Raw genomic sequence first — 144,179 nt, 5'->3', positions numbered from 1 at the left:
CCAGGCGGCTGCGGGCCGCCGCCGCCCCCGGGGCGCTTGCCGCCCGCCCCAGGCTTTGATCTACTGCAGGCTGACAGAGCATGGGGCCCGCTACACAACGGACATTCGTGACGGAATTTGCAGGGCTTCCGGGGACAAACCCCCTTGGAAGCGAACTCCCAGCACAACAACCGGGTTTGAACCGGCTGGCCCGCGGAAACGCGGGCAGCTGGGGTAGTCTGCTGTTGCTGTGCTCTCTGCACTAAATGTCCACTGTCGGACCTATCCCCGGCGTTGGGCTTTGCCGGGGCCATCAGCTGCAGCCACAGCTGTTGGTTTATTTGGTCCCACGGCATTCCGGGATTGACCGCAGCCCGCATCCGGAAGGCCTCGTCGTACTGCAGCCAAGCTGCCCCGACGAAGTCCGTGTAAGCCCTGTAAATTATGTCGATGTATTGAAAGAGGGCGGCCGCCCTGGCCGGCTGAGCCCTCGCAACGACCCCAGCGTAGATCAGGAAGCCCGGCAACCAATTTGCCCAGGCCCTGTCAATCTTTCTGCGCTTTAACTTCTCTTTGTCCCTGTCGTCGAGCTCATCCTTACTCTTCTTCTCGAGCTCTCTAAACAGGAGACCAAAAACGTCAACATACTCCCCACGGAGTATTTTCTCGCGCGTGGCTGCCGTAAGGTGATCCCCCAGAGGCAGAGAAGTATCCCCATAAGGGAGAGCGTGAAAAGGGATAGATGAATAGGGGTTCGGGGGATAGAACCACCCTCCCATTTGAGGAGCAGGCCATGCCCCTTGCAATTGTGCCCCCTGCTGGCCACCCCAAGGCAGGAAGCCTGGGGTGGGCAGCGAGGGAGGGGCCGTGGGGGGCGCCAAAGCGCCCACCTGCTGACCAATAGGGGGAAGGGCTGCACCAGACAGCGAACCGGGCGTATGCAAACCCCAAGCCCAAGGCTGCACGGGGCCAAACTGCTCACTGGTACCTAACAACCCAGGCCCCCATACCCCCCCGCTCACCCCCGGCAAATGGGGGGTTGGCTGGGCGGGGCCCCAAGGCCAACCTTGCACAGGCAGAGTAATGGGCTTACCACAATCACTCGGAAGGACACCCGAACCTCCAGGAGGTTGCACCACACCACTTCCAGGAACTACTTCGCCGGATGATACACCCGATGGGCCCTCGCCAGGATCTTCCTCTTGGTCCGGGTCCAGCGGTGCTTCAGGCTCCAACTGCCCACCCTGCAAAGCAGACAACCTTGCGAGCAATTCAGCTTCAAAAGTAAGCCGTGCTGACCGCCCAGTAGCACGACGACGGCCCTCCCAGATGGGTGCACCCCTGGCCACCCGTTCCTGCTCAAGGGCATCCAGTTGGCTCATGATGGCGAGGCGCACCCTTTCACTCTGATCCTGATCATCAGCAGGGGCTCCTTGCTGCCCCCGCCCCCTGTGTGGACGAGCGGGCTGCTTGCCCTTCGACTTGCCTTGCCCCTTTTTTGGTGCCATCCTTTTATTGCAATACAGGCCGAGACTCCCAAATGACTCAGGGCCTGCTATCAGCCTCGCCCCACCTGACTCAGAAAGAATAAAGGCTCCCTAAAAAAGGAGGTGGCCACCAACCAATCACCACCCGACCCAGGCCCCAAAGGGGTTCCCACCCAAGGGTAAGGAAAGGGGGTAAAGGGGGGAAAGAGGGTGGGTGGGGGGTGGGTGGGTTAGAAATGCCAGGCCCCCAGACAAGGACAGCACTTACACCCTTATAAAAGAATCCGGGTGAGTAATGGAAGCACCTGTAGCTACAACGACTCACACAAGGAGGGAAATCACAAAAGAAGAAAAAAGGGGGGGGGGAGGGCCGCCAAGAAAAGCCCCGCTCCCAGCACGCTCCCTTTACCAAAGCCGCCGCGCGCTGGCTTGTAAAACAACCAAATGGGGTGGAATGGCCCCCCAAAGACCCCTCCCAACACCCTCTGATCCCCAGGTACCACTGGCCAGCAATGAACAGCCGCCGCAAGCGCGTCTCGCCGCCAAACAGCTGATCCCACGAAGCTCCGCACTATTCGGAAGCAGCCGCCGCAAGCGCGCCTAACAGCTGATCAGCTGAAAGCCTCCCCACAGCCGCCGCAAGCGCGCCTCGTCGCGCAAAGCACCGGCCGCCTGCGCCTTCAGCTGCTCCTGTGCTCTGCAAGCCCGATCCTGCAGTGGACCAACGACCGTGGCTCTCCTCAGAGAGCCGAAACCAAACTGCGTAGGAAGGCGAAAGCCGGGGCTTATATAGCCCCGGCTTCGCGCCTTGTGAGAACACCCGTATGTCGGGTGATTCTGCTGCCCCTCCCTCCTTCCGGGGAAGCAAACGTCGGCCCCCAGCCTATCGCCAGCGAGCTGGCTCGGCTGGGAGGGGGCCGGACCTTCTCTATTTTAACCCAACATTGGACCCAATACCTATATTTTGCATTTGCTCCTCACATATCTGAAGAATATTTTCTTATTGTAGTGAGCCTCCCTGACCAGCTTTAGCTCACTGTGAGCTTTGGCCTCTCTGATGGCTGATCTACAGTGCCTAAGAACCCACAGACACTCTTCTTTAGATGTATGTCCTTACCTTCATTTCTTGAACATTTCCTTTTTTTCCATAGCACATCACGGAGTTCTCTGTTCATCCATATTGGCTTTTTGGATCCCTTATCATGTTTCCTTCTTGTTAGAATAGCAATGGGTTGAGCTTGCAAGAGCTCTTGTTTTAGGAGAGCCCACCCTTCACTTGCTCCTTTCCCTTCCAGAAGTCTTCCCCATTGAATGATTCTCACCATGCCTCTGAGTTTATTAAAGACTGACTTACTGAAATTCAGCATACACATGTGGCTATGAACTGTCTTGGTTCCCCGCAGCAAAAGGAATTCCAGCAGGACATGGTCACTTCCCCCTAAGGTCCCCGCCACCTTCTCCCCATCTACCATGTCTTGCCTATTGGTCAATATTAAGTTGAGTGTGGCTGAGCCCCTCCTAGCTTCCTCCACCAATTGATGAAGGAAGTTGTTGGCCAGATAGGTCAGGAATGCATGACTGTGGATGCTTTGTAGAGTTTGTCTCCCAGCATACAAACTTCCAAGGCTGGAAAGCACAATCCCCACTGTTGTGTAGCATTTTTGTACCACAGGTTTCTGGGTGGGTTTTATTTTCTGAACAGCCCTGAGCTGAACCCAAAAGCTCAGAGATTTCTTCTGAGACCACATGTGTGCCAAACATCACCTCCTGAGTTCCGATCAGGCCAGAATTTGGCACAAATTTTGGCTCATCATGTGGTTTGTGCCCATTCCTAATTGGCATACACATAAACTATAATATAATTATGTTCAGGCCAACAGGTTTGTTTTGTTAGGAGGTTTTGTTTGTTTGTTTGTTTTTTGCTTTTAGATCCATCCATCACAATACTCTGGGAGTAAGGACTATTTGTTTTCCCTTAATGAAGGTTTGTTTTTTTAAAGCTAAGTGGAGGTGGAGTGATACAACACAGTATCACACAGGATGTGAAAAGGCTTTGGACCAAAGATTCTATGGCTTTGTTCCCAGTGTCTCTGAAACCAGATTAAGAAACTATTTTTTTTAAACAATGAACAATAAATTTCAAGTTAAAGCATTTTAGCAGCAGTTTCTTGACAAAGATAACTTCTCACTCTCCCAAAATAACTTCTCCCTCTCCCAAAATATTGGAACTCAAGGGCATCCAATGAAACTGATGGGCAATAGGTTCAGGGTGGACAAAACAAAATACTTTACAAAGACAGTGATTAAAATGTGGAATTCACTGCCAGAGGACGTAGCGATGGCCACAGGAATAAACAGCTTTAAAAGGAGATAGATTCATGGAGGATAAGTATTTCAATGTCTACTAGCCATGGTGGCTGAGGGAAACCTCCACTTTCAGAGCCACTAAGCCTCTGAATCCCAGAGCCATAAAGTTACATCAGAGGAAGGCCTCAGTTTATATGCCCTATTGTTTTGCTATCCAGTGGAACTGGACTACAGGGACTGTTGTTCTGATACAGCAGAGTTCTTCTTATATGACATTTTCCCAAAGTCTGTTGGCACTCCTGTTAAAGCAACCAAGTACGTGAAGGATCAGGAAAATCAGGGTTTAAATTTGAGGCAGGTCTCACCTGGCCTGAGACCCCAACCTTTTACACTCAACCTGCTTTATAGAATTTCCTTACAACATGTAATCACAAAGCAGAGATTGCCTCTATGGAGGTGAAAAGAGCGCATTTGCTACTGGGGAACCAGAGTCAAGTTCCAAAATGTCTGAGATTCAAGGGTAAGGTTTCAGTCCTTTTCTTTAAAAAGAAATTAACTACTAGGTTCAGTTCCCATTTTGTCTCACATTTAATAAGCCTTTGGACCTATAAAGTTTCCCAAGTTGCAGCCAAGGGCTCTTTATTATAAAGAGATCCATCATGTCACTGTCTATGATTATGAGTCTTCTGGCCAAGTCAGTTTTTTTCAGGTTGGGAGTGGTCACAAAAAAGATACTATATAGGAAGAAGTGGTTGCAGATAATCATAGGAGCAAACGCTCAGCTTATTCAACAGAGCACAAATCTGTATGCCCACTAAAACCAAACTAGAAGACATGAACTTTCATTTTGAAAAAGACATAAATGTCATCAAATTGTTTAAATTCAGTCTGCAACTATCAGCTCATGTTTATGGTCACCACTTCCAGGGTGGGAATACCTGCAGATTTGGGTGACAGACACAGAAGATGTAAAATTAGTGTTATAGTGTTAAAGGATAAACTAAAAGGATAAACTAAAAACCCTGTCTAGACCTCTTTGTTTCTTCCCTAAATAAATAAATTGTTTATTCACAGACTAAGCCAGCATTTAAAACAGTAAAATCATACAAAATTAAAACTGAATGACCATAAAATCATACATAAAAGGCATAAAATACTGTTATAAAACTACAAATATAACAGAACATGGCAGTTACAGCAAACAGATTGGCAAAGGTGTTTAGCCATTTCCTGACTGAATTATTAGAGTTTTCCTTATTCTTGTGGCAAGCCAGCCAAATTTTGCTAATTTGTATTTAACCTCAGGTTTCTTATTGCTAAGAAGATTCTTAAGGAGTTGCAATTTTTGGCTACTGGTAAAAGGTATGGCCATGGAAAATGGAAGTACTCCTCGATGATCATTATTAGCCTCACAGTCAAATATGACATGGACTAGAGATTCGATACCATCATTGCAGCAGGGACATAAACGTTCTTGGAATGGCACCTTTTTGTATCTCCCCTCCACCACCACTGAAGGGAGAACGTTCCACCTCATAAGAGTAAATGTTCTCCTATATTCATTATTTGTTAAGCGGCATAGGTAGGGCATCGGGGTCACCCTGTTGATTGGTTCTGTCAGAGCTCGCCATTTGGTTGTGCTATTGAGGTCATTTTGTCTGACAACGTCCAATATTCTCTGTTTCACTATCTCCCTAGCATTATCATAAGTGAGAGAACTGAGATATTGTTTTGAAAGGCCATAGTAATGAATTCTGTCCTCTATGGCCCTAATCCATCTTGGGACCAAGTATTTAACTGATCAGAACTGGATGGCCAAAATCCAAAGCCTCTTTTCTACTGTAATCATGCCAGTTTCTATCCTAATTAATGCATTTGGAATGCCGTTGGGTACCTGGAGAACTGTTCTTAAAAATTTTGATTGAACATTCTCCAGTTTTTTGTAGTTTGTAGTGATGTTGATTGGGGCACCAGATTTGGGTGTAAAGCCTGGAAACAGCAGGATTTGAGAAGGGGAGAGATGCCATAGAGTCCACCCTCCAAAACAACCATGGCCTTCAGGGGAACTGATCTCTGTCATTTGGAGATCATTTGTAATTCTGGGAGATTGCCAGGCCCCACCTGGAGGTTGCAACCAACCACCACCACCTGCTGCTTGTGCGATCTACCACAGCTGGTTCTTAAGGCCTTCTTTGAAACTGTAATGCCTAAGAATTGTGGTACATATTTGTGCAGGCAGTATTCATACTGTTATGCTCTTCAATGTTCCTACATAAGAATTCTTTTAAGCTTGACAAAGAAGGGGCCCCAGGCAAGCACAGAAGTGATTGCAAAGGGAGCTCTTGGGTGCAAACAATGGTGCTGTTATGGCTGAAGCTTGCTGCAAAGTCCTAATACAAATGCATGCCATCCTTTTCTGGCATATAGGCTGCCTGTATGAACATGCATGGACTGACCCTGGACATATGTATGTCCAGAATCTTCTCCTCAGGCTCCTTGGTCTATGGGTGTTAAAGGGGGGCCTTAGACGGCTACAGTGGCACTGGGAACAAACTCGTGATGAAGCAACAAGGACATTTTATAGAGCTGTTTTATATTACAACTAGCTGCATTTTTCAGAATTATCAAACAGATCTTACTTTATTACATACAAATTACTTATAGACTTTTATTTTGTGTTCTATCATTTTTTCAGTCCTTAATTTCTAACATTTCATCACTATAAACATATATTACTTAGTTCTGTCTCTTAATCATTCAGTGCTTTATCATTCATTCAACCCAGTCTCTGCCGCCCTGATCCTGCCTAGGCGGGGAGGGCGGGATACAAATAAAATTAATAATAATAATAATAATAATAATAATAATAATAATAATAATAATAATAATCATAATCATCTCAAACTGTTTAACTCTGGTTTTGATCTATATAGTAAAAAAATGCATTCCATTTTTCTTGAAATTCTGAATCTGATCTGTTGTACAAGCAGGATGTTAGCTTTGCCATTGTTGCATATTCAGTTAGTTTATTTTTCCAGTCAATCAATTCTGGACTTCCGTTTTGATGCAAATACCACCAGTAGCCCCACCCCACTAAAAGTCATGCCCCAGAGGATCCTATCTCACTAACCTCTGACCCAGAGCCCCCAGGACATGACAAGTTAGTGGCCCATATGAGGATAATGAATAATTGAAATGGTGCTCCCTGAGTCCAACAGCACTGGGACAAAGAGCACCATGAAGAGCACAAAGAGGATGAAGAGCACCATGAAAGCTGGGCAGTGGACACTGCTATAGCTGAGTGAAGGGGCACAATCTTGGTGGTATAATCAAGGGATGACTGGGCTTCCAGCCAGCTGGAAATGGAATATGAGGATGATGATAGTCCATTATCCCCATATGGGCCACCACCTTGTCATGTCCTGGGGGCTTTGGATCAGAGGTTAGTGAGAGAGAATCCTCTGGGGCATGGCTTTTAGTGGGGTGGGGCTACTGGCCCAGCTTCTAGCCTCTCTTCCCTGCTGGCACACTAACAGCTACCAGTGCTCCTGCCTGCTGCTTCCTCCCCACCACTGTTGGCTTCCTCCATGCTTTGATGCAGCTCAGGGAAGGCCAGGCATGTCTTCCATATTCCCACATTTGTGAGGGATACCCTGGCAGCACTGGCAACCACCTCCTGCTTTCCAGAGTTTTGCTACCTGTGTTCTCCTCTGGTGGGCTTCTGGTCTCCCTCTCCACTGGTAAGTTTGGAAGTGTGGGTGCCACCCCCACTCATGAAAGCTCATAACTTGCCACTAATTTTGTTAGTCTTTAAGGTGCTACTGGACTCTTGGTCTTTTCTATCACTGCAGATGGACTAACACAGCTATCCATTCAGAGCACTCAATGTTTGTGTAGAGAAGCCCAGTCTCTGCCTTCCCCTTCTCTTTTCTTTTGAGACTAGCAGCCCATTAAAGCCATAGTTTCTCTCTTTTTCCAGCCAGCTGGAGATGGGGGGCAGAGAGAGGGTTGAGAGGGGGACAGGTGGAGTAGCAGATTGATTGTGCATTTCTGTCTCCTCTTCTCTCATTTTGTACCCAAACCATTCAAAAGAGACTTTGAGTATAGTGTGTAAATATTTTTACAAGTCATGTAATACCTCTTATTAATACCAGTTGAAAGACCACAAAGCTTTTTGAGTTCTTCAGTACACTTAACCAGAGTGGATGTAAAAAGGCGGTGGGGGAGGTCATGACTTGAAACACTTTCATTCTCTCCCCACCCTTTTGTAATATCCTGCCTGATTGAGAGTTCAGAAGAACTTGAAAGCTTCACATTCTTTTGTTTCATTTTGGTTGTTCTTAAAAAAAGTCCTATGGCTTTTGTTGGCTCCTCTACACAAAATGGAGATAATGTATATAACAAGGGAAGATGGCATGTTATTCATGTTTGAAGCATTATTCATATTTGAAGACCCAAAATTCAGTCTTTGAAAAGTGCGTCTGCATATCTTTTTATTTCACTGTTCCTCAAGGAACTTGGGGCAGCATACATTGTTCTTCCCTTCCAATTTTATTATTATCTTACTCCCCCATGAAGAAGGTTATGCTTCAAGAAAATGACAGCTTGAGGTTATTCAGTAAGGTTTATGGTAGGGTGGAGATTGAACCTGGATTTCACAAGTTCTAGACTCTCTGATGACTGTTCCTTAACTTGTTCTGATTTAATTTTTGATGGTTAGTTCCTCTTATATGGAATGTTATAGGACAATGGCAAGTGTCATTTATTGAAGCCTACAATCATAAGCACCACAACAAAGTTCAAGTCCAGAGGTACCTTTAAGACCAACGAAATTTTATTCAAGGTATAAGTTTTCATGTGCATGCATACTTCTTCAGATACAACATGGCAGCTACCCATCTGGATCAATTATATGCACCTTTAATGAAGAAGAGGAGGAGGAGGAGGAGATTGGATTTATACCCTGCCCTTCACTACCTGAAGGAGTTTCAGAGCAGCTTACAATCTCCTTTCCCTTCTCCTCTCCACACAGACACCCTGTGAGGTAGCTGGAGCTGAGAAAGCTCTGACAGAAACTGCTCTTGAGAGGAACATCTGTACAAGAACTTGTGACTGACTCAAGGTCACATCAGCAGTTGCATGTGGAGGAGTAGGGAATCAAACCTGGTTCTCCCAGATAAGAGTCCGTGCACGTACATCCTCCTAATAATCCTGTGCTCCTGATCATATACGTCTACATTAGTAAAAATGGCTAAAGGGTATCACTGTGTAAAGGGCATGTTCCCCATAATACCCTCAAACTCCAGGGACTCACTAGCTCCTATAATCTATAATATTTTTTTAAAAAAACAGGAAACTCTTCTACAAACAGTGGATGGTTTTTTGCATTTATAGCCATGAATGTTACTAGCAACTAATTTAGAGGCTGATAATTTTGTGCACCGGTGAGTTTGTAAGAAGACTACAGATTATGAGCATTCAATGTATTCAGCATGAAAGTGCCTTGTCTGAATCTTTGAGAACAGCGCTATCTGCAGACTCAGGACAGCCAGAAGGCTTATGTCAAAATAAACGCAAAGAGCTCCATCTGAGGTTAGCTTTCTATCCCTCCTTTTTTTTCAATGAAATATTTGATTATCTGAGTCCATTCCCACAGTTCTTGAAGATAAACAGTTCCTGATGTCATTGCGGAGGGTTCTATTTTCAGAAAGTCATATTTATTTCTAAGTGGTTTTAATGTGCATCTGTTGGTATAAATATTTAGATATGGGAAAGCTCATCCTGCCCAAGCTGTTCCGATAAGCAGAACTCAGCTGCTGCTCCAACTTTACAGCTCGACTCTGTTTGGAAGAAGGTTGACTATTCCTGAACTCTGGTTCATAATGCACTCATTGTGCTTACACCCAGGAGGTGTTTATAAAAAGAGACCTAGGGGGAAAAATGCACTCTGGCTTGCCAGCAAAATCTCCAAATGGCCCCTTTAATCATTGCAACTGTGGATTTGACAGGGTGCAGCTATCCAAAGTCCACTTTTCATAACAGAATTATAGGTTTGTTTAGCTGGGGGGGGGGGGGGGTCTAGTCAAATTACTTGTATTAACCAGGGTCCTAAGAATGGGTGTGAAGTCCCTCAGTGCAGTTTTGTTGCTAAAATCTAGCCTTGGAAGCTGCCTCAGTGGAGGCTGCCTAGAAATCAGAACTACTCTGCAAAAGGCATACATGTAATAAATTTATAAATAAATGTGGGAGTGCATTAGCACTGGATTAGCTTGGGTTTTCTCCAACTATACGATGCTCCATGGGTTCCTCCAGGAATGACGAGTAGTTAAATGAAAAGTCTACTTACTTAGCAATCATTACGAAAGGATTTCCTATTGTTATTGTTGTTGTTGTTGTTATTTTGTATTTTTTGCTCTCACTTTTGTTCCACTCTGCTTACATTCTGGAAACAATCAATGCAGTTGTATGTTGTACACATGCACACACAGTTTTGTTATTGCAATATTTGTATCGGGGCTAAAGCTGAGGTAATAGAAGCTTATCTAAGGCCACCTATTCAGTTTGCTGATGGAAAAAAACCTATTTCAATACAGCAGTTTCCTTGCTTACAGCAGAATAAAAATATACAGAACTGTTATTGCAAGCATTCAAATCATATGCCTTGTAATATTTATGGGCCCTCAGAGAGATATGCACTACTCTTAACAATGGCTGTGGTCAGATGAGCAGCTTATCTTGCTGTTGCTCTTGATCTTTTTGTTCCATTTGCTTCAATCAGACATCTATCGCCCCAGTTACCCATCTCACCATGCACAGACTCCATGGTTGACCATCCAGACTTTCATTGTGCAGCAACCACAGATTGTGTGCTTGGTGGTTTTTACATTTCTAATCACACACATGTACATAGGCACTGACGTGAATGCCACAATTTTGGGAGGCAATGCACAGAAACTCCTACTCAAATCATCACTTCCTGTTGATGGTGTGGAGATACCTACACCAAGCACTGCAATCTCATTGGTTTGCAGGAATACTCACATGGTCGACAAGATGTGTTGGCATTTATGTGCATATCACTAACTGCAACAAAAAAATCCATCAAAATGGAAGGGACAATTGATTGAGAGATTTATCAGACATCCCCAGATTTGCAATTAAGTAGGTCCAGCCAATACCAGACTTTCTGCAGGGTCAGAAAAGCTGGGGGTAAGTGTGGGAGGCTGATGGCTGCAGGACAGGAACCAGATGTTGCTGTCTGGTTGAGCACTTTAAATCCAATCAGGAGGAACAACCACAGGTCAAAGTTCTCCTCTGATCACACCCATTGAAATCAAGATGATGCATGGATGCTAAAGTTCTGTAAATTGATTTGAAAACTGAAGGTGACATCTGTCCCAAGAACTGTGTTATTAAAAACTTTGACTTCATTCAGTTCCTTTTGAAATAAATGTTTACTTTGCAATTGGTGAAGAACAACCAGCACAAAACCTGCTGCAAAATAGGAAGAGAAGGTTTATAAAGCACTAGCTTGATACCTGTGCTCCATTATGGTATGCAAGTACTATTTGCAAATTTCTTTGCTGCATCTCTAAGTTGCTTCCTCCTTGTAGTACTTCTGTATCTTACATGACGTCTTCCAGGAGTTTGTTGAGGGCAGTAAGAGGTGATGGCTCTGAGGTGGGCTGTGAGATGGCTGTGAGAGGTGTGTGGGAAAGCTGGCCTGAGGGAGCAATGGTGTGGTGGACACTTTTGCATGTCCATATGAAAGGCTCACTTTGAAACAGTCCCTCGAAAGGCCATGCACCGTTTACAGCTGATCATTTGAAAGTTCAGTTTCCATACTCTCCCCAGCATCCATAGGCTATTGAAAACTGCTGCGCGCACTCTGCACTTTGAGAACTTTGAAAACTACAGTCTCTGTGCCTCGCACTAGCACTTTAAGAACTGCTGTCTTGCACCTTGCACCAGTACTTTAAGAACTGCTATCTTGTACCTCGCACTAGCACTTTAAAGATCAGCTACCATACACCTGGGGGGGTGGGCTCCCTCTGGGTATCCTACCCCCCCCCCAGGGAAAGTGTATGCGCAATACATAGCCTCTCCTCTCCCGGTGTAGTGAATGCCGCATGGTCACTGTCTGGCTATGCCTGGCAGATGGTCACTGCAATGGCCTCTCCTGCATTACTGCATCCGTAGCAACACCTTCTCGCTGGTCCCCCCCCCCCCGTTTTTCACAGAGTTTGCTACGTCATGGTGCGACCGAATTGTCCGGTGGTATAACCGGATGGGCAGGCTGGGCCCACCAACCTTGCCAGCCTAAGAGAAGGAAAACTCTAACATCAAACCCGGGCAGATAGAGCTCGTTAATGTAACACCTACCACCTGGAGGACTCGCTGCCGGCGTCCCGGCTTACTGGGCCATGGCAGATGACCCCCAGGTGAAAGGGTGGAGCCAGTACCGCGCACACTGGGCTTCACCTAAAAAATTCCTCTGCGCAGGCCTGAAGGGCATATCCACATACACAACCCACAACGCATCAAGTCCTGCAGAGATGGGCAAGGGGCAAAACGGCAGGAGGAAGGTGCCACTGGAAGCCACAGTCCCGATCCTGCATGTAGGCGGTTCAGGGTATTGGTCGCCTGATGCTAACCCGGAGATGAAAGCATTTTTCGGCAGCACCCTGAACGACCAAGCAGCCTTATCTAGGGACAGCACTGCTTGCTCCACACAGAGAGGGGCCTAGAAAAGGTGGCCTAAACAAAGCTCGTCTCCTCCACCCCAGTTGGCTAGCCGCGGTCAATGGGCATCCTTACTTGCGGTCAAAAAATAACAACAAAGAAAAGGCATGCACCTGCCTCACAAAGTGTGCAAAGACTAAAGCTTGCGTGTTGGAACATCAGAACCATGCTTGACACAGTAGACAGTGGTCGCCCTGAACGACGCTCTGCTCTAGTTGCCCACGAACTTCTCAGGTTGAATATCGACATAGCAGCTCTCAGTGAGGTCCGTTTCCCTGAGGAAGGTAGTCTTCAAGAACACGGTGCTGGCTATACCCTCTACTGGTCAGGTAAATCAAAGGCTGAGAGCCGCCTTTCTGGCGTTGGCTTCATGGTCAGGAACTCCATTGCCTCCAAACTCGAAAACCTGCCAACAGGTCACTCAGATTGCATCATGTCCATGCGCCTCCCACTTCAAAACAAGCAGCATGCAACACTCTTCAGTGTGTATGCCCCAACCCTTCAAGCAGATCCTGCAGAAAAGAACAAGTTCTATGCTGATCTGCACAACCTCGTACGGAAGACCCCTACAGAAGACAAGGTGATCATCCTTGGCGACTTCAATGCCAGAGTAGGTAAAGACTCGGAAGCCTGGAAAGGAGTACTTGGCAAACACGGCATTGGCAACTGCAATGACAACGGGCGCCTCCTGCTAGAATTCTGCATGGAGCACCAGCTCACCATCACCAACACTATCTTCCAGCAGAAGAACAGTCTGAAGACAACCTGGATGCACCCACGGTCCAAGCACTGGCACCTTATCGACTACATTCTGGTGCGCCAGAGAGACCTTCAAGATGTCTTACACACCCGAGTAATGCCCAGTGCAGAATGTCATACGGATCATCGTCTTGTACGCTGCAATCTCCGTCTTCACTTTAAACCCACACCCAGGAGAGGAGGTATCCCTCGGAGGAAGTTTCAGGTTGGCAGTCTCCAGTCAGCCGAAGTTAAAGCTGCCTTCCAGGCAAAACTCCAGTCAAGAATTGAGGACCCCAGTTGCCCCACAGACCCTTCTCCAGAAGCACTCTGGGAACACCTAAAAACTACCGTCCTGCAGATCTCTGAAGAAGTCCTCAGGTTCTCCACAAGGAAGAACAAGGACTGGTTTGATGAGAACAATCAAGAGATCCAAGATTTACTGGCGAAAAAGAGATCTGCCTACCAAGCACATCTTGCTGAGCCCTCCTGTCCTGGGAAAAAAGCAACCTTTCGCGCTGTATGTAGCAACCTCCAGTGCAAGCTTCGAGACATTCAGAACGAGTGGTGGACCAAGCTTGCTGAGAGAACCCATCTGTGTGCAGCCACTGGTGATTTAAGAGGGTTCTACGAAGCCCTGAAGGCAGTATATGGTCCATCATATCAGACTCAGAGTCCCTTGCGTAGTGCAGACGGCCAAGTGCTCCTCACAGACAAGGCATCCATATTGAACCGGTGGTCGGAGTATTTTCAGGTTCTCTTCAGTGCCAACCGCGTAGTTCAAGATTCAGCAATTCATCTCACCCCACTTCAACCAGTGAAAACAGAGTTGGATGAGATCCCCACTCTAGAAGAGACTTTTAAAGCCATCAAGCAACTGAAAAGTGGCAAGGCAGCAGGAGTTGATGGAATTCCACCAGAGATCTGGAAGCATGGGGGCACAGTACTACATAGCTCACTTCACAAAGTACTTGTCACCTGCTGGGAACAAGGCAAATTACCACAGGACTTTCGCGATGCAATCATCATCACCCTATACAAGAACAAAGGGGAAAAGTCAGACTGCTCCAACTACCGGGGGATAACCCTGCTCTCCATCGCAGGCAAAATCCTTGCCAGAATACTCCTGAACAGACTGGTGCCCACCATTGCAGAAGAACTCCTCCCAGAGAGCCAGTGCGGCTTCAGAGCTAACAGGAGCACCACCGACATGGTATTTGTTCTCAGGCAGCTCCAAGAGAAATGCAGGGAACAGAACAAGGCTCTGTATGTGACTTTTGTCGACCTTACCAAAGCTTTCGATACCGTTAGCAGGAAAGGCCTGTGGCAAATTTTGGAACGTTTAGGATGTCCCCCAAGGTTCCTCAGCATGATCATCCAGCTACACGAAGACCAGCGAGGCCAAGTCAGACACTGCAACGACCTCTCGGAGCCCTTCCCAATAGGCACAGGTGTAAAGCAAGGCTGCATTCTCGCGCCAACTCTCTTTACGATCTTCTTTAGCATGATGCTTCAAAGAGCCGCAGTAGATCTAGATTATGACGATGGTGTCTACATCCGCTATCGCACCGATGGCAGCCTGTTCAACCTGAGGCGACTAAAGGCCCACTCCAAGACAATGGAAAAACTCATCCGAGAGCTACTGTTTGCTGATGATGCTGCACTCGTCTCCCACTCGGTATCAGCTCTGCAGCATATGACGTCCTGCTTTGCAGACGCTGCCAAGCTATTCGGCCTAGAAGTTAGTCTGAAGAAGACAGAAGTTCTCCACCAGCCTGCACCCCAGGAAGTTTATCACCCTCCCTGCATCACTGTGGGTGAATCAATTCTGAAGACAGTCCAGCAGTTCAGCTACCTGGGGTGCATCATCTCCTCAGATGCTAAGATCGACAAGGAGATTGACAACAGGCTGGCAAAGGCAAACCGTGCCTTTGGCCAACTGCACAAAAGAGTGTGGAGCAACAAGCATCTGAAAAAAGGCACAAAGATCAATGTTTACAAAGCGGTTGTGATGACAACCCTCATCTACGGCTCCGAATCGTGGGTTTTATACCGTCATCACCTGCGACTCCTTGAGCGCTTTCATCAGCGCTGCCTTCGCACCATCCTCAACATCCACTGGAGTGACTTTGTGACCAACACTGAAGTTCTCAAGCGGGCGGAGGTTACCAGCATTGAGGCACTGCTGTTGAAGACGCAGCTGCGCTGGGCAGGGCATATTTCTAGGATGGAAAACCACCGCCTTCCCAAGATTGCCCTGTATGGCGAACTCTCCACCGGCCATCGAAATAGAGGGGCACCAAAGAAGAGGTACAAGGACTCCTTGAAGAAATCCCTTGGCACCTGTCGCATCAACCATCACCAGTGGTCTGACCTAGCCTCAGATCGCAAAGCATGGAGGCATACCATCCACCAGGCTGTTTCTTCTTTTGAGAACGCACACATAGCTGGTCTTGAGGACAAAAGGAGATTGAGGAAGAATCGCACTGCTACAGCACCAACCCTAAATCAGACTTTTCCCTGCAGCCACTGTGGCCGGACCTGCCTGTCCCGCATTGGTCTTGTCAGCCACCAGCGAGCCTGCAGCAGACGTGGACTATTGCACCCTTCTTAAATCTTCGTTCGTGAAGCCAAGCCGAGAGAGTCCATACACCTTGCGCCTTTGCACTTTAAATCAATATTCCAAAGAACTGCTGCCTTCTCTTCGCACCAGCACTTTGAAGCCTCCAGTATTTTGAAACATCTACAGAAATTGCACCTGCACTTTGAGTTTTGCCTTCCAACTAATTGATCCTGCTCCTTGTTTAATATTGCTCATCTTTTGAATTTAGAAATTAACTGTTTTTGGATCTAATGGAAATATGTTATTTACCAAAGGATTGATTGTCTAAATTTTGACTAGTTAATTGAATATATTTGGAAGGGAGAGGGTTTTTAAATTAATTAGTAGGATAGAACCTTTAGTAGTAGGAAATAGTTTTAGTAGACCTTCGGAGATATTAGTAGATAGAGCATAAGGTTGAGCATGTGGGCTTGGAGCAGGACAAATATTGAGACACATACTAACAGAGATCTGAGGCTCAATAAGACTAGAGAGAGATGTCTGGTCAGGGGATTCCAGTGCTCCTGGAGAGGGGAAAGTACAGCGGTGGGAGCAGGCGGGGTTGGAAACACTCACCTCTGTCCTTGGTGTTGTGTAATGCCAGGTCCATAAACAATAAGACCTCAGTCCTATAGGATTTTTTAATCAGGCAGGATATGGACCTGGCTTGCGTGACGAAAACCTGGGTGTGAGACGAGGAGACGGTAGCTCTCTCCCAGATGGTTCCACCTGTGTTCTCCGCCCTTCAACAGGCACAGACCGGGTGGGGAGGAGGGGTGGCGTTTTTCATACCGGGGGCTTGCTCCTTTCAGGCACTCCCGCTCCCAAAGATCAGGGATATAGAGTGTGCTGAATTGATGTGGGATGCTGGGGAGAGTTTGGCAATCTGACTGGTGTACCGTCCACCTAATGCACCAGCCAGTGCCTTATCATCCCTGATGGAGGCTGTGGCAGATTGGACACGGAGCACCTGCGGCTTATTATCCTGGGTTCCTTCAATGTCCATGCTGAGGATGCAGCCTTCACTTGGGTGATGGACCTGGTCTTCCACGGCAGCAGTAGGACTCTCCCAATATGTAACAACATCCACGCATCAAGCTGGACACACATTGGACCTGGTCTTTGCGGCGGGAGTTCTAGTGGATCAGATTTCTACTGATGCAGTGCCATGGTCTGACCACTATGTTCCAAAGGCCCATGTGAATACTTCACCTCTACCCCGTTTAGGCGGTGAGCAGGTTTTGGCTTGCCCACAAAGCCAGATGGATCCTATGCACTTTCAAATGGCTTTGCGAGAACCCTGGCCCTCTGGTGACTTGTTGGATGAGCTGGCAGAGACTTGGAATAGCCAGCTCTTGGCAGCCATTGATGAGATCGCTCCTCAATATCCTCTTCGTCCTCAGTCACGATCCGCGCTGTGGTATACCCCAGAGGTAGGGTGGCCAGATCGTCCCGACCACCCGGGAAAGTCCCGCCGCTGCCCCCAAATTCATGCCTCCTGGGCTGGCTATCCCGGGACCATTAAAAATCCCGGTTTAGCCAGCGAAAGGAGCGCGCGCGGGTGGGGAAGGCAGCGAGTGAAGAGATCTCTGCGGAGGAAGTTTCTTCCCCCTCCTTTCCAGAAAGGAGGGGGCGAAATTTCCTGCGGAGGTCTCTTCAAAATACACACAGACCTCGGAGCTGGTATGCTGGGCGTCCTCCCGGCTGCTGCCGAGCTCGACTTGGTCTCCATCCCGTGCCGCTCACCAAAATAAGGCCTCCTCACAGCCCGCGCCTGCGCATTTTGACTCAACAAAATGCGCAGGCGCGGGCTGCGAGGAGGCCTTAGTTTGTCAAGAAGGTGAGCGGGAGGCCGGGCGGGACTCCTCCTGCTGCTGCCGCTGGCGGGCCCGGGCGCCCCGGGGAGGGCGGTGAGGCCGGCGGAGGCGATGGGCCGCAGGGGCTCCCAGCAGGGCGCGCGCCCCTGAGCCAGCCAGCCAGGTAGGTGCGCCACGGCGGGGACTTGTTGCTGGAGGGAGGGAGGGCAGCGGCAGCTGCAAAGTGCCCCCCCGTCTCTCTCTTGCCCCTCGGCCGGGCCTCTGCCCGCCTCCTTTGCCTCCCCCCCGCAGGAACTGGTGGAGCCGGTTCTCTCCGCCCCCGCCAGCTGCCTTGGGCCGCCGCCCCTGCCCCGCTAGGCGCTGCTGCCTCCTGCCTGCCTCTCCTCCCTCCCAGCCAACAGGCTGCTGCTGCTGCTGCTCCTGCGGGGGCGCGGGCGCCATGTGCGGCAGAGGCGGCTTGGCCGGATCGCTTTCTCAGGCCCAGAGCCCTCCTCCTCCTGCCACGCGCCCAAGGAGCAGCCGCTGCCGCCGAGGAGGAGGATGGAGGAGGAGGAAGGCCGCCGCCCCCCGCGGGCCTCCCGCACGCCCCCGCCTCCTCCTGCTGCTGCTGCCGCCGCTGGCGGGCCCGGGCGCCCCGGGGAGGGCAGTGAGGTCAGCGGAGGTGATGGGCCGCAGGGGCTCCCAGCAGGGTGCGCGCCCCTGAGCCAGGCAGCCAGGCAGCCAGGTAGGTGCGCCACGGCGGGGACTTGTTGCTGGAGGGAGGGAGGTTTTATTAAAATAGGTTTTATTTTTCTTTCTGACTCTGATTTTATCCCTGTTTTGTAGCCATAATTGTTTTGCTGCTAAAACAAAACAAAACTTTGTTGTTCTCAACTGGAATCTTTGAGTAGTCTATGAAAGCTGAGGCTAGTCTTGTCTACTCAGTCTCACAGCAGCTGTCTAGGGTCTCAGGCAGAGTCTTTCACATCACCTTCCTTCCCTCCCTCCCTCCCTCCTTCCTCCCTCCCTTCCCTCCTTCCTTCCCTCCCTCCCTTCCTTTCTTCCTTCCTCCCTCCTTCCTTCCTTCCCTCCCTCCCTCCCTTCCTTTCTTCCTTCCTCCCTCCTTCCTTCCTTCATCCTTCCTTCCTTTCTTCCTTCCTCCCTCCTTCCCTCCCTCCTTCCTTCCCTCCTTCTGCGCCACCTTCATCACTTTCGGGGTGTGGATCCCCCAGTGGGGTGGGCTCCCGACTCCCTCCGCCAGCTGTTTCTGATAGCCCTGCGCCCCCTCTTTCATTTGATATGTGTCCCGTGCGGATGCCACCCTCCCACCGGGAGATGCCACAAAATGAGCCCCCTTGAGGCTTATGGCGGCAGGGCTTGGGGGAAGCGAGCTAGACTGCTGTTCTTTTGAGGGGTTATAGAGTGTTTCGAGCCCGTCCCTGTGGCATCGGTCCCATCATTGTGGGACCCAGGGGGCTGGCGCGGCGGCCCGCCGAAGCAGCCTGTCACTAATAACACAGGTCGAGATGCAGGACAGGAACCCGGAAGTGACCGACATCTTTCCCCCCTCAAGGTGTCCCTGGCTGGCCTGCAGATATTATGGCCACCCTAGAGGTGCAATTGATGAAATGGGGACTAAGACAACTAGAGAGACAGTGGCGACGTACTTGTGACAAAGCTACAAGAACGTCTTATAGGTAATTTATGCGGACCTATGAGATGGCAGTCCAAGCCACAAAAAAAACTTACTTTGCAACCCAGATTGCATCTGCAACTTCACACCCAGCACAATTATTCAGTATAATTCAGTCATTGACAAACTTACCACAAGGTAAACCAATGTTAGAGAATTGGAAATCGGCTGTGAGGCTTTTGCAAGTTTTTTCGCAGGTCTTGTTGCTTCGACATGACCTCCCTGCCACAATTGATACAGTGAAAGAACTCAAGGCACCGAGCACGTCTTCTGGTCCATTTCTGGATTCTTTTACCCGACTCAACCTGGAGGAGGTTGACAGAATTCTTTTGGCTGTATGCCCTATGACCTGTGGGTTGGCTCCGTGCCCATCCTGGCTTATAAAGGTTAGCAAGGTGGTCTTACAGGAACCACTACAGATCATTGTCAACAGATCCCTCGCAGAAATGATCTTTCCCACGCCCTTTAAAGAGGCTGTGGTCCACCCCCTCTTGAAAAAACCATCTGCAGACCCGGCCGCATTGGCAAATTATCTGCCGGTGTCGAACCTGCCCTTTTTAGGCAAGATCATAGAGCGGGCTGTGATGACTCAGCTACAGGGATTCCTGGAGGACACTTCCGCACTGGATCCATTCCAGTCCAGCTTTTGGCCGGGTCACGGGATGGAGACGGTTCTGGTTGCCCTCATGGATGACCTCATGCAACATCTGGATCAGGGCGGCTCAGCAGTGCTGTTGCTATTAGATCTGTCGGCTGCATTTGACCATCAGCTACTGTCTAGCTGCCTCACCGACACGGGGATCCAGGGGTCAGCCTTACAATGGATGGCCTCTTTTCTCCAAGGTTGGGGACAAAGGGTGGTAATAGGGGAAGAATCATCCTGAAGGCACCTGCTTATATGTGGTGTGCCACAGGGTGTGGTTCTATCCCCAATGTTATTTAACATCTATATGTGCCCCCTTGCCCAGATTGTCAGGAGGTATGGGCTGGGATGCCACCAATATGCAGATGACACCCAGCTCTATCTAATGATGGGTGGCCAGTATGACTGTACCCCGGATAATCTAGACCTAGCTCTTCAAGCCTCTTGGCTCAGGCAGAGTTGGTTGAAGCTGAATCTGACAAAGATGGAGGTTCTCTATCTGAGTCAGGAAGGGAGATCCCTTTACCAACTCTTGATGGGGTGCCACTGATACCGGCCCCTAAGGTCAAGAGCTTGGGATCTGTCTCTTAATTCACATTTCTTATTCCAGGATCATTAAAATAAATAAATTACATTTTGGGTGAAATTCACCAGCTCTGCTTCTTTGACAATGGAGACTCAAGTTGCAGCCACTGCCAAATCCGCCTTTTTCCATCTCCAGCGGGCTCGGCAGTTGGCTCCTTTCCTAGAACACGATGACCTAGCAATGGTAATCCCTGCCATGGTCACCTTGAGAATAGATCACTGTAAAGCACTCTTGACCCTGACCAGGCTACCCTTGACCCTGACTCGGAAACTGCAGCTAGTGCAGAATGCAGCAGCATGGCTGTTAATGAGGCTCCCTCAATGGGAGCACATTCAGCCAGTGCTGAAAGAACTGCACTGGCTACCTATTGTGTTCCGAGTCCATTTCAAGGTGTTGGTATTGACCTTTAAAGCCCTATATGATCGGGGACCTATCTGTCTTTGGGACCACCTTTCTTCACACGTTCCCCAGAGAGCACTGCGTTCAGGGACGCAACATCTACTGTCCATCACCAGACCAAGGGAGGCCAGGCTATGCTCTACATGGTCTAGGGCCTTCTCAGTGGCAGCACCTGAAATATGGAATGAGCTCTCAAGGACATAAGGGCCCTGAGGGACCTCTCTCAATTCCACAGGGTCTGCAAAACTGAGTTATTCCGACAGGCCTTTGGCACATAAACTGGAGAGGACTGCCACCTACACTACTGAGATATTGGAACTACTATGGATTTAACTGTTAGTAAAGGACAATCCCACCTAGGTAGTTATTTCACAGCACCATAAAATGGTTTTAAACTGTTTTAAAATGTTTTAATAGTGTTTATTGTTTGATTGTTTAATTGTATTTATTGTCTGAAATTTTGAACTGATTGTTAGCCTCCCTGAGTCTGCTTGCAGAGAGGGCGGGGTAGAAATTAGAAGATGAAGAAGATGAAGATATTGTATTTATATGCCGCCCTCCACTCCGAAGAGTCTCAGAGCGGCTCACAATCTCCTTTACCTTCCTCCCCCACAACAGACACCCTGTGAGGTGGGTGGGGCTGGAGAGGGCTCTCACAGCAGCTGCCCTTTCAAGGACAACCTCTGCTAGAGCTATGGCTGACCCAAGGCCATGCTAGCAGGTGCAAGTGGAGGAGTGGGGAATCAAACCTGGTTCTCCCAGATAAGTGTCCGCACACTTAACCACTACACCAAACTTGCTCTCCTTAAAGAAATTAAAGGTGGTAATTAATAATAATAATAATTATAATAATTATAATGGCTTTTATGAAAAATCCCTAGTGAATTTTTAGAGAAAGACGGGGAGGTACATTTTACCTCAGGGCACATTCAATGACTCCCAATAGGAAATGCATACAGTTTAGAATGTTGTGGGTGAGGACCCATGAGGCTGCAAACGCAAATGACCTGTGTGTTCCAACTGTTTTGTGGGTGTGAGGTGATAAGATATGGAATATTGTCAGCAGTTTCCTGTAACTGTAACTCAGACCAGCCAGACTCCACAGAAAGATTGGCAAGCCTAGTGAGCTTTAGAATGTTGGGGGTTTATGCAAATGACCTTTTGCTCTAACTGCGTCTGTGAGTGGAGGAAGAGGCAGCAGCCTCCAAGCCACACTGTATCCTTATGGGGAAACACATTTTACTCCTTTTTGCTCACTTAGGGGGCAGATTTTTTAAAATCCTTTCTTAGTGGCTATCTACATCATGAAATGAATGTTCTTCCCCAATTTTAAGTTTCTAGCTCCAGGGGTTTTGGCTGGGGCTTGATTTGTAGATCAGGAGACTTGTCTTTATATATGTATATATAGATTTATAAGTATGCTTTAACTTGGTTAATTCCACTGATGTACAAGAGCTATGCAGCCTGGAATTCATTTTTAAAAAACTTTTCTGGTTGTTTCCATATACTTAAAGAATATGCCTTTTCTCTTCCAAGTGATCAGCTAAGGAAGTCCACAAAATTAGAAATAGATGATATGACTACCTACTAGTGAAAAGTTGAAAGTCTGTTCTCATTTTTCAATCAGGACCCATTATATCCTTCTTTAGTACTCTGTATGAATTGCACAAAAAAGAAACTGCATTGCTACTCAAGTGACATATCTAAATTGTTGATTTTGGGAAGACGATCCCATAATTTAACCAAAGGTTAAATATTGCTGTTAAGAAAATCAACCAAGAGGCAATTCACATGAATGCTTGCAGATGATTGTGGGCTTCATTATTCAGCATCTTAAGCAATATTTATTTTTATCCATTGTTCTTTAAAGCAGTTCTATGCAACCCAGTAATTATTGCCATTACACATAATATTTTATGCCACGAGCTGTAAATTATGCAGGATATTACATCATTATGTAGAACATTACATCAGAGAGCAGAACAGCATTATGTAATAAAGCAATCAGAAAATGTTGGATCTGTCTCTTAATTCACATTTCTTATTCCAGGATCATTAAAATAAATTACATTTTGGGTGAAATTCACCAGCTCTGCTTCCCAAGTCAAGAAATCCAATTCGCTGTGTGGCTGATTTGCTGTGTGCATGGAAATCCTGCAGCATCTACGAGATACCCTGCTGTACATGAGAAAATGGAATCCCGTTCACTTAGGTTTGTTCAGTTGTGAATGCTATTTGAAAAGTGTCTAGGTCTACTCATATACTGTCATTTTGATTCATGCTTGAAATTATTCAGAATGGTGAAACAAAGGCTAACTGTGAAGAGCTTCAAAAGGACCTTCAAAATGGGTGAGTGGGCAACAATGTGGCAAATGAAGTTCATTGTTGGTAAGTGCGAGGTGATGCACATTGGGACGGAAAATCCCAATTTGGAGAATAGGATAATGGGGTTTTAATTTGCTGAGACTGAAAAGAGAAAAGATCTTGGGTTTGTAGTGGATAGCTCAATTAAAGTATCAACTTAGTGTGCTGCAGTGATGAAAAAAGGCAAACTCTATGTTAGGGATTATTAGGAGAGGGATTAAGATAAAACAGTATTGTAATACCCTGTATAGATTTCTGGTGCAGTCTCATTTGGAATACCATGTACAGTTTTGGTCACCACATCTTCAAAAGAATATTGCAAAGATAGAAAAAGTACAGAGGAGGGCAACCAAGATGATTAAGGATTGGAGCACCTTCCCCATTAGAAAAGGGTGAAGAGTCTGGGACTTGTCAGTTTAGAAAAGAGACAATTAACAACAGGCATGAACCATCTCATCATAAATTTTGGCCCACTTGTGGTTTGAGAAGTGATGCTCATGGTAGGGTGCCTGGCAGTGGCACTAGCATTATCTTCTTCGTGGTCTCTGTGCTTCACACTCATGGGATGAAACATCACGCCGATCCATGATTGGTAACAACCAAGTCTGGAATTTTTCACTGCCTGACCCTAGTAGGCATGCACGATAGCCCCAATGCGCATGCTCACCCAGTGGACGTGAATATCCCGCCAGTTCCTTCTTTACCGTCGCATTGGATAGACTTGTTTTTACATCACTCTGGTCGGTAGTTATTATCTTTTTCCCTTTCCAGGTTTTTCTTTGTTTTCTTCATGTTCTTGTTATATATATATAGATAGATTTAGAGACTATTAGTTAGTTATTCGCCCATCAGGGGTTTTCCCCCCATCCTTCTCCTTCCATCCCTGTCTATGGAAAAGTGTTGGGGGTTTTTTAAGAGGTGCCTTAAGTGTGGGAGCAAGATCCCTTCCCTGGACAGACATTCTCTTTGTCTGCTGTGCCTCGGGGAAGGTCACCGAGTGGAATCCTGCCATCACTGCTCAAAATTCTCCAAACAAACCAGGAAGAACCGAGCAGCGAGACTTTCGGCGGCGCTGGTGAAATCGGCCCTCGCACAGCAGATGTTGACATTGGCGTCGACAAGCACCTCGATGGCCACCCGGGCATCAATGTCAGTTCCGGTCTCACTGTCGAGCCAACCGACCCAACCATTCCAGGGAGTCGACTGCCCCCACAAGCGTGCGGGCTCGGCATCCCATTCAGAACCATCGACCCTGGCCAAGAAGGCCAAAGGGGCCCAGGACTCATGCTCTCCTGAGCCCAGGAAGCATAAGGAGAAGAAGAGGCACCAAGACAGGCAGACTCCTTCTCCGCCACTGAAGGACTTGGCAATCGTTTTGGGGGAGCCGCTGGAGAAAATCCTCACTTCTCCAACTTGACCAAAGAGCCCCTCAGGTCTGACAGATATCTCACAGACCTCTTGCTCCGGCTCCGACTGGAAGTAGACCCTATAGAGCGGTCGGCAGACTCTAAAGAGGGCGGCGATCCAGGCTCGGCATCGGTTGTAGAGATTTCGCAGCCGAGCGATCACTAGACACCGAAGATATCCTCAATCCAGCCTGAGAGATTCGGGGAGCCTTCGGACCCTTTTTGACGTCCTCATCCTCTGCCCAACTGGGACCCACGGCCGTGGGCTTTCCCATTTGGCGACTACCCCTACCACTCTCCATACCCATGGTACCCACCCCAGAATCTCGATTGGGATTAGTACTCGGAGGCTTCACACCATTCTAGAGTCTCGACATACTCTCCACCAGGTTGTCAAGAGTCTTTGATGCCGACTTTGACACTGAGGCTGGTCAGGAAACTGGCGCATTCCAGTGGTCCCGATGTCAAGAAAATTTCCTCGACTAGAATTATCATCGATGCCCCAGGCCTACCATTGGCTGAGAGCATATCGTCTTCGCCATCGACCTCCAATGATGATGGAGAAGAGCATTCGGGCCGTCAGGAGGGATCATCCCCAGAATCTAGACTATCAGAGGACCTTCCCATCTCTCCTTCGGAGGATTTGAAGTCCTATAGAGAACTTATCAAAAGGATGGGTAATTACCTGTCTCTGCCTGTGGTTCAACCTCAATCGGTCATTGACAATACTGTTTTTGACATAATTCAGGACACGTCAACAGTGGTAGCCCTTCCCATCACCAAGGTCATCTTGCAAGCCATCAAAGATCCTTGGTCCAAGCCTGCTTCAACCCCTATCTTGTCCAAGCAGATGGATCATACGTATAGGATCCAGGAGCAGGGTGCAGAGTTCCTCTTCAACCACCCACGCCCCAACTCGGTAGTAGTGTTGTCTTCCTCTAAGGCCAAGAAGACCTATGCCTCACCTCCAGATAAAGAGGGGAAGAAGATTGACACGTTTGGCAGGAGCTTCTATTCTGCGGGCACTCTAGGTATCAAGATCTCCAATTACTCTGCCTGCATGGCTAGGTATCAGTATTTCCTATGGGAGCAGCTTTCACCGCTCCTGGCCTCTCTGCCCCAGGATAAGCACACCTTTGGCCAAGAAGGCTCAGAGGGAGGGAATGCTCCTGGCGAAACAACAGTTACAGGCTTCCAAGCATATGGTGGACACTGCAGCTAAGACTCTCACCTCGGCTATTTTGTTGCACCGTCACTCTCGTCTTTGGTCCACTGCTCTCCAATTGGACACAAGATCCTGGGTCGAGGATTTGCCCTTTGAGGGTGAAGGTTTGTTCAGCTCTACTATGGACACAATCCTACAGGAGATGGACAAGAGTATAAAAACATCTCATAATCTGGGAGCACCTCCATCTTCCTCTCGCACCAGCAAGTCTCGCCCATGGTCCAAGCAATGGCCTAAGAAGCCCTACCACGCCAAATCCCCTGAGGGTTCATGGAAGGTGTGTATGGGGCAGCAGGAGTCTAAAGGTTCCTTCACTGCAGGAGGGAAATCCAAGTTTTCTTCTTTTTCGCATATGGGAAAATCTAAGGCTGGCAGGAACCCTAAACAGGGACTTTGACTTTGGTGTCCCCCCTTCTCCCCCCCCCCCTCCTTGGGGCCCACCCACCTTTACAATTTCCTGCAAGCCTGGCAGCAGATTACCACCAACAAGTGGGTCTTGTCCATCATACAGGAGGGTTAAGCAATAGAATTTGTTTAGCCCCCTTCGTATCCCAGATTGGTGATCACTCACCCTACAGTGGTTTTACTGGAAGAAGTCCAAAATTTGCTCAACAAGCAAGCAATAGAACCCGTTCCCAAACATCTCAAAGGCCAAGGGTTCTACTCCAGATACTTTACGGTTCCCAAGCAGGACGGTGGACTTCGTCCGATCATGAATCTGAGGGGCCTGAACGAATTCATCGCTTATCAAAAGTTCAGGATGTTGACTTTGCCAAGCATCCTGCAACTCATCAACAAGGGAGATTGGATGGCTACCCTGGACTTGAAGGATGCCTATTTCCACATCAGCATCCTCCCCAGTCATGGGAAGTTTCTTTGATTTGCCATTGGAATGCACCATTTTCAATATCGGGTGCTCCCCTTTGGGCTATCTACGGCCCCAAGGGTCTTCACAAAGACCATGGCTGTTGTGGTGGCTTACCTTCAGCTCCAGGGTATTATCCTTTTTCCCTACGTAGACAATTGGTTGGTGGTTGCTATATCCGAGGCTTCTCTCAGAGTGCATCTACAGATTCCCGGGCGTTGGATATCATCTCCCTAGTCCAGCTCTTTCAGACGGTGAAATGCGCTTCTGTTCTGCAGATTCAGCATCTCTTGGGCCTCATGGTGGCTACTACCAATGTTCTGCACTTTGTGAGACTGCGGATGCGAGTCCTCCAGCTCTGGTTCATCAGGAATTACAATCCAGTGAGAGATCTCCCATCCAAGATTCTACAGGTTCCTTCGCTGGTGCTTCAATCTCTGGATTGGTGGAAGATGAGGTCCAACCTTTGCGGAGGAGCTCCATTCCATCTCTCTCTCCCCTCGCTCACGGTAACAATGGATGCCTTGTTGTGGGGGTGGGGAGCGCATCTCAGAGATCTATGTCCATGGCCCCCATCGATGGCTTACCATCATATCAACTTTTTGGAGCTCATGGCAGTTCATCTTGCCTTAAGGTCGTTTCTACCACTGATCACTGGTCAGACTGTAGCTGTGATGTCGGACAACATGACAGCTGTCAGTTATATAAACCACCAAGGTGGGACTGTGTCCAGAAGGCTGTGTGCATTGGCAATGCAGCTTTGGGAGACCTGCATAGCTTCGCAGACTTTCATCGTAGCTACCCACTTGCCCGGGGAGTTAAATGTTCAAGTGGACTCCCTGAGCAGGAACGAGGTCTTCCATCACGAATGGGAACTGAACTGGAGATACCTCGAACCTCTATTCCGGGAGTGGGGTCATCCTGGAATAGATATGTTTGCCACAGAAGTGCAAACAGTTCTGCTCCATGGGAGGGATGGACCCAAGATCCCTAGGAGATGGTCTTCTCCTTCCGTGGGCGGACAAGTTCCTCTATCTGTTTCCACCCTTGCCTCTTCTTGCCAGAGTGCTGCACAAATTGGCTCAGGAGCATCTGGAGTGTATCCTAGTTGCTCCTTGGTGGCCTCGACAGACTTGGTTTCCTGTTCTCCTTGCCATGGCAGGGGGGTGTCACCACAAGTTCCCGTCGGAACCGGACCTCCTTTTGGCTCAAGGCAGCCGCCTGTTTCACCACGATATCCCTCACCTCAAATTGACGGCTTGGAGTGTCAACTTCTAGAGTTCTCTGACAAGTGCAACATGTCATGTTGAACAGTAGGAAACTGTCCACTCGCCCCTCCTATGTGGGAAAGTGGTCTAAGTTCCTGTCTTTTCTACAGAACAAGGGCGTAAGTGCACGTTCTGCTAGTCTTGAGTTTGTGTTTGAGTTTTTGCTTTCTCTTGTTGATGCTGGACTTAATCATTCTTCAGTTCGAGTATTTCTGGCTGCCATCTCGGCTTATCACGACCCTGTGGCTGGCACCTCGGTTTTTACCCACCAGCGTACAAAACATTTTTTGAAAGGTCTTTTATGACTTCACCCTCCATCTAAGGTTCCTCCTGCTGCTTGGGATCTGATGCTCGTGCTGGACCAACTCTCTAGGCAGCCCTTTGAACCCTTGGCTACCTACCTGTTGCAACTTCTAGCTTGGAAGACTGCCTTCTTAGTAGCCATCACTACAGCCAGGAGGGCAGGTGAGCTCGTGGCTCTGCAATGTGATGCTCTGTACATTTCCTTTCAGGACAATGGGGTTTCCTTGTCCCCGGACATTTCATTCCTCCCTAAGGTGGTGTCTAGTTTCTTTAATTTGAAAGTGTTTTTGCCCACATTTTATCCTTCTTCTTTGCTGGAAGAAAGGCGTCTGCACGCCTTGGATGTTAAGAGGGCATTGTTGTTTTTTGTGCATCACACCAAGTCCTTCAGGAAGGATCCCAATCTATTCATCTCCTATATCGCACCTAGGTTGGGTCTCAAGATCTCCTCACAGAGACTTTCTAAGTGGATCACGGAAGCCATTAAACTTTGTTACCTGTTGGCGAAGTGTCCCTTCCCAAGACCGCTCCGTGTGCATTCCACTATGGCTATGTCCACAGCTTTTTTGAAGGGTGCTTCTCTGATGGACATCTGTTCGGCTGCAACCTGGGCATCTTCTCATGTCTTCATGCGACATTATGCCCTGGATGTCCAGAAGCGTCGCAGAGCACAGCTGGCTACCTTGGTCCTTCAAATTGCTACTTCTGCATAACCGCCAGCTCCCTCCTCCAGGTAAGCCTAGCTTGCTAATCTCCCATGAGTGTGAAGCAGAGAGACCACGAAGAAGATAAACAGGTTTCCTACCTGTAACTGATGATCTTCAAGTGATCATCTGTGCATTCACACTACCCACCCTCCTTCCCCTCTGCTGCCAGTCATGGTACTCTTGATAGGTGGCAGTGGAAAGGAACTGGTGGGATATTAATGCCCACCGAGTGAGCATGCACATTGAGGCTATTGCGCATGCCTACCGGGGTCAGGCAGCAAAAAATCCCAGACTTTGGAGTTACCGATCGGGGATCGGCACTGGCGCTTCATCCCCATGAGTGTGAATGCACAGATGACCACTCAAAGATCATCAGTTACAGGTAGGAAACCTGTTTTTACAAACTATGCTGTAGTTTGTGGTGGTTCATGAATAGTTACATTTCTAGACAGACTGTCTCTGCTCATTTAAATTCTGCTCATTTAAATGCCAGCCTTGGAAACACCAATAGAAGCTCTCCAAAGCTTAACAGGCACTGCTGGCTGCCAATAACAGAGTTCCCATTCTGTTCCATGGGATCAGAATACTATATATACATGCAGCTCCACTCCGCAACTATTCTTCTCTTGGCTGTTCACAGTTACGCAGAGAGTCAGGGAACTTGTTAAAGAGGAGAAGCAGAGCACATCCTCTCCTGATTAAAAACTCATCTGCTGAAGTTTTAGTGCTAAGTGGATTCAAGGCTCTGAGCCACCCTGTCTCTCTGCTCACACTGAGCAATTGGCTACCTTGTACTCAATCCCCTTGTGGAGGACCATGAGCCAGTGAGTCTTGCCCACCATCCATCATTCCACAGTTGTGACAGTCAAGAGTGAGCTCTCCAGAGTGCAAGGCTGTGCACTTCACAGCAGACCTCCAGGAGCAGTCAGGAGCATGGTTACTTCTCCCTCGCCACCCACTGGTGGCAACCAAAGGACCTGTCTGTCTGGACTGTCAGGGAATGGGCCATTCCCCAGGAGAGGAGAATCCAGCCACTGGACTAAAAAGTGGTTCTGCTTCATCTGCAGGTGATGAATGCAGACATGGTGCAAAACATCACTGCGATACAGAGTAGAATGACTGAGTTGCTGGGTGGCAGTAACATTGTCTGTGGCTGTTGGCGCCAACTTGCTGACAGAGGTGAAAGTGGTGTGCCTTAAAGGAATCAGTTGCCAGGCATACATGCTTCAGTTTGTGGTCAAGGATGCTCTGGGACTGGGGAGCACTGTCAGGGCTACCTGGGGCACTGCCATCTTTGAGGGGTGGGCCTTGCTGCTAGCAACTAGCCACCCAGTTCTTATGCAGCATCAAGTCTGCCTGAACACCTGCTCATTCTGGATTTATCCATCCACTCCACCTACACCGTGATTGTGCATTTGGTAGAACAAAAGAGCACAGTGCAGGATGTCATCTTCTCCATGACCATCCTGCATGGGGAAGAGGAGCTGAGCATCAGCTCCAATGATGCATGTCCTCAAGCCCTTCCAGGACACTGCTGATGTGCTGTGTGCCTATATGGCCAGCCTGGGGCAAATAATTTCCCATATTTGAGGACTGGACTGAGCACTGGCTTCCACACTGCAGCTGGGCCCCAAGAGGACACCTGTTCTCCCATTGGCAGGTCCTTGAGAGAGAAGTTGCAGGTGGGCATCACCACCAGGTTGTATTCTCTCTGCAAGGAAGGGAAATACAGGCTAGCAGGGCTTGAATTCAGTAGGAGCTCACAGAAGCACAGCTCCTGAACCTCTAGCCAGTTCTCTCCTCACTGCACACAGATCCGGGGGCATATACAAATTAGATACGCTACTGAGCTCCTGCACCTTTTTTTCTACAAAATGACCCCTGTGTGTGACCTTCCCCTCCCCCCCTCCGGATAAGAGGCAGCACTGGTCTCTGGAATGCAGAGCTCATGCAACGAATGAAATAAATATGGAGACTAAAGGTCAACAGATGCAGCCAGAGGAATCAGGTGGAATAGGCTGTGGGGGGAAAGAATGTAAAGAATCCACAGATCAGCACCTCTGGAGAAGATATTGAAGATATTGATGATATTAGATTTATACTCCGCCCTCCACTCCAAATCTCAGAGTCTCAGAGCAGCTCACAATCTCCCTTAACTTCCTCCCCCACAACAGACACCCTGTGAGGTGGGTGGGGCTGAAAGGATTCTCACAGCAGCTGCCCTTTCAAGGACAACCTCTGCCAGAGCTATGGCTGACCCAAGGCCATTCCAGCAGGTGCAAGTGGAGGAGTGGGGAATCAAACCCGATTCTCCCAGATAAGAGTCCACACACTTAACCACTACACCAAACTGGCTCTCCAGAGAAGCCTTGCTACTGGTTGTCGGTGGTGAACTGGGAGGTCAGCAGCGGTGGGGATGCCAGGTGTGCCATGGTGGAGGATTTGGCAAAGGTGATGTTGAGGGACTACTTTGCCAAGTCCACTGAGCCAACCTCCACCAATCCCATGGAGTTCTGGTCACACAAGGCTGCCATCTGGCCCAACATGTCTTGCATGACCAAGAGTCTTCTCTCCTGCCTTCTCACCAGTGTCAAGAGCAAGCTGGTGTTCTCTGACCTGGGAGACATTCTCAGTCCCCATTACTCCCACCTGGACGTAACAAGGTGGATAAGTTTACTTTCCTCATGGTCCCCCTGCTGAGCAACCTGGTAAGATCCAAGCCTCCTGTTGTCCCCCTATGGTGATCCAGCATGCAGTCTGCAGGTTACACCCTTGACTTTTGGGTGCAAAGATGACCACCTCTGCTGGGACTCCTCACCCAAAATCCACATAATAAAACAACATCTACCTCATAACACAACAATAACCACTTTAAATTGAATACTCTGATGTCCACTGGTCTGGTGGGGCTGGGGGACCTGCCAAGCTGCCATGAGGTTACTTCGGGGACACCCTGTGTCAGACCCCAGAGTCAAGGAACACGCAGGTGGATAACTCAGTCATTTATTCCAAGCATTTTAAGGCAATACAAAGGTTTGCTGAAACTAACATCACAGCCCAAAGGCTCTTCTTATATAACCTCGGTCAATCTCTGACTGGGGGAGAGTTTTGTCCAAGTGAAGTTTCCCTGTGAGTTTGGTGTCACTGGCTTGTTCTTGAACTGTTACATAGACTTCTGTAACTCCAGCTGTCATTTTGAAAAAGTGCATTGGGAAAGTTTGTTGGGGGTCTGTAACTGGGATCCCAAAAATGTAATCTGCCCCCACCTTGGAGAGATTATAGAGATTATAGTGGCAGGGTGAGGTTCCCTGTGTGTTTGGTGTGTCTGGCTTGCAGGAGGTCTATTCTATACACTTCTGGACCTATTTCTGACAGTTCTCTCAAAATCACTTTCCTGGCTCAACTTTAGTCCTGTTGTGTTTGCACTGTCACAGTGGCACTGGTTCTGCTGAGCACAGTACACTGGTTCTGCTGGGCTTGCAAAAATGCCCCACACCTTCAGTTTCTACTGAGAGATTCTCTGGTTTGACCATAGTCCAATGTAATCAATGGAGGATGGGAGCACCTTCTTGGGGGGGGGGGAATAACTTAGACTTCCTAAATTTAACCCTCACCAAACTTGGAGAGCTGGTAGAGGAGAATCAGCTCAAGGTCCACAGCAGGTTTGATGTCTCTAGTTTGCACAGAATCAATTATATACACTCCTGAACCTGCACTTAATTTTCCAAGAAAGCACTTTCCTGGAGACACCTTATTTAGGGAGCTGTACCTCAGACGCTGTAAATCCAATACTCTCCAAACTTGGAGGGCAGGTAGAAGACAGTCAGCCAGAGATCTTCTGTGAATTTGACATCTCTAGCATGGCAGGGTAGAGGTTGTACTGCATCACAAACTTCATGAATGGAACTGGTTCTTCTAGTGCCAAAATAGTTCATGATGGTCCATAGTGTGTGAACTGTGCACATCACAAACTACAAACAAACCTGCATTTTCCTGGTTCATGCCCATCCCTAGAGGCAACTAAGGGGTGCTGAAAAAGATATTTTTCTCTCTGTCCCAAAATACTAGACTCGAGGACATGCAATGAAGCTGATGAGCTGTAAGTTCAGGATGGACAAAAGGAAATACTACTTTACATAGAGAGTGATTAAAATGTGGAGTTTGCTGCCAGTGTATGTAGTGATGGCCATGGGAATAAACAGCTTTTAAAGGGTATTAGATTGATTCATGGCAGATAAGTCTATCAATGGCTGCTAGCTATGGTGGCTGAAGGGAACCTCCACAATCAGAGGTGCTAAACCTCTGAATCCCAGAGCCAGGAGGCAACATCATGGGCAGGCCTCAGCCTCTATGCCCTGTTGTTGGCTCTCCAGTGGAACTGGTTGACCACTGTGCGAGACAGAAGCTGGACTAGATGGACCAGTGGTTTTATCTAGCAGGGCTCTTCTTATGTTCTTATGATTATATGATTTTTTTGTACCAGTTCCCCTTTTCTCATTCCACATTTTCTTCTCTTATCAATTATATCATTAAGAATTTTATTATATGTGATTATGAATACACACACACACGGAGTAATGCCCATTGATTAAAAGAAATACAATGGGAAATGACAGTCTTTCTTCACAGTGGGGGCAGGACCAAAGCAGTTTTCATCATTCTTCTCTCCCCCCATGTGATCTGAACAACAGCCCTGTGAGACAGGTTAGGTTGGGAGTCTGTGACTAGTCTGAAACCACCCAGTCAGCTTCCACAGCAAGAACCTGGATCTGGCAGATCCCATTCTGAAAACCTAATTCCTATGTCACAGTGGCTGTTCTAGGGTGGCTGCTGCTGAACAGTACCAAGAAGCCAGGTGTAGGGTAGCCAACCTCCAGGTGGAGCCATCCCTTTATCTGCCCTTCTGACTTCAGGTTTCCATTGCCTTCCCCCTCCCTGCAATGGGATGCCAGAGACACTAACCAATGTGTGATGGACCAATAATTTGTTCCAGAAATATTAGCCAATGACCATCCTCGATTTGGCCATGGCAATAAGAGAATTATTACTATAGATACATGTGAATATGAATATAATAGGATGTACTTCTGAGTGGACCCACTTTTGATTGTTCCCTTAATGACATAAAGTGGTATTTAAAAGGAAAGAATCATTAGTGACCACAAGGAAAATGAAACAAGCCAAACAAAATGGAATAATACAATTTTTCTTTTAAATGGCTATTCATGTCAACCCTTTGAGAGCATACATGCAGATCACCTTACATATGTAAGTGCCAGCACATCCAAAATGCTTTTGCTAGTGATGCAATATGCGTCACTGGACTCTCCTTTTAAATCAGTTATCTGCATCTGATTGCAGATCAGGTTTTATATGTCAATCTGAATCCACGACCAAAGAACATTCTTCATTGGCATTTTTGCAGCAGAAATCCAAAGACTATGTGCTTATACGCAAGATATTGTGCCAGTGTGCATAAGCTAATCATACCCTGTAACTGAAAGCCAGTATTGAATGACTTAGATTTGAGAAGTATTGGAGATAGGATGATCCAGTAGAGGAGAAGATTTTTATTTCTAGCTCCCACCAAACAACTTACGTTTTGAATATGTGTTGAAACCATGCTTAGGGCAGATGATAACCAAATGTGTTTGGAATGTTAGAAAGTTCAGATGTGAATGGGATAAGTAAATTCTGGAAAAGTCCTGATTGGCTAGCCTTTTGTGTTAGACACAGATCCAACACTGCAATATTTGATGGACTTGGAAGAGCACAACTTTGCTGAGAATTGCACTGTAAACCTTATTTTGCACAGGTATCAGATTTCTGCCATTTTCTAGCCTTTTTACTCAAATACTGTGGGAAATGTGGTATCAAAAACAGTCCTTGATGAGAGAAATTCAACTTCCCAACTACATTATGTTGAATTACCAGTTTATAGTCTTGTCCTTCAACAAGATAGCCTGCATATGTAGTTCAGACATAAAATTGGCTCATATACTGATATTGCAACACTCCCCTCATAAATGGCTGTCCCTATGAGTCGATAAAATTCTTCACATTCTACTGATTGCACACAAGAAGTTAATAGGTAAATGAAACATTACTCTCTGATCCATTATCTCTAGCATAAAAAAGGGAGTCAGTCATCACTTGGTAGAACATTTGCCAAGTATTGAGCCCTGAAATAGGATCAGCCAAAGTTCAGAAATGCCACACAGGAATGTAACATTAGCAGAGGTTTATGAAAACAAAGAACTTGTAAAAGCTAAGCTTTTGGGGTGCATCAGATGATCTAGACACCTGTACTGATTTTACCAATATGACCAAATTTTAATAGTGCTATCATGCTACCATTTTATTAGTTCTGGTGAACCACATCTTGGCAGCAGTTTAGCTCTGATGGTCTCAGGAGCGATTCAACTGCTTCTATTCTGGTCAGCCAAAGGACAAGATGATCCCAACCTACAAATAGCCATCAGGCCACATAACCAAGGATTCGTGACCAATGGTATTGAAGGCTGATGAAAGAATAGTATCATACTTTGCCAAATCAATCTCCAGGTACATTGTATCAGTTAGGGGTATACAGTCAATCCTTGTGCCAATGTGAATGGCTAGATTAACAGGACTCTAGAAATCTGGCAGCATGCAGATGAAACTGCAATGTGATCTCCTCCTATCCCCTCACTCAGAAACTAGCACAGAAATGTTTGAACAGGAATGGGCAAGTGGAACAGTTTGAAGAACCAGTTTCATTAATCAGGTCCAAGGAATCTTAGATTTAGGGTTATCTAATTCTATATTCTTCCCAATGAGGCATGGGATGATACTGACTAAAGCCCAGATGGCCACATGTGCAAATTACAGCTGGACATCCACAGTGGGTGGATGTCCAGCTGTAATTTGCACATGAGGCCATCTGGGCTATGGTCAGTATCATCCCACCCAGTGGATAGATGTCAGTGGATGTGAGCTGGTGCAGAACACCACCGCCCGGTTGTTATTGGGGCTCCCAAGGTGGGAGCACATTCAGCCGGGACTTCGGGCGCTGCACTGGCTGCCAATATCCTACCGAGTTCGGTACAAGGTGCTGGTTATTACCTTTAAAGCCCTATATGGTCTAGGACCTGCCTACCTGAGGGACCGTCTCTCCCCGCATGTTCCCCAGAGAGCACTGAGATCGGGATCTCAAAATCTTTTGGTTGTCCCCGGGCCAAAGGAAGCCCGCTTGAAGATCACAAGGGACCGGGCCTTCTCTGTAATGGCTCCATTTTGGTGGAACCAGCTGCCGGAGGAGGTAAGGGCCCTGTGGGATCTCACCCAATTCCGCAGGGCCTGTAAGACAGTCCTCTTCTGGCTGGCCCACAACTAACGGCCCTGTATACCAACTACTGAATACTGTATACTGAATTTGTATCTGAATCTGAATAGAGTGTAGCTCCACGACCGCTGTCTGTTTTAATGATGTACATTTATAACAAATGTTTGATTTTACTTATATATTATGAAATGTTAATTTTAAAGTGTAATTTTATATTTTTATGTTAGTTTTATATATGTTGTAAGCCGCCCTGAGCCACTCGGTGGGAAGGGCGGGATATAAATCCCAGATAAATAAATAAAATAAATAGAACCTAACAAGACTGATGTTAATACATATTGGGTTCTACTTTGTATATAAATTGTAGTCCAAAGTGTGCCAAAAGAGTAAATATTACAATGAATGTTCAGATTTGGTGAAGCTGACAATCCAAGATGAACTTTATGAATGCCCAGAAATGGTTATTGATTTCTCCAGTTTTCATGACACACAGTTATGTGATTATCAGCATTTATCAGTATATATCTATACTTCTAAACATTTACAAAATACATCTGGGATGGTCAAACATTCCTACATGCATACCAGTACTCATAAAATTCTGGACAGTGCTGATGATCATAGGTCTTTTCATTAGTCCTTCTACCAATAGTTTCATTGGACCTAAGGACAGTTCATTCCCAGGCTTGTGAGATCCATGTGAGCTGAAGGCTGAAGGGAGAAGCTGTTGAAAGTCTTTGCTAACTCTTCAGTCAATAAAGTTCCAACACCAATCCTGCAACCCTCAACTAGCCCAGCATTGGAAAGGAGAAGGAGCAAGTGTGGAGGATCTTAAATCCTGGTAGCTACAGTCTGCTGGATCCAACTCACAACTGTAACTATGTTTTAGTTAAGGACAACCTAGTTTTACAATAGTGCATGTAGAATTGTCTGTATTTGTGTTCCATAACACTGTTTTTGTGGTATATGACATTTTCATTATGGCTTCTGCTTTCATTCCTATCAATTTCAATTGGAAACAAATTTCTGGCTGTCCTTTTGTGGTCCTAACAGCAGGGGAGGCAATGAGGAAGGGGAAAACAGATGTGCACCAAACCCCAATTGTGGTAAAACAGGCCACAGTTCTATAGAGTACAGCCACTGGAGCACTGATTTGGCATAGAGCATGGATCCAGACATTGAACGAACCCTGTGGAGCAATGGAATCCTTCCCCAACCCACCTGCTGGAGTAAGCCTTGTAATGGCAAGTCCTGTGATCCCACATGGTTCCTTTGCCACCTGTGAGTACAGCCAGGCAACAGCCCCTGTGCTGGGCATGATGCTGCAGAGTTCCACCCCAAAACCCCTGTGAAGACCTCTTCCACTCACATAGAGTGACTACCACCCTCTACATCCTCTTTTCTTTGGGTTATGGTTTATAAGTTGTTTAGGAGATCACACTCTTCTACAATCTACAGAGAGTCATGCCCAGGGGTCATTTTGTAGGGGGGAAAGGTGGTGGAGCTCATCCAGGGATTGTTATGCAACTGCACTTACTATTCAATGGACAAGGTGGGAAGAAGGAGGTGGAACAGTCAGAAAGGTTCAGGAGCTGTGCTCCCATTGAATCTAAGGCCTGGTCATGACCATCCCACACCTCAGGCCCTCTCTCATTCTTAGAGATATCCACAGACAGGGTAGCCCAGCCCCTTTCAATAGTCAGCCCTGAATCACACAGAGCTATCCAATCACTCACTGCCACCATTCATTCATATCCTATAATATATGTGTGTAGACCGAGATATTAAATTGTGCGTGCATGCTTCTTTTCCTTAGACTTACAGCCCACAGGGTTAATCAAAACAAGAAACTTTTATTTATAAAAACAAAAGATTGAAGAAAATAAAGTCTAAGAACCAATGTTTCACTTCCATCAAACTTTTGAACTAAGGTTCTGTTAGGCTTCCCAATCCTCAGGTCCCAGCAGGGGATCCCCCAGTTTTACAAGTTCCACCCCGCCCCCAGCCAGCTGGCCAGTGGGGGGAAGCCCTGCCCCCACAGATACCATGTACCTCTAGATCTCAGGCAGATTTAGAAACCTGCAAACAGGCCCAATTTTAAAATGTGTGTGTGTGCCTTTAAATTTGAGCAGGAAGTATTTCATAGGGAAGAGTTAGCAGCAGAGCCTCCTGAGAGCACAGCCCCTCAGTTTGTTTTGCTTTCATTTCAGAGCAAGTAAGTGTGTGTGTGAGTGTGTGTGCGTGAGAGAGAGAGAGAGAGTGCATGCACAGCCCCTGTACTTTTCAGAAGTCTTTGTAGAGCTAGTAAAAGTGTTTGTTTTGCATTGTTTTCAGAGTCTTTGTATAGGAACCTGTTTATTGCAAGGGTGGCCAGCGGTAGCTCTCCAGATGTTTTTTGCCTACAACTCCCATCAGCCCCAGCCATTGGCCATGCTGGCTGGGGCTGGGGGGAGTTGTAGGCAAAAAAACATCTGGAGAGCTACCGTTGGCCACCCCTGGTTTATGGGATAGAGGAAAACTCAACCTCTCTCTCTTTTATTTGCCAGTGTTAGCCTGAAGAACAGCAGTTCCTGTGAGTAAAGCCCCAGTGATATCACAAAAATATGAGCTTGCAACTCTGTACATTTGGGCTGCTTTTTGTGTGTTTACACTTTCATTTACTAGAATTGCAACTATTGGGGAATGAGGAAATGATGACTATTCAGGTGAACTGCACTGCTGTATTTTTATGCATTTATTCTAGGAATGGGAAAGTCTGGCTTTGCCCAAAGTGTCCTGGCTCCACCCCCAAAGTCCCCAAGTATTTTCTGAATTAGACTTGGCAACTCTAGGTTCTGTACCTATAACTGGGATCCTTGCAAATTTACTATTTTCAGTCTGTTCCAAGCAGCTCTTCTATACAGTTCCTCCCAGAAAAGTCTCTTCATCTCAGCACTTAACTTATCTACTTATCTGTTGCTAACCCCTGTCAGCTCTCATCAGCTGCTGCTAGGGAGAGGCTGAACCTCACCTGTCCGTCACAAGCTCTTAAGGGGGGTAACTACCTGGGGGAAGCAGACTGAGTCTCTCCCTTAAATGGATCTGGTCCAATGCCTAGGGCTGCCCTAAAGCTGTGACAGGAAGGAAATATGATGAAAAATCAAATATGCAAATGAGGGAGGGAAGAATGGCTGAAGCTGACTGTGGAGGCCCAGCAGCTATGTGACCTCATAAGTAGATGACCCAGTCTCTCAGATCTTCTTCCAGCTTACTGCTCCAGACCTACTCAGGCAGCAGCAATTGACCAGGTGGCCAAAATGCTGTTAGGCCCCTGCCCAGAAAGCCTCCCACCACCACCCACAACTACACACTGCAGCGATGGTGGGAGACAAAAACCTTCTTTCCAGCCCTGCTCCTTGACCAGGTAAGTCTGGGGCCATCTTTTGTTGTTTTTCCATCCAGCAGTGTTGCAGTTTTCAGAGACTGTACTCCTTCCTCACGAAACTTGGTCTGCCACATTTCAGACATACAGAAGAAATTCTTTAGGATTATACTCATGCAGGAAGGAATCCAAGGAATCATCCCTGCAAAATTTCAGATAGAAAAGAGAAAGAGTACTGTTTATAAAACAAAGAAATCATAAGGAAGCTTCTGGCAATCCATTAGACCAGTATCATGGTACAGTGTTTTAAATAATATTTGGCATGCAGGGGAGAAAGCAGCTGGCAAGGGTTCCATGCAATCACTCTGCATACCCTATTACTATAAATTTTCCATCCCATCTCTTAAGCTTTCTGTAGATTAAATTATGTTCACTTAAAACAACATACATAGAGGGGTGACTTTAATGAACATGCTGGGCCTGCCACTTTGTGTTTAGTAACTTGTGAGTATGAAATATTCATGTGTATAGAAGTGAATGCCTACAGACTCTATCCCTGTGTTCAGGAATGCTGATTTCAAACATTTCCAGTCATAGAGCTACATGCATACATTTACTGTATACTCCATACTCACAAGCCAGTGATTAATTACATGTAGGTGGATCAAAACCAGCATGCTTTTGTCTGCTCCTGCTCTAAACACATGAATTTCAATATATGTAAAGTCCCCTGAGGACCTGTGACCCATTTAACCAATGCTTTAATTTTTTTTTAACTAGGTTCGGCCCCTTCCCAGCCGAGCCTGCTTGCAGGCCATAGGCTGGGGGCCGTCTTTGCTCCTCCGGAAGGAGGGAGGGGCAGAGGCATCACCCGACATACGGGTGTTTCGCTGGGCGCGGAGTCAGGGCTATATAAGCCCCGGCTCCCGCCCAGCACGCAGTTGGATTTGGCTCTCTGTGGGAGAGCCTCGTTGTGGGTGCTGCTGCAGGGCTAGGCCTGGGCAGCGTTGGGGGACCTCACGCGCTTGCGGCGGCTGGCGTTAGCGGCGCGGCGAGCTTCTCATCAGATCAGCTGTTCGTCGGGTGGCGTAGCGCGCTTGCGGCGGTGATCGGAGCGGAGCGGAGCCTCGTGAACAGCTGTTCGGCGGGGAGGCGTTGCCGGCGAGACGCGCTTGCGGCGGCTGAGTAGCGCGCGAGCGGCCCGCATTTCTCCTCTTTGGGGGGAGGCGAAGGTCGGGGGTGGCCAGGAAGGCGGCGGGAAGCGGCTCCTTTTTTAGGCGGTCTTTTTTCCCGGGGTTTTTTCCTCTGGGGGTGGGCCTGCTTGCCTGTGGTTGTAAACCCCTTCCCCCCCCCCTTTCCCCTGGTCTCCCTTCAACCGAGGACACAAGGCCCGGGGTTTGCGCCTTATGAGCCTTCCCCTTTTGATATCTTTTCATTGCCTGTTGGGGGTTGTAAGGCTTGAGGGGCAGTGAAATAGGCTCTGCCTTGTGTGCGGTGGACCTCTGGTCATTCCTGCCATTGCATTCTAGGTTTAGTGCCTGTCTGGTGCTGGTGGGGGTAGTTGGGCCACCCCATTTTGTAGAGGCTGCATTTCCTTCCACTGGGGAGGGGTTGGTGTGGAAGGGGCCTCTGATTGGCCGGTTTGCTTCAACCTTGTTACATTGCTGGTCACTGGTTGTGCTATGGCTCCCAAAAAGGGACAGGGTAAGTCCAAGGGCAAGCAGCCCGCTCGCCCACCCCGGGGGCGGGGTCAGCAAGGAGCCCCAGTTGAAGATCAGGGCCAGAGCGAGCGGGTTCGCCTTGCCATCATTAATCAATTGGAGGCCCTTGAACAGGACCGTGTCGCCAGGGGCGCACCCATCTGGGAAGGTCGTCGCCGTGCCACCGGCAGGTCGGCGCGGCTGACTTTTGAAACTGAATTACTTGCACGGCTGTCTGCCTTACAGGGTGGGCAGTCTGAGCCCGAAGCGCCGCTGGAACCTGACCTTGAGGAAGACCCAGGTGAAGGCCCATCAGGCGTGCCATCGGGTGACGGGGCATCTGGAAGTGGCGTGCAGCTGCCTCCTGGAGGCTCGGGTGTCTTCCTTGGTGATGGTGGTAAGCCCATTACTCTGCCTGTTCCGGGTTGGCCTTGGGGCCCCGCCCAGCCGACCCCTCATTTGCCGGGTCCGAGTGGGTTGGGTTGGGGGCCTGGGTGGTTAGGTGCCAGTGAGCAGGCGGGCTCCGTTCAGCCATGGGCTTGGGGTTTTCATGCCCCTGGTTTGCTGTCCAACGTAGTTCCTGCCCCTATTGGTCAACAGGGGGGTGCTGGGGTGCCACCTGCGGCCCCCCCCTCGCTGCCCACACCTGGCTTTTTGCCTTGGGGTGGCCAGCAGGGGGCACAGTTGTTGGGGACATGGCCCGCGACTCAAGGGGGAGGGTGGTTCTACCCCCCGAACCCCTATGCCAGCATCCCCTTTCACGCTTTTCCTTATGGCGACTCCTCCTTGCCGTTGGGGGATCATCTGACGTCGACCACGCGGGAGAGAATCCTCCGTGGGGAGTATGTGGACGTTTTTGGTCTCCTGTTTAGAGAGCTCGAAAAGAAAAGTAAGGACGAGCTCGACGACAGGGACAAGGAAAAGCTAAAGCGCAGGAAGATTGACAGATCCTGGGCAAATTGGTTGCCCGGCTTTCTGATTTATGCCGGGGTTATTGCAAGAGCGCAGCCTGCTAGGGCGGCCGCCCTCTTTCAGTATGTAGACATAATTTACAGGGCTTATACGGACTTCGTCGGTGCAGCCTGGCTGCAGTACGACGAAGCCTTCCGGATGCGGGCTGCCGTCAATCCGGGAATGCCGTGGGACCAAATAAACCAACAGCTGTGGTTGCAGCTGATGGCCCCGGCAAGACCAAACGCCGGGGATAGGTCTGACAGCGGCCACCTGGTTCAGAGATCTCAGCAACAGCAGTCCACCCCAGCAGCCCGCGTTCCAGCGGGCCAGCCGGTTCAAACCCGGCTGTTGTGCTGGGAGTTCGCTTCCAAGGGGGCCTGTCCCAGGAAGCCTTGTAAATTCCGTCACGAATGTCCCCTGTGCAGTGGGCCCCATGCAATGTCGGCCTGCAGTAGATCTAAGCCGGGAACGGGCGGTAAGCGTCCCGGAGGCGGCGGCGGCGGTTCACAGCCACCTGGAAAAGGGGCCCAGCCCCATCCGCCTGCCGGCCCTCAATAGGCTTCTGGCCGCATACCCATGCAGGGCGGATGCTAGCTATCTGCAAGATGGTTTTACGTTTGGGTTTCGGATTCCGTACAGGGGGCGTAGGGCCCCCTTTGTAGCTCCCAACCTTAAATCGGTGGTTGGTCTCGAACATGTTGTTCGGGAAAAAATAGTTAAAGAATGCCAGGAAGGCAGGGTCCTTGGACCCTTTGATGTACCGCCGGTGCCAACATTGAGGGTGTCCCCGCTGGGGGGGGTACCCAAGAAGGCAGCGGGCGAGTATAGGATTATACATCACTTGTCTTATCCCAGGGGAGCTTCGGTGAACGATGCTATCCCAGAGGAACTTTGCTCCGTGCGTTATACTTCCTTTGACCAGGCGGTCAAAGTAGTTCGCGGATGCGGGGCGGAGGCGGAGTTGGCGAAATGCGACATTAAGTCTGCATTTCGACTCTTGCCTGTCCACCCTGATGACTTTGAGTTGTTGGGTTTTTCCTTTGAGGGGAAATTCTATATGGACCGGGCTTTGCCAATGGGATGCTCCATTTCGTGTTCAGCGTTCGAGCGATTCAGTTCCTTTTTGGAATGGGCGCTCAGGGTCAGAACGGGGATTAACGACACTGCGCATTACCTTGATGACTACCTTTTTGTAGGCCCAGCAGGATCTGGTCAATGCGGCAGGTTGTTACGCTCCTTTCAGGAGTTAGCCCTCGAGCTTGGCGTGCCACTAGCACACGAAAAGACCGAGGGCCCCAGCACGGTCCTTATTTTTCTAGGCATTGAGTTGGATACTATTCAGCAGACATCCCGTTTGCCGGAGAATAAGGTCCTTGACCTTAGGAGACGGTTGGCCGCCCTGAAGGGGCAGCGTAAGGTTTCCCTTTTAGAATTACAGCAGGTGGTGGGCCACCTTAACTTTGCCTGCAAAGTGGTGGCCCCAGGCAGGGCCTTTTTGCGACGCTTTTGCGACGCCATGGGCCGGCTGCGCCTCCCCCACCACAGGGTCCGCGTTAATGCTGGAATGAGAGCGGACCTGGAGGTGTGGGAGGAGTTTCTTGAGTCCTTCAACGGAGTTTCCTTTTGGAGGGAGGACCTGAAGATTGAGGCGGAGCTTCAGATTTCCTCGGATGCTTCAGGCGCTAGCGGTTTTGGGGTATATTTTAGGGGCCATTGGTGTGCCGAGCAATGGCCGGCGGACTGGTTGGACAGCGGGCTCTGTAGAGATCTCACGTTTCTGGAATTTTTCCCCATCTTAGTGGCTGTTTGCCTGTGGGGGGAGCAGCTTGCCAACCATTCAGTCCTGTTTTGGTGCGATAACATGGCCGTAGTACATGTTATCAATTCCTTAACTTCAAAATCGGCGGCGGTCATGAATCTGGTTAGGTTTTTTACCCTGCGTTGCCTCCGGTTGAATGTTTTATTCCTGGCCAGGCACGTACCGGGGGTATGCAATGGTGTGGCGGATGCTCTGTCTCGCCAACAGATGGAGCGTTTCCGGCAGTTGGCCCCAGAGGCAGATTCATGTCCGGCGGAAATGCCCACGGAACTCTGGAGGCTTGGGAGCAGGAAGCCGGTAGGGCCATTCAGTTGGCGCTAGCACCTAGTACAAGGAGGGCATATGCCAGAGCGACCGCTCAGTTTGGTGAGTTTAGGGGGGCCGTTGCTCTCCCGGATTCCTGGCCGATCCCTGTGGAGCACATCATGCAATTTTGCGTGCGCCAGAAGGAAAGAGGCCTGGGGCTAAAAACTATAAGGGGTCAACTGGCAGCGTTGGCCTTTGAAAGCAAGGCCCGCGGCCTCACGGAGCCCACCGGAGACTTTAGGGTTAGGAAGATGCTAGAGGGCTGGGCCCGTGAGCGGGTACGGCAGGTGGATGACAGACAGCCCATATCCCCGTCTGTCCTCCGGGGTTTGTTTGGTGGTTGGGCTAGGGTTTGCTCTTCCCCTTTCGAGGCGGCGTTATTCCACGCGGCCTCGCTGTTGGCCTTCTTTGGGGCCCTGCGCGTAAGCGAGCTAGTTGTGCAGTCAAAGGCCGACACTTCTGGGAGGGCGCTCCAATCCGGAGATGTAAAAATTGCCAAGAGTCAGCTGGTTCTGACAATTCGCAGGTCCAAGACTGATCAGAGGCAGAGGGGAACCGTCATCAAGATCGGCATGTGTGCTTCGCAGGAATTGTGTCCGGTCAGGGCCGTTCGCCGTTACGCCCAGCTCAGGGGCGAGGCCCATGGTCCTTTTCTTAGGCATATCGACGGTTCTCCTCTTACCAAATATCAGTTTTGGTCGGTCACAAGTAAGGCCCTGGTTCGACTGGGTCTTACTGGCGTCAAATTTGGGACGCATTCCTTTCGGATTGGGGCGGCTTCCACAGCTGCTGCTATGGGCTATACGCCTTCTGCCATTCAGCATATCGGCCGATGGCGCTCGGCGGCTTATAAGTCTTATGTACGCCCCCTGGTCACCTAGCCGGTAGGTGGGGGGGGGGTTGGTTAATTGTTGGGCATGTTGTTGACTGTTGTTTGTTTTTTCAGGTGCTGTGGCTCGGGGTGAGAGACGGCGCGTTCTCATCTGCGGGCACAGCATGGTTTTTTGGGCTGCCCATTTCTCCAGGCGATCTCCTGTGGGCACCCAGCTGGGTCTCAGTGAATGGGCCACGGTCGAATGGCTGGGTCGTCGGGGTCTGCGCTGGCCCGGCATCATGCCACTCTTGTTTAGGGAACGGCAGGCATTACCTCCACACATTCTGGTCGTTCACTTGGGGGGGAACGACTTGGGGTTGCTGCGGGGGAAGGCTCTTTCCCAGCAGGCGTTGGCTGACCTGCGCGAAATTCGTCGCAGGTGGCCTGGGGTTATTTTGGTATGGTCGGCAATTTTGCCGCGCAGGGTGTGGAGGTACGCCATTTCGCCGGGTGGAATCGAGCGGGCCAGACGCAAGGCCAATAGGGCCATTCAGAAGGCCATGGAGGGGGGACTGGGAATATACCTCCCTCATCCGGCCATACAGGTCGATCAAGTTGACCTGTATCGGCCAGACGGTGTTCATTTATCTGATTTGGGCAACCGGGCCTTTTTAGACGAAATCCGGCAGGGGGTGCGGTTGGCTCTGGGCCACCCGGTGGGGCGCTAATGCCTAAGCAGAGGCTTGGCATTGGCGGTGGCTGGATTAGGTTTGGCCACAGGGTTTTTCCAGGGGAGCACCTATGGCCTAGCACCTTTGGTGCGGTGCTCTGCAGGAACCGTAGATGGGCTAAACGGCTCAGTACGGTGATGCAGAACACAGGGAGCCTCACCTGGGTGGATCTTTCCATGGGGATTGTTCCAGCCCGGTTGGTGAGGGCTGGAGGCCTGGCCGCTCAGTTACAACCCGATTACGGCGGGTTTGTGCTGGGGGCAGGGTGGCTCGCCCTTTGGACAAGGCGGGGTCCAGGTGTTGACCCCAGGGCTTGTCTGGTTTGTTTTCTCTCCCCCTGCCAGGTATATTTGTTAACTTTAATAAAGCGGCCCGGTTTAAAACCCAACAACTGTGTCTGCCTCTTCTTTCCGACTGGGGGGGCAAGGTTCGGCCCCTTCCCAGCCGAGCCTGCTTGCAGGCCATAGGCTGGGGGCCGTCTTTGCTCCTCCGGAAGGAGGGAGGAGCAGAGGCATCACCCGACATACGGGTGTTTCGCTGGGCGCGGAGTCAGGGCTATATAAGCCCCGGCTCCCGCCCAGCACGCAGTTGGATTTGGCTCTCTGCCCGCCCACCCTTCCCATCGGCAGTACAGGTGTACACCGGTCGCCTTTTGGGGCCAGGTAGGAATTTTTTCACTCCCGCACAATTGGCTCATGCTGGGGGTGTTTTTCGCCTACCTTGTACTGCCTAGTAGGTTAGTTTTTGTTGAGTTTAGTTTGGTCGCTGGCTGGATTAGGTTTGGCCACAGGGTTTTTCCAGGGGAGCACCTATGGCCTAGCACCTTTGGTGCGGTGCTCTGCAGGAACCGTAGATGGGCTAAACGGCTCAGTACGGTGATGCAGAACACAGGGAGCCTCACCTGGGTGGATCTTTCCATGGGGATCGTTCCAGCCCGGTTGGTGAGGGCTGGAGGCCTGGCCGCTCAGTTACAACCCGATTACGGCGGGTTTGTGCTGGGGGCAGGGTGGCTCGCCCTTTGGACAAGGCGGGGTCCAGGTGTTGACCCCAGGGCTTGTCTGGTTTGTTTTCTCTCCCCCTGCCAGGTATATTTGTTAACTTTAATAAAGCGGCCCGGTTTAAAACCCAACAACTGTGTCTGCCTCTTCTTTCCGACTGGGGGGGCAAAATGCAGACACTTGGACTTCAGTTGTGCTTCAGGAGATGTGGGGGAAGTGGAACAATACTTCATCCCTTTGGAAAGAAAAACCCATCTGTACCGTATTCACTGGCTTGGGTCCTATACCTCTGTTCTGTCCACAGAAGATGTTTTTGCTTGCTGAAGGAGGACAGGTTCTGCCAGCCCCCCCCCCCCTTTCAACTTCTGTGATGTTCCTGGGGTCCATTGATTAATGGAGATGTCATTTTGTGAGGCATAGAACACTGTTGCAGGAGTAGAACATGGGGAAGTTGTCATTTACAATGCAGTTTTACTTATGCTGCCTAAGATCCAAGTAAGATTTGTGAAATTCTGCTGCCAGTGAAATTCCTGCCTGTTTCATTATCAGCAAATGTATTCTTTTTCTTTATCTCTTTCTCCCTCCCTCTGATCTTTGGGAACTCAAACCAAGACAACCAGGTACAAGACCAATAGATAAATCTGAAGATTTCTAAATTTTATTATCAAAACATCATTATTTTCTAATGTTTCTTTTTCAGTATAATAACATTAATGAAAATGACTTCTCATTTAGTTAGGTAGTTTAGACATATTCCTGATTTACAAAGCTCTGCACCAGACTTACAATTTTTAATATCACCATGTAGTCTTTTGTAAAGATGTGTGTGTGAAGAGCCATCAAGTCACAGCTGATTCAGGATGATCCTACAGGTTTTTCAAGGCAAGAGACAGTCAGAGGTGACTGTCTGGACTTCCTCGATGGTCTCCCACTCAAGTCCTAACGAGGGCTGACCCTGCTTAATTTCTGATACCTAATGATATTGGACTAGCCTGGGGCATCCAAATCTGGACTTTTTGTAAACATACAAATAAACCAAACCCAAAATCTGTATGATAAGAGGTTGACATTCTCATGAGTAATTCTATGGTACATTGTGTCTTCCCATGTAGTTATCCATAGCTATACTATGGATGCGTGTTTCACATAACTAAGATTTTTTTGGTGTGATTTTTACTTTTTTTTTGCATGACTAGGAATATGAGAAATGTTCAAGAAAGAGGCAAGTACCTTTGCCATGGGATACTGGAGTGGGGTATAGACTAAATATATAAATAACCCCAAAACAGCAACTCTCAGAATGTACTTTCCTGTATCACCTTCCAAGGTATGGTTCTGCCATCACACTTGGAGAAGCAGAGACATAGCTCAGTTTTCAAGCCTTCTCACATGGATTTGCCCAACTGAAGAACTGAATTCCATGTTTGTGGAATTATATAAAATCGATGTGGTGTACTGAATCTAGAACACCCATTGTGTTTCAGATCTATAGCAACACTGATCACTTACGTCTGGTTGTGTATTTGCTAAACATCAACTAGATGTTAATCAAATCCTACAGATTTGAAAATTCGGTATCAAAAAGTATGCATGCATGTGTTTCAAATTGAGTTCATTTTGAATTTGAACACTTAAAAAGACGCATATATAAACATGCACACCTTTTATCTCCTTGGGATCAATCCCAAGAGAGCCATGTGACTTATAAGGGGGGAATCATCTCATTCCATGATTGAAAAGGCCTTTGGGAAGCTCCAAATGAGTTTCAGATGTCTGTCCAGGGCTGCGTGGAGTGCTTGTACCATGGAAAATCTTCCCAGGTGTTTGAAGTTTCATGCATTGATGCAAAATAAGGACCACAAACTATTTCCCTAAAGGAAGAGGAACCCGAACAAAAGGAATGTGAACAACAACAAGATGTAGGCTGAGAGAAGGCAACCACAAAGGATGAAAGGAGGAAAGATGTAAAAGTGATACTGTTGCTTTGCAGCCTTGGAGGACTTCTTAAACAGGCACATCAAAGCATATTTGCAACATAAATGAAGTCTCGTAACAGTTTTCGCCTATAAAGACCTTAATGGCTTACCCTACCAGTTCATATTCAGAAGGTTTTTTTACCTTACAGCCATAGCGAATGCTATAACTGGCCTACAGTGCTGGCCCACAGTGCCCTCTTAAGATCAAAACGAACTCGACAAAAAACACAGGGCTTCTGCCAAAAACATCAGTCTTGTGTTGCACTTTCACCCTTCATAGTGTGTAGTAAAACTATGCCTGTGTTTCAATGTCATTATCTCCCTGGATTCTCCTACCTGCTGCCTATGTGGACAAATGATTAGAAAATATACAATCTAATGTAAATAGGACACAGGGGAAGATGTGAGGGTATGAGACAGTATGTTCGCAATGTCATCTATGTTTAAACAGTAGAAAAAGGCATCTCAACACCTTTTCTTTCAAGTTATGGAATGCTGTTCTTCCATAATTTCATCAAACACCGAATGTGTACATTTTCCAAAAAATGCATCAGTCCATTCACCTATCTTTGGACCAAAGTGATTGTTGTGTCTGGCGTTCGTCCTGGGAAGTACGGCACAGCACACCTGTGGTGGTGCCTGGAAGGGACGAACGCAGCCCACCTATGACGATCAGTGGTGGGAAGTTTAACTGGCCAGGATTGGACATGACCGGGAAGAAGGTTGTTCTGGGAAATGTATATAACAGGGGACCTTGTTCCCGCCATTTTGTCTTTGTGATGTACTCGCTAATAAAGCATGTTGCCATCTGAACATCTCTGATATCAGTACATTATACTGGCAATGAGGATGGGATACCGGTGAGCAGAGAGCAGCCTCCAGCTGCCTGCAAGCCCTGCGATTCGAGCTCTAGTGCTCCCGCGGCCGAGGTTATGGCTACTGCTCCCGGGCAAACCCTACCGGCATTCGATGTCACCCGGCCTGACTTATGGAAATCATGGGTGGACCAGATCAACTACTGCATAGAACTGCACAAAATGGAGGCAGCGGAAGAGAAGAAGGCACCTCTCCTGAGTTCATGTGGAGTGGAGACCATCCAGCTGATGAAGCGACTCATCACGCTGACCACCCTCACAAGGGCAACCTATGACCAGCTGGTCAAGGTGATGATGAATCACATGGTGCCACAGCCGTCCCATCTCACACGCAGGCACATGTTCTACACAAGACAGCAGAGACAAGCTGAGTCCGCTGCCAAATATCTTGCAGGGCTCTGTGAATTAGCCCTGAGATGAGATTTCATAAGGGACCTGGAAGAGATCCTGCTGGACCATTTTGTGGTTGGCGTCCAGGAGGAGAAAATGCACCGAAAGTTGCTAGCATACGAGGACAAAGACATCGACCTCGCAAAAGCGCTCCAACAGGCAACAGCCTTCAAACAGACACACACAAACCCTTCTGTGAACCAGGCCGCTGCTGCCTCAATCTTCGATGGCTCCAACGAGGAAGGGGCACATCAGCTTCGCCGCCAACCATGCAGTGGGCTGTAAACACCAAAACAACCACGGGCAGTGGAGAAGTCGAGCAGCAAGTGCGGCAGTTGTGGGAACCCACACAAGCCCTGAGACTGCCCCTACCATAACGCGGACTGCAGAAGCTATGGAAAAGTGGGCCACATCGCCTGAGCTTGCAGGGCCAGATCCAACAGGAGGCCCCAGTCCGTACACCACGACTCGACAGACGCACACACAACGGCCGCAAACAGCATCCAGGTAATGAACTTGTCCCCGGACACCCCTGACAAAGTCAAAGTGCAGGTCTTGATCGAGGGGGGTCCCTGCCTGATGGAATTGGACATGGGATCCTCCATCTCCATTATTTCGGAGGAGACCCTCAGTAAATTCTGCCCCCACAACTGGCCAGCCCTGCGGCCCGTGGAGTTCATATTATGGGACTGGCGCAGAGCTATGTACGGTGGCCGGGAATGCATGAAGAGATTGAGGGATGGGTTAGGAGGTGCCCGCCCTGCCAAGAGTCCCAGCCAAATCCGCCCGGCACCCCCGTTCACTGCGTGGAATCCAATTGGGTGCCATGATTCCGGCTACACAGGCTTTGCGGGGGCATACCAGGGGCAAATTTATATTGGTGGATGCTTACACAAAGTGTCTGGAGGTCATTCCAGTCACTTCCACCTCCACCACGGCCGCTGTCAGAGCTTTATGGAGGGTTTTTTGCACCCTAGGAATCCCTGACACTGTAGTGATAGACAACGGCACCGTGTTTACTTTCTGGGAGTTCCAGGAATTCCTGAATAGGTACCTCATCCACCACGTATGGTCCGCTCCCATTCACCCGGCCACTAACGGCTAAGTGGAGCGCATGGTTCGCACAAACAAGGAAGCCCTGGGTCACATAGTCCAAGGGGATTAGGACCACAGACTGTCCGCCTTCCTGTTTGGGAACAGGATCAACCCTAACCCAGCTACGGCGTAAGCCCTGCCCATTTACTCATGGGCAGGCAGTTAACCACTCGGCTAGATAGGTTACACCCCGACCGGGCCCTGAACTTCCGCAGCTCCCCTGAGACCAGGGAGGCCACTAGGGGGTTCTTTCTGGGGGATCTGGTCTATGCCAAGAACTTTGCAAGCGCGCTGGAGTGGATACCAGCTTGGGTGCTGTGGCTCACCGGGTCCTGCTCTTATGAGGTCTCATCGGAAGGGGTGCAGCTCCTCCACCGACACATAGACCAACTCCACCACCGCACCCTGCCAGAGGAATGGGCAGGGCCAGAGGGAGTGGGGAACGTGGAGAGAACGGGGCTGCCACAAGAAGCAACCATGCCGAGCTCGCTGGGGTCACTGGGGAAAGAGCCGTACAGGGCGGGGGAGATACCTTCCGCAGGATTGAGACAACGCTTTGCCAACTGTGGCCCAAAGCGAGGAACCAGCGGTTGCAGAACCCCAGGCAGCAGCCCCAGCTCCCCAGATCGAACCTCAGCGGTCGCTCAGAAAACAGCAGCCGCCCACTCATTTGAAAGACTATGTATCTTGAACAAGGGGGGGGGGGGAGTGTTGTGTTTGGCATTCGTCCCGGGAAGTACAGCACAGCGCACCTATGATGATCAGTGGCAGGAAGTTTAACTGGCCAGGATTGGAACTGACCAGGAAGAAGGTTGGTCCGGGAAATGTATATAACAGGGGACCCGGCCGCGCCATGTTGTTCTCCCTTTCTCACAATACAAGAACTCGTGGGCATTCGATGAAATTGCTGAGCAGACAGGTTAAAATGGATAAAAGGAAGTACTTCTTCACCCAAAGGGTGATTAACATGTGGAATTCACTGCCACAGGAGGTGGTGGCGGCCACAAGCATAGCCAGCTTCAAGAGGGGGTTAGATAAAAATATGGAGCAGAGGACCATCAGTGGCTATTAGCCACAGTGTGTATATATATGTGTGTGTGATATAATAATATAATATAAATTTTTTTTGGCCACTGTGTGACACAGAGTGTTGGACTGGATGGGTCATTGGCCTGATCTAACATGGCTTCTCTTATGTTCTTATGTTGTCTTTGTGATGTACTTGCTAATAAAGCATGTTGCCATCTGAATATCTCCAGTATCAGTACATTACAGTGATGATACATTTTGATGGGTTTTATTAACTTTCTGCTCAAAATTCCAGTTTCTGTCATAGATTCTTCCTGTTTGGGATAAATAGGACTGATTCCAGGAATTATCATCACTTACCTCTGCTTGCACCCACACACACCCTTCTGCTTTCAACTATTTAGGGTTTCCAGGTCCCTCCTGGCCACCTGCAGGAATGAGGAGTAGGGTTGCCAGATCCAGGTTGGAAAACTCCTGGAGATTTGGGGATGGAGCCTTAGTAGGACAGCAACCTCAATGGAGTACAGTGTCATTTAGTCTACCCTCCAAAGCATTTTCTCCATAGCAACTGATCTCTGTTGTCTGGAAACGAGCTGTCATTCCAGAGGATCCCCAGACTCCAGCATTCCTTCTGGTGATGTTGAGATGGGCTTTAAGAATGAAACTGCAGCCATTAAAACCATTTGCCATTAAAAAGTCATTTACCATTAAAACTGATACCAGCTTTGGCATATAAATGTCATAAAAATTAACAAAATGGAAAACAAGAATAGAAAATATGCAGAACCAAAATGGTCGTAACAAATACATACAAAGATTAACAGGAATATGAAATGGCATATTTGTATATAAAAACTCATGAAATGTAATGAAATAAAAAGATAACAATATTCTTTATAACCAAGACAAATCCAACCAACCAGCCAAAAATCCAAACCAGGATCAAGAGCAAATAATTACATATCATCAGTAATAAATTAGCCAGCCCCCAAAAGGTTGTTTTGATAAGAAAAAGTCTTCAAGATCTACAAAACTGGACCCAGAGAAGAGTTGCTACCTATTTTTAGTTTTGTGTTTATTCATTGTATCTGTATACAGTTTTTCAACCCCAATAACAAAATCAGTGGATAGGTGAACAAGATTCCACGGGTGGATATTGGCCACTAAGGCCACTGAGAAGAGTCCTGGCTACCCCAGCACCAAGCAAGGAAGGACATTCACACATGGCACTAGGAAGGACAAACCAGGCCCATCCACTGGAATGTAGGGAGAAGGTTGTTTCTGGCATGCCCTATGAGGCATGGGGAATGAAGCACACATGAAGAGAAGGATGTACCTGGCCTAGGCTCCCTACCCTATGTTGTGCCCCCACATGGCGCAAGGTCTTGCCACCCTCCGTGCTCTGGGTGACATGGAGAAAGATGTGTCTGGCCAGACCTGCCTTCACCTCTTCCCTCCACAGTGTGGGGAGAAGATATGCCCACAGCCAAGGAAGAACCCAGAGAATCCATGTGCCACATGGTGCAGCACAGGCCTGACTGGTCCCCCCCCCTCCCACTTTAGTGGGGGTGGTGGAGCAGGGCTCTTTTCTAGGGCTATTTATTCCCCACTTTATCTCTGAATATCGATTGGATAAAAATGGAACCCTTTGAAGTGTATCTGAGTACTGAAGAAGGTACCCTATGACCATTGTTATCTTGTTGGTCTGGCAAAATTTCTGAGACAAAGAGAGATGAATCTTTTCTTTAGATGAGCCTCTATGGGAGATCAGGTACCGTCATTAGTGTTACATGAACCCTGGATGATGACCCAATGCTGCAGTTCTTGGTTCTGTTGCCTCTTAAATGTTAGGCACAATTGTTAGGAATAAAATGGAGGAAGATATTATTCAGAGTCCACTCCCTAGTCTTCCAGTGATTCCTTCCACTATCAACTGAGATCAATAGCTCTCAGTTCTCAGTCCTGCTGGTAGTAATGACTGCTGAAAGTACCCATCACACATGACTATAACATCTTGTAAAGGATTATAACAAGGCTGCCATCATCCTGAAGGGGGACAAGCTGCCAGGGCCCAGTGTTTCTGGTAGGATCCACTGCTGACAGCACCCTCTGCCCACTGCACTCCACCACCTATGCTCCCTGCTGCACCTGCTTCCTAGTGCCATTGGGGAATGTCTGCAAGCAGGTGTGAACATGGCAGTGGGAATGCTTGTAAGCAGACAAGGAAAGGACATGCAAGCAGGTGGGTGGAAGGGAACAAGGGCATGAGTGTCTGGTGGTGATCAGAAGAGAAGGAGGGCCCTGGGAACTCTCTGCCTAAGGTCCCTCAAAACCTAGAACTGGTCCTGGACTATTGCAATAGTTTGCTTATTCTTCAGACTGAGATACTTAGCCTGCTATTTTCCTATTGGAGTAAAGAGATTTCCAGTACAATTAAACTGCCATTCTAAATCCATTGAACTTAGAAGGATGTGATTTTACTAGGAGGGCCCTGTAAAACCAGTGGGGATCTCATTGCTGGGAAAATACTAGGCTAAAGATCTGAAGAATAATCAAGCCATTGCAATCTATGTCTTTAGAAGAGTATGACTGCTTCAAATTGGACTGCTGGTCCCATTGAGCCTTGCAGAGCTAATTCAGTTCTAGAAATATAAATATCATATCTTTTTTTAGTTTGAATGCTGTTTTGTCAAGAGGCCTGGTTGAACTTTGGAATAATAGGTTACTGTGGCAGTTGACAGGCATCTGGTCCCTACCATCCAATTATGTAGTATATTTTAAACTCATCCTTCATCCATTGAGATCAGGCCAAAATTTATGCATGACACAGATTAATCCACAGGGACCAATATATCTGAATATTTCTCTAATATTGGTAGGGTTTGATTCATGCTGAAATTGCTCAGTTGGTGGGGCTATAACTTATATCACTGTGAATTAGGGATTTGCACTTAGATACAACCAGGGCTTGAATTCAGAAGGAGCTCAAAGGTGAATGAGTTCATGAGGTTCCTAGGTCTAGTAGTGTTTTGGATGAGGATGGGGTTAGGATGGGGTGTGCAAAAAAAAAAAAAAAGGGGAAAAAATTGGATTCGGAAATATATGGGGCCAAAAAATTTGGAATACCGTATATATGCGAATACTGATACCTGGAATAGCCGCATATACGGTAGATGCGCAGCTATTTCCAAATATAAGGCCCCATTATACCCTATGGCCATTGAAATCAATGGCAAAATAGGGTATATTGGAAGCCACCTGGAGGGGAGGGGATTTGAGGGAGAGTCCCCAATTTGCAGGGGACCTGCAGGGGACTCTCCCCTACAAACTACCCAAGTCCCAAAAAGATTGGGCCAGGGGGTCCCATTCCAGGGGCACCCAAAGAGGGTACCCCTATGCCACCATTATACTCCATGGGCCATTTAAATCAATGGCAACATAGGGCATAATTAGAGGCTACTGGGGGGCAGGGAGTTTGAGGGAGAGCCCCCAAAACTGCAGGGAACCCGCATGGGACTCTCCTCTACAAAACCCCCAAGTCCCAAAAAGATTGGGCCAGGGGGTCCCATTCCTGGGGCACCCGAAGCCAAATCTAACTTCACGCCAGAGAATCTCTATACAACCCAAATGAACTACATCCATCTATCTACTCTATGAACCCTGCTGACCTGGAACCAATACAAACCCAGTTGCCAACATCACTGCTACACAAAATACAATCTGCTCAAGGTCTGCTCTGCAGACCTGGTTGCAGCAAACCCAGATGCCAGCTCTCCAGCCCTGCCCCAAACAACATGGGGAGAGCTGGCCAAGCACAACAAGCATGCTGGTTCTGGGTCTCTAACCCAGATGCCAGCTTCCCTGCCACAGAACACACAATCTGTAGATGCCAGCTCTCCAGCCCTGCCCCAAACAACATGGGGAGAGCTGGCCAAACACAACAAGCATGCTGGTTCTGGGTCTCTCACCCAGATGCCAGCTTCCCTGCCACAGAATGCACAATCTGTAGATGCCAGCTCTCCAGCCCTGCCCCAAACAACATGGGGAGAGCTGGCCAAGCACAACAAGCATGCTGGTTCTTTGTCTCTCACCCAGATGCCAGCTTCCCTGCCACAGAACACACAATCTACAGATGCGAGCCAGCCCTGCCCCAAACAATGCAACTCTCAAACCCAATCCCTAAAAACACCCTTATTAGTGGGGCAGCCTATTTAGTGACCCTAGGCAAACCGAAAGCACCCTCAGACTCCAAAAATAACTCTATAAAAACATGAAAGTGACCCACCCCACGCAGCCCACACAGCAACCCCCACAACAACCAGAGGTAATTTAGAAAAACTTTTAACCCACCCTCCCCCAAAACCAGAACCAGAAAAAGGGACAACAGGACAAGATGCAAAACCAGCAACAACAGAGAATAGATCCAAACAGATCATTGAGAAAAGGCCAACAAACTCAACTATTAAAAAAGTGATCTTTTTAACAATGAAAATTAGGCCAAACAACCCTCCTCCCCAAGAACCAGAAGAGAAAAGGAACAACAGCAGCACAACACAGCAGCAACAAATCAAACACAGAATCCTTTTAAAACAGTAAAAAACTTGATTTTTAACAATACAGGAACTTTACCAACCCCTCCCCCTCAAAAAAACCTTCACCCTAACCCCAAGAAATCCGAGCCACCCAAATCAGAAAAAGTAAAAGGACACTGCACTTTTAAAAGTCCTCTCACTAAAGTAAGATATGGGCAAATTGCCAAACCCCCCACAGGTGGCCCCCACCCCCAGCAGAACCCCCTAACCCCAAATATTCACCCACCCAAATCTGGATAAGTAAAGGAACTCTATGTCTTAAAAAGTCCTTTTACTAACTAACATAAAAACAAGACCCCCAAGACTGTCTTACCTTAGATGTCTTCTCCAGGCAGGTCAGGCAAGGCTGAGAGAGAGCAGCAGCAGCTGAGGCCAAGGGCCAGCGCAGCACAATCTCTCACACCAACACAGCAGCAATGGAATGGAGTGCAGCCAGGGAGACTCCTTAAAAAGGTTCTCTGGCCCTACACAGAGCAGTTTCAAAAAATACCACTGCTCTGTGATTGGCCAGAGAACACTATTTACTTGGATACCCAAGTAAACAAAAGAACAAAAGAACAACAATGCTGCTGATGGCTAGGGGATTAGCCCAGCCATCAGCTACACAACAGCCCAGCAAAGCATGCATTTGCAATGCATTTTGCAAATGCATGCATTGGATTGGCTGCTGGGGCTCCTCTTCCCCTCCCCCTCCCTCATCCCAGGGAGGTTATGGGACAAATGGGAAAAGGCTTCCAAAGGCAGGAAAGGAGGCAAGCAGCTCCCCTGAGGCTGCAGAAGCTCCTTTCCCGCCTTTTCCATGGAATTCCGTATACTTCTGTATACTTCCGGCTCCCATATAATGGCTTCAAAATGGATTCGGAAGTATATGGCGCCGTATACTTCCAAATCAGGGGTGATTCAGTGGCTTCTTTGATTCGACCAAACCGAATGCACACCCCTACTCACAGGAGCACAGCTCCTGAACCTTCAGCCAAGGTCTGCATGCAGTGGGGCATTCTCTCCCCACTGCACACAGATCCTGGGGTATATGCAAATGAGATATGCTACTGATCTCCTGCACCTTTTTTCTACAAAACAACCCTTGGATACAACTGAGCCAATATATATATATATATATATATATATATATATATATATATATATATATATATATATATATATATATATATATATATATATATATATATATATATATATATATTAGTATTTTTAATATAATTGGGATACAGAAAAATGGGTCCCAAAAAATCCCAGAAATATTCAGGTTTAACTAGGAATATAGGGAGCCGGCATCTGCAGGCTCCCACAATCCCAACCACCAATTCCACTCTGTGTCTCCTGAGTCTTGATTTCAGCTTTCTAGGCTGCTTTAGGTAAGATTCTGTTTTAAGTGTTGATTTTTAAAAAGTGTGTTCTTTGCAGGAGATGGTTTGTATTGGGTTTTCATTTTTGCGAATTCTCATGTTTTACATTGAGACTCCTACATTTTACATAGGTTGAGATTCTTGCAGTTGACATAGTTTCAGATTCTTGAGGTTTACATTGGTTGGGATTAGCAAGAATTATAATAGCATTCCTATGGAGGGAGATTCTTGGGTTTTACATTTTTCCCTCCATAGGAAAAAAATGGAGAATGGCTGGGGCCTCTTGCTCCAGGGCCTAAAGAACTGGACTACTTGGTCAATTAACTTGAAATTTAGGGTTTATTTAAAAGACAGGCACCAACAGCTCTCCTGCAATTTTTGTGCCAGTAATTTACAAATGTCCCCAGAAAGTTTTCCCACAGGTAATAATGGAGCCAAAACCCCCCCTCAGAATCTGCCCCTCCCCCCAAAAAAAATCCCCAGATCCACATACCAAGCCAATATTTGGAAACTGGGAATATGAACATTTTCTGGCTCTAATGAATCCCAATCTGAAAATATCCCCCTTTATTTTGTTTGTCTCCCCTAAACAGAATGAGGAGAGAGTGTCTGTAGAAAAGAATCAGTTAACAGGGTGACTAGACCTCCCTAGCCATTTATTATCCCATATAAATTTACCATTCATTAGCTACATTTGCCTTTTTTCCTCATGGAGTCAGCTGATGGAAAGGTAGTCTCAGAAAAGGGCATTTCTTGGGGGAAATCAGCTGAAAGAGAAAGGCTCAAACTACTGATTTTACATTGTTTTTAAACAAGATTGGTTTTGTGGAGGGACAGATGTGTGCACCAATAAAACCACACAAAAAGAAACATGATACAAACATGTATGCAATCACATCTCTTGAAAAAAGAACTGGATTAGTACTTGGATGGACACTTATGATTAGGTGAGTGAAATGTTGCTAATACTGCAAAATGTTCTTGAGCCAGTTCTGGATTTAATTTTAGAAAGCTTAGTGAAACTGAAATTAAGGACTAAGACAGCACAAACCAAAATTTTGGAACAGAATAAGGGGGGAATCCACTCACTCCTATTTAAGACTATTCATAAGTTTGATTAGGGCAAAAAGGCACCCAAATATAAATTATATTGACATTTCAATGAAGATTTAAAAAGCACTTCTCATGTAAAAACTGAGTGTTCTCGGGAAAGTATGGAGCAACATCTGGCGAGGCAATTCAAATATCCCCCTTTGTACTGCCTGAGCTGGTTTCAAGAAGCTGATGACACCCATGTTGCACAGGTGTGAGGTGAGGCCAAATGTAGTCCAAAGTGGCAAAGTGTTATGTTTCAGGCCAGTCTGTGGTTACTGTAAATATTCTGTGGGAACAGTCATAGGTCACACATTCTTTTGTACTGTAAGATCTGTGAGGTAGCATGTTAATGATTCAAGGGACCTATCATATGACACAACACACTATTGCAGCTGTTGTTTTGCTTTTATCAATTTCCTTACTTCAACTAGCAAGCCAACTCTCCTTTGGTCCTAAGGAGATTATCTTTTCATTACTTTATGTGTGTCACTTCCAGCTAAACCTGAAGAGCAACAAGATGAAGAAAATTTCTGGTTTGAGAAGAACAAAGGCAGCAGCAGATAGGAGTCTGAGGTCAATGAAAATGCAATCTTGTAGTTGTCTTTTTGCCCATGCAATTATGGGCTACTTTCTTCAAATACAATTTGACCTTGCATGTAACAAAAGGATGCAATGTGTTTAGAAATAAAGTGATTATTTTTGTAATACAAAACCAAATCTGCTTTCCTTCATCCAGTCTTTGGAAAGTAGAAGCTATTTCATAAGCATAAAAAGCACTTAATCTGGAACAATTTGATCCAGTTATAGTACTATTATTCATAACTTTTGCCCCACAAAGTAAGAAAGAGAATAAGAGCACAAAAATTGAGACAGACTACAGATCAATTCAGTTCAGTATTCTGTTTCCAATAGTCATCAGAAGATCCTTCTGATATACTTACAGTAAGGGTACAAATGCAGCAGCACTTGAACTTGTTATTTAGATGTATACTGATTTTGACAGTGGAGGCTTCATTTGGCTCCTACTGCTAACAAACATTGACAAGTGGGGGACCCATAAGGGCTTGCAGGGTGCATCTTATTTTCCCCTTCCCCAATTTTCCTTTCCCTGAAAGCTCTCATAACCTCTCCTGTTTTTTTGTTTTCTTATCTCCATCCCACACCCACCTACCTTTATCTGCTCCCCTGTCTTCAGCTTTCCCTCCTTCCCTACCCTGGCAGCTCTTACCCAGGAAGTCTATGGCCCAGTTGGGTAGTAGGGAACTCACAGAGACTCCCACACAAAGAGAAGATAAGTGCACTGTCTGCACAAGCACACAAAACAGTGAACCTGGAGGTGGAGGTTGCACTGGTAGGAGTGAGGTAGAGGGTGGTGCCAAGTCTTGGGGCTACAGTGGCAATGCTGGAAGCTGTGCCAGCCACAATGATGAAACCAGCTGAAGTGTTGCTGTCTTCCTACAGCCTCCCTCTCACAGCTCCACCAGAGATATTTTGAGTGCATTCATACTACACTAGATAAAAATCCAGATGTAAAACACATTTACCGTTTTCGCACACAGCTTACCATGCGGTCACGTTTCTGTTCTCTCCGCAGTGTCTGTCAGATTTCCCATTATCTGCGCCAGAGTTACAGGAAGTGCCACGGCTTTTGCGTAGCAAACGTAAACTGGGTTTTAGCGGTTTATGTTTGCTATGCAAAAGCTGTGGCACTTCCTGTAACTTCGGGGCAAGCTGTGGGAAGCTGTGTGCAAAAATGGTAATTATTTAATGTAGAGTGAATGCACCATTTGTCTGCATAGGAATAAAAGAGAACTTAAGAACATAAGAGAAGCTATGTTGGATCAGGCCAATGGACCATCCAGTGCAACACTGTGTCACACAGTGGTCAAAACCAAGGTGTCACCAGGAGATCCTCCAGTAGGGTCAGAACTCCAAAAGCCTTCCCACTGTTGCCCCCCAAGCACCAAGAATACAGAGTATCACTGCTCCAGACATACTGTTCCATCTATACCTTGTGGCTAATAGTTACACATGGACCTCTGCTCCATATGTTTATCCAGTCTCTATACTTGTAGCTGATAATGCTCCTGTGTTTAGGGGAATGTATGTCTTCCTCAGTTTTTCCCTTGGTTTTCAGATTTTTCTGCAAGTTTGTAGAAAAATGAACCCCATCTACAGAGTTAGGTATCCTCAGATGGGCCCACATTTATGTATTTTTATTTATAATTTAGATTTATGAATCCCTCAGTCCCTGTGTATTTAGAGCTCTGAGTGATGAACAATAGTAAAATACATACAAAAATATTGCACTATTAAACATAAGATGATTAATAGAGTATACATTTATCTAATATTTTAGTTTAAAGACTTTTAAGCTAGGAAACATTCACACATAAACATAAGCCATGGTCTTTCCTGACGACACCATCGATGTAGGCAGTCATTTATTTAAAGTATTCTTCTTTCTTTTCCTAAGTCACGGCCTTCAACAGGAAGCACTGATGAAAACACAACTTGTGTGCCCAGCTCCTTCACCTTCTGACCCAGAGCCACATATTCTTTTCTAATATGTTCAGGGCTATGACGGCAGTATCATTCATTCCCACATGGAGCAGCAAGAAAGGGCTTGATAAGTCTTCCAATCCTTTCTGTCACATCTCTCGGGATGACAAGTCTGGTCGGCACACTTTGGGCTCCATTCCTCTGAGCAAGAAGTCTCCAATCACCACCACCTTTCTCTTCCTATATTGGGGAGCAGAAGCTCCTGGCTTCTTATCTACAGGATTCTGAGAAACTTTGTTCAAGCTTTCAAGCTTTGTGGAGGCTGGGGAAGTAGCCTTTGTTCCAGTGGTTCAGAATCAGTTACTGTGGGGAGATCCTGGAACCTATTGCTAAGCAGCTGGGGCTGATTTTCTTTCTCCTTCAGGTTACATTTTTCCAGGAACCCTCCTCCTGTGTTGAGTTCTTTTCTAATCGCTGAGATATCATTTCTTCTCCCTCCTCTTGTCCTTTCAAGAGCACCTCATGCGTTTTGTCAAGAAAATCCTCACCTTCCTTTATACACTGCAGTGTGGACAATCATGCCTCCAGTCCCTGTATCTTCTCCTCCAGCAGGGCCACTAACTCATACTTGATGCAAGTGTAATTCGTGCTACTCTCAGGTAGAAATACAAACATCCCACAGCCATTGCACTTCACTGCCTCTGCTCCCTCACCAGCCATACTGCTGCAATCCATTTCAAAATTTTCTTTATCTTCACTTCTCTTTGAATCCCACTACCAACTGCCACTTGAAACTACTTGTGGGTAACTACCCACCTTTCTACAGAACCCCCAGGCTAAGAGCCACAGGCCAAGAGCCCTTTGGCTCTTGCCCTTTGGCTCGCACCAAAGGCTCGTGCCTCTGGCAAGGATGAGCATTGCAAATTAAAGGCTCAAGCCTCCACCCACCTCTGACTCAACAGCCAGAGCAACAGTAGAGGGTGGGGCCAGCAATTACCCCCAGGAAAACAAGCTGGTAAACAACAGCTTACCAGCAGTCAAGACCATTCTGTATCCTGTCTCTGTCTTTTATAGGGCTCTGCACAAAAGAAAACAAAAAGCAATATCTCGACTTGGAAATATTCAGGGCCAAACAATTCAGAATTCTGGATATTTCTGAATACTAGTACCCAGTATATTTGAATATACAGGAGATATCTGGATATTTCTGAATATTCAGCCCTAGCCTATGGGTCATTGAAGTCAATGGCAACATGAGGTATAATAGAAGCTGCCTGGAGAGGAAGGGATTTGGGGGAGAGCCCCAAAAACTTCAGGGCAGTTTCAGAGGATTGTCCCTCAAGGAACTCCAAGTCCCAAAAAGATTAGGCCAGGGGGTCCAATGTCAGGGGCCAATTTCACCCCATCCCACCATTATGCCCTATGGGACATTGAAGTCAATGGCAAAACATTGGGTACAATAAAAGGCAGCTGGGGGACAAGGGGGTTGAGGGAGAGCCCCCCAAAACTGCAGGGCAGCTGGAGGGGATTCTCCTCCATGAAACCCCCAAGGCCCAAAAAGACTGGACCTATCTGTGGGCACCCCCAAAGGCCCACTGCTCCCCAGAAACCAAAAGCAGTGCAAAACCACCCCAACAGAACCAGTAAAAACAGTAAAACACCAGCAGCAGTTCAAAAGGTCAGGTCACCACCAGGCCTGGCTGTACTCAGGCTCCAGAGGGGAACAGCCAAGCAAAGGCCAACCATCCAGAAACCAAAAGCGATGTAAACCACACCACCCCAACAGAACCAGAAAAAAAACAAATAGTAAAACACCACCAGCAGTTCAACAGGTCAGATCACCACCAGGCCTGGCCAAACTCAGGCTCTAGAGGAGAACAGTCAAGCAAAGGCCAGCCACCCAGAAACCGAAAGCAGTGCAAAATAACAGCCCCCCACGGCCCCAACATAACCAGAAAAAGAGTAAAACACCACCAGCAGTTCAATTGGTCAGTACCACAGCTTAACCAAGGGAAAACAAAGGGAGAAATCAGACCCACACAACCAGGTCAACCAAAGCCTGTCATTAATTTAACAGGCAATTCAAAGGAAAAATTAAAAACCCAGAAAAGATTTTAAAAATAACACAGATTAAATTAAACACTCTAAAACCGATCAGGACAGAACCACCACCCCACCGCAACCCAGCCCCCAACAACAACAACAACAAAACCAGAGATCTACCTACACAAGACAGGGGTAAACACAAGGTTTTCAACAAGTTAAGAAGAAAAACCTGCTTCTAATCTGAACACAAATCCCGCCCCCTCCAAACACAAAAAAGGAGTGATCTAACCAGATGAAGGTCTTCCAGTCCAGAAGTCCAGTCAGGAACATCAGCAGCCAAGGCCAGGCCACAGAGAGCAGAGTAGAACACAGCCAAAGGGCACAGAAGCTTACTCACAGTCTCTCTATGGCGAGTTGGCAACACACAGCAGCAGCAATGGAGATTAGGTTCTCCCTTCCCCCTTCCTTGTTGGAGCACACAACAGCCCTAAGCCATGCATTTTGGATGGCTGTGATTGGATCAGGGGCCTCCTCCTCCCCCTTGCCAGAGGCGGGAAGAGCCAGGGAAATGCAATTGCATGACTGCTTTTGCTTTCCTCCCATTGAAAATAATAGACAACAAAGGTTTACGGAATATTTCCAGTTTTCCAGCCTGTCAAGGTCATCCTGTATCCTGTTTCTGTCTTCTACTGTATTTGCAACCTCTCCCAATTTAGTATCATCAGCAAATTTAATAAGCATTCCCTCTATTCCTTCATCCAAATCATTGATAAAGATGTTGAACAAAACAGGTCCCAGGACAGATCCTTGAGGCACTCCACTTGTCATTCCTCTCCAAGAGGATGAGGAAGCACTCATTGGCCCTGTTCATACAGCGTGTTGAGTCTGTGTTAAACTGACTCAGTTCTGTTCCGAATATCTTTGTTCCAGATATTATCAATCAGACTGCCATACTGCAATTTGAATCACTCCGTGGTGGTCTTCTGCCGTGCAAATGACAGTACCATGCAGTTCTTTTTTTCTCCACTATTATGCACATGTGCGCATTATGCGCATAGGTTAAAACATTATGTGGTTATGCACATATCACTAAGTAGTAAAAAAAATGGTGACCATAAACTGGATGAATGAGGCTCCTTTTGCTCTGGGACAGCCTTCAGACATCCGGAAGTTGGTTAATATCACAGCAGAACTATCCAGACAGAGAAAACTATGAGGTGAAACCGGAGAACTCAAAAAACACTGCAAAGGAGCAAATAACAAAATAATCCAGTTCCGAGAAGGATTGGGAGGGGGGCTACCATGAGTTAATACCGGGAGGCAGATGTTGCTGTCTGAGCAGCCACTTTAAATTCGGAAGGAAACAGCAGCGACATCTGATTATACTGTGCGTCTGAACAGGGCCTTTGGGTGTGATCTGAACAGGGCCTTTGGGTCAACCAGTTACAGAGCCACCTAAAGGTAACAGAATCCAAACCACATTTTACCAACTTGTCAACAAGAATAGTATTTGGAACTTTATCGAAAGTCTGACTGAAATCAAGATAAACTATGTCTACAGCATTCCCTTAATTCAGCAAGGTAGTAACTTTCTCAAAAAAGGAGATCAGGTTAGTCTGACATGACTTGTTCTTGAGAAATCCATGCTGGCTCTTAGTAATCACAGCCAACTTTTCTAAATGTTACTGGACTGACTATTTGATTATTTGTTCTGAAACCTTTCCAGGTATAGACATCAAACTACCCAAATCCTTTTTTCCCCTTCTTGAAGATGGGGACATAACATTTGCTCTCCTCCAATCTTCTGGCACCTCCCTGTTCTCCAAAAATTCTCAAAAATAATGAACAGAGGCTCAAAAATAATGCCTGCAAGTCCTTTTAGTACCCTTGGATGCAGTTCATCTGGCCCTGAGAACTTAATTTCATTTAAAGAAACTAAATATTTATGTATTACCCCTACACTGATCCAAGGCTGCAACTCCCTTCCTTCATCATATGCCCTGTTTTTGTCATGTTGAGCACCATTTCCCTCATAAGAGAAGACTGAGGAAAAGTGGGAATTGAGCAGTTCTGCCCTTTCTTCATCACCTGTAATAATTTCACTTTCCTGTCCCTACAAGGGGCCTACCATGTCCTTGTTCTTTCACTTACTTTGTATATAAGAAAGAAACCTTTTTTGTTGTTTTTAGCATCTTTTTTTTAGCATCTTTTTTGTTGTTTTTAGTTTTAGTTCATAATTTAGCTTTCCTAACTCTTTCTCTTACAAGCACTGGTTATTTGTTTATATTCCTCCTTGGTTATAAGACCCTCCTTCTATTTCCATTTGAATTTTATGATTTCTTCTTAATGTCCTCATCATAAAAAGAAAACTTACAGGCATATACTAACCTGAAAGTTAATGTCCATTGACAAAAATCTAATGATTTCAACATACTTTCCATTGAGTATACATAGCAATGAGGAACAAATTATATTAATATGTTTAATTTATAAATGAGACCATTTTTTAAAAGCTACATTATGCCTACACTGAATGAAGATGACCTTGCATCTGAAGGGGATTCTGGTCCATAATGAAGAACATCTGACAAGTGTATAATATACACAGGATGTATATTCTCCACAGTTCTGATTACAATGGCTCTTTTCATTAAAGAAAACCTTAGTTCAGCCATTTCCTAGCAAAGGTTAGGACTTTGCATGGAAAAAAAAATATTGGAATGTGCTTTCTTGAAAAACCCCACAGAGCATATTTTACTGCTATTCATTAAAACTCATTCCTCTTCTGATCACATACGGCCTATGATGGCTGTCTGGATTAGAAAAAAACATCATGATTATGGGGTATTTTTTCTAATGGTAGAGAAACGTATTACTTTCCAGAGCACAACAATAATAAAAATACTACAAAACCATTTCTTCTAGAACAGGGATGTGTCTAAATTTTTCCAGTTTGCTAGTTTGATGCAAATATTCCCAATTTCATTTTACTTCTCCATTGTGAGGAAAGAACCCATGTCTTTATTTTAAAACTAATTTGTTTTCCCTTCTGCCATTTTTTCCTGTAAATCTGTATACTTCCATTATGTATAGATGATATTAAAGTAGCATAAAGATGACATAAAAAAACAAATCACCAATGAGGCAATAAAAAATGAGGCAAACCCAATGGTGTGGATAGCACATGCAACTGAAGCAGATGTGTCCATGCTATACCTGTTCCCTAAAAAAGGAAGAAAAGAAACATAACAGAGGATCTTCGCCATCCTACCATGTTTATCAAGAGACCCTGTCACATTATTTTCTAGTGTCATGCTATTGTGAAAGAGCTGCTCCTTCACCTTGCTTCAGACTTTCTGTGATTATTCATATCTGATCAGCTCATTGGTTCTGCATTTAAACAAGTCTGAGTCCTAAGTAGGCATTAAAAAGTCATGAAGACAAGACAGAAGTGTTACTCGTGTGTGGAAGATCTGACCCAGCATTTAAGGTGTCCCTCATTCTTGATAGGGTTTCACTTCCCTAGAAAAAACAGGTTCATGGTCTGGTAGTCCATAATTCTTCAAGCATGTTGATTCCAAATCATATAGGGCTTTGATGGTCAAAACCTTGAATTGTGCCCAGAAACAAATCGGAAGCAAGTGTAGATGGGTCAAGGCTGGAATTATATGTTTCCTACAACCCATTCCAGTAAACATTTTGCCTGCACCATTCTGTACTGGTTGAAGTTTCCAAACACTTCTTAAGGGCAGCCCCACTAGAGAACGTTATATTAATCTGATGTTAATTATATTATATTAATCTGATGCATGCCCAGGAAATGCTGCAACTGGCTAGCTAGTTGAAGCTGGGAAAAGGCACTTCTGCCTGCATCTGCCACCAGCAGTAGGCCTGGGTCCAAAGCACCCCCAGACAATGGTTCTGTTTCTTCAAGGGGAATGCAACCCCAGCCAGAACAAATTGCACTTTAGTTCCTAGTACTGTATTGTCTTATTTAACAGTTGAACAGAAGTACTTAAAAATTGTGAGAGGCTGGAGCTTTTAGGGATATCACAGCTTAGTTTCCAAATGGGTGCTTCAGGCTCTCTCATATAAACTCTTTATGCATGGTCTTGGGGGGGACACCCTAAAATCACCAGAGTATGATCCCCAAAGTCTCCGTTACCACTTTCCCCACAAGATCTAATAAAATTTTATGCTCCGCAATATAAAAAAAGAGCAGGTAGATCTAGCAGAGCTAGCCCAGAGACACTGCATGTGTCCATTTGCAAATGGGACTGTGAAGGTGGGAGACTCAGTGACAAAACTCATGGGGTCCAAGTCAGCTGGAGGTCCCCTGAAACCCACATCATGCCTCATTCAGCCAATGCATCTCAATCTATTTTATTTCTAATGCAGTTCTGCACTGCAGCCACTAGGGAGCAGGGGAAACAGAGCACAATAAATGGAATTAGCTCTGACTAGCTGGTTGCCATGCCTTTCTGTAAATTTACTACAAGGAGTAGGCTTCCCAACCCTCCCGCCCTGGCGGGGGACCCACAAATTTTCAGCCTCCTCCCCCACTCTTAAAAAATCTGGGGGTGGGCAGAGAGAGATTTTAAAATGTGTCCCTTTAAGGCTGCACAGGAAACAGGAAACAGGAATGGCCCCTTCCTTTCTTTTCGTGTGCAGCCTTACTTTCGTTTTCACAGCGAGCAAATTCTGCTGGAAGAAGACCAAGTACAGTAAGTATTTGTGTGTGTTAGAGAGAGAGAGAGGGAGGGGGCAGAGAGGGAGGGAGGATTCCCTGGTATTGAGGCCCTCCCCCCCTTTAGAAAACGTGGGGGGAGGGAAATGTCTACTAGGCACTCTATTATTCCCTATGGAGAACGATTCCCATAGAGAATAATAGGGAATTGATCCATGGGTATTGGGGGCTCTAGGGGGGCTATTTTTTGAGGTAGAGGCACCAGATTTTTAGTATAGTAGCTAGTGCCTCTCCCCAAAATACCCCCCAAGTTTCAAAAATATTGGACCAGAGGGTCCAATTCTATGAGTCCCAAAAGATGGTGCCCCTATCCTTAATTATTTCCTATGGAAGAAAGGCATTTAAAAAGGCGTGCTGTCCCTTTAAATGTGATGGCCAGAACTCCCTTGGAGTTCAATTATGCTTGTCACATCCTTGTTCCTGGCTCCACCCCCAAAGTCTCCTGGCTCCGCCCCCAAAGTCCCCAGATTTTTCTTTAATTGGACTTGGCAACCCTAACAAGGAGGCAAACACTTGAATATCCTGGACCTGAAGCCCAACTGCAATGGTCAAGAGACATCACCTTGGCTAATTAATAATCAAGAAAAAAGAAGTAGGAGAGAAAGGCTGCCCATCAGAAAGAAAGAAATAATAGAAGTTATAAACGAAAGACAAAAGAAAAAGAGAGATATATGGTTCAATAATTTCTTAAGTATACATTGCAGTCTTAAGCAGAGTCACACCCTTCTAAGTCTACTGAAGTCAATTTGCTTAGTAGGGTGGAACTGAGTTTGGGACTGCCCTGATAGAGAAGAGTTATTCATATTGACTAGGGATTGTTTTGAAGACTTATTCATGTTGTTTTGACTCAAAAATCAATTTTCAACTCCCCAACATACCCCATAGAATATACACATTTCCCAACATTATTTCTGATGCAATAAACCAGCATTATATACACAGCATGTGTATAAATGAGGTAGATTGTACATGTAAATGTGATACTGTAAATAAAACAGTATAGCATGCATGCACAATAGAGAAAAAATCCTACAAAACCACCAGGAAAAAGCAAAGACCCCAAAGCATTGACAAAAATATAATAAATATAAAAAGAAATGAAAAAGAGAACACTCATTCATCTTGAATATTGACGTCTCCTTTTCCTACCTCCTTCTTCCACAAAGATGTTTTCCTAGGTGAAAAAAAGAAACTTTCTTAAGAGACTGCCCAGGCCAAGCAATAACACATGAAGGAAATGAGGGTTGTGTGCGGAGGGCAAAAGGTGAGCTCATGTTGTTGATTCAAAAATGGAACACTAAGAGAACACATAATATGCCATTATGTCTATGGTTTCAGCTTGAACTCTGCATAAATTATTGTAGGAATGTTTGCGTAGTCTCTTTTTATATCTCCCTGGCAAGAACTATTTTGATTGCATGGTCCCTTTACTTTACATATTTTATCATTTCAGAACTCTCTTTCTGTCCTCTAGATGTTTTGTTTTGCAATACATACACACACACACATATATACAGTATATATATATATATACACACACACACACATATACATATATATATGTGTGTGTGTGTGTGTGTGTATATGTATGTATACACACACACACAAATATTTTCTATTTTGCAGAAAAATGGGTGGTGGAGCTCATCCTGGGATTCTTATGCAGCTGTACATACTATTCAATGGACAAGGAGGCAGAACTCTCAGAAAGGTCCAGGAGCTGTGCTCCTGTGAGCTCCCACTGACTCTGAGGCCTCTATCTATCTATCTATCTATCTATCTATCTATCTATCTATCTATCTATCTATCTATCTATCTATCTATCTATCTATCTATCTATCTATCTATCTATCTATCTATCTATCTATCTATCTATCTATCTATCTATCTATCCACACACACACACACATACACAACTGGGATGTTTCTCCAGTCAAAGCACTGTTGGAGGCATCTTTGGGTGTGACTGTCCCTTTAATGCATTTCACTTTCTGTTCTTTACCATTTTTTACTTTGTAGCAAGTGAAGTAACTGACCTTTTAAATTTTAGAATACTTATTTTGCAATTGCAACATAAAACCGTGAGTGATATTTTGGGCTTGTTATTATTATATAAGAAACAGCGCTTAAGACCACCCTGAAAGAAGAGCTAATAAGTAACTCTTTATTTATTGCCATGCAAGAATAGTAACCAATAGGAAAAGAACAGGAAGTCATTCATTAGGCTAAAAACTAAGGAATGAAAGGATAAAACTCCAAGAGCAGGACTTGTGCTAAATGAGATGTACTTCCAAGTATAATAGTGCATTCTTGCCCTGGAAGGTGGACAGGCATGACAGATGTTTAAAAGGAATATAGTGCAAAAACCCACCCCCATTGTCATATTTTTTAAGGGTCCCTTTATACAAATAAAGAATCATCAGACTTTCTACCCTTTTTGCTAAGTGTGAAAACTTTATAAAATGAACTCTCAGAAAAATGCGACTTGATCATTATGTGGCTTTGTAAATCATGTGATAAAGTAAGAACAACATAATATTAAAATTGTGTTAATATTTACAAGAAATGCAGGCCACAGGACAGATTGACAGCTCATTGTTTGGAGTTTTGCAGTCCTTTCTGTAGCACCTCTGCTTTCATATGCAGAGGGGGATTTTTAAGTACCCTGTATGAAAATCATACCTCACAAGACAAGGACTGATTTCCCACTAGCCCTATGCCACTCTCACATTCCTCTTCTCTGCAGAGCTTCCATCGGATTTCACACTATCTGCTCTGGGGCTGCAACTAGCTTCGCCTTTTTCATGCAGCAAACAGAAACTGGTTTTTAGAAACTTGTTTGCAGGATAAACATTTTAAATTTAAATGGACAAACATGCAGTGGAAAGTGTCTCAGCGAACACAGTGACAGATTAAGGCTGGGGAAACCTCCTTTGCGTTCTTATCTCATTCTGCTGCAAAGCATTCTCAGTGACATCTCATGTTCAGCTGCTTTCATCCAACTTTCGCAAAGATAAAAAGTGGGAGGAGCATTTATGTTGCCCAAGCTCAATGAAAGATGGATGGGATAAATATTGAATACATGGCCTGAATCCAAACAGTGATGAAGGTAGTTGCTGTTCTTGGAAATGTGGGGAAAAGGTAAAGGTAGTCCTCTGTGCAAGCACCAGTTGTTTTCGACTCTGGAGTGATGTTGCTTTCACAATGTTTTCACGGCAGACTTTTTATGGGGTGGTTTGCCATTGCCTTTCCCAGTCATCTACACTTTCCCTCCAGCAAGCTGGGTACTCATTTTACCGACCTCGGAAGGATGGAAGGCTGAGTCAACCTTGAGCCGGCTACCTGAACCAGTTTCCACTGGGATCGAACTCAGGTCGTGAGCAGAGGGCTCCGACTGCAGTACTGCAGCTTTACCACTCTGCGCCATGGGGCTCTTACTTGAAATGTGGAAGGGGGCACTAAAATTAGACTATCTCAATATTTGGTTAGTATTCTGGAGATTGTTTTGTACCTTATGTCGTCCTCAGAAGTCTAGATGGCAGAAATTCAGAGTGACCTTTTGTTGTATATGTGATTAGAAATGCAACTATAACATAGTGGGCTCTATGCAATGATGAGGCGAGGTGGTAGTGAACATTGCTCTTTTATTGAATACCCCAATATGAATAGAGAATCACAGATAAATGACTAGCAGGAGAGCCCCTAAGGGTTCTGTGATTAAACCAGCCTCCAATATAATCAACAAATTTTCATTGAAATTTATAAAGAAAACATAAACAATCACTTAAAGCAGTGAATTGTACATAAGGTGAAATCATACAGTATGCTCAGTCCTTTATAAGGACAAAATAAAGTGCAGTATTATAATATGCACAGTCTTTCTTGGGACCAATAATCCCTCCAAATGGTTTCAGCCAAGAACTGGCAAAATAGAGTCTTCTTCACAAGTCAAACTGCTGTAGAAAAAAGCCAACAGTAGCAGACAGCTACGAAGGCGGCGCCTCTCTGCCTCTGTTTCTCTGAAGCTTCCACAGCTTCCACAGGCTGAGTGAAGAAGAATACAAACTAAGTATACAGATAATCCATACAAAAATAGTTTCAAATAACCAATTTGAACCATTTTACCTTAATGCAAAAGATTACAAAGTTGATAATGGAAATCAATCCTTCAAGTACAATGAAAGTTATGTTTATAATGTGGTGCTCCAGCGACCATTGGAGCAGGGCAGCAGGAATTAGGATCCTACTACCTATTGTTCCTGAGTCCCCAAGCTCAGTCCTGCAGGCTCCAATGAGCCAGGCAAGAACTCCATATTATAGATGCATTTCTAATCACAATTATACTTTTAATTTAGTAATAATAATTGACAGCTAGTCACAGTTGACCCATCAAGGGTTTCCAAGGTATGAGATGAACAGAGATGGTTTACCCTTGCCTTCCTCTGCATAGCAGCCCTGAGCTTCCATGGGGTCTCTCATTCAAATACTAACCATGAGTGACCCTGCTTGACTTCCAATCTCCAGCATGCGTGGGTATTCAGAGCAATTCAGGCAGCTGCTTTTGAATATACAACGAGGAGAGGAATATACAACGAGGAGAGGTCCCTGCAAGAAACTGACTACATTGAACCTACTGGTTACTGTGACCAAAAGTACTAAACACTCGTTACATTTATTATAATAAAGACAGGTAAATCAATAATTACATATTACAAACAGACACAAGAGGTAAAGTTCATTCTCTGAAAAAATTCCTTAGCGATGGTTCCAATTCCAGTGTGCACTTCAATGACATGAAGTAAGTTGCAATTTCTTGAATCCCATGAAAGATTTCATCCTAATACAACAGAACAGCCAGTATTCCACTTCCTGTTTCAATCAAATTTTCTTCAGGCATGGGATATAGAACAATTTCATAATGTCATTAAAGACATGATTTTAAGTCAAGGCTCATGCAGGACATAACATCTCCATTTTCATTTTCTCACTGGCAAAATGTTCAGATAGCTCAAGGCTTTGAGTAGAATGAAGCATGTCTGAAATGCAGCACATGCTTTGGTATCCTATGAGCTTTAGACACTTTCATAAGCTTAGGCATTCAGAAGCTGAGACCAACAAGGCTATTTTTATAGGAGGAGCTCAGAATAGTTAATGAAAGAAGGCTTTACAGTGTAATCTGCCAACTGGGAAGGATGGTTAGTTGAAGCACAAATAAGTGGGGGGGGGGGGGTTACTCTATTGACACAAATGTGGTTCTGTCTATTTTCCTGCTTTACGGTTTTCTTTCTTATCTGTCTGGATATCCCTACTCCCCTCATGTCTCTGTCTTTTCTTCAGCCATTTACCCAAGAGGGAGACTCCAGTGGCTTGTTTTTCTTTGGACAGAGTATGGTCAGGAAGTGGTTTACTTTACAATGAGAACCATGCAAAAGGTCTCTAAATAGCATTCCTGCTCAGATTTCTTTTCAGCATAACAATTTGAGCATTAGCTTTCAAAGATAGCAAAGGGACTGAGAAATCAAACACTTCATGAGAACAAGACTCTACAAGCGCCACAGGAGTTGTGCATAAATCCTTTGCAGCCCATTAAATAAAGGCTTTTGTTGCTTTAAAGAACGTTGTGCAACTGTTTTATTTTAAAGTTGCTGAACTGGGTTTTCATTCAGTCCCAACAACCCTAGTCCGTGTGCAGTATTAATCACATAAAACAATGATTCCCAAAAGCAGGACATTAACAATGACAGTAAGTTTTACCTTATTAACTGTCAGTGTATTACAGTGGTAGAACAGGATCTTACCTAAGTCACCCTTTCCGCAACTGCCCATTTCCATAAGAACATAAGAGAAGCTATGTTGGAACAGGCCAATGGCCAAAACCCAGGTGACATCAGGAGGGCCACCAGCAGGGCCAGAATTCCAGAAGTGCTTTTACTGTTGCCCTCCAAGCAAAAAGAATATAGAGCATCACCATTCCAGACAGTGTTCCATCTATACCTTGTGGCTAATACTCATTTATGAACCTCTGCTCCATATGTTTATCCAATCTCCTCTTGAAGCTGTCTATTCTTGTAGCTGCCACCATTTCTTGTGGCAGTGAATTCCACATCTTAATTCTTCTTTGGGTGAAGAAGTACTTCCTTGTATTTTTTTTCAGTCTACTGCTCATTAATTTCATTAAGTGCCCTTGAGTTCTTATACTGAGACAAAGGGAGACAAGTACTTCTTTCTTTACCTTCTCTATCCATGCATAATTTTATAAACCTTTATCATGCTACCCTTCAATCATCATTTCTCTAAGCTAAAGAGCCCTACGCTCTTTAACCCTACTCCTTTGAGATGATAAGACCCCTGTGGCGCAGAGTGGTAAAGCTACAGTACTGCAGTCAGAGTCCTCTGCTTACGACCTGAGTTTGATCCCAGTGGAAGCTGGTTTAGGTAGCTGGCTCCAGGTTGACTCAGCCTTCCATCCTTCTGAGGTCGGTAAAATGAGTACCCAACTTGCTGGGGGGAAAGTGTAGATGACTGGGGAAGGCAATGGCAAACCACCCCATAAAAAGTCTGCCATGAAAACGTTGTGAAAGCAACGTCACCCCAGAGTCGAAAACGACTGGTGCTTGCACAGGGGATTACCTTTTTTTTACTTTGAGATGATATTCCATTCCCTTAATCATTTTAGTTGCCCTTTTGTGCACTTTTCACAATACTATAAGATCTTTCTTGAGGTACAGTGACCAGAACTGTACACAATATTCCAAAAGAGAATGCACCATAGATTTATACAGGGACATTTTGATGCTGGCTAATTTGCTTTCAGTTCCCTTCCTAATAATCCCCAGCACAGCATTTGCCTTTTTTATTGCAGTTGCACACTGAGTTGACATCTTCGGTGAGTTATCTACCATAACTCCAAGATCTCTCTCCTGGTCAGTTATTGCTAGTTTGGACCCCATCAACATATATTTATAGTTAGGATTATTGGCTTCAATGTGCATTACTTTGCACTTTCCCATGCTGAACTTCATTTGCCACATCGACACCCATTTACTCAGCCTTGAAATGTTCCTCTGGAGCTCCTCAAGTCCTTCCTGGTTCTCACTGCCATGAACAACTTAGTGTCATCTCCAAACTTAGCCACTTCACTGCTTACACCCAACTCCAAATCATTAATGAACAAGTTAAAAAGCACTGGACCTAGTACCAAGTCCTGCAGTACCCCACTGCTTACCACCTTCTACTTTGAAAACTGCCCATTTATTCTCACTCTCTATTTCCTGTTAACCTGTTTTTAATCCACAAAAGGACTTGTCCTCTTATCCCATGACTACTGAGTTAACTTAGGAGCTTTTGATGAAGAACTTTATCAAAAGCTTTCTGGAAGTCTAGAGCTTTTGATGAAGAACTTTATCAACAGTTTTCTGAAAGTCTAGGTAAACAACATCAATGTGCCTAGTAATCCTATCCTTAATAATGGATTGCACCAATTTATCTGGTATTAACATTAGACTGTTCATCATCATCAAAAAAACTAAGAAATGTGTGGTTCAATGAGGCTGTGGGCTATGGAGAAATCAAGGGAACGTTTCGTGCAAAGATGGCCATGATAAAGGACAAAAACGGTAGGGACCTAACAGAAGCGGAAGAGATCAGAAAGATGTGCCAAGAATACACAGAAGATTTATACAAGAAGGATCTCAATGGATCTCAGTCTGAGAAGACAATACTGACTTTGATGGACCAAAGGTCTGATTCAGTAGAAGGCAGCTTCATATGTTCATATGTACTTGACAACCATGACAGTGAAATCGCTGACCTTGAGCCAGACATTCTGGAGTGTGAAGTCAAATGGGCTTTAGAAAGCATTGCTAACAACAAAGCGAGCGGAGATGACGGTATCCCAATTGAGCTTTTCAAAGTCCTAAAATATGATGCTGTTAAAGTTATGCACACATTATGTCAACAAATCTGGAAAACTCAACAGTGGCCATGGGATTGGAAAAGATCAGTTTATATTCAAATCCCAAAGAAGGGTAATTCCAATAAATGTTCAAACTATCGCACCATTGCGCTCATTTCACATGCCAGCAAGGTCATGTTAAAGATCCTACAAGCTAGACTTCAGTAAGTCGATCGGGAACTACCAGAAGTTCAAGCTGGGTTTCAGAGAGGTAGAGGAACTAGAGATCAAATTGCCAACATTCGCTGGATTATGGAGAAAGCACGGGAGTACCAGAAAAACCTCTAGTTCTGTTTCATTGACTACACTAAAGCCTTTGATTGTGTGGATCGCAACAAACTGTGGCAAGTCCTTAAAGAGATGGGAGTACCAGACCACCTCACATGTCTCCTGAGAAACCTGTATAAGAGTCAAGAAGCAACGGTCAGAATGGGATATGGAACAACTGATTGGTTTAGAATAGGAAAAGGAGTTCGACAAGGATGCATATTGTCACCTTGCTTATTTAATTTATATGCAGAGTACATCATGCAGAATGCTGGCCTGGATGAAGCATAAGCAGGAATTAAGATTGCCGGGAAAAACATCAATAACTTCAGATATGCAGATGATACCACTCTAATGGCAGAAAGTGAGGAGGACCTAAAGAACCTCTTGTTGAGGGTGAAAGAGGAGAGCACAAAAGTAGGCTTGAAACTCAACATTAAAAAAACTAATATCATGGCATCCGACCCCATCACGCCTTGGCAATTAGAAGGGGAAGACATGGAAGTAGTGGCAGATTTCACATTTCTGGGATCCAAGATCACTGCAGATGGTGACTGTAGCCATGAAATTAAAAGACGTTTGCTCCTTGGGAGGACAGCTATGGCGAACCTGGGCAGTATAATAAAAAGAAGAGACCCCTGCCAACAAACGTCCGTATAGTCAAAGTGATGGTATTCCCAGTAGTAATGTATGGCTGTGGGAGCTGGACCATAAGGAAGGCCGAGTGCAGAAGAATAGATGCTTTTGAACTGTGGTGCTGGAGAAGAATCTTGAGAGTCCCTTGGACTGCAAGAAGATCAAATCAGTCAGTACTAAGGGAAATCAACCCAGACTGTTCCCTGGAAAGTCAGATGCTGAAGCTGAGGCTCAAATACTTTGGCCACCAAATGAGAAGGAAACACTCACTGGAGAAGATCCTGATGCTGGGAAAGCCAGAAGGCAAAAGAAGAAGGGGACAGCAAAAGATGAGATGGCTGGACAGCGTTACTGATGTAACAAACACGAATTTGAGCAGACTTCAGAGGATGGTGGAAAACAGGAGGGCCTGGCCTGACTTTGTCCATGGGGTTGCAAAGAGTCGAACTCAACTGTGCGACTGAACAACAACAAAAACATTAGACTGGCCAGCCTGTAATTTCCCAGATCTCATCTGGAACCTTATTTTAAAGATGGGGGTTACATTAGCTACCTTCCAGTCCTCAGGAATGGAGGCAGATTTTAGTGATAGTTTGCATATTTTTGTGAGGAGATCTACAAGTTCACGTTTGAGTTCTTTCAGAACTCTCAGATGTATGCCATTTGTCCATTCATAATGGTGATTTGTCCATTCATAATGCTTCCACCAGTCCTAGGACCTTTTCTTTCATCATCTGAATCCAACTCAGGTCTTTCAACACCTCTCCTGAAATTGGCAGTTCTGGAGTAGGCAAGCACCTTCCATCTTCCACTGTGAAGTCAGAGGCAAAAATAATGCATTCAATCTATCTGCCATTTCCCCATCATCCTTTAGTAATCCTTTCACCCTATGATCATCCAAGGGCCCCATTGCTTCTAATGCACTGCTTGCCCCAAAAGACCAGCACAACCACGTTTAACTTTAAATTCTCTGAGATGAGGAGGCATGTGAAGAGGAAACTGAAAGGAAAGGTAAATGCAGTCAAAACCCTTGGGGAAACTTGGAGGCTATTTAAAACTACAGTCCTAGAAGCCCAGATAAAATATATACCACAAGTTAGGAAAGGCACAAACAGGTATAAGAAAAAGCCTGCATGGTTAACAAACAAATTAATGGAAGCTGTAAAATGTAAGAAGGACTCCTTTAAGCAGTGGAAAGCTAGTCCAAGTGAGATTAATAAAAAGGAACAAAGGCTGTGGCAAATCAAATGCAAGACTATGATCAGGCAGGCAAAAAGGGACTATGAGGAGCATATTGCAAAAAACATAAAGACCAACAATAAAAAATTCTTCAAATATATTAGAAGCAGGAAACCAGCCAGGGAAGCAGTGGGGCCCTTCGATGACCAAGGGGTAAAAGGATTACTGAAGGAGGATAGGGAAATGGCTGAGAAGCTGAATGCATTTTTTGCCTCTATCTTTACTGTGGAAGATGAGAAGTGCTTGCCTACTCAAGAACCACTAATTTTGGAAGGGATGTTGAAAGACCTGAGTCAAATTGAGGTGACAAGAGAGGAGATCCTACAACTGATTGATGAATTTTTATTTATTTGGGATTTATATCCCGCCCTTCCCACAAGTGGCTCAGGGCGGCTTAATTAAAACTAAAAAGTCACCAGGTCTGGATGGCATACATCCAAGAGTTCTGAAAGAACTCAAAGTTGAACTTGTGGATCTCCTGACAAAAATATGTAATCTTTCATTGAAATCTGCCTCCGTTCCTGAGGATTGGAAGGTAGCAAATGTCACGCCCATCTTTAAAAAGGAATCCAAAGGAGATCTGGGAAATTACAGGCCAGTCAGTCTGACTTCAATACCGGGAAAGTTGGTAGAAAGCATAATCAAGGACAGAATGTGTAGGCACATTGATGAACATGAGTTATTGCGGAATACTCAGCATGGGTTCCATAAGAGAAGATCTTGCCTCACTAACCTGTTAGAGGGGGTGAACAAACATGTGGACAAAGGAGACCCAACAGATGCTGTTTACCTTGACTTCCAGAAAACTTTTGATAAAGTTCCTCATCAAAGGCTCCTTAGTAAGCTTGAGAGTCATGGAGTAAAAGGACAGGTCCTCTTGTGGATCAAAACCTGGCTAATTAATAGGAAGCAGAGAGTAAGTATAAATGGGCAGTCTTCACAGTGGAGGATGGTAAGCAGTGGGGTGCCGCAGGGCTCAGTACTGGGTCCCATGCTCTTTAACTTGTTCATTAATGATCTGGAGTTGGGAGTAAGCAGTGAAGTGGCCAAATTTGCAGATGACACAAAATTGTTCAGGGTGGTGAGAACCAGAGAGAATTGTGAGGCACTCCAAAGGGATCTGTTGAGGCTGGGTGAGTGGGCGTCAATGTGGCAGATGAGGTTCAATGTGGTGCAAAGTAATGCACATTGGGGCCAAGAATCCCAGCTACAAATACAAGTTGATGGGTTGTGAACTGGCAGAGACTGACCAAGAGAGAGATCTTGGGGTCGTGGTAAATAACTCACTGAAAATGTCAAGATAGTGTGCAACTACAATAAAAAAGGCCAATGCCATGCTGGGAATTATTAGGAAGGGAATTGAAAACAAATCAGCCAGTATCATAATGCCCCTGTATAAATCAATGGTGCGGTCTCATTTGGAATACTGTGTACAATTCTGGTCACCGCACCTCAAAAAGGATATTATAGCATTGGAAAAAGTGCAGAAAAGGGCAACTAGAATGATTAATGGTTTGGAACACTTTTCCTATGAAGAAAGGTTAAAACTCTTGGGGCTCTTTAGCTTGTAGAAACGTTGACTGCGGGGTGACATGATAGAGGTTTACAAGATTATGCATGGGATGGAGAAAGTAGAGAAAGAAGTCCTTTTATCCCTTTCTCACAATACAAGAACTCGTGGGCATTCAGTGAAATTGCTGAGCAGTCAGCTTAAAACAGATAAAAGGAAGTACTTCTTCACCCAAAGGGTGATTAACACATGGAATTCACTGCCACAGGAGGTGGTGGTGGCTACAAGCATAGCCAGCTTTAAGAGGGGATTGGATAAAAATATGGAGCAGAGGTCCATCAGTGGCTATTAGCCACAGTATGTGTATATATATATATATATGTGTGTGTGTGTGTGTGTGTGTGTGTGCGTGTGTGTGTGTGTGTGTGTGCGCGTGTGTATTTATGTGTGTATATGTATGTATGTATGTATATGTGTGTGTGTGTGTGTATATTTATACACACACACACACATATTGGCCACTGTGTGACACAGAGTGTTGGACTGGATGGGCCATTGGCCTGATCCAACATGGCTTCTCTTGTGTTCTTATGTTCTTAAATGTTTACTGTTGGTCTTTATGCTTTTTTGCAATATGTTCCTCATAGTCCCTTTTTGCATGTCTGATCACTGACTTGCGTTTTAGTTGCCACAGCCTATGTTCCCTTTTATTTACCTCACCTGGACTAGCCTTCCACCACTTAAAGGAATCCTTCTTCTCTTTTAGTGCTTCCATTACTTTATTTGTGTTAGCCAAATTTTCTTTTGGATAAATTTGGGAGATTTTAGCAGGCCCACAGCCAGAAAATTTTGGGTGGAGGGGCCCGGGAGCTAAAAAATTTGGTGGGGGGGGGGGTTGTGAGGCCTGGCTGCTGCTTCCCTCCAGTGGCCAGTCCACCCGGCCCCATCTCTCTCTCTTGCACTCTCTCTCTGGTTGTTGCTCTCTCAGTCTCTCTCATCGCTGTCGCTCTTCCGCTTTCTGTCTGGCTGCCACTCCCTCAGTGTTCCCTTCTCTCTCTTGCTGCCATTCTCCCTCTCTCTCACTGCCGCTCTCTTACTGTCCCCTCTCTCTTGTGCAGCCATTCTCTCTCTCTCTCTCTGCTGCTCTCTCACTGTCCCTCTCTCTTGCGCTGTTGTTCTCTCACTGTCCCCCTCTCTCTTGCACTGCCGTTCTCTCTCCCTCTCCTGCTCTCTCACTGTCCCCCCTCTGTTGTGCTACTATTCTCTTTCTCTCTCGCTGCTGCTCTCTCACTGTCCCTCTCTCATGCTGCCATTCTCTCTCACACTGCCTCCTCTCTCTCTATCTGCCATTCTCCCACTCTCCTTCTTGCTGCCCCCTCTCTCTACCACTCTCCCATTCTCTCTCTTGCTGTCCCTCTATCTCTGTCCCTCTCTTATTCTCTTTCTTGCTGCCCCCCCTCTCTCTGCCACTCTCCCACTCTCTCTCTTGCTGGTCCTGGAGGCCCTCCAATGGAGGGGCCCTACATAGGAAAGGGGAGGTTAATACAGCAGCCTCCCCCCCCCCCCAGGCTCCCTGTAACTACCAGCCTGGATTTTAGTGAGGTGGGCAAGATGGCAAAATAGCACGGGGTCAATAACTTATGTCTACCAGAGTCAGTATTTCCCAGGAGCCCTGGAGTCAATGATGAGATTTTAATTAAAGAAAATTATATTTATTGGGAGAAAAAAACCCTCAAGCATACAAGATAAAAACTACACACTTGACATGCAGTTCAGAGCTAAGAAAAATAGTTATGAAAAGATAGGGACATTTGCATTAGCAGGAGGTATTGGTGGTGGGGAATACTTTACCTGTTCAGAAGAGAAGCAGAAGTTCAGCAGTGAAGATTGGGGTGGGAGGCATGAAACAACCAGCGCCACATGGACAAGGATCCACACTGATCAGAAATGGGGGTGATTTTCTAGCAAGGTAGTGAGTAGGAAAATGCACGCTGAATGGCGGAAGGGTCTGCCTTAAGTAGCCAATTTTGTGACCTGAGGCAGAGTCTCATGATGAGATTACAAGATTACTGGTCAGTGGTTCTCAGGAAATCTGACAATAGCACCCAGAGAGTGGGAATTGCTTCTCTGAGTGGATCATATACTAAAACAAAGAAAACTACGTTGGGCAGTCTAGGGTCTAATGTTTGTTATTGTGTCACTTCTTAAGGAAATGTGGGAGAAACAGGAACAAGGAAGGGGGGGGAATGGGTGACAGGATCTGGCTGATGGTGAGAGATCAATCCAATGTTCTGTTGACAGCTGTAATGTTTGAATAGGAGCAGGAAGGATTCTTTTGTCCACAGTTAATTGTCATATGGGTGTCTTGCATCAATTTCTTTTTCTCTGGCTCAGCCATTGACATCTGCATATCTAAAGCTGATGCAAGAACCTAAGAATGCAGTATGTGAGGAAGACAATCTCTTTCAATCTCTTCATGGCTGCCACATAAAAATAGTGTGTCATTTTGAAATGCTTCAAGAACATGGCTGCTCCTAGGGCTGCTGCTGGTCTGGTCTTCTTGAAGACATGGTTGCAGTTGTTTGCAACAGGATGACTGGACAGCTGAGGGATGAAGTATGGTCTGAAATCTATGTGGTGCTGTGGGCAGAAGTTACCCACAGTATAGCAGCACAAACAAGACATGTCCTGAGCCTGGCCTGACTCAGCACTATGACAGTCCATGAGGACCAAGTGTCCATAACTAGCTTGGCATAGATGCCAGTTTGCTGTCAGTCCATAATAACCCCACACAGGTGGTGGGGAGGATGTCTGGAAACTGTGGCTGCTTGGCAACACAGGCCTTTTTAATATCTATTAGTACCTTTCCTAACCTGTGAAATATATTGTATCTGAGCTTCCAGTTTTGTAATTTTAAATAGTCTTCAAGCTTTCCGAAGGGATTTGACTCTCCTAACCTTTCCTTTCACTTTGTTCTTCACAAGCTCCCTCATTTGACAGAAGGTACCCCTTCTAAAGCACCACTACTGAAAAAATAATCCAGGAGACTTCAGAACCCTTATTCTGCAGTCCAGAGGGGGAATAGGACAAAACTCCCCCTTCTTCAGCTCATGGAACTTCTTACGGTAAACACAATTTTATTGATAACATATGGTAACCATATCCATTAATACCTTCTTTTTATCTATCCCATATGCTATTTTCTAGTCCCCCCTCCCCCCATTACTTGACCCCTGCTGAAGTTATATACTTAAAATACTAACATTTAAAGGTACCCTTAAACCATAAGAACCTATATTAATATTCTACTTTTTTCTAGTATTTTCATTATCAAAAAATTGTCCAATATCCTTTTATATTCCATTCTTCTTCTACATAACATCTAAACTTTTTCATACACTTCCAAATTATAGTCTCTTAAGATTCTTGTTAGTTTGTCCATCTCACTCCATGTTATAACTTTTACAATCCAATCCCATTTTTCTGGTATTTTTTCTTGCTTCCATAACTGCGCATACAATGTCCTAGCTGATGAAAGCAAGTACCAGATCAAAGTTCTATCTTCTTTTGGAAATTTTTCCATTTGTAATCCCAATAAAAAAGTCTCTGCTACTTTTTTGAATTCATATCCCAAGATCTTTGAAATTTCTTGTTGCATTATCTGCCAATACTTTTTCGCTCTTTCACAAGTCCACTACATATGGTAAAAGAGCCTTCATGTCTTCTACATTTCCAACATCTGTCTGGCATCTTTTTATTGATCTTTGCTAATTTTTTAGGAGTCATATACCACCTATATACATCTTAAAACAATTTTCTTTTATACTCTGACATGTTGATAATTTCACAGAGTTCTTCCAAAGATACTCCCATGTATCCATCTGTATTTCTTTATTTACATTGATTGCCCACTTAATCATTTGAGATTTTACTACCTCATCTTCCGTAGACCATTTTAACAGTAACTTATATATTTTTGAAATTAATTTTTCATTATCTCCAAGCAGAACTTTTTCTATTTCTGTTTGCTCATGTCTTATTCCTTCAGTTTTGATATCATTCTCCACCAGGCTTTTTATTTGTTGCATTTGAAACCAATCATATTTTTTATTCAAATCCTCAGCAGTTTTCAATTCTATTTTGCCACTTTGTATTTTTAGTAATTGATTGTATGACAACCCTCTCTCTTTACTGGTTTCAGCTGTTATTTTTATTACTTCTGCTGGCACTATCCATAATGGCTTTCTCTCATCACCATATTTCTTGTACTTCATCCATGTATTTAACAAATTATTTCTGATATAATGGTGAGAAAAAAAACCATCCAACTTTTTCTTCCCATAGTACATATAAGCATGCCAGCCGAATTTATTTCCATGAGCTTCCAAAATTAAAAAGTTTTTTATTCAACAGCGTCATCCAGTCTTTTATCCATACTAAGCAAACTGCATCATGATATAGTCTTAAATCTGGTAGCTGGAATCCTCCTCTCTCTTTAGCATCTGTTAAAATTTTCATTTTAATCCTTGGTTTCTTCCCAGCCCATACAAATTCTGAAATCTTCCTTTGTCATTTATTAAATTGTTTGCTATCTTTCACAATCGGAATGGTTTGAAACAAATACATTATTCTCGGCAGAATATTCATCTTAATTGCAGCTATTCTGCCCAGCAATGACAGATTAAGTTTATTCCATTTCACCATATCTTCATCCATCTTATGTCATAGCTTTTCATAGTTATTTTTGAACAAATCAATATTCCTCATTGTTATCTCCAAGCCCAAATACTTTACTTTAGAAGTAACTTCACATCCCATCAGTCCCTGCAATTCCTTTTGCTTATTTACTTGCATGTTTTTACATAAAAATTTCGATTTTTCTTTATTAACATAAAGTCCTGCCAACTCTCCATATTCTTGTATCTTGGCTAACAGCAAAGGTATTACTTGTATAGGATTTTCAGCTATAAACATTATATCATCAGTAAATGCTCTATATTTATAAGTAAATCCTCTAATTTTCAGCCCTGCTATTTTTTATTATCTAATATTTGCATCAGCAAAATTTCAAGAGTCATTATAAACAACAATGGTGAAAGCGGACAACCTTGTCTTGTACCTTTACTGATCATCATATTCTCTGTGAGGTCTGCATTTATACACAACTTTGCTCGCTGTTCCATATATATTGCTTTTATCATTCTTATGAAGTGTTCTCCAAGTTCTATCTTTTCCATTACTGCAAACATAAAGTCCCAGTTCAAATTATCAAAGGCTTTCTCTGCATCCGCAAAAAATAATGTGACTTCTTTTTCTGGATGTTTTTCATAATATTCTACAATATTTACAACTGTTCTTATATGGTCTCTTATTTGCCTTTTAGGGAGAAATCCTGCTTGATCTTCCTTTATGAAATTAATTAAATATTGTTTAAGTCGTTCTGCCAAGATTCTTGTGTATATCTTATAATCATTATTTAATAATGAAATTGGTCTGTAGTTCTGTACATTCGTAACATCTCTATCTTCCTTGGGGATCAACGAAATTACAGCTTCTTTCCAAGTGTTTGGTATTTTTCCTTTTACTCTTATCATATTCATCAATTTTTGCAGTTTTGGTACTAATTCTTCTTTAAAGGTTTTGAAAAATTTAGCTGTATATCCATCTGGCCCAGGTGCCTTTCCCATTTTCATTGCATTAATTGCTGCTTCAATTTCAATTTTTTTCAATTGGATCATTCAAAATTTTCTTCATATATTCAGTTAAGGGTGCTATTTTAATATTTTGCAAATACGCTTCAATCTTTTCTTTTTTTATCTTCACATCCTTAAATAAATTAGCATAATACTTAAAAATTGTCTTTTTATTTCTTCTTGATCTACTATCTCTCTTCCATTAGCCACAATTTTATTAATAATTTTATTTTCTCTCTTTTTCTTCAATTGCCAGGCTAAATACTTTCCAGGTTTATTTGCACCCTCAAAAGATTTCTGTTGCAGTTTTTTCAAATTCCATTCTACTTCTTTATTCAACAAATGTCTCATTTGGGTTTGTATTATAGTAATTTCCCTTATAATTTTCTTTTTCCCTGGTCTTTTTCTCAGTTCCCCTTCTTTTTTCTTTATCTCATTTTGAATGTCCAGTCTCTGTTTTTCTTTCACTCTTTTATCCTTATTGTTTAATGTAATCAATATTCCTCTCATTACAGCTTTGTAAGCATCCCATACCATCTGGAACTCTATATCATCTTTGTCATTTATTTGGAAAAAAGCTTTAGTTTCATTTTCTAAAAATGTTACAATTTCTTTATCTTGTAACAAATCTTCATTTATTCTCCATCTTCTTGTTTTTCTTTGCAATTTTGTAGCCCATAATATTGGATTATGATCTGCACTTATCTTTGGAAGAAATCTCTACTTTTTTAGTTATGAGGCCCAAATCCTTAGTACTCCATAACATGTCAATTCTGGAAGAAGTATTATGTCTTGCTAAAAAAAAAGTATAGTCTCTTACTTCAGGGTTAAATTTTCTCCAAATATCTTCCAAATTTTCTTGTTTAACCAGTTCAAAAAATGATTTTGGCAATTTTCCTTCCTTATTATTACTTTTTTGGCCAGATCTATCTATTTTATTCTGTATTGTTCCATTAAAATCTCCCATAGATCTGGTCATAAGCCACTTCATCCAACTGTCTTATAATGTCTTTTAAAAAAGCATCTTTTGCATCATTTGGTGCATACAGTCATAATAGCAACATTTTTTCCCATTAATCATTATCTCTACTGCTATATATCTTCCATCTTTATCTTTAAATACCAATTTTGACTCTAATTGCTGATTAATATAAAAAACCACACCCCTTTTCTTTTGTTCAGCCAATGAAAAAAATTCCAGTCCTAATTGTTTATTCCATAAAAAATTGTAATCCTTTTGTTGTATATGAAGTTTGTGTAAACAAATTATGTTTCTATTTTGTTTTTTAATCCAATGAAATGTTGCTTTTCTTTTTTGTGGTGAATTTAGTCCATTTACATTCTAAGATAATAATTTGTAATCCATCATAGTGCAAAGTCTTTATTTTGTTCGTAAAAACTAGACAACTCATGTGTGTTTGTGATTGTAATCCTCCTTCCATGTAGCTCAAAACTCAAGCCTTCAGGTATTATCCATCTATATCTTATTTCATTAGCATGCAATTTCTCTGTCAGTTTCTTGTACGTTTTCCTATCATTTATCACTTGTCTTGGCAACTCTTTCATTATTCTGACTCTGCTCCCTCCTACTATCAGAGTCTTTTGGAAATTTTTATTCAAAATTTTCTCTGTCATGTCTTTTGACATAAATTTTATAACTATATCTCTTGGCAAATTTTTGTTCTTGGCATATGATGAGTTAACTCTGTACATGTTATCATACATATTTCTAGTTCCTTCAGGATCTTCCTCCAAAAAGTCAGCAATTATTTTCACCATATATTCCTTTAAGTCAGTTCCCTCCCCTTCAGATACCCCTCTCAGACAAACTTGAGTTTCTATCATTTTGCAGTCATGTATTTTCACCTTCTCTTACAGCTTTAGCAAGGTGGAATTATGTACTTTAACTTTCTCCTCTACATCCTGGACTTTTTTTTGTGACCACCACCACATCATTTTTAAAATCTTCCACTTCCTTTTTAAGATCTCCAATATCTTTTTTAAGTTCTTTTTTACAGGCTGTTAACATCTTGTCAACTCCTTTAATTATTCTAGCTTTCATCGCTTCTAGTTGGTCTTGCATTTTTTCCAAAGAGAGAGCTCTTGTACGTGTTGTTTTTGACTCTGACATCAAAGAAAGCCTATGGAAATTTTTATTCAAAATTTTCTCTGCCATGTCTTTTGACATAAATTTTATAACTATATCTCTTGGCAAATTTTTGTTCTTGGCATATGATGAGTTAACTCTGTACATGTTATCATACATATTTCTAGTTCCTTCAGGATCTTCCTCCAAAAAGTCAGCAATTATTTTCACCATATATTCCTTTAAGACAGTTCCCTCCCCTTCAGGTACCCCTCTCATCGCTTCTAGTTGGTCTTGCATTTTTTCCAAAGAGAGAGCTCTTGTACGTGTTGTTTTTGACTCTGACATCAAAGAAAGCCTATGAAAATTTTAATGTCTCAAAATCAAAAATCCAAACAACAGATTCAATAACTTAGAACTTGCCCTTTTAATTAAGCCTAATTTTGCCATTCTACGACCTTCCTGGGCTTAGATATTAATTTTTAAAATTAATATCCAAGTCTCATCCTCAATGTTATCCAAGTCTCATGATCTTTGATGTACTTCCTGTGTTGATTGTAGAGAATGCAGAGCTGTGACGCTGATGCTTTCGTCAATGACCACAGGTATTTCAAACAAATACTTCTTTCCCAATTTTTAGCATTGTCCTTATTTTAACAAAGTCCAAAGTTCAATCTTTCTTTTCTTTGTCTTCCCCTCTTTCTAGATCACTCCTTCCCACCTTCCAAAATTATTTAGTCTGCCTTTAAAAAGTCCCGGAGCGAAAGATTGTAATCAGTTACCTCTCCACTGATAATCAGCTTAGCTTCGGTCTCTTCAAATATCAGATGTTCATCAGTCCCAAAAGAGCTTAGGACCTTGTCAAGCTTATGCCAATTAAATGGCTCTATAAGCCTCTGTAGATGATGAAAAACGCCACTCTTCTCCGGCAGTCCCTCAAAGCCTCTAAAGAGCCCCCAATGAAACTCCCTATCAGCCAAGGTTAACCTCCTCTGAGTTTCTGTGCTTATCCTGGACAAATCTCTAACTGAGAAATGTAGGCAGAAGTAAGTAAGTAAGTAAGTAAGTAAGTAAGTAAGTAAAATTTTATTTGTATCCCGCCCTCCCCCGCCGAAGCAGGCTCAGGGCGGCTAACAACACAATGACCAATGGTACATTAATAAATAGAACAGTAATAAACAACACAATGACCAATGGTACATTAATAAAACAATTACATTAAGAACATTAAAATTGAGCATTAATTTAACCTTAAAAACCAGTTCGTGCATTAATTAAAACAAACCATAACATTATCATTGACGCTATATTCTAGTTAATGCTGATGGCGGATATTTCTTCGTTGTAAAATTATAATTCAGCTGTTCATAAAAGCTAATTTAAAGAGGGTGGTCTTGCAGGCCCTGCGGAACTGATCAAGGTTCCGCAGGGCCCGCACCTCCTCTGGGAGTTGGTTCCAAAGATATGGGGCCGCAGCCGAAAAGGCCCGTGTGCAAGTGTTCTGTAGTTTAATTTCTCTTGGCCCAGGGGTAGTCAGTCTGTTTTTTCCTACTGACCTCAGTGCTCTCTGGGGCTCATACGGGGAGAGACGGTCCTTCAGGTAGGCCGGTCCTCGGCCATATAGGGCTTTAAAGGTAATAACCAGCACTTTGTACTGGACCCGGTATACAATCGGTAACCAGTGCAGCTCGCGTAGCCCCGGCCATATATGTTCCCATCTTGGGAGACCAAGCAACAGCCTGGCCGCCGCGTTCTGCACTAGTTGTAACTTCCGGGTCCGGCACAGAGGCAGCCCCATGTAGAGGGCGTTACAGTAGTCCAATCGTGAGGTGACCGTCGCATGGATCACCGTTGCTAGGTCCCGACGCTCCAGGAAAGGGGCCAACTGCCTCGCCCGCCTCAGATGGAAGAATGCTGACTTGGCAGTGGCTGTTATCTGGGCCTCCATTGATAATGAAGGCTCCAGCAAGACACCCAGACTCTTCACCCGCTGCGCCGCCTTCAGCTGCACACCGTCGAAGGTCGGGAGAGATATTTCCCCTCCTGGAGCGCCGCGACCCACACAGAGAACCTCTGTCTTTGCTGGGTTTAACTTCAGCCCACTCAGTCTAAGCCACATTGCGATAGCCCGTAACGCCCGATCCAGGTTTCCCGGGGCGGAGGCGGGCTGGCCGTCCATTAGCAGATAGAGCTGGGTGTCATCTGCATATTGATGGCAACCCAGCCCAAACCTCCTGGCAATCTGGGCAAGGGGGTGCATATAGATGTTAAATAACATCGGGGAGAGGACTGCTCCCTGAGGCACCCCGCAATCTAGTGTGCGCCTCTGGGATCGTTCACCCCCAATTGCCACCCTTTGTCCCCGACCCATGAGGAAGGAGGAGAGCCATTGTAAAGCGGACCCCCTAACCCCAATGTCGGCGAGGCGGTGGATCAGTAGCCGATGGTCGACCGTATCAAATGCAGCCGACAGATCTAATAACATCAGCACAGCTGATGTTATTAGCGGCCAAAGAAAGGCCAAAGAAGGCCAAAGAAAGCCTTTTCCTACCCTGAACAGAGGCTTAAGACTGTCCCCGTTCAGAGGACCGGTCAGCTCAGCACGATTCCCAAACCGGAAGCCCAGCTCATGGAACTTCTGAGGTTCTTCTAATAAAAGAGGAAGAAGGAACTTCACCAGATTCTCCCTCCTCATCGCTAGGGTTGCCACTTATCCACTCTGACAATCTCCACTAATGCTCCTCACCCTGCTCCCTGGCTCAGTGGAGCAGTGGGAGGGAAGTAGGGAGGATGGTGTTGATCAATGTTGGAATGTCACTTTCAGTTTCAGAACAGGAAGTGGTGTCATGATGCTTCAGGAATTTAAAAATCTGTATAGCAAAAGTCATAGAGATTTGAAAATTAATAGAATTTTATTACATTACCTCCTGTTCTGACAATGGAATTGATATGAGGATTCTCTAAGAATTGTCCAAATCTCTATTATTTTTACCATAGAGATTTGAAAATTCCTATAGAGTCATGACATCACTTTCAGTTCCAAGAACCAGAAATGATGTCCCATCAGTGTCTCCTCACCCCCAATGCTCCCAAGGTTGCTAGCTAGCCAAGAGCTGACTATTCTAACTGTTTAGTGCTTTGTTTTGAACATCATAGGTAGGAATTTGAATCAGAAACACAGTGCAGCCCAGTCCTGCCACCTGTACTATTGAAGATGATGGGCTGCTTTAAAAATTCAAAGGTATTTCATCTAGTAAAATCTGAATAATTTTTAAAACATCTTGAAATATAAAGAAAAATAAACATTTTGTTTTTTTAAATACTATGTAGTCAACACTGAAAACCATAAATAATTCAAAAGCTACTTGTCCAGAAAATGATTTCAGGGTAACTGTATATAATTTATCTCCTGCATTGATCTGATGAGGTAAAAGTCCATTGTTTGTGTTTTACAGTTGATCCAGACAGAGTTTTTCTGGAGATCTTTTATAGCATTTATTCACAAATAGTTGATGTTTTACAAAGTGGGGACTAATGTATAGTGATGATAACTTGGCAAGCAATGCAATAATATGTTGAGATGAGATGGACCATTGGTCTGATCCAGCAAAGCTCTTTTTGTGACTCTAGATTTCTCACAGATGCAGGTTCTTTATTAGTGTCAGTGAAGAGGCATGTGTGACATCTCAGTTCACATTTCTCTAACTTCCAGGGTCATTAATCCAGATAGCATGCACAGGTTCTTCATATGCATATATGAAAATATGTCTGATTTTAGATCTGGAGTTCATAGCATAAAATGAGGCCTAAATCCAAGTGTTGTAGCTCAACACCCTAAAATACATTTATCACTTTTCCTGCATATAGAAACACATTAAAAACACAGTAGTAAAGACACTCATTGCTGATGATGAATAGCAGTTTCACTACTAGGAATTTGTTAGTCTTCTCCAGGTATGGCAGTTTAGTGGCTAACTTTACAGTTTAGGGGATATAAATTAGATTAGCCCACCTAGATATTATGAGGCATGTATTCATAACCTTTTGTTAGGTTCAAGTTTTTCTTAGATTGTTAGCAACTGGATTGCATTTGGAGGCATTCAGTTTTCATAAATTTGGTTTTGTTGGAAAATATTTAGCTAGTAAGGAGTTATAACAGTTGCTAGAATGCGATTTCTTAACTCATGGCAGTTGGTCATAATAGCCTTGGTTATTAGTGCTTGTTATGTTGGAAAAATTATTACAGTATCATAGTATAGAGTATTGTAGTGTTGTTTCCCAATAAGTTTTATTGTCCCAAGCCGGACACACACTAGACCTGATCTTTGCGTCCGGGATTTCGGTGAGCGATATCGCGCTGGAAGCGGTACCATGGTCGGATCACCTAGCCCTTAAGGCTCGTGTGGGGACGCCACCCCAACCCTGTATGGGCGGAGAGCCTATTTTGGCTCGCCCTCGGAGCCTGATGGACCCGGAACGGTTCCAAACGGCCCTGAGGGAACCCTGGCCCACTAGCAATTCCCTCGATGGCCTTGTGGAAGCCTGGCAAGACCGATTAACCAGGGCCATTGACGAAATAGCACCCCGGCGCCCTCTGCGCCCTCGTAGGAGGTTGGCCCCATGGTACACCTTGGAATTGCGCCAACTCAAACAAGGGCTCAGACGACTAGAGAGGCAGTGGAGACATACTCGGGACGAAGCAATGAGAACATCCTACAGAACGCTTATGAAGTCGTATGAGATGGCAGTCAAGGCCGCAAAGAAAAATTACTTTGCAGCCAAGATTGCATCCGCAGATTCGCGCCCAGCACAACTGTTTAGAATAATTGGGGACCTTATAACTTTGCCACAAGGCAAACCAAACATTAGAGAATTGGAGATTGGCTGTGAGGCATTTGCGAAATATTTTGCGGATAAAATCTCATTGCTCCGCCAAGACCTGCCTACCACCTTGGAAACAGTGAGTGAAATTGAGGCTCCGTGCCTGTCTTCAGGGCTGGTCCTGGATCGCTTCGACCCGCTCGACCTGGAGGAAGTCGATGGGATCCTCTCCGCTGCTCGCCCAACAACATGTGATTTGGATCCTTGCCCCTCTTGGCTGATTAAATCCTGCCAGAGGGAGCTCAGAAGTCCTCTACGGGACATCATAAATAGATCTCTCGTAGAGGGGCACTTCCCAACGCCTCTGAAAGAGGCGTTGGTTCGCCCTCTCTTAAAAAAATGTACAGCAGACCCGGCCGAATTGGCGAATTACCGTCCGGTGTCTAATCTACCATTCTTAGGCAAAATTATTGAGAGGGCAGTGGCGTTGCAGCTACAGAGGTTCCTAGATGACGCTTCCGTCCTTGACCCGTGCCAGTCTGGGTTCCGACCGGGCCATGGGACGGAGACAGTGCTGGTCGCCTTGGTGGATGACCTTCAGCGGCATCTGGATCGGGGCGGCTCTGCGGTACTGATGTTATTAGACCTGTCGGCGGCATTTGATACAGTCGACCATCAGTTACTAAAGCGCCGCCTTGCCGACATAGGGGTTAGGGGGCTGGCCTTACAGTGGCTTTCCTCCTTCCTCTCCGATCGGGGACAAAGGGTGGCCATTGGGGGCGAGCGATCCCAGAGGCACACACTTGATTGTGGGGTGCCTCAGGGAGCAGTTCTCTCCCCAATGCTGTTTAACATTTATATGCGCCCCCTTGCCCAGATTGTCCGGAGGTTTGGGCTGGGTTGCCATCAATATGCAGATGACACCCAGCTCTATCTACTAATGGACGGCCGGCCTGGCTCCGCCCCAGGGAACCTGGATCGGGCCTTGCAGGCTGTAGCGGCGTGGCTTAGATCGAGTGGGTTGAAGTTGAACCCAGCGAAGACAGAGGTCCTTTGCGTGGGTCGCGGCGCCCAGGGAGGGGAAATAGCTCTCCCAACCTTCGACGGCGCACCATTGGAACCAGTGCGCCAGGTAAAGAGTTTGGGTGTTTTACTGGAGCCTTCATTATCAATGGAGGCCCAGATAGCAGCCACTGCCAAGTCAGCATTCTTTCATCTGAAGCGGGCAAGGCAGTTGGCCCCCTTCCTGGAACGCCGCGACCTCGCAACAGTGATCCATGCAACGGTCACCTCAAGATTGGACTACTGTAATGCCCTCTACTTGGGGCTACCTCTGTGCCGGACTCGGAAGCTGCAACTAGTGCAGAATGCGGCGGCCAGGCTGCTACTGGGGCTCCCGAAATGGGAGCACATACAGCCGGGGCTGCGCGGACTGCACTGGCTGCCGGTTATCTACCGAGTCCAGTACAAAGTGTTGGTTATTACCTTTAAAGCCCTATATGGCCGAGGACCTGCCTACCTAAGGGACCGTCTCTCCCCGTATGAACCCCAGAGGGCACTGAGGTCAGCAAGTAAAAACAAAATGACCATCCCTGGGCCGAGAGAGGCCAGGCTCCAAAGCACCAGGGTGCGAGCCTTTTCAGTTGCGGCACCTGCACTGTGGAACCAGCTCCCGGAGGAGGTGCGGGCCCTGCGGAACCTCGACCAGTTCCGCAGGGCCTGCAAGACTGCCCTTTTTAGATGCGCCTATAGTGATACGGACTGCTGAGTTGCAATGAATGAAGAACCGCCATCTTTAACACCATTTAAACTGGCAGCATCAGCGCCAGAACAGCCATTACTGCCAGATATATATATATAATGTAATGTAAATTAAGTGTTTTAACTGAATTAACGGGTTTTTATATTTTTAATTTTAAATGTTAATCTAATGTTTTACTATTTATGTTAATATACTATTCACTGTTAGCCGCCCTGAGCCGCTTTGCGGGGAGGGCGGGGTAGAAATAAAATTTATTATTATTATTATTATTAATGTCTCACTCCTTCATAGCCTGAAAAGCCCTTAAAACTAAACTGGTGTTTTGGATTGGGTATGGCTGCAGCAGCCCAGACTGGCCCATTACCATTGAGCGAGCTTCATGACCAAAGGGGTTCCTGAACTGAGGTCTTCCCAATTTTAGTTTGGAACACTAATTACTGTGCTGCCCTGGTTCTCAGCCTTTCCTACTCATGAGGAGGAGATTGGATTCATACCTCACCCTTCACTACCCTAAGGAGTCTCAGAGATGCTTGCAATCTCCTTTCTCTCCCCTTCCCCACAACAGATGTCCTGTGAGGTGGATGGGGCTGAGAGAGCTAAGAACTGCTCTTGAGCAGAACAGCTCTGACCACTGGTATGCTCCAGAATGGCTGATCTTAAATGATTTGTGGTTTGAGATTCCAATAAATGTATGGGATACAGTATTCCAGAAAGAAAATAAGATTTCCGATGTCCAATAGGATGACAAGGGCATATCATAATAGTCAGCAAAGTTTGCATGAACATGATATTCAGCAATGTCTCCTGTTTGACAACTCCTGCATTCAGTTATGCTCAGATCTAGGGAAATGGCAGTTCTTTGGCAGCTGAAGTGGAAACCTAGGTGCTTTAAAATTGCATAGTCCTTACAATGCTTACAAAAGCATTGTGATAGTACATTTAATAGGATCAGGATGTTAGGATTTCTTATACAGGCACTGAATGAAATGCTTGGTTATTGACAAATGTCTTCCTTTGAAGAACTGGCAGGCTGCAATCCTCTTATCCCTTGTATTGTTTTTGATGTCATTATGTAGTACAATTGTAGCATAATGTAAGCAAAAACTCTTCCTAAAGAAGCATACAATATAATTTGAAGAAAGAATAGTAAAGATTAATGTAAACAAATGCAGTCACATGTATTTAGGCTTCATTTTGGTTTTGGATCAGAACTAAGGGCTTAAAACAAAAGACTTCACAGAAGAAGAGGGTGTTCTTCTGGGTTTTTGAACTCCAGGCATAAGGGGCATTCAGAGTCAGAGACAAATCAGAGTCATTTATGAAGGAGAAGACTTTCTGTACTGTGTGGTGGTACCTGTTATGCATGGAAGGCCATAGCTTAATTTTGGGTTCAGTTACAGAGCACAACATCCAAGGTTCAATCTCCAATTAAAGGTCTTGAATAACTAGGGTGAAAAAAGCCTTCTCTAGCAGCCACCAAGAGCTGTGACTAGTCTGAGTGACCACAACAACAACAACAATTTTTATTTGTATCCCGCCCTCCCCGCCGGAGCAGGCTCAGGGTGGCTAACAGCATAATTTCTTACATTGGTCATACAAATATTAAATAAAACTACATTGACAGTTTAATTAAAATTCTGTATGAGACAGTTTAATTCAATTCTTGGGTAGAATAATTCTGGTGTGGAAAGTAGCTGCTTTCGTGGTTTTTCACTAGAGGTTCTTTCCTACATTATCAGAGTGTGATCATCATGCAGCAGCAGCAGCTTCCACACTGCAGAGCTAGAGCCCGTCTGAAGAGACATGTCTTGTCTGTTTTCCAGGTCAATGTGGCATTAAAGCTGATCTGTAAATGGCATCCACAGAAGATCTGAAGAAAGAAACCATGTGTGTAAAGAGTCAAAGGAGTGATGGACCAACAGGTGGGATCTGATTATCACTCACAGTTCTGAAGGCTATTTATATATCAAATGAGGGAAATCAGTATTGGAGAGGTTCCTTTCTAATGTCAATTTCTATATGTTCTCATTGGCATATTTTGTTGGCATACTGAGGTGCACATCGTAGTCATACAGTAATAACCAAATAAGCAGACCATAAAAATTCTATTGAAATGTAGCATTATACCACTTGTACAACTCCCTGCATGCTCATATCTTATAATACCAGGGCATTTCAGCTTTATATTTTGAACCCCCATATTTTGATCATTCCTAAGAAATTATATTCTATGCCTTTGCCTCCCCCCACCCCCTTTATAATGGTAAAATTTATGGACAAAAATATATATGCTTATCTTGTAATTCCTGTTTTTCTTTTTTATAAAAAATGAAGGGCTTGTTCAGCAATACATTATTTTCTTCTTTTTCTAAGCATTTATCATGAGGACTACAATGACAAGTTCATCTCTTTAATGACATCCCTTTAATGACATCTTTCTGGTACTATGGGTGGACATTTGACTATATCCAAGCCCAAAAAAGAGAATCTGATAAGTACTTTTCCCAGCTATTCTTTCTTGTAAGCCAAAATGCCCTCAAAACGAGGTTGGGGAATTGACAGGTGGGCACCTGGCTTAAAAAGGATCTAGAATCTATGTATACAGGATACACGCCCAGAAATTATTGCTTAAATTTACCAAGGACACTAATTAAGTAAAAACAATTAAAAATTTATTGTAGAAAAATATAGAACACACATACAAGGCAATGAATACATACAACACACATACAGTCCTAATAAAAATAGAGAGAAATGCAGAGATAACACAAGGGATTGACAAACAGGGTGATACTTACTGATTGTAGTCTTCAAGGAAGGCTCCAATGGTGACGAACGAGGACTAGGGGGAAGGGACCCTCAACTGGCCAAGAATCGGGGATGTATCTAGACAGTGGAACTGGGGTACTGCTAGATGCACACCTGTGGGGAGCTGGACCACAGGTTATAAGGACTACCTTGAGCCCTGAGGGGATGCGAGGTACAGGGGCGGATGACAGTTGTCAGCTGGTACATGACCTCAGAAAAAGGGGAGGCTCCACAATGACCGTAAGGGCTGGACTTATGCAGTAGCCAATAGCCAGTTTATTGGGGGCACCTGATTGGATGCCCTTACCTGGCAAATGAGCAAGCTTGGCCCTGGTTACCTGATTGGACTTCCAGGTAACAATGGACCAAGAGGGAGGCTCCAGGATGACCATTAAGGGAAAGAATGGGAGAACTTATTGGGGTGGGGGGTGATTAAAACTATCAAACTTATCTAAAAAGGTGACAATAGATGGCCAAATTGCTACCTAAGGTAACACCCGGTCTATACAAAGACGCTTGACTCTAGGTGAAGATGTTCTTCCTCCTCTTCAGTCTTCTATTGGCACCAGTCTTTGTCTTGGGTTCTGTTAGACAAAGCCTTAGGCAGTCTGGCAGGATCCACGCCTAAGATAAGCTTGATGGCTTTATTCATAGGTGACATCTGTTGAGTACGTGAGCCTCCCACTTTGCTGTTATGGAGTCTGGCACTGCAGGAAGATAGCTGCTGGTGGTTTTAGCCTTCCAAGATGGAGTCTCTGGTCAAGGCTGGAAACCGCTTGCCTGGACAGTTCCTGGTGGCTCAACTTCTTCTGCTACAACGGTCAAGATGGGGATCGCATGGAGCGACTGGTTAGCCCTCCTCGAGAGACACAGAGTGCTGCTGCAACATTGGGGCTGTTAGTACTCATAAGTCCCTTCCAGTTTGGTAGACAAAACCCATGTTCTCCTGGCAGATGTGTGTGAGTTGAGTCTCCAGGGACCCTGGCAACCAAACAAATGACTACGATGTTCTGGAATTAGGGGTATTTTTCTCACATTCTGCAAGATATAGATTTTGGGATTTTTTTTTTCAGTTTTCCAAAATGACTAAACCCACCAAATCCTGATAATATTTAGAATTTTGGGGGATTGTGGAAAAGCCAAAGGGTGTTTAAAGAGACCACAGACCCTTTAAACATCTTTTAGGTGAACTTACTACTTGGAAAAGGTGCTTAAAGGAACTGCAAGTGCTTTAAATGCCTTCTGAGTCCACTTGGGCTTAGAGAAGGCATTTAAAGGAACCTTGATCCCTTTAATTGGACCCCTTGGTCCAATCTTTTTGAAACTTGAGGGATTTTTTTAGTGGTGGTATCAGCAACTGTGCTGCAAATTTGGCACCTCAACCTCAAAAAACAGCCCACCCAGATTGATTCTTCATTCTATCACATATATCTCATTTCAATTCTCTTTTATTGTTAAACAATCAAGTCTATCATAGTAATATCTTAGAGATGCTGTCTCAAGCCTCAGAACTCAAAAATGCATGTAAACTGTACGGAGCAGGACTAGATGAGCTAAATTATTATTATTATTATTTGTTTATTTATATTCCACCAATTCCCCCATTGGGGGCTCAGAGCGGAGTACTGCAAATTATCTATTGAAGATAATTTCATGTGAATTGCAGTGACTATTGGACAAGGTTCTTATTATTTTGGACTGGGACTTCACGACTGCCTACAAACAGTATTGAATATTATGCTATCTTTGTACTACAGCAATAATTCACAACTGGATTTTCCTATGTGACCAGACAGTCCATTTTCAAATAATTCCTATAGGGCAATGATAGCACAATATCCACCACATGATTACTTCCTGGAATGACTGCAAAAAGGAAAAAGATCAATCCAATGTGTAGCAATTTAAAATAGCACCTCTAGCTAGTTTGGGTTAATTTTTTTTTTTTAGTGAGCCAAACTGGCAAGTATTAAAACATTCTTAGTATTATGTATCCTATCCACCCTATTTACAGAGCAGTTTGCAAAAGTAATATTGTCACGAAACCCCAAAAAACCTCTTTTAAAATAAACTTGTAGCCCAACCCCTTGTATGATTATTTGAAAGTAAGCTCCTCAGAGACTAGAGAGAATTTAGTAAATGTGTATTGAACAGCAGCCTTATTCTCTGCAGCAGAGAATAAATATTCAACAACAGAATATCCAACAACAGAAAAAACAACTCAGTGAGACCCTGAGAGCCTTCAAAAGCTTTCTGGAACAATAGAAGGGTGTCTCCCTGGTTGTAGACAATAGCCTGCTATCACTCTTTTTGTACACATAGACAATGGTGTCTTCCATGAGTGCTGATGCATAATTCTTTTGATATCCTATGCAGATTGTGTAATTCTTACACAATCTGCATAGGATATATGTAATTACTTGTGTTCCTTGTAAAGTGCCATATGCTATGTACTTGATGTTGACATTGAAGCAGCCTGCCCAATGTCCTTGGCTGCTTTGCATACTGTATGGAGCCAAACCAGGGGCATTCTTGGCTTCTGCTAAATTTATTTTAGAATACTCTAGCATATCCCAGTTTGCAGTTCCTTCAAGTACTGAGTTGCCTTTGTGAAGTGGGTGGAAAACAGGATAAAACAGGATATCTGCAAATATAAAAGTCACAACATTGTATTATGTGCCCATAGGATGTCTGTCATTTCTTGAGGCATGCAGTCCAGGGAATTTTTGCTTCAGATATAAGAAACTGGCTATTTAGAGAACAAACAAGGAAATGCATGTCCATACAATATTAGCTGAATATTCAACATGCATCAATCATGTGACAAACTATATCTGTGTGTTTAACCCCAGCTCTGCTTGAATTATGTAGAAAGAGGGAAGGGGGTCTCATGTTTAGACCAAAGAGATGCATAGGCAGTGACTTCTAAATAATCTCTATGTGTGGTTTTTATCTCCATGGCTTCCCCTTCCCTCTATCAGTTTTTTTTTTTTTGCCTCAAAAGAGTTCTGAAACTAGAAGTGAGCTTGGCTTCAAAAAAAGCTGTTGAGAAGTATACAGTGGATGAGGGATGGTTCTGTATCAGCACACCAATTTCACTTTTAAAATCACCCCCTCAGTCCACCTTCTTCTATATGATTGAGGCTGATTGAGTTATCAGCAGCTCATGTAGAGGGTCTGCAGTTCTCCACTGAGTATAACTGAAGAGGGATATGGTGTGCCAGGGCTTTTATTGTAGCAGAAACTCCTTTGCATATTAGGCCACACACCCCTGATGTAGCCGATCCTCCAAGAGCTTACAGGGCTGTTAGTACAGGGCCTACTGTAAACTCCAGAAGGATTGGCTACATCAGGGGTGTGTGGCCTAATATACAAAGGAGATCCTGCTACAAAAAAAGCCCCGTGGTGTCCTTTCCAAAGGGCATCATGAAGTTTCAGTGGAGATGCTAAACAATGCCACAACTGACTGGACAGGAGAATCTGATGCCCCAAGTAATGTTACCACCTGTGCCCATGCAAGGTCCAACTATCATTTCAACTGGTGCTATAGTTGTGGACCTAGTGCTTCCATCACCACCTCTTGACATCACATCTTCTTCCTCTTTCAGTGGTACTCAGTAGTGCAGCTAGAATTCTTCCTATGATGTACCATGGAAGCTGCTGCTGGATCTGTATTTGTTTGTGATCACACCTAGGGGCTATGTTTTGTAAGAAATCGAATTAAAATATTAACATCTTATCAAAATGATTACCCAGGAAATTGTTTTCTTTCATCCTGTTGCTAATGTTATCACCTTTTTTAAAAATAGTCCTTTTCTGTGACTTTCACACATGGAAATTAAAAATGCAGAACATTTTTTGGCATGGAAATAATGGGCTGGTTCACATGAGCATATTCAGCATCCAATAACTGCAGTGTCAAGTAGTGACTTGCAAGTGAGAATGAGGTATCACATGTCAGACTTTTTCTAGCATTCTACATAACCACATAATCTCTTGAATTTTTCACCAAACCAGTTCACATATATAGTTTACCAGTCCTCAAGTACTAATAAACAGAGAAATTCAAAGCAAGAGTTGCCCCTAGATTCACTAAAATGAACTGTAATTAATAGGATGCATATAGGCATGTGTAAGGTCATAATAAAAACTTTACTTGCTTAATTCTTGCATGTCAAATCAGGGGACTGTTGTGTATAATATTAATTTCAATATATTTATATCTTATTTTCCTTCCCAAATGGGGCTCAAAAGGGCTTGCACTGGCATTCTCCTACCCACCATTTTATCTTCACAACAACAACCTTGTGAGGGTATATAATGGATCCATATTCACCCAGAAAGGAGAACTTAGTCTGACACTCTAACCACTGTATCACATTGTCTTTCACTACACAATAGATGTATAGTTTCATTATTTATATTTTATTATATGTCTACTTTCAACATTCCTATATTATTGTATGAATCTGCCATTTTCCACTTTTACTGTTGTATCTTGGTATAAATAGCATTATTCAAAAGTTCTGTATGCAGTTCTCTGACAGCTAAAGGAGTGAGTTAAATTAATTTTGTATTTTTATATTTTGAACTTCTAGCATGCTTTGGAAGTCAAGTTTGAAAGTTTTGATTTTGATTTAAAGTTAACTTTGAATGCATATGAGTCTCTCGGTCAAATCAACGGGACTTGAAAGTAATCTTTTTTAAAGTCTTGCCCTTTAAACTTTTTCTGTTGCAACACACAACAAAATGTCAAAAGTTCAATATTTCTGTACTTCCAGATTTATTAACATTTGAAATATCAAAGTGCCAGTATAACAGTTTTAGGATACCCACTCAGAAGTCTCAGAAACACATTTTGAGTTCTCAGCTTGGCCATTTAAAAAAAAAAATCAAAAGTCAAATCTAGCTAGGTACTTACTTTGTAGTAAAATCCTGCAATCACATCTTTACTACAATGTCTTTTTTCTGCATGGAACTGTAACTACTAATGAGTGATTAATTTATTTCACAAATGAATATACTATGTAATATGAAAATGGCTCCATGTATTTCCCAAGACCATGGCCACACGTGACATGACAGCAAACTCTTTGTTTGTTTGTTTTTATTGATTGGTTGCACATATGACAGGGAGTTGCAGCCAGTACCGGCTTTCTGAAGAGTGCCCATTAATAATAATATGCCACTTCCATACATGTGGTTGTCTCATTGCTACATTACAGTTTTAGGAATACGCTTAAAGCATTCAGTGTACATCTAAAAAGCATATGTGATATTACCCAAAAGATACATCTGAGATGCACTACTGTGAAAAGGGTTTGGGCTTTCTTTGTGCTATGTGCATACCACTGCTGGAATAAACATCCATACAACATCACACCACATGGAATGCCTTCAGCCTTTCTGATTGATACCACTGACTTTAACCACTGCCATTCTGAAGAACTGCAGTTGAAGCTCTGCTCATGACCTGAGTTTGATTCTGGCGGAAGCTGGGTTCAGGTAGCCGGCTCCAGGTTGACTCATCCTTCCAAGGTCAGTAAAATGAGTACCCAGCTTGCTGGAGGGAAAGTGTAGATGACTGGGGAAGGCAATGGCAAACCACCCTGTAAAAAAAAAGTCTGCCATGAAAAAGTTGTGATGCGAAGTCATCCCAGAGTCAGAAACTACTGGTGCTTTGTAAGCCAAAATCCCCTCAAAATGAGGTTGGGGAATTGACAGGTGGGCACCTGGCTTAAAAAGGATCTTTGAATCTATGTATATAGGATACACATCCAGAAATTATTGCTTAAAATTGCCAAGAACACTAATTAAGTAAAAACAAAATTTATTGTAGAAAAACATAGACACACATACAAGACAATAAACTCATAAAACATACATACAGTCCTAAGAAAAATAGAGAGAGATGCAGAGACAACACAAAGATGAACAAACAGGGTGATAATTACCAATCATAGTCTTCAAGGAAGGCTCCAATGGCGACAAACGAGGACTAGGGGGAGAGGACCCTCAAGTGATCAGGAATCGGGGATGTATCTAGACAGCGGAACTGGGCTACTGCTAGATGCACACCCGTGGGGAGCTGGACCACAGGTTATAAGGACTACTTTGAGCCCTGAGGGGATGGGAGGTACAGGGGCAGATGACAGCGATCAGCTGGTACATGACCTCAGAAAAAGGGGAGGCTCCACAATGACCATAAGGGCTGGGCTTATGCAGTAGCCAATAGCCAGTTAATTGGCGGTCCCTGATTGGATGCTCATAGCTAGCCAATGAGCAGACTTGGCCTTAGTTACCTGATTGGACTTCCGGGTAACAATGGGCCAAGGGGGAGGTTCCAGGATGACCATTAAGGGAAAGAATGGGAAAAATTATTAAGGTGGAGGGGGTACTTAAGTTTATCAAACTTATCTAAAAAGGTGACAATACATGGCCAAATTGCTACCAGTTTGGTGTAGTGCCAGTTTGGTGTAGTGGTTAAGTGTGCGGACTCTTATCTGGGAGAACCGGGTTTGATTCCCCACTCCTCCACTTGCACCTGCTAGCATGGCCTTGGGCCAGCCATAGCTCTGGCGGAGGTTGTCCTTGAAAGGGCAGCTGCTGTGAGAGCCCTCTCCAGCCCCACCCACCTCATAGGGTGTCTGTTGTGGGGGAGGAAGGTAAAGGAGATTGTGAGCCGCTCTGAGACTCTTTGGAGTGGAGGGCGGGATATAAATCCAATATCTTCTTCTTCTTCTTCTACCTAGGTAACACCCGGTCTATACAAAGAAACTTAGCTCTGGGTGAAGATGTTCTTCCTCCTCTTTGATTTTCTATTAGTACTATTAGCACCAGTCTTTGTCTTGAATTCCATTGGACAAAGTCTTAGGCAGTCTGACAGGATCCACGCGTAAGATAAGGTTGCTGGTCTTATGCATAGGTGACATCTGTTGAGTACGTGAGCCTCCCGCTTCGCTGTTATGGAATCTGGCACTGCAGGAAGATAGCTGCTGGTGGTGTTAGCCTCCCAAGATGGATTCTATGGTTGAGGCTGGAAACCGCTTGCCTGGACAGTTCCTGGTGGCGCACCTTCTTCCGTTACAAGGCCAAGATGGGGATCGCATGGAGCAACAGGAAACCATCTGTTCTCCTGGTTAGCACTCCTCCAGAGACACGGAGTGCTGCTGCAATGTTTTGGCTGTTAGTACTCATAAGTCCCTTCCAATTTTGTAGACAAAACCCACGTTCTCCTGGCAGATGTGTGTGAGTTGAATCTCCAGGCACCCTGACAACCAAGCGGGTGACTACGATGTTCTGGAATTAGGGGTATTTTTCTCACAATTCCCCCCCTTCAAGACTTACATCACTGGATGGAGAAAAGGTCTTGAATAACACAACAAAAGTCCACAGCTGATCTTGACAGGCGACGTGTCCGAGGAGAGCCAAGTATCAACTGGGTTGTACCTCCTATCTACAAAAGGTTGAGCCACTAAGCTACAATACTCAAAAATCAATTTGAAAATACAGTATCCAATTGGCCAAAGGCTACTTCCTCAAATACTACGATGGGGAGGCAACAGACTTTGGCAACATTGTTTGGAATACAGTATTTAAAACACAAGGTTACAATCATTGATATAAAAGGTTGAGTTCATAAAATCATTGCTGTTATTCCAGCCAGATAAATAACAAGAATTGATTGGTAAAACACACACAATTATGACAACAATGGATTAGGCAAGTATACAATTACATTAGAATTCATGGTTACAAGTGAATTCATACATCATTCCCTATAACTAGTCTAATACATTTGTTTACTAGTTCCTATCTTAGCCTTGAGTCTTTTCCTCTTTGTCTTCTCCCCCCCCCCCCCCGATAATATACTGGGGTTTGAAGAGGATCTTCTTTCATGTATCTATTAGGTGGGTGTATGTCCTAGTGGAGGGAGAGATAGAGAGTGCCTGGTGGCAGTCATTAGTCTTCCCACCCACCCCCCTTGTATGGAGAATGCCCAGATTGAAGCCAAAATCTCCGCAGAGCATGCTCAATGCGGGGTTCTCCGATGTTTCCCAAGTCAGATCGGGTTCCTCCGCCTCCCTCAGTCCTGGGCCCACATGACATAATCCAGATCCAATTATGAGGAGGCTTCCATATACATATGCAAACAGGCAAGCAAAGGCTTCTGGGGAAGATTTTGCACCCTTATGTGTTTGACATGTGTTTGACATGTTAGTAAACAAAATACATAACATACATTACAATAGGTTTCCCATTATCCAGACCCTGATGTTCCATTTTTGTAGTCAGTCAACTGTGCACACTATGTTCTTAAGACATGTCAGTTGGCATGCCCCAAGCGCTAGTTGCCACAGATAGTCAAGTTTCCTGGGATCAAAAGGCTGCCAAGTTGGCACTCCAACCCCTTCTCTTGCACTGGGTTTGGAGAAGCCAACCTCGCTCACCTTCTCTCTTTTTAATCTAGAGCCTTTGGGGCTCTGAGGGGTTCAGTGTCAGCCTGACCCCTTTTTAGGGCCAGCTTGGAGTCCTTCACCGGTTGGAGGACTCTCGCTTTACCAAGTAAAAGATAGAACAGTCCATGATCAACATAGCCTGTCACTCACTCTGAAATCCGTCCCTCAACAAGCCTCTTGCTCGCTTGGAGGGGGAGGGGCCATCACAGTCTTGTGCCATACAGTTCATTGTGCATGTGCAGATATCCCTCGGGTTTGCTCGAGCGTATCCGGAGCATGGGCTGATTTATGCAGATGGGCCCGATTGTATGCAATGCATGATGGTACACATGTTTACAAACAATATTATTCCCAAAACATAATCATAAACATTGAAGACTCAGTTCTAATGAGTACTGGTTTCCAGTAGACCCACTGCGCTTAGGTGTTGGTCATTTACTCCTGGGTCTCTCTGAGCACCCAGACCTAACAACATATCAGACTGGAGGGGCTACTGGCATGGTGGAAGGAAACACCCAATGTGGAGGTGATCTCTGAACCCATAGGCAAGAGCAGGTGCTCGCCCCTCATTTCTGCTCTTGATGGCCTTGTACTGGACTCCATCGGGGTCCTGATACAGGTTCAGACTCCTCGGGTTGGCTGATAAACTACCTCAAAGCTAACCCTTTCAGGGCTGGCTCCCTTTCCTGGTGAAGAATAGACTGGAAAATACATACACATATCCATATTCAGTTGAAAACACAATTTTAGTGACATCTCCTGCCTGGGAGATGGCAACTGTCAACTGGATACGTCACATATTTACCACGTGCTGCCTCCTGCTGACGGCTGAGGCGGCTTGCAAGGGACAGAGGAGGGAGTGTAAGCACAGGTTTGAGTAGGAGGGGATATGTAAATTACCCTTTTTAATGGAACAGGACTTCCAGACCTCGTGTGTTGTCTTCCCCATAAACACATAATATATTGACAGTGGCAAAACACAATATGCAATAATATTTTTGTACTGGGTTGTAAAACATACAGTTGAATTCCATTACTGTAATTGACAAGCACCTCCCGTTGCATGTCTCGGCCTGGCCGAGATGGACCCAACCATTCCTTTTCCCACCGGAGACTCGCGTGCCTGAGCCAAACTCCAGATACTTGTAGATTGAAATCTGGAGAGGATCTGTTCTGGCCCTTTGAAACCCTGGATGGGAGAAGTTTTTACTTGGAGCCCCCATGCTCCAGAGGGCAAGTGTCACAGCCTGTCCTCTTTTAACCCTTTGGGCCGATGGTACAGCCCTACATTTTTTGGTAAAATATAGATCTTAATCACAAAAAAACCTTGTGTCCATAAGCTGGGGAAAGAACTTTTATTTCCCATCTTTCCTTGCGCCTGTGCTTCGGGTTGAAGCATGTGCAGAGTGTAAAAATGCAAATGGTCCAAAACCGAGGCTGACTGGGAACAGTTGGTAGGTGGCAGGTCAACCCAAAAATAAACATGCTTGCAGGTCGAATACCAAGGGGAAGATTTTAACCTGTGATGGGGAACCCGAAGAACCAGTTTTGTGAGGAAGTCGTGTCTGGGTGACCCTAGCTATGACCAGAAGGCTAGTTGGCCGACAAGGACTGTCTTGGAAAAGTGGCCTATCTCAGCTCCCTGGTTCAGCTCTTTGCCCCCAATCTGGTTCCCTTCTGCAGTGATGCAGTCAAGGGCTACACATCCAGAGGGCTCTGCAGGCCAGAACAGATTTTCTCCAAATTACTTTCTTGGGTGCCGTTGGGCAAGTTTCTCCTTTTGCCAGACCCTGTTGGTACTTAAGGCTCATGGAGCTCTGGAGGAAGTCCACAGTGTACAACAGCTTGTTGTGCATTGGCTGCCTGGACAGCTCAGAGAGTTCCAACGCACAATAGACAATCATTCACTACTGGGCTCCAGGGTGGTACTTGGGCTGAACTGTCCTCACTGCTCTACTCCGAGGGCTTTACAGAGTTCTTTGGTTACTTCCCCAATGAAATGTGGGCCCAAATCGGAGTCCATGACTCTAGGGATCCCCCACCGAGTCCATAGGTGATTGAACAGAATCTTAGCTGTGGTAGCTGCAGTATTGTATTTGCATGGGAATGCTTCAACCCATTTGCTGAACAGGTCGATTACAGTGAGGCAGTACTGGTTTCCTCTAGCAGTACGAGGGAGGGGGCCGATAAAATCAATTTGTATACATGCCCAGGACCCTTCTATTCTCTGGTGCTGGATGGGAGCTTTGGGGCCGGTGGAATCAACATTTACCATGGCACACGCTAGGCAATTGTTTACCAATTGTGCAACCTCTTGGTGCATGCCTGGCCACCACCCTGTTTCTCTCACCCATTCCAGAGATAGATCTTTTCCTCTGTGCCCTTGCTCGTGTACAAATTTGATTAGATCACCCCTGACTTGGATTGGTACAATGCAATGTTGTTCCCCTTTGCTGTCAACTGCTCAGTAGATTCCGTCCCATTGCTCTATCCTGTATCTGCCTGTGCTGTCCTTCTGAGCTTGGGCTAGCTGGATTACTTCTGGGTCATCTTTCTGGAACTCTTCCAGGTCCATTAGAATCTCCCGCTTTTTGCTTTGCATTCTGGTTGTGACTGGGTACAGAGGAAAAACCAGAGGAGAGTGGAAAGGGTTGTTGTTCACAAAGGTGGCTTCCTTTGCGATAGCGTCTACCCGATTGTTCCAAATGCTGACTTCAGTGTTATTCCTCTGATGTCCTTTTACAAGTCTAACATGAGTATGGCTTGTCTGCTACCTTGATCCATTTCTCAGTGTGTGCTAATGGTTTCTCCTCACTATTTTTCTACTCTTGTTGTTTCCATATGGGAAGCCAAACTGTTACTGCTTGTACCGCCCAGTGAGAGTCAGTAAAGATTGCCAATGAAACATCTAGAGATTCAAAACTGAGGATGGCTAGCACAGCTTCTACTTCCGTGGCTTGACTAGAGTGAGGGCGGACTGTCCCTTTAAGGACGAAAGAGTCCTGTACCCGGATGGCTCCATAGCCGGTTCGAGCAGAACCGTCAACATGGAAGGAAGACCCATCACAGAACCAACGCACAAATCCCTTTTGTTTGGCTTCTGCTAAGGTCGTTCCTCCTGTTGCTGGCCAGGGTGCATGTTGCACAACAGGCACTCGTGCTCTTCCCCAGTTACTATGAGACCATACGGGGAGAGAGGCTCTTTTTGCTCCTTGTGGAAGTCTACCCCTCTGTTTATCAGTGCCAGTGTCCACTGAGCAATGCGCTAGTTAGAAACCTGCCCATCTTTCACTTTCCCTGACAGGCTGTTCTTAAGAGGAGAATGCGTGGTCTGCACAACTACTCTATCTCCCCCTATGATGAATTCCCAGTGAGTAAGGCTCCAGACAAGTGCCAGACAGACTTTCTCACACAGGGAAAACTTTTCTCCCACAGCAGAGAGGTTCCGCCTGTCTGCTGTTGGATCAGGGTGGCTCCTAAGCTGTTCTCCTGGTTTGCACTCCTCCAGAGACATGGAGTGCTGCTGCAACGTTGTGGCTGTTAGTACCCTCCACTCCAAAGAGTCTCAGAGCGGCTCACAATCTCCTTTACCTTCCTCCCCCACAACAGACACCCTGTGAGGTGGGTGGGGCTGGAGAGGGCTCTCACAGCAGCTTCCCTTCAAGGACAACCTCTGCCAGAGCTATAGCTGACCCAAGGCCATGCTAGCAGGTGCAAGTGGAGGAGTGGGGAATCAAACTCGGTTCTCCCAGATAAGAGTCCGCACACTTAACCACTACACCAAACTGGCTCTCTGAAAACGGCTTGGAAGCTTCAACTTGCATGAAGATGTATAAACATATCTTACTGATGCTAAAAAAGCTAAAAGAGCTACTCAGTAAGCTCTGGGCGCTATTCAAGTGCTGGCATTTAGACACAAAGGCCTAAATTGCTCAAGGCCATCGTATTTAAGGAATTACTTATTTTTGCATAAACCTGCCTTTCAAGATCTAATCCTGAGGCTCTGTTCTGTGCACTCTCACCTTCAGAAATCAGTTGGTTGAGTATTCGAGACAAGCATACCCCTTTCCCAAAGAAATATCACCTGTAACAACTTGCATGTCCCAGGAAAAACATGTTGATTCTCCCATGTGTTCTACTAATTATTTTTCTGTCCCCAGCCTTTTTGCAGCCCCTGAATATAACTCTGGTGGGTCTGAATAAATGTTCTTCTAAACTGTTTACAGCATTTTGAAGCAAGATGATGTTATGCTGTTTTTATTCTGTTGTCTGCTTGTATTCCTTTTCTCATTAGTGATTGCATTGTTCTTATCAGCAGTATTTCTCTTTCTAAGATTCCTTTATCGGCAGCCTTAACTGCAGAAGCTGACATAAATAAAAATCCCACATAAAACAACTGAGCCAATAAGACCATTTTAATTTCTTGTTTGATTTTGTATACTGTCATTGTCATCAGTTTTAGTCCGCCTCATTTTATTGCTGCTGTTCTTTGTTTTTATATCATTTGATGCATCACTTTTGTGTCTACAGGGGACACTCATTTGTTTCCCTATGTGCTTGCCTTGCAATATTCCAACATTTTGGAAATGGCCCCAGTACCCCCAGCAGGCACCCTGTCCTCAAACTTCCAAAAAAAGGGTGTCCTTATAGGCTCATGATGGCTGGGGACACCATGTTATCATGATCATTCACTTCCTGGATTTTCCTTTCCAAACAGGAAAATCCAAGAGATAAATGATTACTCTGGTGTAATATTCCACAATGTGTGGATTGTATTAAAAAAGATATGTAGGTTTGTGTCTCACAAGAGAGAAATGAAATTGAAATGGGGATATGCAAATCGAACAAGACAGCTTTTAAAACTCAGTCCTGTAGCTGACTAATCTGTTTCTCTGAATTCCTTTTCCTCCTCCAGAGGGCTGCTTTTATGCCATTTGTGGCCAGTCAAAGCGTGCAAAACTCTGGAAAGACATCTGCAACCACACATAGTTCAAACTGCATAAATCAAAGAAGGCCTGGGCTCGGTTTCCTCAGCACATTTATCAGCTGATCTTTCCATAGCATTGAGATATTTTATTTGCTTAACACCAGTTTAGCCGTAAGGCTAAGAGCTCTATGCTTAAATGGGCTCTGTGCGGTTACAATGGAACCAAAGTTCTGCTGTTTACTTTACCTTGATTTTTTTTTTCAAAAAACCTTATACTTCTGAACTTCATCCAGTCAGCTTAGTTACAACAGTTAGGAGTTTTTTAAAGAAACTTTTCTTGAAAATTTTATATCAGCTGTTCCCAAATGAAAGAAAGCACAGCCACTCCCAATACTGAATTTCCAGTCTAAGCCTCCTGGAATAACCAATGTTCAGCCAAACCTATGTGTAGTTAGAGATAGAATGTGCTGGACATAGCTTTTTACCCAACTCTCAGGAGGTCATACAATAACCAAACCCATCTTAAAGGCTGCTGAGCTGCTCCATGCTGTTCACCTCTCATGCATAGCTGTGGCGTGGGTAACAGAAGGCTGTGGTCTTTGGGCTGTGTGCTCTTAGTTTGGGTCTCTTTCTACCTCTAACTGGAGGTTGAAGTCCTAGGCTATCAAAGAAAATTAGTAAAATCATATTACATTTTTATCTTGCCCAACCTCTAAGCAGCTGAGGACAGTATATATAGCTTTTACGAGGGCTTTTTTGGTAGAAAAAGCCCAGCAGGAACTCATTTGCATATCAGGCCACACCCCATGATGTCACCATTGTTTCGCATTGGGTTTTTTGTAACAAAAGCCCAGTAGGAACTTATTTGCATATTAGGCCACACCTTCTGACACCAAGCCAGCCGAAACTGCGTTCCTGTGCATTTCTGCTCAAAAAAAGCCCTGACTTTTACTCCAGAATTTCTTTCTCACAACAGTTCTGTTAAGCTAGGCAAAGGGCTGGAGAGAGAGATTGCACAGTGAGTGTCACAGCTAAAGGATCTGAACCAGGGTCTCTTCAGTAGAGTTCAGACTCAAGGCATGTCTGGGGACTGGGAGTGGAGCCAGGAGACTTTGGTGTGGAGCCTGTAGCAAGAGTTTGACAAGCACAAACTCTGAAGGGAGTTCTGGCAATCATATTTAGAGGGACTGCATGCCTTTTAAATGCCTTCCCTCCATTTTAAAATAATGAAGGATAGGGACACCTTCTTCCGGGGCCCAATCTTTTTGAAACTTGGGGGGTGTTTTGAGGAGAGGCACCAGATGCCATGCTGAAAATTTGGTGTGTCTACCTCAAAAACAGCCTCCCGAGAGCCCCAGATACCCATGGATCAACTTTCCATTATACCCTATGGGAATCAATCTTCAGAGGGAATAATGGAGTGCCCAGCAGACATTCCCCCCCCTTTCTGATAACCCTGAAGTGGGGGGGGGGGGCTCCAAACCAGGGGATCCACTGCCCCCACCTGGGGATAGGCAACCTTACATACAAATCTGCAAATCTAAATGTCGTTGGCCAATAAAAGACAGACAGACAAAGTCCAGGTGAAGTAGGAAGAAAAAAAGTTTGCAATGAATTGAGAGCAGAGCTAGGCCACAGCCTGCAATACCAAACTGCTCTACCTTCTTTCAAGATGGTCACAATCTTATATACCCTTAATGACACATTGGCACATGTTAGCATATATACATACGAATTGGCTGCAGCATCCAGCATAATTTCATTGGGAGAGTCAGCTACACACCACTGATACATTTGTCAAACTGGCAACAGCTCATTGGCTAAAAACTGTAGCAAAATTTTTTTCTATTTTTCATGCATCTTAACTAGATAAATCCAGTTTGGGTTATAAGAGCCCTCTACTTCTATTGCTGCTTAGAAACACAGTAAAAATGCAGTAAGACATAGTGCATGTTTCTGTTATAGATAAGACTGGTATGTAGGTAACTCTTCTATTTTTTTCTTCTCAGTCAGGCCTACATGTCTGTTAACCCTTAAAGATGTTACTAAAGCATGTTTGTGGCCTTCCCAGCTAAAGCTGTGTCCCACAAGTCCTTGTCTGAGACTACCGCAGAATTAGTTGCATCAGAGTTAGTTATGTCTGAGTTCAAGATTTTACTGCACTCCAAGCCAAATAAAAATATTCTTTTTTCCTCTCTCTTTTTCTTGCCCTCTTTCCTCCTCCTTTCACTCATCTCCTAAATCCACACACCTGAAGAGGGTTTGGGAGGGCCACAGGGGGTGAGAGGAGGGAAGTGTTTCTTTTAATTTCTGTCAGTCTTCCCTTCTCTTCCTTGAAAGCAGGGCTGTTTCTGCACAGCAAAATTCTATAGTCTGACTGCTTGGAATAAGTTCACACTTACGCTTGTTACTTAGAAAAGAAATAGAAGTTCTTGATTGTGAAAAAACTCCACACAAGATAGGAAAGGCGGAGTAAATGTTCTAGCTAGCTATCTAAACCAGCACTCAAGGGGGGGGGGGAGTGTGTGTGTGTGTGAGAGAGAGAGTCACTAGAAAAAATGAGCCCCTGAGAGCAGCATTCTGAATAACAAGGGAACACAGCAGAAGCAGGCAAAGGTAAAGATTAGAGAGCCTCATCTTTCTCTGTACTAACTCTACTGTCAAAGTCTGTGCTAGCATTAAGGGACATAGCACAGTCCATTCCATTTCTTCCAACACTCCCCTCCCCCATCTCAGAGTAAGTGTTGGCACCATCGGTGTAGTCCCCGGGATACCTGACAGCATTTGGAGATTGCACAAGGGCAGGAAGAACACTTCTTGCCTGAAATCATTGCAGTAAAGGAGGTTTAGGAAAGAGATATTGATAGGTTGGTGGGTGGCAACAGAGATGGTTGGAAGGGCATGAAAAGACTTCCCTCCCCCCGAGATCGTCAATATTGTTAATCATTTTCTGGTCTCTTACAGATTTGTGCCTCAAGAAGTTTGGCCATCATTAGTTCAAGTAGTACAGATTAGGCTTACCAACTCCAGTTTAAGAAATTTCTGCAGATTTCTTTGGGGTGCCTGAGGAGGGCAGAGTCTGGGGAAGGGGGGCTCAGCACAAATGTAATTCCGTGGGGGCAATGCCCCTCACAGATGAGTGCAAGCCTGCTGAATTTCTTTTTAAAAAAACTGTAAGATGTACTTGCGGGTTCAAAAATGACCCTGGGCACAGTCCTTCACTCTCTTTTCATTTTGTCCAGGCAGGAAATAAATAAGTTTTTTAAAAAGCAAAATAAAATAAAATTGCAAAATGCAAAAGACAGAATGTTGGAGATTGCCTCCCCAGTTGGAATAATGAGACAGACACCAGTATGGATTAAAGGGCCACTTTATTTAACTTAACACAATAGCAAGGGCAAACAGTGGGGACAGGTCAAGCCAGGGGTCATTCCCAGACCACTTCCTTAATCTGGAACTGGGCAAGCCCCGAAGCCCTGGGTGTGAGCCGACCTAACAGTTCAGACCCTGCCGGCCAGGCCACTTGATCGCCACTCACCTGAACTCCACCCTCCCCCAAGCCGTGGAGCTTGGGATGTGGATGACTCACCATGTGATGGGATCCCAAGGCTCCCTGGAACCAACCTTGGGCCATACAGTTTAACGGTCACCCCAGGGAGGCCCTTCACCACAATGGTGCGGTGCCACGGGAGCTCACCAATACCCCACAGAACAGGTTCCCAACCGTAAACAGCCACAGACAGAGCCAAGCCTCAGCTTAGGCTACTGTGCCCACACTACTTCCTAGAGTCTGCACCAGCCCTTGCTGTAAGTCAGCCAAAAAGGCCTCATTGCCCTTTACAGAAAGATGGACCCCATCCTATCTGTACAGATCCTTAAAACAAGCCCAAATGGATGAATGCGGCACATAATCCCCAAGCCCCTTCTCGAGGGCTATTTGCAAGGCCCTGTTAGCCTTCTTGCGAGCTCACTCCAAACCTGCTGGGTCCCAGGCAGCCCGCCATTCCCAGTGTGGCAGCATGGCCAACCACAGGATAAGGACGCCTGGCCATCTTTCCCCAGTCAAAGTGAGGTCAGCCTGGGTCTGCAGTGAAAGGGCATTCCCCTTCATCAGGCCCAAATCATTCTCCCCCAGGTGAATCACAAAAATATGCGGTGGAGGGCCCCTCCTCGCCCTGAAAAGAAGAGGAAGGAGCCCCTACCACCGCATACCCCAGTGCCCCTGCCATTCAACGATGGCCATCTCACTCAGGCCCAGCTGTGAGCCCACCGGCGTCCGACGGGCCTGATGTACCGCCCAGAAAATGATACTGTGGCCACATATAAGGATCCTCCTCCTTTCAACGCCAGCTACAGCACCTAGAAAAGAAAAACCATTAGAACTTTGACCAACATACTGAACAGTAAACATAAAACCAACTCTGAGGGAAGGGCTACTGTGGGGGAAAAATTGCCTCAAGGCCGCAATGGCCGTACATAAGCTCAATAGGCCCCAGACTTCCAGCGTCCCACATGATGAATAGCCTCACCCCCATAGCCCATAGCTGCAGCTGTAGATGCAGCTCCAATCCTAAAGGAATGGGTACCAAATTTCACTCCCCCAAGACCCAACCTAATCAGTGCCCTGCTAGTAACGGTCCAAAACTGATATTTAGTCAAGGGGGTCCCGTCGTTATGGCAAAAAAGGGGACCCTCAGCCTCCCCACGCAATTCCACATAATGCTCAAGGGCAGCAACCAGGCACAACTCCCTTTCTGAGCAAGGACCCAATGTGACCGTGCAACCACGCTGCCCCTGATCGGTCTTAGACCGACGTATACGTAGTGCCACCTGACCATCAGAAAATTTTACATCCCCCACTCGAAGAGCCCTTGCAGAAGAATCATTACGGGAAAGTGTCACTAACTCGAACACCCACAAGGCCCCGAAGAAAGCCATCAATGCAGCTGCGTGAAAAAGAGCCTCCTCAAAAAATGAAGCACAAAAAACCATCCAAGTAGCATGTAACCCTTGAAGGATAGCTGGTGAGATTGGTTGCCTGTGATCTAACAGATGCCTGGCCTCCCAGGACCAACCCTCCAACATTTTCAGGATGCAGAAATCCATTGTATCTTCCTGATGTCCCCGGGCCTTACTAAGGAAGGACAGCGCTGCCATCTGCCCCTTAATGGATTTCACCGAAAGGCCTCTTCCTTTCTACCAAATGCAAAATTGCAAAAGATGGTCCACAGGTGCAGCCCAGGCATCAGGTAGCCCCACCCATTCCCGAAAAACAATAAACTGACTGGCCGCTTGGTCATACGACCTTTTAGTGCTAGGCGCTATAGCGAGGTGGATCACCCAGCTAACGTCATCCCTCCAATTAGCCACAATTCCTCTGGTATGCGCACCAGGCAAGGGTCGGCCTCTGGAGCTAGCTGCCGAAAACACTCCATCTGTTGGCGAGACAGGGCGTCCGCCACACCATTACAAACGCCTGGAATATGCTGTCAGGCTCTGTAACTTTGTCATACTGAAATTATAGAAATTACAAAAATACTAACCATACTAACCCACAGCCTTTTGTTATACTGTTATATTGTAGCTAACATGCATATCAAAGGGGGGATGTTTGAAGTGCTAACTTTGTTTAGGTTGTAAAAGGAGCAAAGGAATGTGACCGTTAATAGATACCACCGCTGGCCAGCATCTTCCCAGAGGCAAAGAGATAAGCAGAAGCTCTCGTGTGAAAGTTTGCACCTTCACTCCCTGTTGTTTTGAGAATAGTGTCTTTGTTTAGATATTGCTTTGATGTAAATTCCATAAGACTAAGAGACACCCATTCCCAGGTATTAGTCTCAACTTTTGTTTCCAGCTATGAGTTTCCAATAAAGTATTACATTGTCTCACTGAATACAGCCTTGAGTCTCCATCGCCTGACATATGCTTAACCAGAAACAAAATATTTAGCTTCAGGCAGCACAAAGGGAATGCCCTGACAAGTCTCATCACCGGTGGGGACTTAGAAGTCAAATTGTTAACCACATGAACCACCGCCATGTTGTCACACCAGAAATGTACTGTGTGATTGGCTAGGGAGGTTCCCCAGAGGAAAATAGCGACCACTATGGGGAAGGACTCTAAGAAGGTCAGGTTACGGCATAATTCGGAAACCAACCACTCCTGTGTCCAAGAAGAAGAAGAAGATATTAGATTTATATCCCGCTTTCCACTCCGAAGAGTCTCAGAGTGGCTCACAATCTCCTTTACCTTCCTCCCCCACAACAGACACCCTGTGAAGTGGGTGGGGCTGGAGAGGGCTGTCACAGCAGCTGCCCTTTCAAGGACAACCTCTGCCAGAGCTATGGCTGACCCAAGGCCATGCCAGCAGGTGCAAGTGGAGGAGTGGGGAATCAAACCCGGTTCTCCCAGATAAGAGTCCGCACACTTAACCACTACACCAAACTGGCTCTCCTGGTCCAGCGCTCAGCACACCAATGCCCATGGAAATACACTCCGAAGCCAGTGGTGCTGGCGGCATCCGAAACAATCTGAAGCTCTGCTTCCAGTTGCATTGTTCCTCGCTAGAAAGAAATGCTGTTAAAATCCCTCAAAAATGTTTCCCATACACCAAGGTCACTGTGTATACCCCTGGTGACCCGTGTGTAATGATGCAGCAAACACAGGGTGGTCATGCCATCACAAAATTGCCTTAGAAAAGCCCGGCCAGGGGCCACCACTTTGCACACAAAGTTAAGGTGGCCCACCAGCTGCTGTAACTCAAGAAGGGTGATCTTACGCTTGCCCTGAACCGCCTGGACTCTAGCCAAAAGACTCTCCAGCTTATTCCCCGGCAGCCTGGATAACTGTCACACCATATCCATTTCAATACCCAAAAAAGTCAAGACCATCATTGGCAATGCACGGTCAAAACCACCCTCAAAAGCGAAACCTAACAATTCAAAATCATCCGGATGTATGGGGAGTAGGCAAAATGCAGACTTGATGTCACATTTGGACAGCTCTGCGCCTACCCCGCACCGCCGCACTATCTGCACTGCCCAGCCAAAGGATGTGTATTTGACCGAGCACAACTCAGCAGGGATGGCATCATTCACTGACTGCCCCCTTGGGTAGGAAAGGTGATGGATCAGGAAAAATTCACCTGCAGACTTCTTAGGTACAACCCCTAAGGAAGACACCCGCAAGTTGGGCACCGGCGAGTTCGTAAAAATGCCTAACACTCTACCCTCCACACACTCCTTCCTAATTTTGGCCCTAACCATGTGTTCCAAACCTTTATGTGCTATGGAGCAGATGGTCACAGAACCTACCAGGGCTGGGGTGACCCTGGATTTGGTTCTAAGTAATGCCCAAGACTTGGTGAGAGATGTAAAAGTGATTGCACCGCTTGGGAGCAGTGACCATAATGTTATTGATTTCACTATTTGTATAAATAGGGAGTTGCCCCAAAAGAAAGGCATGACCATGTTTAACTTTAAAAGGGATACATTCTCTGAGATGCAGAGGCATGTGAAGAGGAAACTGAAAGGAAAGGTAAATACGGTCAAAACCCTTGGGGAAGCTTGGAGGCTATTTAAAACTACAATCCTAGAAGCACAGATAAAATATATACAACAAGTTAGGAAAGGTACAAACAGGTATAAGAGAAGGCCTGCATGGTTAACAAACAAAGTAATGGAAGCTGTAAAAGGTAAGCAGGACTCCTTTAAGCGATAGAAAGCTAGTCCAAGTGAGATTAATAAAAGGGAACACAGCCAATGGCAAATCAAATGTAAGACTGTGATCAGGCAGGCAAAAAGGGACTATGAGGAGCATATCGCAAAAAACATAAAGACCAACAATAATATATATTTTAAATATATTAGAAGCAGGAAACCAGCCAGGGAGGCAGTGAGGCTTTGACCAAGGGGTCAAAGGATTACTGAAAAAGGATAGGGAAATGGCTGAGAAGCTAAATGAATTTTTTGCCTCTGTCTTCACTGTGGAAGATGAGAAGTGTATACCTGCTCTGGAACCAATTCTATTGGAAGGGGTGTTGAAAGACCTGAGCCAGATTGAGGTGACAAGAGAGGAGGTCCTACAACTGATGGATGAATTAAAAACCAATAAGTCAGCAGGTCCGGATGGCATACATCCAAGAGTTCTGAAAGAACTCAAAGTTGAACTTGTGGATCTTTTGACAAAAATATGTAATCTTTCATTGACATCTGCCTCCGTTCCTGAGGACTGGAAGGTAGCAAATATCACCCCCATCTTTAAAAAGGGTTCCAGAGGAGATCCGGGTAACTACAGGCCAGTCAGTCTGACTTCAATACCGGGAAAGTTGGTAGAAACCATTATCAAAGACAGAATGAGTAGGCACATTGATGAACACGAGTTATTGAGGAAGATTCAGCATGGATTCTGTAAGGGAAGATCTTGCCTCACTAACCTGTTACAGTTCTTTGAGGGGGTGAACAAACATGTGGACAAAAGAGACCCAATAGATGTTGTTTACCTTGACTTCCAGAAAGCTTTTGATAAAGTTCCTCATCAAAGGCTCCTTAGTAAGCTCGAGAGTCATGGAATAAAAGGACAGGTCCTCTTGTGGATCAAAAACTGGCTAATTAATAGGAAGCAGAGAGTGAGTATAAATGGGCAGTCTTCACAGTGGAGGATGGTAAGCAGTGGGGTGCCGCAGGGCTCAGTACTGGGTCTCATGCTCTTTAACTTGTTCATAAATGATTTGGAGTTGAGAGTAAGCAGTGAAGTGGCCAAGTCTGCGGATGACACTAAATTGTTCAGGGTGGTAAGAACCAGAGAGAATTGTGAGGAACTCCAAAGGGATCTGTTGAGGCTGGGTGAGTGGGCGTCAATGTGGCAGATGAGGTTCAATGTGGCCAAGCGCAAAGTAATGCACATTGGGGCCAAGAATCCCAGCTACAAATACAAGTTGATGTGTTGTGAACTGGCAGAGACTGACCAAGAGAGAGATCTTGGGGTCGTGGTAGATAACTCATTGAAAATGTCAAGACAGTGTGCGATTGCAATAAAAAAGGCCAATGCCATGCTGGGTATTATTAGGAAGGGAAGTGAAAACAAATCAGCCAGTATCATAATGCCCCTGTATAAATTGATGGTGCGGTCTCATTAGGAATACTGTATGCAATTCTGGTCACCACACCTCAAAAAGGATATTATAGCATTGGAAAAAGTGCAGAAAAGGGCAACTAGAATGATTAAAGGTTTGGAACATTTTCCCTATGAAGAAAGGTTAAAACGCTTGGGGCTCTTTAGCTTTGAGAAACATCAACTGCGGGGTGACATGATAGAGGTTTACAAGATTATGCATGGGATGGAGAAGGTAGAGAAAGAAGTACTTTTCTCCCTTTCCTACAATACAAGAAATCATGGGCATTCAATGAAATTGCTGAGCAGTTGGGTTAGAATGGGTAAAAGGAGGTACTTCTTCACCCAAAGGGTGATTAACATGTGGAATTCACTGCCACAGGATGTGGTGGCGGCTACAGGCATAGCCAGCTTCAAGAAGGGGTTAGATAAAAATATGGAGCAGAGGTCCATCAGTGGCTATTAGCTACAGTGTGTACACATATATATAAATTATTGGCCACTGTGTGATACAGAGTGTTGGACTGGATGGGTCGTTGGCCTGATCCAACATGGCTTCTCTTATGTTCTTAACCGAATGCAAATTTGAACAAGAGAATGGGTTCTGGGGACCTTGATAAGGGATTCTGAACCCCTGGGAGAAACCTTCCCAAAGGTAACGTCCCTTCTCCAAGTGAGGATAGCTCTGCAACAACTCCCTAAGAACCCTCAGACGAATGGGGCTGCGCCCCTTTTCCCATATGCAGACCTGTCCCTCCGCCAGGCCGCTGGATGGCCCCTCTTGGTTTGGACCTATTACAAGCCGTGAATGCATGAGGCCCGTTGCACAGCAGGCATTCGTGCTTGTACTTGCACGCTTTTCTGGCACACGCGCCTTGGGAGATAAACTCCCAGTAATATAGCCATGGCTGAATCGACTGCCCCATGGCCGCGTGTGTGCCAGCAGAATGAACCATCTTCTGAACGAGGTGACCACTGTCAGATCTATCCCCCGCATTTGGTTTTGCAGGCGCCATAAACTGCAGCCACAGCTGTTGATTGATCTGATCCCAAGGAAGGCCGGGATTAACCGCTGCATGCATTCAAAATTCTTCATCATATTGACGCCACGCCCCTACAGTAATGTCATTATAAGCCCAGTATATAATGTCACAAAACTGGAAGAGGGGGGCAGCCCGCCATGGCTGGGCCCTAGCAATGACCCCGGCATATATGAGAAAACTAGTCAATCAGTTTGCCCATGTCCTATCCACCTTCCTTCGCGTCAACTTCTCTTTGTCCTTCTTATCCATTTCTTCCTTGGGCTTCTTCTCTAATTCCCTATACAAAAGGCTGAACACATCAACGTATTCCACTTTTAAGATCTTATCCCTTGCCACTGTAAGGTGATCACCTAAAGGCATGGCTGGATCCCCAAATGGTAGCGCATGGAAAGCCACCATGCCATAAGGCACTGGGGGATGAGATGGAAATCCCCAGCCCCCCCCCCCCCCCCCCGTGTTGTGAGGCCCAGGTTGGTGGCAAGGAGGCAGCCTGTTGCCAACCCCAAGGCAACTCCCCCCCCGTCACCGAATGCCCACCTGACCCCGTACTCCCGGATTGACCTCCCCCCACTGCAGCCGATTGCCATGGCGACCAGACTTCCCCTGAGGTGGGAACTGCAACTAAACCGCCTGTCTGTGAGGGCGGCCCGCCTGCAACTGCTTGCCGACCCATGAGCGGTCCCACCCCACCATAGATCAACCCTGCAGCCGGGGATGCCGCTGCTGACCCCGCACCCAAAGCCATGCTGGGGCCCCATAGACCCCATGGCCACACAAGCCCCTGCTGCAATGCAGGTGACTTACTGTCCACCTCCGGAGGCACCACCACAACCACTTCCGGCTCCTCCCACTGTTCCTCCTCCATTGGCACCACCTCACTTGTGTTGCTGCTGCCTTTTTCGACACCCTGCAAGGCAGAAAGCTGAGCGAGCACCTCCTTCTGAAAGGATATGTTGGCTGCTCTCTTGGAACCCTTAAGCCCGGCAAATCTAGCCCCCCTAGCCTCTTCCATAACAGCCAGCCGCTCGAGTATGGCCTGCCTGGTCCGCATGTCGTCCCTGACCTCGGGAGATGGCTGTTTGGGAAGAGGCCTCTTAAGGGGCCTCTTAACAGGCTACTTGCCCTTGGACGGGCCCTGACCTTTTTTAGGTGCCATATCAACACCACCTTGTTAGTGGCCCGTCACTTACTGCGACCACCCACTACCAACTGGCTCAAGTATTCTAGGCCGCTTCCAGGCCCAGGCCCATGCACCAACCAGCCACCCATCCAGTCAAACCAGGCCTCGCAAACTCCAGCCATACTCTAAGCTCCACTACGCCCAGCAAAGCCTTCCCCCCTCCACTAGAGGCCGCCCGCTGCCGTCAGTAGCCGCCACCTACTGTGCGTGCTGAGGGTCATGCTCTGCTCTGTGCCCCAGCCAAACACGCAGCCCCGCTCCAGCCCTCAAACCACGCATGCCTCACCACTCTGGTCGAGAGCCAAACATATCGCTTTGTGCTATGTAACAGTCTTAGCAGCAGAGAAGTAGTTATTATTTTATTGCTGATGTTTAAAACATTTGTGGCCTTAAATAATCAAATCCCATGGCATTAAAATAATAGACAAAATATTTACTTGCTCCCCTAATGGTATCCCAAAATCATAGCCAGGACGTATCATACGTTAGGGATGGCCCATGTGAAAAGTATGTCAATTTCAATTTGGGAACTTTGATTCTTGCTGCTATATTTTCTGATATACTGAGCTTTTGGGAGGTTATATTTTTGACATGGAGAAAAGTCGACTGAGCGGTGACATGATAGAGGTCTACAAGATTATTCATGGAACAGAGAAGGTAGAGAAAGAAGTACTTTTCTTCCTTTCTCACAATACGAGAACTCGTGGGCACTCAATGAAATTGCTGAGCAGTCGGGTTAGAACGGGTAACAGGAAATACTTCACCCAAAGGGTGATTAACACATGGAATTCACTGCCACAGGAGGTGGTGGTGGCTACAAGCATAGCCAGCTTCAAGAGGGAACTGGATAAACATATGGAGCAGAGGTTCATCACTGGTTATTAGATACAACGTATTTTTGGAACTCTCTGTCTGGGGCAGTAATGCTCTGTATTCTTGTGCTTGGGAGGGGCACAGTGGAAGGGCTTCTAGCCCCACTGGTGGACCTCTTGATGGCACTTGGGTTTTTCAGATAGAGGTCTTTCACACCATTTGCCTCGTCCTTTTTTCCTGGAGATGCTGGGGACTGATCCTGGTACCTTCCACACGCAAAGCAGAGGCTTTTGCACTCAGCCACAAATCAGGGACCCTACATAGATCTTGTAAAATAAGTGTGATCTGTTCATTATGGTGTGTTCACGTTAGTATAAAATAAGCAAACTCATTTTCATAAATGTCAGACATGTAACAGGTCTGTGATCGTATGAATAATTATTGTTCTTTGAAAATTAAAAATAGCATTTCAAGTTACTGATCAGTCTTGAGACTCTGCAAGTTGTCTTATATGAATGAACTTAAATAGTAAATCCACTTGGTTTCAGTGTGAATTTCTTCCTCTCCTCCCTTTCTTAATCCCACAGCAGATTCATCTGGAATATTTTCTCAGCCCCTGATCTCCAAAACACAGCTCTCTTTATTAGCCTAGGTTAGTAGGTTTCCAATACTTAAATGCTCAGCAGACAGAAAAAATGAGGTTAGAGGTGATATTTTAACCAGATGGCCTTTTTCAGGTTGTGAGAAAACAAGCATAAAACAGGATTTACAATAATAAAACTAATCATGCCTTCCTTTGCTTTTCCCGGCTGACCAGGTTTTGCAATCAATATGTCGCTTAAAGGTTCAATTCAAGATCTAACATTTCTTTCTTTCAAAGGATTCTGTTGTTGTTGTTGCTTAAACTCTTCCAGCCAATAGTCTAGGCAAAAACCACTTAGCCTATACCCTTCTTTACAGAGATTATGTTTCAATAGAGGAATGATGGAAGGTGTCCCCCTTCCTTTAAAATTCTTGACTGAGGAATGTGGATTAATTGCTGGCATACATTGTACACTGGAGAAAGGGAAGTACACATTTTTAAGCCAGATGGGTGTGGTGAGAGCAGAGGTGCTTTATAGACAAAAAGAAACGCTTTAAGGCAATGAGTTCCAAAACTCAGGATACATGGGACACAATACTTAGGAGTAAAAACTGGAGGCACAGCTCACTGTTTCAAGAAGCTTCCAGAAAAATAGATAGGCATCTTCCTCACAGCTTTGAGAAACTCTGGTTCATATTGAATCCTAGTTTCCCACCATCATCCCAGCTCAAGCAAGCAACAGTTTAATGTTGATGCCATGGTTTCTGAGCAATGTTGATGCTTAGGAAAGGGGTGTACAATTGCACCCTTTTAGAATGGATGCTCCTTTCCAGCATGAAAGGAGCATCTCCAGAATAAGCCTATATTCCACTATAGAGATACTTTGAGGCCTATAGTGTACACGAGGAGTGTCTCCTCTGTCTTGGATCAGAAAAGCCCTAAGTTGTCCTAGAGTACAACCCAAAGTTCTTCTGTTCCATAACAGTTTTTAAATTATTTTTCTTTTAGTGAATTACAAGTTCAGGATGAAGTGAAGGCTTTCATTTCTAATTTCATTTGCATTCTTTCATTACCATTGATTTTAGTTTCTTAGTCACTGTCATGGATGATACTGCTGTTTCTTGTGGCACAGATCCTCTGGTCTACCTCTGCTAGAGAGTCAGTTTGGTGTAATGGTTAAGTGTGCAGACCCTTATCTGGGAGAACTGGGTTTGATTCCCCCCTCCTCCACGTGCAGCTGCTGGAATGTCCTTGGGTTAGCCATAGCTCTTGCAAGAGTTGTCCTCGAAAGGGCAGCTTCTGTGAGAACTCTCTCAGCCCCACCTATCTTACAGGGTGTCTGTTGTGGGGGAATAAGATAAAGCAGATTGTAAGCCGTTGTGAGTCTCTGATTCAGAGAGAAGGGCGTGGTATAAATCTGCAGTCTTCTTCTTCTTCTGGCATACAGTTAAAGTTGCAGTAAGCAGTTGTGCAAGGAAAACCTCACTGAATCCATTGTATTTGGCTTCTCCAGAATATAATGATAGCAACAGAATGTTAGTCTAAATGCACGTTTGCACAGTATTTTAAATTAATAATTTAATAATGCAGTTAAATAATTCATTTTCAAAGTAACACTCATGACTGACTGCACAATAAGCATGTCAAGACTAGTGCTACTGCTTCCACAGCCATGCTTGCATTGACAGAACACCACTTCCTTGGAAATGGATGCCACTGACATTTTGTTGGATATATGCCTCTGTTTCTTTTGCACCATTGTCATTATTAAACATTCATTTTGCACTGGTTATACATACTTATGCTATTGACGCAAAAATGGAAATGCAAACATTTTTAAATTTGGCATTAGGAAAGAGAAGCTGGTATGACAACAAAAGATTTATTAGCTTATTTGCTTGCAAGGGAGAAACAAAATCAAATCATATTCTTACTGAAAATGTTTTGTGTTGGGATCTGGATTGTGCTCTGTTATCACAGAACCCTGAGAAAAAGAAACAATATCTTCTCTCATTGTGCGCACTATCAAGATTTGTGATTTGATGAGGAAAGGTATAAATGTTGTCCCTCATAGGCAGTGTTCCCTCTAAGCCAGGGTGTTGATCTAATTTGTTATGAGGGCCGGATCTGACATAAATGAGACCTTGTCGAGTCAGGCCATGTGTGTCATAAAATGTAATGCCAGGTAGCAGAGATATAAACTTTATGAAGGACACAAACACAGTTAAAGGTTTTTTAAAAAACTTAAAATAAAACATGCTTAAAACATTAGCATTCATTGGTCTTAAAGGTGCTTTCTTTGTATCTTTCCTGTATGATTGAAGAAACTGGAAAAACAGGCTTTTAGTTGAGGCTGTGGGCATCTATTCTTGATCTGGTTGGCCTCCCCTAGCGGCACTGTCACCTGTGAGATATCATATTGTGAGATGGCCAGACTGGGCAATATGTGATATGGTAAACTTCTCTGAGTGCTGTTGAGCTGTTTTTAAAATGTTTTTATTGTATTTTATTGTTTTATCATATGCTGTACTCTTCCCTGAGCCCTACGGGGAATGGGTGGAATAGAAATATACTAAAATGATGTCCTTTACGGGACATCATAAATAGATCCCTCGTAGAGGGGCATTTCCCAGTGCCTTTGAAAGAGGCGTTGGTTCGCCCTCTCCTAAAAAAAAGTACAGCAGACCCGGCCGAATTGGCGAATTACCGTCCGGTGTCTAATTTACCATTCTTAGGTAAAATCATTGAGGGCAGTGGCGCTGCAGCTACAGAGGTTCCTAGATGACGCTTCCGTTCTTGACCCGTGCCAGTCTGGGTTCCGACCGGGCCATGGGACGGAGACAGTGCTGGTCGCCTTGATGGATGACCTCCAGCGGCATCTGGATCGGGGCGGCGCTGCGGTACTGATGTTATTAGACCTGTCGGCGGCATTTGACACAGTCGACCACCAGTTGCTAAAGCGCCGCCTCGCCGACATAGGGGTCGGGGGGTTGGCCCTACAATGGCTTTCCTCCTTCCTCTCTGATCGGGGACAAAGGGTGGCCATTGGGGGTGAGCGATCCCAGAGGCGCACACTTGATTGTGGAGTGCCTCAGGGAGCAGTTCTCTCCCCAATGTTGTTCAACATTTATATGCGCCCCCTTGCCCAGATTGTCCGGAGGTTTGGGCTGGGTTGCCATCAATATGCAGATGACACCCAGCTCTATCTACTAATGGATGGCTGGCCTGGCTCCGCCCCAGGGAACCTGGATCGGGCCTTACAGGCTGTGGCGACGTGGCTCAGATTGAGTGGGTTGAAGTTGAATCCAGCGAAGACAGAGGTCCTTTGTGTGGGTCACGGCGCTCTGGGAGGGGAAATAGCTCTCCCAACTTTCGACGGCGCACCATTGGAACCAGAGCGCCAGGTAAAAAGTCTGGGTGTTTTACTGGAGCCTTCATTATCAATGGAGGCCCAGATAGCAGCCACTGCCAAGTCAGCATTCTTCCATCTGAAGCGGGCAAGGCAGTTGGCCCCCTTCCTGGAACGCCGCGACCTCGCAACAGTGATCCATGCAACGGTCACCTCAAGATTGGACTACTGTAATGCCCTCTACTTGGGGCTACCTCTGTGCCGGACCCGGAAGTTACAGCTGGTGCAGAACGCGTCGGCCAGGCTACTATTGGGGCTCTCGAAATGGGAGCACATACGGCCGGGGCTGCGCGGACTGCACTGGCTACCAATTATCTACCGAGTCCAGTACAAAGTGTTGGTTATCACCTTTAAAGCCCTATATGGCCGAGGACCAGCCTACCTAAGGGACCGTCTCTCCCCATATGAACCCCAGAGGGCACTGAGGTCAGTGGGTAAAAACAAAATGATCATCCCTGGGCCGAGAGAGGTCAAACTCCAAAACACCAGAGTACGGGCCTTTTCAGTTGCGGCACCTGCACTGTGGAACCAGCTTCCGGAGGAAGTGCGGGCCCTGCGGAACCTCAACCAGTTCCGCAGGGCCTGCAAGACCGCCCTTTTTAGACAAGCCTATAATGACACTGACTGCTGAGTTGCCTGGTACAAAGAACCGCCATCTACAAGATTATCTAAACTGGCAGAACCAGCGCCATAACAGTTTTATTGCTGCCAGATATATTTATATATATATATAGTGTAACGTGAATTATGTATTTTAACTTAACTGACTGGTTTTTATATGTTTAATTTTAATTGTTAAATTTAAAGTTTTATTATTTATGTTAATGTGTAAGTTGTTGTTAGCCGCCCTGAGCCGCCTAGGCGGGGAGGGCGGGATAGAAATAAAAGTTATTATTATTATTATTATTATTATTATTATTATTATTATTATTATTATTATTATTATTATTATTATAAAATAAGATAAATAAAATGGCTCTTTCCTTCCTTCCCCAAAGGACTAGGAGGCGGAGGATCCTCAGCCAATAGAAGGAAGAGAAGCTTGACTCAGTAGCTCTACTGTGCAACTGAGAGAACCTATGGCAAAGCAGAAGAAAGCTTCCAAGATGGAGTCTCTGGTCAAGGCTGGAAACCGCTTGCCTGGACAGTTCCTGGCGGTGCAACTTCTTCTACTACAACGGTCGAGATAAGGATCGCACGGAGTGACTGGAAACCATCTGTTCTCCTGGTTAGCCTTCCTCGAGAGACATGGAGTGCTGCTGCAACGTTGTGGCTGTTAGTACTCATAAGTCCCTTCCAGTCTGGTAGACAAAACCCATGTTCTCCTGACAGATGTGTGAGTCTCCAGGCACCCTGGCAACCAAACGGGTGACTACGATGTTCTGGAATTAGGGGTATTTTTCTCACAATGCTGCATAGGACTTTAATTTAAAAATAATTTATCTCCCCAACTGCCATGATATGGTGGGTGTGTAAATAAACAAATCCGTGAAAAATAACTAATGCAAATCATCACTAATAAATAATTATCCCCCCTTGTGTTCCACTTCACTGAAACTCATCACTCCTTTGATCTAATGAAATTTGTTGTCATCTACAAATATAATCATAAAGACGCACATGCAGATATATGCAGGTGCTTGTTGAGACATTCATCTTACTGGACATTCAAACTCAATGACTTCGCCCCAGGGGGCTTAAATAATTCTATAAACTTTTCTTGTTTTTTTTATAAATTTTGATAAATTGGCATCTTGGATAAGGGTTTCTGGTTATATTGCTTAAGTGATTGTAACAGCTGTATTTCATCAAAGCTTACTGTAATCATTTAAGCCGTGGGCTGGTTTGCAACTATGAGAGCTTTCTTCATTCTTGGTGACACTGTGCTGGACACTCTGTAAGAAATTATTATTGGTAAGGTTTGTATTATTTAGTTATAATTTATTTGTATCACTTGAGATTGGATTATATTTGAACATTTTGTTGGTATATATGTTATATATAAGAAACTGCAGGTGGATGGTTTAACATCTGTTATGTCTTGAAACATAAGCTGATGTACCGCATGGTGATTGCTACAGAGGTGACCCCACGGGTCCCCGGATGTAGCTCGCCAGACGCCCCGCCCATCAAGATCAAGGGCTGGTGCCAAGCCTGCCAGGAGTTCCGGCCCGAACTGCCCAGTGCCCCGGTCCACCGCTGGGAAGCCAATAGGAGGCCGTGGTCAAGATTACATATTGACTTTGTGGGGCTATTTCAGGGCCATACATTCTTCATTCTGGTGGACGCTTACACCAAGCGGTTGGAAGTTAGCCCCATAGCCTCCACCTCAACGGTGGCGGTGGTCCGAGCATTGCGCAGGGTCTTTTGCACACACGGGATTCCTGACACCATCGTCTCAAATAATGGGACCGCGTTCACCTCCCAGGAATTCTGGGAGTTCTTGCAGAGATACCTAATAAAACACATACGATCTGCCCCCTTCCATCTGGCCACCAACGGCCAAGCAGAGCGGATGGTGCACACCACTAAAGAGGCCCTGGGACGCATAGTACAGGGGGACTGGGACCACCGCCTGGCCGCCTTCCTATTTGTCAATAGAATCACCCCCAACCCAGTCACAGGGGTGAGCCCAGCAGAGTTGTTAATGGGAAGGAAGCTGATCACAAGGTTGGACTGGTTGCATCCTGACCGGGCCACCGATTTCCGCAGCTCTCCCGAGATCAGGGATGCAGCTAGGGGGTTCTTTCCGGGGATCCGGTATACGCAAAAAACTACGCTAGTGGCCCTGAGTGGGTAGTGGGTCGAGTGCTGCGCGTGACGGGGTCCCACCACTACGATGTCTCAAAGGAGGGAGGCCAAATCCTGCAGAGGCATATAGATCAGATGCGCTGCCGCACCTTGCCGGAAGAGCCAGCTGCAGTACGGAATGAGGAGGAACCAGCCACCACACCTCCGCTGAGAGCTACCCCGCCCCTGCCGACCACTCCAACCGATCAGGCAGAAGGGCCACACCAGAGCGGGGGCGAAACCCCAAGAATAGGGACACCAGAAGAGCAGCAGGGTGCGGACAACCATAGGCCGGTGCTACTCCCATGCAGGGAAACCACCATCCTGTTTGCCGCAGCAGCCGTGGCCCCGACAGCCCCGGTGACTGCTCCTATTCCACAAGTAACCCCAAGGAGGTCAACCAGGGAATGCAAGGCCCCCGTTTACTTACAAGACTATGTGTCCTGAACTAGGGGGGGGAGGAGTGTTATGTCTTGAAACATAAGCTGATGTACCGCATGGCGATCGCTACAGAGACGACCCCACGGGTCCCCGGATGTAGCTCGCCAGATACCCCGCCCATCAAGATCTGTGGTGGAAAGTTTGACAGACCAGGATTGGACTGGTCAGACTGGGGGGCAGTTCTGGGAAATGTATATAAGCGGGACCCGGCCCGCGTGTTCGCTCTCTTGTAATGTGCCCCTGAATAAAGCATGTTGCCTTCAACCCGTCTTGCAACTCAGTACATTACAACATCCCTCCTGGATGAAGGTGCGGCTCCACTGAAACATGAAGATTACTGTCGACTATCCACGTCGAGGGCTTCGGCAAGACATCTACTTCATATCTGAAATATGTGGGACTTTAACTTAAGTGTTTGACCAGCACTTTGTTCTTGCTATTTTCATTCAACTAAGCGCTTGTGAGCATTGTGAAAAACTATTAGAAGAATTATTGTGGTCTTATAAGGCTTTTTGTGATACATTTTGAACTTTATATGTGAAATTGGAATTACACATAATTATTTATTAGTGGTCATTTGCATTATTTTTGTGGATTTGTTTGTTTACACAGTCTTGTTTCCGTGATTCTCTTTGTATTTGGCTTATGATATAGTGAGTATCTGACATAGCAGATTGATTTTTCCAAGCACATTTTAAACTCTTTGTCTTGCAGCACAGCACTAGGCACCCAGCTTTAGGAAGCACCGTTTTAAATTTTACATTATCTGAAAGTGTACACAGAGAGAATTTTGAAACTGAAATGACTATGGCCAGTATGTAGAATGTACACTCCATTCCCATACAGTAGCACGGGGTGGGGAGCAGAATTTCCTTTAACTCAGAAATTGCTCACTTTGGCACATTTTCTGTCTCAGCATTCATGTTATTTTGAGAAACTTCATTCGATCATTCTGTATTTTCCACAGCTGACTAGGTGGCAAATAGACTTGCCACCTGGCTGTTCCTTTTTAAAAAATGTTTTTGGACAGTTATCTCTATGCAAATGCCAAGAAAAATGAAGATGCAGCCAAAGGTGTGAGAGTGTTTTTAAAAAGATCCTTAGCAAACAGAAATAGATGCTGCATAGGAGTCAAATTTAAAGGCTCTCCTTGGATTCTGTGGCCCATCAAAAACTATCTTCCTGAGTCTTTGCCTGAATTAAAATTTCCATAGGAAGCACTGTGAATGATGGCTTCCAATAAACTTTCCTGCTCCTTTCTGTTTTGCAATTCAGTTACCCTGCTGAAGCACCTTCCCATCATTTTTGTAATTCTTCAGCTTGAATAATGAAGCTTGTCTGCTTTTATTTGCTTCTTTAAAAAAAAAAAATCTGTAGTCCAACACTATAAATTAATCCTATTGATAATTGTAGTGAAATGCTTCTCAAGTATTCCATTAGGAATGGCTAGAACACCATGGGAACTTTCAGACCAAAGAGAGCAGATGGAAACCAACTACGTGGATTTCAGGAACCACAATAACTGCACAGTAGAATGTGTGAGAAATTCCAGGTCCAGTTCACAAAGTTGATGTTAAGGCCTAATGGCCCATGTTGATTTATAATAAAATATGTCTTAAAACCTTGAAGGTGGATTGCCACATTTTTAACAGTGGATGTAGGAGAGAATGCAGGAACTGTGGAATGGATTTTGGAATTATGGAAGTCAGCTTCTGAGCAAAACCACTTTTTTCTAGGTTTCCTAATCATTAAGAAGTTTGAAAATTGTCATCATACAGATATTTACCCCAATTTTCTGGCACATCCAGCTCTACTGTATCCAGTTTTTTCAGTTCCTAAGCTGCCACTGTCCACTGACCCTAGACAACATTCATTTCTTATATGGGACCCAATTCTCATTGTTACTTTTAGTTTACAGCTCATATACTACCCCCTGCCCTTTTCCAGTATCCAACCTCATTCCATCCTGAAATTCTATCTGTCACCATGCCCTTCTGAGCCTCATTTAACTGTCTGAAGCTGGGCTCAGACTGATAGTTTGAGATGACACAGGGACAGCCCCCAGATGGATTTTAAAAAATCAAGTCCAGATGCAAACATCTGGAGACCATTCCACTCCCATACTCACCCTGTCCTCCAGTGTCATAGAAGTGCCCCAAAAAGCTACCACTTCCTAAGTGGTAGCAAATCACCAGGGCAGTTGCCTGGCTCCTTTCCTGGTCATCTGAATGGCCAAGGAGCACCTGGGAAATGCCACTCAAGTGTTCGAGTGGTCTGACAGCTCCTCTGGGGTGTGCACAGCCTGTCCCTGTCCTGGCAAGCATTCTGTGCACAGTCTGATTGCCCCCAGGACACTTCTCTTTGTGCTGGCTTACTTGGGGACAGGAGGCTGTCACCCCAAGCTGCTGGTCTGGACCTAGTCTGAGTGACCCTTTTTGATGTGGATATGAGAGTGCATATCCTTTTAGGCCTGAGCACCAGAAGAGTGACCAGTTATCCACAAGGCTACTGACCTAATGGTAAGCCCTTCTGACAGTAAAAAAATAGAGCGCTACAGATTGAATCCAGTTACACCATTCTGATAAGTGAAGCGTCTTTATCTTGTTTCGTTGAAAGAAGTCTGTCTGTCTGTCTGTCAATATGATTTTTAACCTGCCCTTCCCATAGGACAGGTTTTTCTCTCCATTCTACATGTGGTTATGAAGAACAGTACTCATACATCAGAGTTTGGAATTACCACAGAATTCTTATGTCTTCCAACATTAAATGTTTAATCATTTCTAAGACGTCAAAGAGTACAGAATTCTCCTCATGTTTTACTTATGTCCATTAAAGGGTATATGAGATGACAGGGAGGCACAGCTTCCTCCTATACCTATCATGCCTACATGCCATTAAAAAATCATTGACAAAACCATTTATTGATTGGTGGAAAAACCTACCAAGCTACTACAAGGGTTTCAAGCAGGTTTAAGAATTTAGAAGTTTCCAGTTTAAGGAATTTTCAACAGAAATTTTTATTAGTAAAGTATATGTCAGTGGAATACTTCCAGCAATAGCATTTGTGTTTTAAATGGGATTTTTGGTCATTTCGCTTGTGAAATATATCCTTCTTTCATAGGTGCTACAATCTTCCTCCCCACTACTGTGATTTCTAATTAATCTTCAGTTCACGTTCAGAACCAGGCAGAACTGAAACATCTGTATGTCAAAACAAATGAATTCATTCACCAGTTGCTGCTTCGTTTACAAATGTTGATAGTTTCAGATGGGTTCTGTCATTGCATGCTTTCCCATTAGATGAATTATATACAGTCCTTTGCTTTTGCAGTTCTATTCCAATGTGGGTTGGACATATCACATTTTTTTCCTGATTGCACTTCATCTGAAGCACAATTTTAACTCAGCTTTCAGAGTTAGCTATGTATGTACATCTAAAGTTTCCATTTAGAGCAAGTACTATTTGGGGTGTACTTTTTCTCTCCATTCTATACACATAACATGTGGTTTTGAAAACTCAGTGCCCAGTCTATTGTGATGCTTCACCACATTCTCCAATTAGATGCACCAGCATTTCCAAGAAGTGAACAGGAACTACACTCATGTTTGCAATTAGTTTCACTCAATGGAATTTCTTGTTTCTGTATTTTGTTTGCCTCAGGGACAATGATTTTCACTGAATTTTACTTTAACATCAGCAATATTTTTAAGATTGGTATTTCAACCCAAGGGTATTTCACTAGATTACATATACACCTAAATAAAAACAGAAATATTTTCCACTTGTAATACATCCTAGATATCTGAAGGAAATTAGAATTTGTCCTCAGTGGATGGATTAGAAACATATTGGATCCCTTTGCTTCATGAACTGGGCATTTTGCAACATAAAGGAAAGAGATTACCCCAGAGCATTGTCACATCCAGGAAACAGAAGGCCTTTCCATAAAAAAACATAATAGAAGCCATGTTGGATCAGGCAAATGGATCGAGTCCAAAACTCTGTGTCACACAGTGGCCAAAATCCAAGTGACAGCAGGTGACAGTGACAGCCAGAACTCCATAAGCCCTCCCACTGTTGCTCCTAAGCAACAAGAATGCAGAACATCACTGCCCTAGACAGAGAGTTCCATCTATACTTCATGGCTAATAACCACTCATGGACCTCTGCTCCACATGTTTATCCAATCCCCTCTTACAGCTGTCTATGCTTGTAGTGGCTGCCACTTCTTGTAGCAGTGAATTCCATATGTTAATTGCTCTTTGGGTGAAGAAGTACTTCCTTTTATCTGTTCTAAGCTGAATGCTCATTAATTTCATTGAATGTCCATTGCCTCCCCAGTCGGAATAACGAGACAGATACAAGTATGGATTGAAGGGCCACTTTATTTAACTAAATTAACGGCAAGGGGAAAAACAGTGGGAACAGGTTAAGCCAGGGGTCAGTAGCAGACCACCTCCTTAACCTGGAACTGGGCGAGCCCCCCAGCCCCGGATGTGAGCCAAACCAATGGCTCAAACCTGGCCAGCCAGGCACAAGATCCCATTCACCTGAGCTCCACCATCCCCAAAGCCGTACAGCCTGGGATGTGGAAAACTCCAAGTGACGGGATCCCAAGGCTCCCTGGAGCCAACCTTGGGCCGTACATGCTTAACGGTCACCCCAGGGACGCCATTCACCCCAATGGTGCAGTGCCACGGGGGCTCACCAATACCCCACACAACATGTTCCCAACTATAAACAGCCACAGACAGAGCCAAGCCTCAGCTTAGGCCACTGTCCTCACACTAACCCAGAACATGTTCCAACCCTTGCCTTAACTCGGCCAAAAAGGCCTCGTTGCCCTTCACTGAAAGATGGACCCCATCCGGCCTGTACAAGTCCTCACAACAGGCCTTAATGGATGGATGCGGCACATAAACTCCTAACCCTCTCCCAAGGGCTATACGCAAGGCCCTGTTAGCCTTCTTCCAGGCTCGCTCCAAACCTGCTGGGTCCCAAGCCGCCCGCCACTCCCGGCGTGGCAGAATGGCTGACCACAGGATGAGAACGCCCGGCCACCTTTTACCAATCAAGGTGATATCATCCCGGGCCTGAAGTGAAAGGGCCTTAACCTTCATTAAGCACAAATCATTCTCCCCCAAGTGAATCACCAACAAATGCGGTGGAGAGCCCCTCCATTCCTTAAAGAGAAGTGGAAGGAGCCCCGACCACCTCATTCCCCATCAGCCTTGCCACTCAATGACAGCCCACTCACTCAGGCCTAACTGAGAGCCGACATACACCCGTTGAGCATGATGTGCTGCCCAAAAAATGATACTGTGGCCACATATGAGGATCCTCCTTCTTTCCACTGAACTGGCTTTTTGAACTGGTAGCAGAAGAGAGGAGCAGAGATTGAGATTAAGAAGAGGAAGAAAAGGGAGAAGAAGAAGAGGAAGACAGAAGGATAAGCGGTTGGGAAACATTAAGGATTCAAAAGAGACAGTTAATAAATAATTAATGGATTAAATAATTAACTATTGTAAATTTGATTACTGCTGATTTTCTATATGATTTTCTATATGTAATGAGTTAATGTGAATGTTCGGATGAAGGGTGTTTGGTGGTAAAGAATAGTAATTTAAGGATATAAGAACCAACTGGCATGTGAGAGTGTTAAAGGAAGGTGATGTATGAATTTTGAGTGAAGTAAGGTGAAGTAGTAGTATATGAATTGGAATTGGGGTGTCAGTAAGACCTTGGGCAATAGAAAAATGAGTACGACATACAAGTAAGACAAAACAGATAGGTTAGACCCACTATTGGCAACTTTAAAACTGATGGAGGTAATGTCCTCACAGGAAGTTATAGAGGAATTGCAGAATTCTATGCAATTGTATTTTATGAATGCATTGAGTCAGGTGCAGGCAAATCTGACAGAACAATTAGATGGAGTAAATAAGAAATTAGATGGCCTGCAAAAGCAATTGACGGAAGTAAAGGAAGAGATTCATGGCTTGACACAATCTGCAAAATATGCGGAAGGAAAGTTGGAAGTAGTGAATGAAAAGTCTGAGGAGATTAAAAAAGTTCAAAAATACGAAGGGGACAGATTAGTGAGAATAGAAACGGCGCAGGTAGTGCATATTTCAGGAATGCAGAATATTCCAGAGGATAGGTATGACGATATAAAGGAGGTGATAGTAGAGATCTTGACACCAGTTCTTGGTATGAAGAAAAAGGAATTGGAGAAAGATATAGAAAATGGCTATAGAGCTTGCCTTATTTATTTCAAGGAACACCTCCTGCTGAGAGAGAGGTTTATATAAGGTGTATTAGGAGGAAAATGAAGGAATTGGTCTGCCAGACGATGAGAGACAAATCATTAAAGTTATATCATTGGCATATTACACCAATAAAACTGAAAAAAGTGTATTCCGAAATTGCTGGTTGCTTTGTTGCAGGGAAACAAATTGATACCATGCAATTCATAAATAAAGTAAGATGATTTGAAATGCCAATGTTTTTTTCCCTTCTTTTTTGGACCACAGTGTACAAGAAAGAAAGTTTTTTCCCCCGTTAGTTCTAGATTTAGCTGAGGTAGATACTCTGATGGAGATATTAAGAGAAGAAATTAACAAATAGAAAAATAGATAGAAGGAAAATGGAACTTATTGTATGAAAGTGTATTTCGAACTTGCTGGGGGGTTTTTTGTTGTTGCAGGGAATTAAATTGATACTATGTAATTTATAAACAAAGTAAGATGACTTGAAATGCCAAATGTTCTTTTGGATCACAGTGTAGAAGAAAGAAAGTATTTTTGGTTGGTTCTAGATTGAGCTGAGGTAGATACTCTGATGAAGATATTAAGAGAAGAAATTAACAAATAGACAAATAGATAGAAGGGAAATGGAACTTATTGTATGAATGGTTATGGTGGAAAGATAATAAGAATATAGTGTAAAAAGGGGTTAACTGTAGAATGTATGATTTGGTTTAGGTTAGAACAAAGGATTTGTATTCTAATGATATAAGTATATGATGCATCCCGCGGTCTACATCCCTAAGTTTATGTTTTGCGTGTGTGTGTGTTTGTGTATATATATATATATATATATATATATATATATATATATATATATAGTTGTTGTTGTTGTTAAATGTAATAAAAAGTTAACCCCCCCCCCCAAAAAAAAGTAGAGAATCGCCTTACGACTGCCCTGAGCCATTCGTGGGAAGGGCGGGATATAAATCCCAAATAAATAAAAAAAATAAAAAGTATGTAAGCTCGATAAGCCCCAGACCTCCACCGTCCCACATGACGAATGGCATCGCTCTCATAACTGCGGCTGTAGATGCGGCCCTGATCCTGAAGGAATGAGTGCCAAATTTCACTCCTCCAAGGCCCGATTTTTCCAAAGCCCGGCTTGTAATGGTCCAAAATTAAAATTTAGTCAAGGGGGTTGAATCATTATGACAAAACAAAGGACCCTCAGCTGACCATCTCAAGTCCACATAATGTTTGAGGGCTGCCACCAGACACAACTCCTTCTCCGAGCAAGGTCCTAAAGTAACTGCACAACCCTTTTGCCTCTGATCCGTCTTAGATCAACGAACCCGTACATAAACTTGACCCCCAACAAACTTGACATCCCCCACCTGGAGAACCCTAGATGAAGTATCATTGCGTGAGAGCACCACAAGCTCAGATACCCACAAAGCCCCGAAAAAAGCCATCAAGGCGGCTGCATGAAATAGCGCCTGTTCAAAAACAGAAGCACAAACCAGAGCCCAGGTAGCATATAGACCTCAGAGGATATCGGTCAACCAGTTGCCGACGGTCAACCGGTTGCCCTGGCTCCCGCAACCATCCCTCCATTTTTGAATACGGAAGTCTTTAGTCACTTCCAGATACCCCCGCACCTTGCTAAGGAAGGCCACCGCTGCCAGCTGCCCCTTGATAGATTTCACAGAGAGGCCTCTCTCTTTCTGCCAAACACAAAACTGCAGCAGGTGCTCCACTGGGGCCGGCCAAGCATCAATAAGCCCGGCCCCTTCCCGAAAAACAGAAAACTGGCTAGCCGCCCAGTCATACAACCTTTTCGTGCTAGATGCAATGGCGAGGTGAATTGCCCGGCTAACTTCATCCCTCCAATCTGCCACAATTCGCTGGGATGCGCATGGGTAAAAGGTCGGCCTCCGGAGCTAATTGACGGAAACACACCATCTGTTGGCGAGACAGGGTGTCCACCACTCCATTACTAATGCCTGGTACGTGCTTTGCCAAAAACAAAACATTTAACTTAAGACAGCGCAGTGTGAACACCTTAACAAGCCTCATAACCGGTGGAGACCTAAAGGTAAGGTTATTGACAACATGGACAGACACCATATTGTCGCACCAAAAGTGCATTGGCCAGGGAGTGCCCCCACAGAAATATAGCAACCACTATGGGAAAAAACTCCAAGAAAGTCAAGTTACGACATAACTCGGAGCCCAACCACTCCCTTGGCCAAGATTCGGTGCACCAATGCCCCCGGAAGTACACCCCAAAACCAGTAATGTCGGCAGCATACGAAACAATCTGCAACTTGGTTTCCAATTGCATAACATCTCTCCAGAAAGAGATGCCATTAAAATCCTTCAAAAAAGTCTCCCACACATCAAGGTCACTGTGCATGCCCCCTGTAACTCATGTGTAGTGATTCAGTAAATGCAAGGCTGCCATGCCGTCACAAAATTGACGAAGAAACGCCCGTCTTGGAGCCACCACTTTGCATGCAAAGTTAAGGTGGCCTACCAGCTGCTGTAGCTCAAGAAGAGTGACCTTATGCTTAACCTTCACAGCCAACAACACTCTTGCTCGCAAATTCTCCAACTTATCCAGCGGCAACCAAGGTAGCTGATGCACTGTATCCAGCTCTATCCCCCCAAAAGTCAAAACTGTAGTTGGACCCTCTGTCTTTTCCCTAGCCAATGGAACGCCCAGCTCTGAACCCAACTGCTCAAATGCCGTTAACAATTGTGAGCATTGCCCAGAGCCTGCAGGGCCAGCGAAAAGAAAGTCATCCAAATAATGTGCCGTATCATGCACACCTGTCCTAAACCGCAACGCCCATTCCAAAAATGTGCTAAACCATTTGAAAGCAGCACACAATACGGAACATCCCATTGGCAGCGCTCTGTCTAGATAAAAACAGCTCTCAAAGGCAAAACCTAACAATTCAAAATCATCAGGGTGCACGGGAAGGAGGCGAAAAGCTGACAATGTCACATTTTGCCAGCTCCGTGCCAACCCCGCAACGATGCACTATCTTCACTGCCCGGTCAAAAGACATGTATTTAACAGAACACAACGCAGGGATGGTGTCGTTGACTGACCGCCCCCTTGGGTAGGATAAATGATGAATTAAACTAAACTCCCCCACTGCTTTTTTAGGTACCACACCTAAGGGAGACACCCACAAATTGGGCACCGGAGGAACCACAAAAGGACCCAACACTCGGCCCTCCGCGCACTCCTTTTTAATTTTTGCCCTCACTACATGCTTTAAACTACGCACTGACCGCAAATTTGAACAAGAAAACAGGGTCCGAGGACCCTGATAAGGAATTCTAAACCCTCGGGAAAATCCTCCCCACAAATAACGTCTCTCTTCCAAACGTGGATAGTCCCGCAGCAACTCTCTAAGAACCCTCAGATGAATGGGACTGGGCCCCTTTTCCAGCATGCTGACTATGCCCGCCCCTAGGCAGCTTGTTGGCCCCTTTTGGCTTGGACCTGTTGCAGACCGTGAAGGCATGGGGCCCCCCACACAACGGACATTTGTGCTTGTACCTGCAGGCTTTCCTGGCGCACACTCCTTGGGAGGTAAACTCCCAGCAAAGCAGCTGTGGCTGAACCGACTGCCCTGCAGCCATGCAGGTGCTAGCAGAATAAACTGTCTTCTGAACAAGTTGACCACTATCAGATCTATCTCCCATATTCGGTTTAGCAGGTGCCATCAGCTGCAACCAAAGCTGCTGATTGATCTGGTCCCAAGAAAGACCAGGATTAACAGCTGCTCGCATACGGAATTCCTCATCATATTGCAGCCACGCCCCCCCCCCCAATCATTGTACGCCCGATAAATAATATCGCAATACTGGAAGAGGGGAGCGGCCCTCCAAGGCTGGGCCCTGGCAATGACCCCTGCATATATTAGGAATCCTGGTAGCCAATTCGACCATGACCTATCCACTTTTCTCCACTTCAATTTCTCTTTGTCCTTCTCATCTAGCTCATCTTTGAACTTTTTTTCCAACTCCCTATATAAAAGGCTGAAAACATCTACGTATTCCCTTTTTAATATCTTCTCCCTAATTGCCACTGTAAGATGATCACCCAGCGGCATAGCCGGATCCCCGAAGAGTAGCACATGAAAAGCCACTGTACTGTAAGGGACCGGGGGATGAGAAGGAAAACCCCAACTCCCCCACTGTTGTGTGGATTAGGTTGAAGGCAAAGAAGCAGATTGCTGCCAATCCCACGGCAGCAAACCCCCCGGCACCGAAGGCCCAACTAACCCCGTGTTTCTAGCCTGCCCTGCTCCTGCTAACTCCAGGGGCCAAGAAAAAGTAAGTGGGCCGCTAAACTGATTTGGTGTCAAACCTGAAGGCCCTTGGTGACTTGTGGATGGGCAACCCTGTGGCTAAGGGCAACCCCCCCACCCCTGTACCTGGAATTACACCCAGGCTCCAGAGGCCCCAAGGCCACACCATTCTCTGCTGTTGTGCAGGAGACTTACCTTCCACATCATGAGGCACCACTGCAACTGCTTCAGGCTCCTCCCGCTGCTCTTCGTCCAACGGCACCACCTCGCTCAAACTGCTACTGCCTTCCTCATCACCCTGTAAGGCAGAAAGCCGAGCGAGCACCTCTTTCTGAAAGGATATGGTGGCGGCCCTACCAGAACCCTTAAGTCCCGTGAATCTACGTGATGGGCCAGCCACCCCTCTTTTACCCTCCAAAACGGCCAATTGATCCAAAATGGCTTGCCGGGTCTGCACTTCATCACCATCATCAGCTGGGGGTGAAGCAGGATGCGGCCTCTTAGGGGGTCTTTTAGCAGGCTGCTCCCCCTTAGAAGGGCCTTGCCCCTTCTTAGGCCCCATGTGAAAGTTGTAGGCTCAGCCCCAAAAGACAGCCAACCTCCTTCCTTTCCACACCTTCAAGATGGCCCTAGCCCCTCCCCAGAGGTAAATGCCAAGGGAGCACTGCCGCATTGTTGGAAGAGAGCTCTGACCTACTCCCCCTACTCTAGGCCACTAACAGCCAATTAGCCTCCCACTAAGGCCCCAACCACCAGCCAGTGAGGGTGAGGTGGGGGGGGGGGAATCTTCCCAGCAAACGCGATGTTGCCCGTGACGCCGGGACCAAGTTCCTCCGGCGCCAATGCGCCGCTCCCTCGAGCTCCGACCGCATAGCTGATGTGTGGCTGAAGACTGACACCGGTGACGAGAGGACCTCTTGGGCAACCAGGTGGGCCATGGCTTCTCCCGCTGTGGCTGATGTGCCGCTCCTGAAACCCCCACCGCACTGCCGATGTGCGGTCAAAGACACGCTGCTGCTCCCGACGCTGGACACGACCGTCCCTGCCAGCAGCCGCCGTGCCTCTCCAGGCCTCCCAGACCGCACTCTAATGTGTGGCTGAACTGCCTCCGAGAATGGCGATTCAAACTGCACCACCGGAGGCAGAGCCGGCCTTATAAGGCAGCCCATGCCCCCAATCAGCGTCAGGAAGAGTCCATTGTCTCATTCTTCAGGGAAGGCAATGGATGGCCCCACTCGGCAGGGTGGGGGCTGAATAAGTTCTTGTATTGTGAGAGAGAAGAGGACTTCTTTCTCTATCTTCTCTCCCATGCATAATTTTGTAAACCTCTATCATGTGACTGCTCAGTCACCATTCCTCCAAGATAAAGAGCCCTAACATTTTTAAACTTTCTTTCAAGTGAAGATATTGCATCCCCTTATTCATTTTAGTTGCCTTTTTCTGCACTTTTCCCAGAACTATAATATATATTTTTGAGGCACAGTAACCAGAACTGTAGACAGTATTTCAAATGAGGCCACACAATAGATTTAAAAAGGAGCATTATGATACTGGCTGATTTGTTTTCAGGGGCACTATGATACTGGCTGATTTGTTTTAACAATGATGAACACAAGTTATTGAGGAAGACTCAGCATGGGTTCTGTAAAGGAAGATCTTGTCTCACTGACCTGTTAGAGTTCTTTGAGGGAGTAAACAAACATTTGGACAAAGGGGACCCAAAAGATGTTGCTTACCTTGACTTCCAGAAAGCTTCTGATAAAGTTCCTCATCAAAGGCTCCTCAGTAAGCCCGAGAGTCATGGAGTAAAAGGACAAGTCCTCTTGTGGATCAAATACTGGCTAATTAATAGGAAACAGAGAGTGAGTATAAATGGGCAATTTTCGCAGTGGAAGATGGTCAGCAGTGGGATGCTGCAGGGCTCAGTACTGGGTCCCATGATCTTTAACTTGTTCATAATGATTTGGAGTTGGGAGTAAGCAGTGAAGTGGCTAAATTTGCAGATGACACTAAATTGTTCATGGTGGTGAAAACCAGAGAAGATTGTGAGGCACTCCAAAGGGATGAGTCAAGGCTGGGTGAGTGGGCATCAACTTGGCAGATGAGGTTCAATGGGGCCAAGTGCAAAGTAATGCACATTGGGACCAAAAATCCTAGCTATAAATACAAGTTGATGAGGTGTGAACAGGCGGAGACTGATCAAGAGAGAGATCTTGGGGTCGTGGTAAATAGCTCACTGAAAATGTCAAGACAGTATGCGATTGCAATAAAAAAGGCCAACGCCATGCTGGGAATTATTAAGAAGGGAATTGAAAACAAATCAGCCAATATCATAATGCCCCTGTATAAATTGATGGTGTGGTCTCATTTGGAGTACTGTGTACAATTCTGGTCACCACACCTCAAAAAAAAAAAAAATACTATAGCATTGAAAAAAGTGCAGAAAAGGGCAACAAGAAAAAGTGACAATTTATGACTGCAAACTGATGGAAACTCAGATCCATCTGAGAGGTGTACCTGAAGATGAAGAATCAGACCTGAAAGAATACATAATAAAAATAATTGCAGAATTTTTGGAGGAAGATCCTGAAGGGAATAGAAATATGTATGACTATATGTATAGAGTAAATTCACTCTATGCAAAAAAGAACAATCTTCCAAGTGATGTGGTCATAAGATTTATGACAAAAGAAATGGTGGGAAAGATCATGAATAAAAACTTTGGAAAGTCATTGACAATGGGAGGCAGTAGAGTAAGAATTATGAAAGAACTGCCAAGACAAGTGCTAACTGACAGAAAGACATATAAAAAATTGACAGAAAAACTACATGATAATGGAATGAGGTACAGATGGATAATACCTGAAGGTTTGAGCTTTGAACTTCAAGGGGAAAGGATTGCAATCACAAATACACAGGAACTGCGTAGATTTTATGAAGAAAATAAAGAATTTACACCATGATGGACTATAAATTGATATCATGGAATGTAAATTCACCACAAAAAAGAAAGGCAATGTTTCATTGGATAAAAAACAAAACAAAATTGTAATATAATATGTTTACAAGAAGTGCATATTAGACAAAAGGATTATACATTTCTATGGAATAAACAATTGGGACTAGAATTTTTTACATTGGCTGAACAGAAGAAGAGAGGAGTAGTCTTTTATATTAAACAAGAATTAGACCCGAAATTGGTATTTAAAGATAAAGATGGAAGGTATATAGCAGTAGAA

The sequence above is a fragment of the Heteronotia binoei genome, chromosome 1 (assembly GCF_032191835.1).
Source record: "Heteronotia binoei isolate CCM8104 ecotype False Entrance Well chromosome 1, APGP_CSIRO_Hbin_v1, whole genome shotgun sequence".
NCBI classification, from domain to species: domain Eukaryota; kingdom Metazoa; phylum Chordata; class Lepidosauria; order Squamata; family Gekkonidae; genus Heteronotia; species Heteronotia binoei.
Note: the sequence above shows the minus strand (reverse complement) of the source record.